At 35.7% G+C, this 144,179-nt stretch overlaps 1 protein-coding gene across 3 annotated transcripts; it reads left to right on the forward strand.

Annotated features, from left to right (window-relative positions):
* The first annotated feature begins 15,015 nt into the window (after window positions 1-15,015).
* Window positions 15,016-93,279, forward strand: TM9SF4 (transmembrane 9 superfamily protein member 4). 3 transcript variants are annotated; one of them, XM_089095190.1, is made up of 11 exons: window positions 15,016-15,061; window positions 23,461-23,674; window positions 30,686-30,854; window positions 35,422-35,577; window positions 40,333-40,616; window positions 50,557-50,680; window positions 59,749-59,828; window positions 66,436-66,593; window positions 73,779-74,038; window positions 83,451-83,634; window positions 92,927-93,279. In XM_089095190.1, exons 1-11 carry the CDS (start codon window positions 15,035-15,037, stop codon window positions 93,164-93,166), a joined length of 1,896 nt encoding a protein of 631 aa, XP_088951316.1. In that variant the 5' UTR covers window positions 15,016-15,034; the 3' UTR covers window positions 93,167-93,279. The 3 variants fall into 3 exon arrangements, with proteins under 3 accessions (XP_088951316.1, XP_088951318.1, XP_088951319.1); XM_089095192.1 differs by having other exon boundaries at window positions 15,038-15,119; XM_089095193.1 differs by lacking the exon at window positions 15,016-15,061 and adding an exon at window positions 21,646-21,798.
* The last annotated feature ends 50,900 nt before the right edge of the window (window positions 93,280-144,179 follow it).

Raw genomic sequence — 144,179 nt, forward strand, 5'->3', positions numbered from 1 at the left:
CTCTCGATTACTCTGACTATCTGTCTTGTTTTGTTTTTTTGCAATTAGCATGTCTTGATGCCTACTGCATCAAGTTTTATTCAAAAAATAAAGTTTTATGTTTTTTGTGGGATTGTTTTTTGTTGGATACATTTTGTGTTTTATTTTTGTATAAATTAAAATTTCTACCAAAACACTAAGAGCTCTCGGTTATATTGCATCTAATGGTTTAATTGTTTTTAAGATTTTTAAATAAATTCGCATTTACTGTAAATAATTTCGCATATTATCGGTAATTTCGCATTTATTGAATTTATGCAAATGCTCGTAAAGTTGAAACAGATTTCTGTTTTCCTTATAATTTTTAAAGAAAATACAGATTGTTTAAAAAAAAACAATAAAAAAAGTCAGTCAAATGAATTCATGGAATAATGAATTCAATGATTCTAATGACAATGCGGCTTTACGCCCCAGATGTATAAAAAATAATTTGGTGTCTTGAAAGTTAGCGCACTGAGAGAAAAGGAGGTGGGATTAATGAGAAAAAAAGACCTGAAAAAGAGAAAAATATTATAATTGGGCACTTTATTTGAAAAACTCTTTTTGTGCCTGTCATAATTTTCAGTTTTAATACTTCTGATTGGGTAAAAAGTATAACAATTGGTATTAAATTATTAAATTTAGTATTCTATTTTGATTAAAGTTTGTTAAGGAAGGAATTGAATATTGAGTGTTAAGTTTGTGGTAGCAGGGTACATAATGTTGGTGTTGGGTTTTTTAAACCCCTTCTGAGGTTGATGTCTTTTTATGGATTTGTTCATCCCTCCTCCATATCTTGCTGTGGCATTTGGAGGGAATGCATTTATGTTAAGTTTATTGTTAATAATTGATATTGAAATGAAAAATTTATTTTAAATAAATAATTACTTTAAAAAATCAGAGTATGTTATTTCTAAAGTAGGGATGTAGAATCATAGGTATAGATTTGACAGTTTTTTTTAGAATCAACTCGAAATGTAGATCAAGCAAAGATAAATTTATCAAAAGACAAAGAACTAGCAGAAAAACTTTGCTGTTAAGAATTTACTGGAAATAACAGTAGTTATACATATAATAATATCTCTCTTCATTGCTGATACAAATAGAACAGGGTGAACATATTCAAATTCCAACTTTTATGCACCATATAATATACGAAAATTAATTTTAAATCACGAAAAAGTATTAGTCATGCCTCATATTTCAGGAAATGTTTAGCATATGTGACTTTATTTTTTTTCAGGTAAATTAAATTTTGCTTTAGTGGTTTTTCCAAGTAATCAAACATTTCTAGCAATTTTAACTTTTGCGAAGATAAAATGAACTATACGTTCATAAAAATTTTTGCAGAAACAAACACATAGCATAGGAATCCGTATTTTTATTTTAGTATATTTTAATTTTTTATTATTATTTCTTTTTAGTATTTTTTTTATTTGTATTTTTTAGTCTTAATTTTTTACAACTCTGGATCATTCCTCACAAGATGTCTCGAGCAAAAATCTTTCGAAGGAATGTTTTTGGCCAAGGTGGCCTTTCCAAACTATAAATGGGAACTATAAGAAAACCCTGAACTAACTTATTACTGGGCTAGCTAGGCTTGGTAAAAACAAGGATGAGGCCCATGGAGTTAACTAGTTTTACTCCCTCTTGTCACACTCCACTGAACACAGAAAAGTTCTTAAATAATCGTTTTGGTCACATAAGAGCTAAAATAAAATAATCAGGGACATTTTCAATTTTAACCCCCCCCCCCCCCAAAAAAAAAAAACGAAGAAAATGTTCAATTTCCCCTAACCCTATTAAGAAAAAATATGGTTTCAATCCTTCTTTTTCCACGTAGCTAAAAAACATAATAATAATAAAAATACCAAATATTTGTCTGATTATAAAAAGATTCAACCAGTGTGAACAAATATTGGTCTGATTATAAAATGGTTCAAACAATTTGAAATCTAAAGCTATTACGTGAAGAGCAGCTGGTTGAAGAGCTTTCCTTTTGCGTCCAAGGCCCTAATTACTGGTTCAAATTACCTCATGACGTTCATTCTTTTGTAGTTGTGAATACTTTAAAAAGAAATTTTTAAAAAGAAGTGATATGCTATATATGGTTATAAGCTGCTCTTAGCAAGGTCTTTCTATTCTTATGCTTTTGGAAGGTTTCTTGCTGACTTCATCTTTTTATTCTTGTGTTTATCCATTCCTCTTTATAAGGATACTGTATTATCATACTAGTGTAGGGTACTTGTATAATATACGCCCTACCTAATGTTCTTCTATTATGTTTCTCTGACGCTCAATCCTAATGAAATATACAAAAGTAATATAAATATATAATACTTTAGAAACAAATTTGGGCTATATATTGGCAGTCCAAATTTAGTCTTAGGACAAAAAGTAAATGTTTTCATATGATATCCTAACATAACATCTTGTGATTTATACTGTTGTGGGATTACCTGAACATCTGATCTAAAACAAAATTAAATAGAATCTTAAAAAAAACAGTAACAAAGAAATATGCATGCAGCCGTAAATAGCATCTTCAAAATAGCTCCTTCTCCTTGAAAAAAGGGCTTTGTGGACAAATGCCGTCATTTATCAAACGTGAGTATAAGGGCGACAGAAGTCAAGCCTTGATATTGTAAGATGTGGCAATGACAAAATCACATTGAATTGTAAACGAAAATTTTGCATGTCAATTAAAATAACTGATGTGTCTGAAAAAACTAAAATGAGAGAAGTTTTGACTTGGCCAAATAACATGACAAAGTGACCAAGTGAACACCCATTGGTCAAACATATCTTGGGAAGGGAAACCCCTCTCACTCTCCTGTTTGGAGGTAAAATTTAAACCTATTTTCAAAAACAGCATGTTTTTCAATTTTATGGTTGTTTCCAAGGCCGTACCCAGAGGGGGGGGTTTATCTTAATAGGCCAAAAATGCTTGACAAAGTGAAAGATTGGATATCATTAATCCCAATGCATTCTACCAACTCAAATAAAAACTAAGGTGTTCCCAAAACTAATAGAGAAAAAAATAATGACAAAAAAATCATTTAGTCCAGAATCTGAAATCTGGCACCGGAATCAAACAGTTTGTGGTAACAGACAATAGTGAGGAGCAACTCAGCTGAATAGTGATGTGTTTCATCACAGTACGATGGAAACAACAAGAAAGGGCAAGGAAAATGAATTTTTCAAAGAAAATAGACTTCCAAACAAGAACTTATTTTATAAACATATGTAAAATCAAGAGATTGAATCTCTTTTATGAGCCCATCAGCAAAAACAGAAGATACCTGTAATGTACCAAAGATTTATTCTTAATATTCTAAATGCTAGTTATGAGAGTTAATTTCCATAATATAACTGGCGTACTTATAAAAATTAGGGAAGTGCTGGATCTTGACCCTTAAAAGTGATTCCACTAAATATTACAACTAAAAGAAAACAATTACATTTGGCATAGAATTAGTTAGGCCACTATATGAGTATATTAATTTGGAATTCTCAGGAAATGATAAGGAAGATGATCAAAAAGGCAATATTTACGTGCTATCACTACTACTACAACTGCTAACACTGCTACCACTACTACTACCAGTACTACCACACTATTCTATTTACAATATTGAGTAGAAATTTGAGCTATATCAAAAGACCCTATTTGCATGTATGTTGTCAAAAGAGCTTATCTCAGGAATTGGCTTGGGTATTAAGTTGGAACTTTCATAGAATGCTTAAAGGGAAAGATTATTAGTAGTAGTATATTAATTACAGTATATTAATTTTGCAATTCTCCAAAATTAATTTGGAACACTACCAAGGACAAAACTTCTTTTTGTCCTTGTCAGAGCAATTATCGAAGGACTAGGGGGTCTTAGCCAATCCAACCTTCGCCTAATCATAGATTTTTCCTCTGTTAGACATTTATCGAACTGTTATCTTCTCTGTCTCTTAAAAAATGTACAAGAATTAAACAGATTTGGGTAACTGGTATGATAAACCCCCTACCGCTCAAGTTGTTCATTCATTGACAAATTATAAACTGTTTTTTTTTTAGTTTCTTTCAGCTTAGCGTGAGATAAGACAGAGAAATCACAGAATAGATGGAAAATATTTAATTTGGGCCGTATATTTGCACATAAGGGGGGAGGGATAAAGTATTTGGACAGTGTGAAGTTGGAAAACAGTTCTTACTGCATAATATATAGAATAATTGTACCTAACACATTGGGCATGCAGGCCCGATATGCTTTACCCCCCCCCTACCTCCCCAAATGTTCAAATATGTTGCCCACAATTTTTTCTAAAGTACTATATTTGATTAGTACTAATTTGTACTAATTTGATATATTTCATTATTGAGTGTCAGAAAAATATATTAGAAAAATATTAGGTAGGGGATATATGATACAAGTATCCAGGTTTGTTTAAATTAGCTTTCTTTCTCCATTATGAAACATTGGTACTCTTATATTAGTACTTTTGTTATACAGTCGTGAAAAATTTCACCTCCTAAAAATATTGTCACGGCAGAGAGGAGAAAAGGCTTAAACGCTAAACAAGAATCTTAAGGCTATAATTTTCTAACTTCTTTGGAGGGTAGGGGTCATCGAGAAAACTATGCTCATAAGGAATGCCCTTAGCAAGTGCAAATTGCCATACCTATTGATCTCATCGATCTACGGAGGGCTGAAAATTTCGCTATAAAAATGTACCGTTGAGGCTTTCAGGGACGTCAATTAAATCTGACCCTTCTCTCTTGTAAATAGTTGGTGTGCAACTATGATACCTAACATTAATGAATAAAGTTTCCAATAAATCAATTCGGTAAAAGAAGCTTACGAATAATGGTCTATAATAACTGTTTATTCTGTGTGGGCTATTTGATCAAACCGTCCACACTCCAAATAAGCAACGTTAACTCTTCTAAAGTTGAATTTTAAATATTAATTGCATAAGAAACTTCCATAGCTTTTGAAAAGATGGAAACACTCATTACGATCTGACAATATTATGCCATGCAATTCAGCATGTCTAAGAACTCTAGCGTGGAGTTACTAAGCTTATATTCATTAGAATACGAGATTTTCCGAGAAGCAAATATATTTCTTTTTTTCACACTTAATTGTATGGAAGACAGCCGCAGGATATCAGCAGAGGCGTTAATTGAGCGGAAATTTAAACTTATGGCGTTTTTATAAGTATCAAAAGACCTTGCACAACAGTAAAGTTACTGTCATTACAGCTGCACCGTGGTGTATTTGTCCTTAAACCTATATGGTGTCCATCAAAATGCCTTTTATTGTCGACCAATTTTCCAGTACTGTAAACGTCTTTGCAGTTCTGTATAGGTGTGTTCCAGCTATTAAGATAATAGTTCTTGAATATTCTATCATTTGTAATGAAGGGGGACTAGCTGAAGTGTATGTTATGCTCCAGTTTTTAAATTCAACGTTTGAGGCCCTTCTGATAAACATAAAGAAAAGGGTTGATAAAGGGCATTCATTTGGGGTAAATTTGGAATAAGCAAGCAATATAGCGTGGGGGAGAGTGAGGCTGAATCGGAGAGAAATTTTGTTATCAGAAGGGGGAATCAGAAACGAGGCGAAAATTTGATTCTTATAGACCCTCTTTCAAAGGATGAGATTGCAGCTAAAAAGTAAAAAAAAGAAAGAGAACAGGCCATCAATGTGACCTGGAAAAGAGTGTGGAGACAGACAGCCTCGTATTGATGGGAATGAAAAGGATTGGTAGAGCTTCTTTCCAAATCTGCTGACTTAAATGAATCAATCAGAATTTTGAAAGTTACTCATTGTAAAGAATTTGAACAATACTTTGAACAAGATTCTTTTAATATTCAACATGCTCAAATCAGTAATTCTCTTCTGGTCTAATTTGAATTGGGTAAAAGTTCATATGTTTTCCATGTTGGCCAAAGAATAAAGTAGATGTGAAATAGAAATCTTTTTCCTGAGGTTTTCCTACTCGTATCTCTTGCGATTGTATTTCCTGTGATCGTATCCACTTACATCTTCGATGATATCTAACTTATGTCGTTACCTAGCTGTGTCTGGCATTCATAGACATGACGCTCAAAGAGTATAGATTCGACTTTGTAAACAAAACATATGATTTATTTCCTAACTGTCCATGCTTTACAAAAACTTTAAATAATGTTCACAGATAAGAGTTGTTACTCATCTCGGCTGCCTTCAATCAAAAGGCGATATCCGACATGACAAGCAAAATTGAGATTTCTGCGTATGCCAAGTGAAGATACTCTGCTGTACCGATTGGTCAAGTCAAAAACGCGATATCAGCAAAAATAGCCAAGATATATGGTAGTTTTACTTAGCGTTATCTGGAAAACTTCCATTCTCTTGTGACTCAAAATGCAATATCTACACATGCAGATATCGCCTTTTAGATCTTTGCTTTTACTTGCAGTGCAAGAGCAGATATCGCCAAATAAGGCCAACCTGTCATCACATTCATCGTTATGTAGAAGAAAAGATTCCGTGAAACTGAAGAGCAGAATCATGAGCCGTGGCAATTTCTTGTTGAAAGAGGCCCTTAAGATGACGAGAGAAAGGTAAGGGTAATTGGTTTGTTTGGACTGTGTACCTGTAAAAGAAATGCTTTTGAAATTTGCAGAGATTTAACCCAAGCAAGGGAATCAGTTAGTAGGATAAGTCAGTTTAAGTTTCTAGTTTGCAATTCTGATGCAGGTTTTTCGTCATAGCTGTTCTGGGGGTTCGTTTTGCAGATGGTTTGCTGTTGTCAGACCACATTATTGCTTGTTTGGCAAATGTTTTGTTTCTTTTTATTTCTTCAGCAGTGTAAGCTACCATACATTTTGAGGCTATTTAAGAAGAACCTGAACTCTGTTAAAATCTGACGAAAACAGGATCTTTCCCACTCAGGGTCACTAGCCGTATATGGGGTAGAGTACCCACTATTTTGGGGTACTCCAGGGATGCATGTCCTGTGCATGTCCACAGTCAGGGTTGGCATTTTAAATGGATTTTTTTTTCTTTTACGTGTTAAAATGTAACAAATAACAAAAGCGTTTTATCTAGTTTTGGCCTCGAAAACATTTATGACTGAGGTATCTATTTTGCATGTAAAAATTTAATGTAAAAAATGTTTTTTTCACTGATGTAAAAAATAATATTTTACATGTAAACTTTACATTACATTTTTTTTTACATTGCCAACCCCTGTCCACACTAGAAGCAATCAATGCATGTCTGCAGTACTCAGGCAGTATCTATATATTTGGGGATCTGTCTCCTGTCAGAACTCTGCGCTCTCAAACAAAATCTGACATTGTATCCGTCCGGGTCAAATAATTGAATCATTAGAAACCAGAGAAAACTAGCCTTCAGTTGGGAAAGCCATTCGAATCCACCGTTTTTGCAATTTGTACCTTCAAAAGCTCTCGTGGTTCCATGGCTGTGCAGAGATCTGGCTGATGGTTGCTCGACTAGGTGTTAATCCGGTATGCAATCCCTTCCCTTCCGAAATCCGACCCATGGTCCAAAAAGTTTTGAGACCCCTCTGCTTTACGCTGTTTATGCTTTGTATTTTCTGCTGATAACCTTGTCTTTTTTTTCAGGGAAACAGCTCAAAACAATGCTCAAATTAGCTCAAAACAGCTGAAAACAGACAAACAATGAGATGGCAACAAAGATGCACGCTTACAGCAGTGAAATGGCGACATCAGATATGCATGCGGATAACAGGGAAGCAGCTCCTTGTTGTTGTGTCCCAAAAACAAAGAATCATCAGAATTGTTCCCATAGAAACATTGACACCAAAAGAAATACCCATCAGTGGATTATTCTCAAGCCATCCATCACTACAAAAAGTTTCAGTGGACCAAACAGATGCTCCACCTGAATTAGAGAGCATACAGTTTATCAAATACTGGCTGGAAAAAATTGAGACTGTGAACATTGGAGTAAACTATGACATGGGAACAGAAATGCGTGCGGAAAACAATGAGACCGCTACAGAAGATATGGATGCGGATACGAGTGAGTTTAGTGACAGAGACGGTGAAATAGTTTTAGACTTGTCTCCTCAATCTAACCGTCATGCAGCTAGTAACGAAGATACCAGACAAAGCCTACATCAAAATTTACTTGATTCAGACGAAGACTTGGAGACCAACTCAGCAAGTGAGTATCAGCCAGATGGAGAATCAGAAGAATCTGATTCTACAGGTGCTAGTGTTCGAAGAGCAGCAAGACAAAGTACTGATGTACCAGGCGAGCTTATCTCATTATTACCTGTGAGTGAAGTCTCTATCGCCAGTGTTGAACGACAAGAAATACTAGATGTTGAAGAACCTGCTTTAGTGACAAAAAAAAGACAAAAGTCTTAGAAAAAAGGAGAAAGCAGATTGAAAAGAAAAAGCAAAAACATTAATTCATAGAGAATGGGTGCAACCCCGAAAAGTGTAAGAAAAAGTGCAAAGTTCCAAGAACTAAGCCAGGGAGAAAGAATTGCATACATCAAGTCGTTTTTGTTAGTGACACGCAAAAAAAGAATCACCGTGAAAGACTCGAAACGTACAAAATGTAGGGACTACAGTTTCGTTTATCGCCTACCTGTTGCTGTTGTAGAACTCACGTTGGTAGTGTTCCAAAAGACGTTTCTTTCAACTTTGGGTTACACCAGTCCGAAAGTCATCGAGGTAATATCGAGCAAGCTAAAGACCGAGGGCGTTGGATTTTTCCCTTCAGAAAAAAGAGGAGGTGCTAGAAAGGTGGATGTGGACCGCGAAGCTATACGCATGCATATAGAATCGTTCAAGCCGTGTCAGCCCCACTACAGAAGGTATAACAGTCCGTATGTGAGATATAGCCCAAGAGATATTACGTTCGAAGCTATGTTTGCTGACTTTCAAGAAAAGTTTCCCGAGCAGCGTTATAGTCAGAGTTCTTACCTTCAAGTTTTGCAAGAAATGAGCATATCTAACAAAATGCCAAGGTCAGATGTATGTGAAATCTGTGACTTGTTCAAAATAAAGGAATCCAGGCAAGGTGTGTCAGACGAAGAAAGGGAGAAGCAACAGGAGCATAGAAACCAGGCAGAAAAAGCTAGGCGAGAACTTCACAAATATGCGGAGCACCCACACGGCGAGGAGAAGGCAATGTTTACAGTTGATATGCAAAAAGTTAGGCGAGAACTTCACAAATATGCTGAGCACCCACACGGCGAGGAGAAGGCAATGTTTACAGTTGATATGCAAAAAGTCCTAATTCTTCCCATACAGTCAGCAGTTAAAGAATCGCATTTCACAAGCAGGCTAGTGTGTTTCAATGAAACTTTTGTTCCACCGGTATCTAGTGTTCGCACCAGCTAGTCAACAGTGGCATACTGGGTAGTATGGCACGAAGCAACATATGGTAGAACCTGGGATGCTGTCGCCTCTGCTTTTTTTGGTCTTGTGGATGAGTTAAGGGATACAAAAGAATTTACATTCTGGGCCGATAACTGCTCGTCACAGAATCCATGTTTGTGCGCATTGTAAACGAAGCATGGGGTCCAGAGCAGATCTCCATCAAGTTCCTGACAAAGGGACACACACACATGGCAGCTGACAGCTTGCATGGCGTGATAGAGAAGAAAATCCACGCAAAGCAGGTTGTTGAGGACTTTCCCGAGTTGAAAGAGGTTATGCAGGATTCCAGACAAAATATCCGAGTTAAAGAGCTCCAAATAATCGTTTTCTACGGATGGAAGAATGAGAAGTCTGGGAAAAAGTCATTTGATATTGAACTTGGAAAGATCGTACAGGCAAGTTTCATGAAGAAAGACTCGAAACTATATTATCGATATGATTTTGACGACGAACTGAAAGCTGTCGATTTTCTGACAGTGAAAGCCAAAAGTGCTCTAGGTGAAGGTTTGCCTAAGAAGCTGTCGGTCCCAAGGGGGATTTCAAGGGACAAAAAAACATCCTGATGAAACTTGTACCCCACATTGCAGACACACGGAAAAGGTCTTTCTGAAGGAACATTCATGCAGCCAACGTTCAAGACTTGGTTGACGAATTCGAGGGCTGTGAACCAGAAGACGAGTAAAAACACGTAGACTTTTTTTCTTTTTTTTATAACATAAATGAATATCATCTTTGTTACCTTTATAAAATAAACGAATTCAATGTTGTGGAAACGCTTGTGCCGTAGTTTGACTTAATCTTGACGTATTCCTCTGAGATGTTCTTTTTCCCGCGGTAGAAACTATCGAAGACCAAGACAAAACTACAGCCTGAAAACAAGCTTATTCTACATCTTGACTCAGCTGATGTTGCTGGCAAGCAAATGCGCTCATTAGAAACTGCGTTTCGCTTTGATTTAAAATCGTTTTGTAAAATGGTAATCTAGTTTTTCTTATGGAATTTTATTGTGGCGCTCTTGCAGATACCGCCTTTTGTTGACGCAAAAGTAGGTTAAAAGGTGATATCTGCACTCATCTCGAGAAAGAAAAAGAATTGTCTAGTTTTTCCTTAACAAACAAATTTGTCTTGTTCTGAAACCTAGATTTGATGTATGTTTTTGCAAAACAGGCACCTCCTATCATGTTTTCTAAGGCTTCAAACTTTTTTTGTTTTTTCATTCTCCTGTAAAATCGAGTTTATGTCAGATATCGCCTTTTGATTGACGGCAGCCGATCTGTCCGCAACTACTTTAACGTTGGAATCACAATATATTGATATATGTCAATATATTAATATGAGGATGGTCGATTTATTTTTCTTGATTAAATAAGAAAACAAGGTTTTTCAACTGAAAGTAATTAGCGACATTAAAACTCAAAACACACATAAATTATTTCGTATATGAATGGCTTGTCCCACTCCTCAATACTTTGCTCTTCACGCTAAGGTTTTTCGCACTTTTAAAAAAAGCTTCCGATTTTAATTAAACGGTTCTTGTGTTTGAGGAGTCGTTCTTAAAGAATACCCCGCCCCCTTCCGGAATAATTTCAATACCCTCAGCCTTGACAGTACTTGCTATAGAAGCAGTTGTTGTAGTGGTAGTAGTTTTGGTAGTTGATTTAATAGTAGTAGTCGTAGCAGTAGTAGTAGTAGCGTGCACATATAGTCTTTTTGGTCAATTGATCATCCCCCTTTTCATTTCCTGAGAGTTTCAGTCAACCCCGACTTACGACCTTTTGACAACACCCGTATGCACATAACATGTTTTGATTTAGTTCAACACTCCTCTCAATATTCTCTAGAAGATTTACTTGAATGCCCTTTGTCTTTTTGGACTCTATAGGTCAAATCTGCCTACCTTTCTCAATAACAAATACTATATGTAAACAATTGACTAATTGTTAGCTTAAAGCCATTGCCCTGAGGACTGTGAGGGGGGGGGGGTACATCCCAAAAGATATAGTTACAGGACTTTTCAACTATTCTGAACAAAATGGCTTCCTCGAAACTTTGATTGGATGCGTTTTGGGAATTTATTGGCGTTAAAAGGGGGCTGGTTGCCCTCTAATCACTTTTGACTCTTTTAAAAGTCACTAGAACTTTCAATTTCCAATTGAATCAGATTGCTTAGTAATTTCTGTGACAACTCCTTCTGTGCAAAGTGTCATGGTAAAGAAAATAATTAAATGAATAAAAATTATGCCCACTTCGCTGTTTGCGTAGGCAACGCTACCTATGATAAAGTAAGTGAAATATTTTCCGTTATTATGGACTGCACCACAGACCATAGTTACAAAGACCAAATTTCTCTCACCACCAAGTACGTTCATGAAGAGGATGAGCCTAACGGTGAAGTTATTGTTTGAGAAAGCTTCATGTGATGCTCAGTATCTGAAGAATTGACCAGAGAAGCTCGTTCAAGCCTTCTCAATGAAGAAATAAAGTCTTGGGGGCTAGACCTACCAAAACTTTCGTGGTCAAGGCTCTGACAAAGGATCAGCAATGGCTGAAGTCCGAAAAGGTGTACAAGCTTACATTTTAACAGAATATCAATCAGCTTCGTTTACACCTTACTTTTGTCACGGCTTGAACTTGGCTATGTGAGGTGGCAAAAAATGATCGGTTAAGTCGAATCTACTGTTTGGGATAATTTAACGAATATGCACAATTTTGGCCGCTTCCACTAAGTAATGGTGCATTATTAGTGACCAGGTTCAAACACCAATACTTGAGCAAGTGTTTTTAACCAGGTGGGAAGCACGGGTTAATTATGTGTCCATTATTTGTTACCAGCATAAGAGCATCATTGAAACACTGGAAAAACTGGGTGAATAATCTGGTGTTACAACATTCTCGTCAAAATTGAAGGACATCACCAGCAACATTGGCCTAAGCAGACTAATAGTATTTGCAAATTGACTGCGGTAGGACCTGTTGCAGCTAATTCTGCCAAAGAACATTTAGCAGGATCAAGTTTGTTAAGAACTTGCTTTGAGTTGCCATGGTTGATTCCCTACTAGATTCTCTTGTGTTGTTGGCAAGAGAGAAAGACATCACTGACGCCATTGACTTAGAGCTAGCTGTTCTTAGTTGTGCAATGGCACATTTGGTATTCCGTTTTAGTTTCTGGTTTGTATCCACAGATGAGTATAAATGAAAAAGAATTAATGTGTAATAAATTTTCATATGTCATATAACTTGATTCAAAGAGTCGCTTTAACCACAAAAGCTCTCCCCCCCTTGGACTGGGTGCTTCAAGCCACCCAAGGATAGACCCCGATGCCACGACGGTTTTCTTTCAGGCGGTAATAGCTAATTTTTAGGAGAAACGGCGGTACACCCTTGCACACCACCCACAAATTTTGGTGTGTCTGCGGCTGGCCCCAATTTTTCTTATTTGAAAGGAGTTTCAAGGTTGTTTAAAACACCCCGAGTGACATATCTTTCAATGCCGAATAAACAGACAAGTCTGTTAAAGCCCTATAGAGCTCAGAGGGTATGTACTCAATACTAAATCACGTGAATTTGAGAATAATGTGGCACAAGCAACAACACTCAAAAAGCTTTAGAATCCAGAGCCTTTTTTTTCAAAATTTTTAATCGCTTGCTTTTCAATAAACGGTAAGTTCACTGCCCTCTCTGTACGTGTTTCTTCAATACCTGTTGTTTTGCTCAATAAAACCCAGCAACCACAGTATCATACCTTTCAGCCCCGTGTGTGTCATAATCGTGAAGCGGGTTTTGTTCTTTGTGTGCAAAAGAACACAAAAGAGTTTCGGATTCAGTTCGTTAGGGGAAAAAGGAAGAAAATCAACTGACAGCTACTTCTTGTAAATACCTTCTGTCATTTAAATTAGATAAAATTCCGAAGCCTTAACTAGGACAAAGCTTGAGCTATAGATGCTGCTATGCATGTTATTGAAAGTTGATTTGCCTTTCTAACTCCATTCAAACGGGCATGGGTATCGCAACGGGGGAGGGGGGCAAAATAAACTTTTTGAGATTATTTGGAGCTTGGTCCAAAAGTATAAAATTTCACTGAATCCTAGAAAAAATGGAGTAACCGTAGTGGAATATCAGACAGTCAAATATACGTAGTCAAGATAGGTCAAGATACGCAGTAAAGGTATAAAATTCCGTAGTACAATTTATAAATTCCACGATAGAAGTCTCGAAGCGATATGTCTGTTTCTTAAGTATAGTTAGAACTCAATCAATATCTAAAATCGTATCTCAGATTTGAAAATAAAGTTGTTTGGTAGAATTTGGGACAAAATTTCCATCTTATTCCTCCTTTCTTTCTAGAATCCCAACAAATTCTTTAGAACGGATGTGGCAAAATGCAAAATTCGTTAACTTTGCATTTTAGCAGTTTTACCAAATCAGTCTAATATAAACTAAGAAAGCAAAATCTGTTTCTGACCTTAAATAAGTTATTCACTTATTGATCTTACTGAGATTGCATTTTGCTCACTTGAACAGTGAGCAATGATATAGGCAGAATATGGCGTTGCTTGCAAAAGTTCAAGAATATACTTTCAACTCACGGCTTCTCAGAAATATTCTAAAATTAGATATTAATTGAGGTAAAGTTTTGATCTGCGTTAAAAAAAAAACCAAAAAAACAACGATTGGAAATATTTTTTCCTAAACCTTAGTTTTAGCATGGAAAATTCAAAGCAAATTGAAAATGTCTTTGCATCTTCAATATTATCACAGAGTAAAATTAAGAAGCCATATCTTTTGATACACCTAGTTTTATCAAACCTCCGTCTCTTATCTCTTCTCCGAGTTTCGGTTACTATTTGGCTGAGTCACTCCTTACTTATAAATCGTTATGACGAAATGTTTGATAATCTTAATAGATGTACAAAAATAAAATAAAGTCTGTTAAGAAGATAATTTTTATTGCTGCAAGCCTCTTCAAATGAATTATAAAACTATGCTGCAAGAAATCAAGATATAACTGCCTATAAAAAATAACCTCTGTACAGAAAACATTCTTAAAAAATTGTAGAGGGTCAAGACTCCCTGTACTTTCCTTAATTACGCCATTGCCTACTTTGCCTGTAAGCTTTTACTTCCATTTTCCTTTGAGAGCTCAATTTCGATAGACTTTTGCAAACTTACTTACCTTAAATACCACAAATCGCACATGCCAGTGACTTACGTAGCACGCACTTACTAGGCATGTTAACTTAATTAGTGCACCAAAATCAACAAATCACAGCAAAAAATCAGCACACCGAAATCAACAAGTCACTGCGAAAATCGCTGCAAAGGCTAAATACCTGAATGGTAAATGCCGGTGCCGAGGGTCCTGACAGCGTGCCCGTAATCTTTTGAATTTTTTCTCCACGCCGGCATTTCTCCACGTCTTTCATTGACAGCCTGCCGCCGATAAATCGATGCTGTGTCGGGGTCTACCTTTAGATTCCCTCGACAAAGCATTCCCAAGCAGCGCCGAGAAATCCGCTGCTTCATTGTAGTTTGAAAATAGAAAAATGTTTTTCGAAGAAATAGAAGATCTGATTTACTTATATCAAACTTGTGCTCATGTGGAGGATATTAGAGATGGGAAAAGTATTTCTGCCCATTCAATAAAAAAATTATTTTCTAAATCGACTAGCTTGGACTTTTGGTAAAATTCTACTTTAGCTACTTTTGGCTATCTTGGAAAGGGGTTAGGTTAGGAAAATGAAACTTTCAGGGATGGGTCTACAGGCTAAAGTATCCTGGCAGATATTTTGAAGTACCTACCTCCACTCCTCCTCCCTCTAGAGGGTCCTGACCTTTGATGACCTTTACAAATCTATGTGTTATAAAAGTGAAATCTTGCAAAATAGATCTTCTGCTTAAATGAAGTACAACAAAATTATTATCAGCTTCACAACTTTACTCTGACCTAATTTATAAGGTTTTAAAGATATATAAATACATTTTCTAAATTTTGAAAAAAAAACATTGATATGACTTAAAACTCTGCTGAAATAGGCCTAGGCTAATAGAAATTGCATTTTCAGAACTGAAACCAGAAAAAGAAACTGATCACTGAAAATTAAGGTAAAATGTTGTTTTGTTATAATTTCAATAGGTATAAATCTGTCATGTAGGCAAATTTCAGGGCCCTCCAGAGGGACAAGGAATTTAGGTTGGTACTTCAAAATACCTTCCCAGGACATAGGCTACTTTAGTGTTTAGACCCATCCTTGAAAGTTTCATTTTCCTAACCCAACCCCTTTCCAAGATAGCCAAAAGTTACTAAAGTAGAATTTTACTGGACTTTTTATTGCACTGTTATACTCTAAGAATTCCAACTTTTTCTGTAGCCCAGACTGCAGTAAATTTGCAGTTTACAACATAGCCTAGGCTAATTTTGCTAGAATTAAAGTGAATGTATCACCTCATGTCCTTTTTTATGCTCTTTCATAATTCAATAATTACCTCTAGAAGAAATTAATATAGGCCTATTGAGCCCTTAAAGATGTAAAAACAGCCTGTAGAAACCAAAAGTTTAATGATGGGTTTAAAAAAGGTAAATATTTTCCAAATCATATTATTGAGTTACAAATAAAGTGAATATACCACTCAATGCCTTTTTTATGCTCTTTACAAATATAATAGCCTAATCATTTTTGTTGGAAATGAATTTTAGCCCCCACCCCTGTATATACCAATTCAGGGTATATTTGCACATTAGGAAGGTAGAATTAAAGTTTAAACTTACCTCTCATTTGCATCAGAAATAAACTTTACCCCCACCCCCCTAACTTGCAAATATATAGGCTACCCTGAATTGATATAGGGATAGGGGTAAAATTATTTCCAACAAAAATGATTTATTATATTTGTAATGAACATAAAAAAAAGGCATTGAGTGGTATGTTTACTTTTATTTGTAAGTCATTACTATTGAACTGCCAAAAATTTACCTAAATTTGAGACCAGTCCTGGTCATAAGGAGCCATGTTAAGAAAACAAGGTAAAATTCTACTTCAGCTACTTTTGGCAACCTTACAAATGAGTTAGGTTAGGAAAATGAAACTTTCAGGGATAGGCCTACAAGCTAAAGTATAGGTAAATTTTTTGCAGTTCATATTATTGACTTACAAATAAAGTAAACATACCACTGTGCCTTTTTTCATGCTCTTTCCATATATAGGCCTAATAATCTTTTTTGTTGGAAATGAATTTTACCCCTACCCCCATACATACCAATTCAGGTTATATGTTTGCACATTAGGGGGGGGGCTAATGTTTGAACTTAACTCTCATTTGCATCAGAAATGAATTTTATCTCCCCCCCTTATGTGCAAATATATACCCTGAATTGGTATGTATAGGGGTGAGACTAAAATTCATTTGCAACAAAAATGATTATTATATATGGAAATAGCATAAAAAAAGCATTGAGTGGTATATTTACTTTATTTATAAGTCAATAATATGAACTGTGAAAAATTTGCCAAAGTATGTCCTGGGAAGGTATTTTGAAGTACCTACCTTCACTCCTTCTCCCTTTAGAGGGTCCTGAAATTTGCCTACATGACAAGTCTATACCTATTGAAATTTTGACAAAACAACATTTTACCTTAATTTTTAGTTATCAGTTTCTTTTTCATCTGGCTTTAGTTCTCAGATGCATTTTCTTTTGCTTATGTATAACTTCAAGCTCAATCGATGTTTTTTTTTTTCAAAATTTAATGAATGCATTAGCATATCTAGAAAACCGCATAAATTGGGATTGAGCAAAGTAGTTCGGCTGGAAATAATTTTACTGCACTTCATTTAAGCAGAAGATCTATTTTTCAATGTTTCACTTTTATAACACACATATTGTAAATGTCATCAAAGGTCAAGGCCCTCTAGAGGGAGAAGAAGTGGAGGTAGATACTTAAAATACCTTTTGAGGACATACATTAGTCTGTAGACCTATCCCTGAAAGTTTTCATTTTTCCTAACCTAACCCCTTCCCAAGATAGCAAAAAGTAGCTAAATTAGAATTTTACCAAAAACAATTCTTACTTCCCAATATGCAAAACTATCTTAGTTAACATATTATCCAAGGAGATCACCTTTATCCTAACTATTTTCCTTGTTTTTCCAGTTTTGCAATCACGTTTTTCCATAGGGTAAAGGTACCAATGATTTAACAGTTTTTCTGCTCCAGAAGTCCTAATTTAAAGACTTTTGGTTTGAAAAGGGTTGCATTATGTAGGAAAAATATCTAGGAAACTAACTGTTTGATGAGAAGTTTCAAGTTTTATCTGAAAAGGGTACAAAACTTCAAATTTTCACAATTAGAGCATTTTCACCTACAAATTCAACACAACAAAAAAGTTACCTGTTTTCAATGCAAGTCAGAACCCAATTCAACATGTGTCAAACTTGGGGAATACCTTTGGGTGAAACCTGGTGTATTTGACACATATATTCTTGTTTCTTTGTTTTTCTTCCACCTCATTTAATGTATAAAACACTATTCAGAAACTAGAAGTAATAAAACTAACAACATTTGTTCAATGATGTAGTATTTAGTATAACACAATTGTTTCACTAGCATTTTGGAAGAGATAGGGTCTATGAAAACAGGAGTGGATTTCAAGAAATTTATGAAGTTTATAGCCATTATATTTGATTTAGTTGATTTTATTTTCATATGCAGATCCTTAGCTTCATCCAAAACATAGGTTAGGATTTTATTTTAATTTCTTTTTGGGGGGGGGGCAATTTTGATATTTCTATGACATGGTTCTAGGCATTTCGCCCCCCCCTCCAGAAAATAAGATTTTTCAAATTTGACAATTTTTTTAGTTTCTTTGATAAGTACTAAGGAAAGGGAAAAACAACTTCCATGTGAACCTCAACAATTTTTGGCAGTAGTGGGCATCCATAAAATTGACAGCTATATTTTAGTCAGTCAACCCTGGAATTTTGACACCAATTATTTCTCATTTGTTTTACATGTTCAGGGAAGTTTCAACAGAGTCACCTATATTTTGACAGGGTCTGTTGCTGTCTGTCAAAAATTTTTGATGAGGTTACAACAAGATATTTGCAAAAGAAATAAATCAATTTGTAGAAGCCATTATCTACGGTTGAATTTGACTGAAGGAACATTTTTAGTGCACCTGGTTTCCTACTAAATTAAACAAGAATTTTTGGCACTTGGAACCTAGTTTTGACAATGTAATATTTCTTGCCATTTTAATTTTATCAAGAAAAAGCTAATGTGACTAGAATTCAGATAAAATCAGATGTATCTTGATGCATTGGTGCCAATCCCAACTTTTTTTTGCAATAAATAACCAAGTAACTGCGGTTTGAACATTGCATACCTGAAAAATTGTCAGGAGCTCCTTTCTTGTCAAAAACAGGAAACTGACTGAATTAAATGTTCTTATCTTATCCAGGTGTACTGGATATTATGTCAACGTTTCCTATCCTTGAAATACAAAAACGGCTTCAAGAGATGGCACTCCAAGTCACTGCTAAGCAGAGTTATTCCGTTTTGAAGGAAAATTTTGACAGGGGTTCCAAAATTGCACTGTCAAATCATTGGTACCTTTACCCTATTTTGTCATTTCTCAAAGTCTTGAAAGTTGTTTTAAACCAAAAACTCAAGAGCCATCTAGCTAACATAACCTAAGCCTATTTATATCTTATAACCTAATATTAGCCTATTCATATCTTTTTTTAGATGGCAGTGATGGTGTTTAAATTCCCTATATAAAATAATTGAAAATGGAAAATGCAATCAAATATTTTTGTTTTTCACAATTTTGTTAAAAATTATTCTACAACTGTGAAAATATTTAGGATAAAGGTGCTCCCCCTGGAAAATATGTTAACTAGGATTATTAAACATATTTTGAAGTAAGAAATGTTTTCTTAACATCTCTCCTTATGACCAGTACTGGTCCTAAATTTATACCAGCTGTATTTAGAAAGAAATTAAAAGAGCTGGAGACCCTCTCAAAAATAATTTCAGTTTTGCTGTCATTTTTGTAGAATTTCAGGCTCTTTTAAAAAATCTCCCAAAATATAGTACTGGCAAACTAGAGTTTGACCCCTGACAAATTGCAACAGAAATGATTTTTACACCATGTTGTATGGAGAAAAGAAAAGGTGAACAACATATCCAAAGTTGCACATTCTAGGTCGACACAAGACTAGTTTCTTTTGCTTTGTGTCAATTTTTTCAGTTAACAAAAAAAAAATGAACTGTCCATAAATGTTTGTTTTTCTGTATATGAAGTGTTGTCCCGATGTAAAATGAAGAGCTGAGACCAAAAATGAAAGCAAAATTGATGTAAAATGTACTAGAAAAAAAGTTTCATAATCATCAAAATGTGATTTTACCCTTCTCATCATTGTGACCTCTTTTTCATCATACTATCAAAATGCAACTGTTCTGACATTAAATGATGAGCTGAGTCCAAAAATCAAATTACACTGATGTAATGCCTACTAGAAAACCCGTTTCATATTCATCAGTATGCATTTTTTTATTTTCATTTGACATATTTCTTATAGCACTTGTTGCCATCAATTTGTCAATTGTTGGTAAAAACAAATTGCAAAAGAAATTATTTTTACACCTTGTTGTAGAGGGAAAAAAGCTGAACATTAAATCCAAAGTTACACATTCTAGGCTGATGCGAAACTAGTTTTTTTTTTTTTTTTTAGTATTGTGTCAGTTTTCTCACTTTCCTAACCAAAAAATTAAGTTCCAGTAATTGTTCGTTTTTCTTTAACTGAATAATTATTCTGATGTAAAAAGATGAGATGAGTGCAAGAATGGAGTCAAATTTCGGTGTACATATATAAAGAAGTTTCATAATCATCAATATAATCTGGAGAAGGTAAGAAAGAAGGGTGTGCAAAAGCACATGATGGCTGGCCCCCAGCCCCTCATTGCACTTCCTGGCTGAAGGGACATGAAACAGAGATCAGTACCGCCGGTTTGGACTTTAAGGGCCTAGTGCCATCATACTTGCTTTTTTTTTTTTACTTACTACCATTAGTGGATAGATAAATTATGCAAAAGTAATATTCTCCAAAGACAAACAGGTTATATATAACAATAAAATTCAACATTCAATAAATAAGTCTAATATAAAATATTCAGTATCCTACAACTCTTTGGCGTTTTGAAAAAAGGGCCTGATTCCACTTTTTCAAAAAGTTAGTTAAGCATGTGGTTTGAAAGAGTTTCAAGAGATTTATCCATTGGTCTATTGAAAATGGACTTATGTTTTAATCTGACCAAGTTATATGTCTTTCTAAAAGGGTGTAGAAAAGATTATAAGTCCTTTATCTTTTAAATAGCAACCAATTCAGTAGTTTGAACATTTCTAGTCAGAAAGTGATCAGAAAATTCTGATCAGAATGTGGACTAGGAATCAGTCTTTAAGTTTCTTGAATTCTGATTTGTGAGAAAGATTTTTTCATTGTGCCTTTTTATTTTCATTTTGCTTTCCTGTAAAATTAAAAAAAGTGGACTTTTGCCCTTTTTGCAAAACACCATGTAATCATACCTCACAAATAATAGTGTTAGTATAATTGATTTTACAGGGTCATGGCCACAACTTACAGAGTTTGACCTCAGTTTTATTTTAACACAATTCATAGAGATGCCATTGACATACCCCTCATAAGAAATATTTTGCATATTTTCTAGAAGTCTAAAATTTTCCTGTAAACTTATTGGAAACAAAAACCCTTCATAACATTTTTGATTTGACAATTCAAAGTTTTGGATTCAATATGTTTCTATTTTCAAGCTATTATGTGGTTATTTAATTGCTGTGTATTAGATTGTGCAAGTTAAAAATAAAAGATTACAACCTTTGGGATCTAACTTACCTCCTCAATCTGTATATTTATTACTGGTAAGAATTTCTGTTTATCCAGGGACCATCCTTGTGAAATTTTATGGAAGATACATCCTTAACTGGTTGGGTGGGGTTTGAAATTACCCCATATACTTTTGTTTTTGAGATTTCAGATTAGCCCTTGGCGCTATGCAATCCTGGTGTGGTGCTTAAAGATTACATGGAGCCACAATTTTGTAGCCCCTAGGGTTATTAAGTATTTGGTTTGCAGTGAAAACATTATCTGCAATGAGAAACAAAGCTTTTTCTTTGTCATTGCTGGGATTAAAAAGTAAACTCCATGATGTCTCAAATTCAGATGGTTCCCACTACTGTTAGCCAGCAGCAAAGATTATTGTGGACACTTCAATGTGAACATAACAAAAACATTCTATATTTGACTTGTTTATTGAATCTTGATTTTTATTGTTATAAATAGCCTAGGTATCTTTGGAGTATATTACTTTTGAACAATTTTGTTTACTAACTACTGGTATGTTTTTAACCACCTTCCAAACCTTTTACTAGTGCTAATAACTTTTTTGTGTGGTTACAAAAATAATGTATCTGTGGGGCCCCTTCAAATGCTCAAGATGCAATTTGCTCCAGAAGTGTTTATTGGATTGTGAAAGAGCATAAAAAAGGCATCAAGTGATATATTCAGTTTCAGCCTTGCTAATTATGTTGTAAACTGCAAATCAACCTAACATTTGACTATTAAGACTAAGGAAAATAATAACTCTCATTCCTGAATCAGCTGTAAATGACAATTTTTTCATTAGACAGTTTTTTTAATGTGTTTAAACTTTTGACAACTATGGACTGTTTTATATTTTAAGGTTTTAAACAATTATTTTTTAAACAAGATTGTATGGACAATTTATAAAAGTGGCAATTTTAGTAGCACGCTGGTTAACACAACTTTCAGAAATAAGCTCAAAAATAAAGCTGCCTCAAGCTAGATTAACTATTTATCTTTTAAACGTCAATAATGTATGTCTGGAAAGTAATTGTGTACCCTAAAAAGTTAAAAAATATGTCTCTATATTTGAAATTCAGTGTATGGGTGTGTGTTTTTGTTAAATTGTTCCCCACCCTCCTCTATAAAATGATGAAGAAAAATTTAGGCTTTGAAATGTGCTCCTTTAAATGAATTAGTTTTTTTCACTCTTCCAGGAAAAAAAAACAGAATCCTTATAAGGGTAAGATCTGTATATATATGGGCACATACATGCAGAAGCCGCCCCCCCTGGCCTATAAAAGTGGAGGAACAACTTTTTTGCTTGGCGGATAACTTGTTTTGCCTGATGAATTTAACTTCCAGAGTAGTTGTACAGCCCAACATAATGCACAGTAAAGTTCTTACTTATAAGGCTTGGACTACTTCTTCCTTGCTTATAATGTTTGAAAGAATTTATTTAAATGGGTTTTAATGAAAAGAAATGCATTGGCTTGTGGTTTGGTCCAAGTCTTGCAAATTGCTTTGCCCAAACCAGTAGTCCAGTAAAAGTATGCTATAAATATTACTTGACTTAGAGAGAAATTTAAGACTGGTACCGATAGACCAAAAGTTACACAGATAGATTAGTGTTGCATTATGTTTTGCAATAAATTTTCATGTAGATATACTTGTACTGGTTTTACTCTTAGGCAAGAATTTGAAATATTTTACCTGTTAGAATTTATTATCAAGAGGCTGTATCAAGGCTAGACTTTATCAGCTCCTAGCTCATTGTAGGGCTTTTAATAATAACAATGATGACTATCATGTAAATATTTTTCTTAGAAGCAATCTCAGGAAACCACTAACTCAGTCTAGAAAAGGACTGGAATACAGTATCTGAAATTTATTTCTACAATTGATATTAATATGCCAACATAGTACAGCAGAAACAGGGGGGATTCCCCTTTCTCTATAAGGTTAGTTCAAAGGAACTCCCTGTTAGGTGCTAAGAAACCCCCTGCTAAGAGAGTCCTCTAATACCCTTGAAGGTATAGATTTTTGTGTATCTGTGATTACAAGGGAAAAACTAATATTGAAAAAAAATGTTATTCCTTAATTTGATTGTTTACTTATATTTACATGTTATTTTATATTTTTTGTAGCATCTCAAATCACTATTGCCATGTATTTTGATATTTCTATCGTCAGCTTTTGGATTTTATGTCCCTGGTGTAGCTCCTGTTGAATTTACAAAAGGAGATTCAGTTAGTGTAAGAGCTGTAAAAATGACCAGTGCAAGGACACAGTTGCCATATCGCTATGAATCTTTTCCATTTTGTGAGCCTAAACAAAAAGAATTTATTCCAGAAAATTTAGGTGAGTTCTGTTTTTGACTGTTATATCTGAAAAGTTTGTCTGTTTTATGTGTTTTCATATATTGCTTCTGGTTTGAATTTCCCCATCTTTAAATGATTAATAAAAAAAAATCTTCTTCAAAAAGGAAGTTTTTCAAAGAAAACTAAAGAGCCATATTAAAACTTAAAGTGAGTAGAAATGAACTCATATGAAAATTGAAACATAAAACGAACAGAAATTACTACCAATGAACACACAAGACAAGCAAAAATTGAAATGAATAATCATGATAAATACAGAAATAACTGACGTTGTTATAGTTGAATAAATGAACATGAAAACAAATAGAAATTAAAATGAATAGTCAAATCAAAGTTAGAATGAACATGAATTTTCACAAACATGAGTAGGATAATTATCCCCTAAACATTGTACAGGCCTGGGTGATATTTCTGCCTTGCTGGAAACAGTTTGTATTCCAAGCAGCATGATTTTTATTTGATGTAACATAAACAACTCCCAAGAAATATGACAAAACTAGCCAATATTTACAAATAAGAGTGGTGTCCCCCCCCCTTCTTTGTCAACCCCACAAGCTGTTTGAGTATCATTTATGTCTTGTTGAAAACAAGAAATATATTATGAACAGTCTGGTTTTACCTGTCAAAACATCCACAAAATAGACAAAAAATACTTTGATAATCAAGTTTACCAGACAGAACTAATGAATGTCAGGAAATCAATTCTTGGAAATCTGAAAAACTTTATGTCCTTCAATGTTAGAATAATAAAATGGCACAGTACATGTATTTAAACAGTATGATCATCTCCTAACTCAACCATTGGACACACCAGACCACAATGTAGCTCCTCCCAGAGAACAATTAAACCAAGAGGAAAATAAGAAACATTAGATTTTTTCATTGGTAGCATGTTTGTGGCATCACTATTCACAGCCTGGAGGATATGAACCGAAATAAGACAAATCAAATGTTTAGGGGATACAGGAGAATGCAATACGTTGAAGAGTTAAAAAAGAAAAAGGAAGATAATTGGTCTGACTGTAATAATGCAAAACGTAAAGATAACATTCGTTTGAGAATGGAAAGGAAAACAACGAATGAATATATAAGGATAATCAAGGTAAAAATAAGTTTTTATTTGAACAGTACCATAACGTGCAGACATTTGATTAGGAAATCAACCCCCTCCCTTCATCCGAAAAAGAAAATCCTAGAAATGTGCATGACTAAAATCATTTGTTATGGCATCTGCAAAAGTCTTTTGCTATGTCATATTAAAGCTTAATAATTAAGCTACAGCAAATTATGCAAGCAAGGCTATTGGTAGATCTAGTGAATAGCCATACCCCACCCACTCCCTCTAGCTCCAAACATGCCCTGGACAAAACGAAGTTTTATTAGCAACTGACAATAAACTTGATAAATAGAACAATTAAATAATTTTAAATACTCATAACGTAGTTCTGAAACATTCCGTGGTTTATACCAAACTTTTATGTAACCCAAAACTGGAAAGGTAATGAAAAAAATTGTGAGGGTTAACTTAATGAATCATACAAATAATGCTTTTTGATGAGAATTTTTGTGAAATCTGCAAGTTTGTGGCATAATATTTACAACAATGATAACAATAAGCATTATCTTATATTCTTTTTATAGTACAAGTACAATTCTTATGATTTCCTTCAATTTTCTGAAAACTCACTAAGAATTTCACAACAAACAGTTCTTAACAGACATTTGGAATTTTCTTTGATGGGGCTATTCCACCAGTCATTAGAAAAAAAACAAAAAAACAAAGGTCCTGCGTCAAATTTCGAAGGAATTTTATGGCCCCAAAAAAGATAATAAAAGAAGAAAAATTCAAGGGAATATTTTTCTTTACCAAGAAGAAAAAAGTTCTGACACTCCGTGGTGCAATATTACAATCTGAAGCAATAGATTAATGTGAAGCCTAATAGATAATCTGTGCTAAAACTGTTGGGTTGCCCCTTTGTGGTAAAACATTTTGTGGCAAATTTCAAATAGTACTGCCACTTTACAGACCTCTCTCCCACTATTTATGAAATTCTGGCAATTTCCCTGTTGCAGCGTTGATAAGAATTTAGCACTGGAAGTTTCCGTATCTGCTAAAACGTAACCCAAACCCCCCTTTTAGAAACCCTGGATCCACTACTAAGTCAAGTTGCAAGTCTGTTAGATGGGACATTAGCAAACTACTTTGCTGGTTCACCCCCTTTCTTTCTGCTTTTGCAATCATAAATAATACAGGTTCGCACCATTTTTTAAAGTTGCCCCAGCTACTGAGAAATATACAATGAAGCGCTTAAACAAAGGATATGAGAGGAGCTTTTATATGCGCCAAGACCCTTGGTGACATATGTTTTTTAGTTTGATCATACTGCATAGATATGTTTACTGTGTAAAAGGGCAAGGGCAAATGTTTAATATATATTTTGATTTCAGTAAAATACAAATAAAAGTCTGGCTTTAGAAGGCTTAGGGGTGGCAGGCCTGCTTCTGTTTGTGATAATTTATGTTTGTTTTAATTTTGACTTGATTATTCATTTTTTTTTTGCATTCATATATATAATTTCTGTTTTTTTTTATTCATTATTGATTGTAATGTTTGTTTCTTATAAATTTCAATTATATTATATGACTGTATTTCTGCTTGTCTTATTATTTGATAAACAAGTAATTTTATTTCTCTTATTCCAGACAGATACATTAAAGTGATTAGTGCTATGCACAAGAATAACACTGCTGCAGCTAAGGTAGGAAATGAGGTTAGCAGCTGGTTTTGTATTAAATCGGGAGTTAAGCAGGGTTGTGTTCTATCCCCCTTTATATGGATAATTTGGTGGACTTTGTCTTAAGGAGCAAAGGAAAGGCAATGGGAGACTATGGAATCAAATGGGGAGAAGAAATTCTCCTGGATTTAGACTATGCTGATGATTTAAGCATCCTAGATGAAAGAGTGAGCCAAATGAATGAACTTTTAGAGGTTTTTCGTGTTCAGGGTGCTAGAATATGTTTGAAAATTAATTAGTAAGGTGGACAGCTTCACTTACCTTGGTAGTATTAATAGTAAAGACGGAGGGAGCAGTGAAGATTTTAAAAGCAGAATAGCCAAGGCTCAGGGTATTTATTCACAGTTAAAAAAAAGTTTGGAAGAATAGGAAGATAAGTCTGCAAACCAAGATTAGAATATTGAGAGGTACAGTGATGACAGTGATCAAACATGGCTCTGAAGCATGGGCGCTCTGAAAAGCAGATGAAGATTTGCTAGATGTTTTCCAGAAAAATTGCATGTGGATTGTTCTGGATACCCTGCTGACTGACAGTTTTTCAAACCGTAGGCTATACGATAAGTGTGGTTCAATCCCGCTTTCTAAGGCTATAATGAGAGAAAGCTTGAGATTGCTAGGGCTTGTTCTGCAGATGAAGGATTGCAGATTGCCACATATTGTCTTTTTTGGGCAACCATCTTGGGCTAAACAGAAAGCAGTTTGTCCGCGGTTGGAGTGGGAGGATGTCATAAAAAAGGTTTAAAGGAAATGGGAACTTCCTGGGAGGGTGTAAATAGGGAGGCTTTAATTAGAATGGGATGGAGGAAGAGTCTGCGTAGCTGTTTTGGCCTCTGGCAGCTTGGTGTTGGGGTGTTTTGCTAGTAGTAGCAGTATGTCTGCTTATTATTTCTGCCTGTCGGAATTTCTGTGAGCCATTTTCGTTTTCCTACTTAAGATTTAACATGATTGATAGTATTAGTTCAGTTTAATTAAATTCAATTTAGTCCAAATTTTTGATCAGTAGTTAAATTAGGATACAAACTTTTAATAATAGTTTAGTCTAGAATTCTGAATAGATGGAGAAATGGATTAATATTCCTATGAATTGAAAATTGTGCATCAGTTTTGGTCTCTAATGGGTTGAAGCTGTTCTGAACCCAATTATGCAGGGATCCTTGGGTGTACATGTATCTTAGTCTACTATTTTATTAATATAAAATTCTTGTGTAATATTTTGCTTTAATACTTTATTTGGTTAAAGAAATACATGTTAAGATTACTTGATAGAAATGCCTTTTGTGTCTTTTCAAAAAGAAATACAAAATTAGCCATCACAAATCAGTACAACCAGATTTGTTTCTGCCATTTTTTGTTTCAGTTGAGACCCCCCCCCCCTCCCCTACCACAATCTTGAAATTTTAGTTGATCTGTCCACATGGCCAAAAGTTTTAAGCAGATCAGGCTAAAAAAAAGATCCTTTTGACTTAGCCTAAAAGATTCACACAATTAAAAAAAAAAAAAAAAAAAAAAAAAAAAAAAACAATCCTTTGCCAACTAGGGGGTTTTGTGAATCAAAAAAATCCATATTTTTAATAATTTTTTTTCCCTCTTTGGCCCTGAATGCATCCACAGTAAGTTAATAGCCAATCAAAGACAAAATATAATTGGGTGTGTTTTGGGTGTCTTGAATCAGTACAATGGTTTTTCCATAACATGTCTGTTTTGCCTTGTATAGTCCTTGTAAGTCTAAGAATATCTGAGAAGCCAAAAATTCTTGCCTAATTTCAAGTGTCATACATCAATAGAACAAAAGTGCCTTGAAATTGTTTGATTTTGGTGGACCACGCTTCGAACCACTTTCCTATGTTTGTCTTCTTTCTCTCACACCACCTGAAAGGTTCAAGCTCAATCCCCCAACCATTTCCGAGATATTACATATATGGGTTGTGATGACCTAGATGGATATAGTATCTTTGATTTTAGCTCTGTACTCTGTTCCCAAACCGTTGTAAACCGATCAGAAACTAAGTAAAAAACAAGTTTTTTTTCAAGCGAAAGTATGCTCACGAGAATTTTTCAAGCCAAATTGTATGAAAGAAATTATTGGTGGGAATTTTCAGCAAGGAGGAACTTCCTGGGGGATTTTATGCAAAGAGAACTTTCCATTGAGGAATATTCTGCTGGGGGGATATTCCATCGAGGGGAGACAGATTTCTTGGTGTTATTTGAAAAAAAGATCAGAAATTAAATAGAAAAACAAGTTTTTTCATCTTAAACTGAGGAGTAACATCAAGATTGAAAATTAACAGAAATACCACGCTTTTTATGCTAAAGTTTGATTTTTTGTCGAAGTTGCTTAAGATCAACTCAAGAAACACAAGGGCTGTTTAATTTGAATCAAAAGATATTTTGTAAAGTACTGAAAAATATCACCGTGAAGAGTGAGAGATTGAGGAGGGGGCAGTCCCCCTCATATACAGAATAATTTCTGTTCGTGTTTAGTTATAATGTTGCTCCTTACTTTCAGTTGAAAAATGCTGTTTTTTTTACCTAATTCAAGCAAAACTTGCCTAACTTGCTGTTTTTATATTCTATCTTGAAGATGAGATTTTAAATGATAAGAGCAGGTTGGGATGCTGTAAACTATGCAACGGAATTGTAAATCCTTCTTCATAGCAAAATGAACCTCCTTTTGCACCACACAGGTTTCTTAGAATTGGTTTTTTAGCGATGTAACACGGGGAGATGGGAACTAAAAACTAGCCTTCTGTTGCTGCTTATAGTGCACCGCCCGGTGACTAAATTCAAAAAATGAAGGGATTTCTAAAAAAAAAAGTAAAATTGATATAATTTACCTATAATTTTATAGAATTAGCGCTGATATTTCTCTGTAACTGAAAGTTTTTCTTCAATAACTATTTTAAATCAGAATCTAGTCTGCATAGAGTAACCTTAGGTTAGATTGAGAAAAGCATAGCAGGTGAGTATGCTATTTGAATTTTAAGCTGTTAGGTGAACTGGTGACAAAATTTTGCTATAATATCCTTCACTGCATTTAAAGTATAACCAAAAGACAATTATTCAACATCTTAAGGTAACTAAAAAAAGAAGCTGATTCGTCATGTGCTAGATGTCTTTTTTTTTTTTTTTTTTTTTTTTTTTTTTTATTTACATTCATGCCAGTTTCTGCTATTACAAATTTCTCATATATTTTGGTGAGAGCTTTACATCATTTTTGGAGAATAAGATACACTTTTCGTCAGTATGTCTTAGCCATACGGGTAGGAAATACATGGATGGGGAATCATTCTATGGTTCGTTTTGACATTCGTGCCAGTTTCCGCTCTTACAAGTTTTTCTTATACTTTGGTGTGAACTCTTAGTCATTTTTAGAGGCTAAGATACAGTTTTCATCAGTATGTATGAACCATAGGGGTAGAACATAAATGGATGTCGAATCATTCTATGGTCCGAACCTACCATAAGCTAAATTACGAGTTACTTTTGATGACCTATTAACATAAGGTAAAATAAGGCCCTGTGTACCAATGAGTCGAGTACACGCCTAACATCGTATGCTGCTAGAACGAGACTTTCCTGGACCAGTTCAGCCTCCGCTAGGGCATTAACTACAACACTAAGGGCATCAACGCCTCCTATTTATTCTGAAAACCAAACTGGTATGGCGGAACTCGGAACCTAAGGTGACGAAATATGATCGTGTGGCGCTCTTGCAGAAAAAGTTATTTTTGACAGCAAATACTGGCTGGCTCGGAGCTACTTCTGAAACTATGATTAATTGGTAATTCTATGCTTGGTCCATCTTTGAATCACTGAATTTTCCTTCGCTAGAGAAAATTAAATTATATAATTGGGGTTTAAAGAGTTTATTTTTTGTTTTATCATTATTTTGAACCACAAGTATATGGGGAGACCTCACCAAACAAAATTTAGTATGGGACCAAATTAATTTCTCTTTTCTGTTTTATTAAACAAGTTTTTTTTGTGTTTGAGTTAGAATTATTAAAACCTTAAGCCTCATTAAAGCGTTTAAAACTTTAATTTTCCTTATTATTAAACCTCTGGCCTCTGAATTCTTAAGCTGCTTAAGTATGGTATATTTTGGTGGTTCTAAATTTTACTAAATGCTAAGTTTCAATGAATGATGATAACATGTTATTACTTGTATATTAATTTTTTGTCTTTTATCTCCTAAGGTGAAATTTTGCGTGGGGACCGAATCATCAACACACCATACGATGTGAAGATGTTGGAAAACCAGGAGTGTAACATCTTATGTAATAGTAAAGACACACCAATGGTATGGAGTAAAGAAGACAGTGCGGAAGCAGCTAATCGAATCAAAAAGGAGTATTATGTTCAACTGTAAGTCTCAGGTGTTCAAACGAAGACAGTGGAAATAAAATCTAATTGTTTTAATCGGTTAAGTAGAAACTTACATAAACATTGATATCTTATAAATCGGAAACAAATGAAAATTTTACACTTCATGAAAAAGATCTTTTTCATGTTTTGGTTGTAGCAGGCACAAAATTTAAAAAACAGGAACGTGGAGAAATATCAACAATAAATAATTGGCGAAAATTCACTTCATACCAATGGTATATAGTGAAGAAAGTAGCCCGAAACCAGCCAATTGAATAAAAAAGGAGTTATATGTTCAATTTTAAGTTTTAGGTCTGGAGATAAGGACAGTGGAAATAAAATCTTTTTGCATGATTTCCGTTCAAATAAGGAGGAACATGCCTACATTAGTGCTAAGAAGTTTGTATCTGACCCAATTTTGAAGAGATATCTGACCCAATTTAGTTCTCCAATCATATCATTGAAATTTCTTTGTGATTCTGCTTCAAACAGGGTAATTGCTAGAAATTCGGTGATGGGAGGGGCAGGTATATGTTGAAGGGTGTTCTGCTACGGAGATTTCTGATTTCTGCAGATTTCTGCAAAATCTGCTACGGAGTGTTTATTAGAGTGGCCGAAAATCTGTTAGGGACAAAATTTGCTAGGGAGGGTTTATTAGAGTGGCCGAAAATCTTCTTGGGTCAAAATGTGCCGGGAAGTATGTATTACAGTGGCCGAAAATCTGCCAGGGAGTGTTTATTAGGGTGGCTAAAGATCTGCTTTAGTCAAAATTTTCTACGGAGGGTTTATTTGAGGGGCCGAAAATCTGCTTGTGTCAAAATCTACTACGAAGTGTTTATTAAAATGGCTGAAAATCTGCTAGGGACAAAATCTACTAGGGAGGGTTTATTAGAGTGGCCGAAAATCTGCTTGGGTCAAATTTGCCAGGGATTGTTTATTAGAGTGGCCGAAGATCTGCTATGGACAAATTTACGAGGGAGGATTCATTAGAGTGGCCGAAAATCTGCTATGGTCAAAATCTTCTAGAAAATCTGCTGGGGTCAAAATCTACTAAGGAGTGTTTATTAGAGTGGCCGAAAATCTGCTTGGGTCATCCAATCATACAGATCCTTGCATGAATCTCGTTCAAAAAATGAGCAACATGCCTTCCTTTCTGCTAAAAGCTTGGCAGTGAAGGGGTGAGAGAGGGGTAGGGTGGATGCTGGAGGTCCACAAACCGACTTTGTGCCTCCAATGCTACAAATTGAAAATGATTGTGCAATACTGCTTTAAATAAGTTGTAATTTGCCTAACAGTCAGCTAAAAGTTTCATGATGACACTGGGGGAGGGGTCAAGAACCCTCAAGGTAGGCCATTAGTTTTTGTACCTTTCAAAATATACAATTCCTCTGCCCAAGTCCCAAATGTAGAATATAACATAGTATCCTAACCAATATCATAAACAGAAATTCATTATAACGGTTGATGGGACCATTTTTGGACTCTTTGTAAGTCTTTCTATATCGGAATCTTTGATTTTTCATTTTTATTATTCAAAGAAAATATTTTGGTGAAATATAGCTCAGCATTTTTAAGATATAGATTTCTTAAGTATCTTAAGACCTAAATATATTTGTTTTTCCGACTGACGGAGATACTAGTGACTCAGATGAATTTTACTTACAGTTACAGGAGCAAATAGACAGGGTCCCAGGTAGAAATATGATGTTTTTATTAGGAGATTTTAAAGCCCAAGTCGGTAGAAATGGTGATAGATGGTATCCCAGCCTAGGTAAATTTGGTTTAGGAAAAGAAAACTGTAATGGATACAGACTTTTCCAATTTTGTTGGTATAACAATCTAGTTATAACCAATACGGTGTTTGGTCATAAAATGGCTCATAAGTTAACATTGTATTCACGTGATGGTAAGACAGAAAACCTTATTGATTATTTTATAGTAAACCGGAGACTGACATGATCAATACAAGATACTAGGGTATATAGGAGTGCCGCTATTGAGGTTAAAAGTAAATATCACCATCTAGTAGTGTCAAGGGTTAATTTAAAACTGAAATATCGGAAGGGTAACTGCCTCCCGGGAGGTTATGATGTTTGTAGGCTCCAGGATGAGAATTTGAAAGAAACTTTCCAGGAACAGTTGAATACTAAACTTCAGAGTTTAAAATTTGATAATGTGGAAGATGGTTGGAATAATTTTAGAAAAATAATTTGTGAAGTTGCAGAAGCTGTATTAGGGAAGAAAGCTAGAACTGCAGCTAAGAATATTAGTGAAAATTCTTTATGTTTAATCGAAAGGAGAAAGGACTTGAACAAGAATTATCTGAGTGATAGATCATATGAAAACAAAAGGAATGTAAAGAAAGTGGAGAAAGTATTCAAATATGAGCCAAGGAGGTGTGAAGAGGAGGCCATGGATAAAATAGCCGAGGATCTGGAAGATGTAGCTAGATGGTATAATAGTTAAATATTGTACTTGCATGTTAACAAATTGAGAGGGAGTAGTCAATCTGACTTGGCCCAGTTAAAGACAGGAATGGGGCCGCAATTACAGATAAAGAAAAAACTAAAGAGAGATGGGCCGAATATTTTGAGAATTTGCTTAACCAAGATAGAGTTGCAGGAAAAGATATAGAGGAAAATGAAAAAGTTTTTGATTCCTTGAATGTGAAGGAAGATTTGTTTTATGAGGAGGAATTAGCAACAGTACTAAAAGGATTAAAAAATAATAAGGCTCAAAGTGGTGATAGAGTGGTAAATGAGTTTCTTAAATATGGTGGCTCTGAGGTTAGAAATAAGTTACTGGAGATCATGAATATGATTTTTGAAAACCATAATTAAGCCACTTTATAAGAAAGGTGATAAAAGTGAGTGTGGTAATTATCGAGGCATTAGTCTGGTCTCTGTAGGTAGTAAATTACTTTGTAATATGATACTTTTTAGACTGAGAGATGCCGTAGACAAAGTTTTAAGAGAAGAACAATGTGGTTTTAGAAAAGGTAGAGGATGTGTCGACAAAAATTTTCACTCAGGCTAATAATTGAGAAGTGCCTGAGTTTTCAAACACCTTTGGTCCTCAGTTTTATAGATTATGAGCAAGCGTTCGATTCTGTTGAATGAAGAGCTTTAGTAAAGGTTTTATCCTTGTATGGTATACCAGACAAATACATTAAAGTTATTAGTGCTATGTACGAGAATAACACTCCTACGGTTAAGGAAGGAAATTAGGTTAGCAGCTGGTTTTGTATTGAAGCAAGAGTTAAGCAGGGCTGTGTTCTATCCCCCTTTATATGGATTATTTTGATGGACTTTGTCTTAAGGAGCACAGGAAAGGCAATGGAAGACCACGGAGTCAAATGGGAGGAAAGTCTCCTGGACTTAGATTATGCTGATGATTTAAGCATCCTAAATGAAAGTTTGAGCAAACTGAATGAAGTTTCAGAGGTTTGAGAATTCAGGGTGCAAGAATAGGTTTGAAAATCACTGTTAAGTAGACAAAGTCACTAAGGCTAGGAATAAGTGAAGATGAAAAGGTAACGTTGTGTAATGAAAAGATTGATCAGGTGGGCAGCTCCACTTATCTTGGTAGTATTATTAGTAAAGATGGTGGGAGCAGTGAAGATGTTAAAAGTAGAATAGGTAAGGCTCAGGGTGTTTCTTCACAGTTAAAAAAAGTTTGGAAGAATAGGAAGATAAGTCTGCAAACCAAGGTTAGAATATTAGAAGCTACAGTGATGACAATGGTCAAATATTGCTCTGAAGCATGGACGCTCCGAAAAGCGGATGAAGATTTGCTAGATGTTTTCCAGAGAAATTGCTTAAGGATTGTTCTGGGTACCCGGCTGACTGACCGTATTTCAAACAATAGGCTATACGAAAAATGTGGTTCAATACCACTCTCTAGGGCTATAATGAAAGAAAGGTTGAGGTGGCTAGGGCACGTTGTGCGGATGAAGGATGATAGATTGCCGAAGATTGTTCTTTTCAGCCAACCGTCTAAGGCTAAAAGGAAAGCAGTTCGTCCTTGTTTAGGGTGGGAGGACGTCATAAAGAAAGATTTAAAGGAAATGGGAACTTCGTGGGTGGGTGTAAAAAGGGAGGCTGTGAATAGATTGGGGTGGAGGAGGAGCGTGCGTAGCTGTGTTGGCCTCAGGCGGCTTTGTGCTGTGGTGAGTTTTTAGTAGTAGTTGTAGTAGTATATTTATTGTTTTTACTTTAAACAAAATTCTCCCTTTTCCCAAAGAATTCGATAATCTGTTATTTCTAACCTAAGATTGTGGTTGTGATGTTCTGAAAGTCCAGACCCAGAACTGTCAGCAAAGGCTTATTATTATGATTTTTTTTTCTTTGGTGACCTTTTCTCACATGCTTATGGTTTACAAGGTTAGAAGGAGTGGTGACAAAAATTCTTTGCATAGTTAATAATTTTGAAATCTCAATTAGCTTAGAATAGCAATTTTCAGAGATTGTGAAAGTTCCACTGTAGCTTATTTGTGTACTGAAAATTTGAAAGAATGTGTTGTAAAAGTTACCAAGAAAACTACTCATGTACTCCTATCTGTTTTCCGAACTGTAGATAACCTACCAGCAGTTACAATAATTGAGAGCCCAACAACTGGTGAGAGTCGATACGAACGAGGTTATAGACTTGGATTGGTTGCTGACAACAAACCCGCTATAAACAGTCACTTAAAGCTGATATTCCAGTACCATACCGAAGATGAGTAAGTTCTCCCTCTCTCTCCATCTCTCCTTCTGTGTAATTTCTTACCTCTCTTCCTATCTTCCCCCTTTTTCTTTCCCTCTCCATGTCTCTCTCTGCCTCTCTGAGTGATGAGTAAGTTCTCCACATCCCTCTCTCTTGTCTCTCTCGTCCTTATTCATCTCCTTCTCTCTCTCTCTCCTTCTCCCTTTTCCTTAGAAACCAGAAGAAATCAGGTCATTCTATGGGAATTTAAAGGAAAAAAAATAGATACCAATAGAGGGTAATACTAGTACTTAAAACATGTACAAATTATATTGTATTTGAGGGGGACCCCTCCCATCTGCCCTAAACTCTCTGCTCTTTATGTTATACAACTAGTGATTTATTAAAAGCATTTTACAGTGCAGCCCGCCATTCTTTGTGCGAAAGTTTTAACTCAATACTCTGGAAAGGAATGCTTTTTCAGGTCGGATTCTCATTCTCAAGGTCCTGTATAAGACCCAAATGTACTAAAATGAAGCTTAAGCTTTGATGGCAGAAGTTAAGAGGGGTGTCGCCTCCCCCTGTCATACGCCCTTTTTAGTAGCCGTCTCTCCAAAAACATTCAATCAAAACTTTGAAATAGCCTTCTTGTTCAGGATAGTTCAAATGTCAACTCACTATCCCTATGGAGTGACATAACCCCCAATAGCTTTAGAGAGGGATACCAAACGAAAGAGGGATACAATCAGAACACACTATGTGCTTGCTGGTTGTCAAAAAGGCATATCAGTAATATATAAGGAACAGCTGAGGGCATTAAGTTAAAATCTCAGAGCATGCTAAGTGGGATGTTGAAAATTGATTGGAGGGCAACCAACCCCCCCCCCCCTCTTTCCATTTTTAGATGTCCTCTCTCCTCAAAACTGATCAAAATTTGAAAAAGTGATTAAATTATACTTAGATGGCGAAAGTTAAGAGGTGCCCCCCCCCCCCCTTCCTAATTTAAGAGAAACAAGAATAAAGCAGTTTGTATTAACAAGCTCAGTGTAAATATTAACCGTTGTCCATAAAAACCAAAAGTTAACAAACTGAGTTTGATAAAGATAAGCTCATCAAAAAACAGGTTTTATACGGGCTCTATTATGCAAAATTCATCAATTTTTTAATGTACTCACCAAGGCGTGTTTGAGAACCACAAAACAGTAATTTCACTCCATGTACACAAACATGAAGTTTCGGAATTCTCCGCTCTAAGCTAAGGTTTCAGTTTTAAAATTAAATTAAAATTTAAATTCAGTATTAAGGTCTAACCTAAGGTTTCAGTATTAATTAAAGTATTTTAAGGTACAAGCTATGCTGAGAGTTGATAATTGCAAAATATTTGTACCAGAAATCTGATTGTTTCAAGCAAATACAATTAAATAACTTTCTCCCTTCTCGAGTGCTTCTAATAAACATAATTTAACTTTTTTGCTCGTTGATTGAAATTTTAATTTCTGCTTATTGTCACTTATCAGGATTAATTGTGAAGGGTGTTATCCCCCCCCCCCCCTCACACACACACACACCGAAATCGTCTGCTTTTTACCAAGAACAAGAGCAATGTGCTAAGGAAACTTAATTGTTTGTTTTTTGAAGATTAACCTTTTTAAAATTGAAAAGATTTATTATATTTTTGTTGGGTGCTGTTTGGAGGTTCTTTTTTGGGTCCGGTAAATTGAGCTCTAATTACGATTTTTTTTTTATCTTTTTTATCTCTTTTTCTGGGTTTATTGATTTGTTAGGAGGGTTTTCTTCCGCACAAGCTTGCTTCAGGGAATCGATGATGCATACTTTATTTTTTAAATAAACCCAGTGTTACTTTAATGTTACTTTTAAACATATAGAAGAGTTGGCATTATGTGCTCTTTTCTTTCTTTTTTCTTTCTTTTTACTTTCCAGTCATGAGGCAAACTCTTTGTCTAGTCAAACATACACCAAAAATCTTATTGCTTCAAGTAAATACAATTAAATAGTCTTATCCCTTCTCGAGTGCTTCTAATAGTCATAATTTAGTTTCATATTATAGAAGTTATTTTAGTGATTAAACGATTATTCGAAATAGTTTAGCTATTATATTTTGAAGCCCAGGGTATGTCAGCATTTCATGTCTCCAAGTCTCACTTATAGCTAAAATAATAATCATAATTTAGCTTTTAGCTCATTGTGTTTGCGTTAAAACTTACATTTTTGGACCACCGGGAAAAAAAAATTAAACTTTGACCTGAAAAGTAGGGAGTTAAGATGGCGATAGCTCTTCATATAAAGGATAATGTTCGTCGTTATTTTATTTAGAAATACTTGTTTTTTAATTCTAATTTCTGCTTTCTTTTAATGTCGCTATGAGGATTAAACGTGAAGAGTGTTATCAGCCCCCCACCCCTCCCCTCCCAACGTCGAAATCATCTGCTTTTTGTCAAGAACGAAGGAAACTTAATTGTTTTTTTTCAAAGATTTTCATTGTGCTTTTGCTACTGCTTCCGCAGCTGTTTTTATTTTCTCGTGATCAGGGGTAGGTGGCTCTTAAATGGTAAGAGATGAAGACTCGGTATTTTCCCTGGGAATGGGAATCTTGAAATGAAGTAGAAAATTTTCTTTGATGTTTGAAATTCTTTTAGTAGTTTTTCAGAAAAAGAAATTTTTTCCCGTTATGTTGTACATAGCGGCAAAACAAAGCTATCCTACTTGGGAAAATGAATTGATTGGAACAGTTTTTATGACGTACTCCTGAAGAACACTGAATTTCCGCTCTAAGAACTGTAGAACAAAGTTACATATCTCTTCTTGGAAATGATTCTTGAAAAGGAAATATTTCGTGAAAATAAATCTAAAAAGGTCAATCTACAATGCCAAAGTCTGAACTGTTGGACTATTTTCTGAAATTTTGATTTGGTGCTCTTTTATATCTTCATCAAGTAATGCTATTAAAAGTACTCAAAATGACATTATCTTTCTTAGTTACAAAATTGATTCGTTTACATAGAGATTATTCCCAGAATTGTCATGACGCATCAACTTTTTTTATGTCCAAGCGGTAATTTTTTTTTCTAGACTGTGTCGCATTTTTGTTCTAACACGGATAGACAGATTCTGATCCTCGAAGAAATGAAGTTGACATTGATTTTCGTGATATAAAATTCCTAGTGTGGCTTTCTATTTTGAAGTTTTGAATTGTGAATTCCTTTCATTTTGTCTTAGTAAAGGGCGTTACCACAGCCTCCCTCCACCCCCTCTACAATCATCCAATTTTTACCAAAAACAAGAGCAATGTGTTGAAAAGCGTTTCTTTTACAATGCGTCAAGAATGGACGGACTATTTCATTGTGTTGCTGAGCAACACTACCGCTTTCACAGCTGTTTTATATTCTTCGTTATCAATGGTTTGTATCATTGGTTTATTGGTTCGTGATTATAGAAATCAAGATATGGAGCAGCAGATTTCCAGTAAAGAGTGTACTTTTTCCAGTAGTTTTCCCGCCCAAAATCAAAACCTTTTTTCTTCGTGCTGTAAATAGTGCCAAAAGGAAACAATCCTATCTGGGTAGTAACGATTTTATATCTTACTTCTTAAGGTGATTAAATTATCTCTCTGAGATATAGAGAATGAAATTCCATATCTCTTCTTGATTTTTCGGAAATGATTCTTGAAAAGTCGACCTCGAATGCCAAATTCCAATCTTTTAGGTTATTTGCTTATCTTTTAGGTAATGCTTTTTGTTGTCATCAAATGGAATCTTTATTCATAAGTGAATAATCTTAAGAAAAGTGCACAAGATGACATTAACTGTCGTATATACAAAATTTCGAATAATTACGAATAATAAACGAATAATAATATACATATTATTAATAATATATATATTATAATAATAACGAATAATTCGAATAATAAACCCTTACGAATAATTTTCAAAATTGTCATGACGCATCAATTTTTTTCATATTCTAGAGGTCAATTTTTTTTTCTAGACAAGGGGTTTGTTTTCTTCAACATGGATTGATAGACACTGATCCTCCAAGAACTGAGGTTGACATTGGTTTTTCAAATATAAAATTCATTTATGACTTTCTTACTTTGAATACTGATAGAACTAATACTTCATTTTCTAACGTCAAATACTGATACAACTTCATATTGTCTCTTCAAAAATTATAGAAAAATATTTGAACAATTTTGGCATAACTCGTCGATTTCAGGGGATTCTGACGAAGAGACCGATCTAATCTCTAGTAATTAATTTGTTCACAAAAAGTGGATGTTTAATATTAGCATCCTAGTCATAAATTTAGAATTAGTATGATCTAATCATACATTTTTAGGGTTTGGTTTTGACATGACTTTAGCAGTAGAAAAGGAAATCGGATACAGGAGCAGCTTCAATTCATGAAAATTGTGGCAGGGGGGGGGAGAGTGATTTGCATATATTTTTTAAATGGAAAGACATTTTAATACCTAGGGAGAGGATGCCTTTTTTCCTATGAAAATACTAAAATAAGTGTTTTTTTATTATGGGGGGTGCAGTTGCTTCCCCTTTTTCTAATTTTTGCCCTGATAGGGACCCACATTCTTTCCAAAATCGTTTCTACCAGAAAGACACATTGGATCCTAACCAAACTGGGCAGGAAGTAAGAACTAGGCTGAGAGTTTTGCCTTTGTGGAAAAAAAATTGTTAAAATTATTGATGCCAAAACAAATGGTTTAAAAAAAGATTTAATCAATCTATTTTCTGAACTAATTGACTTTTCCCCTTAGTATCCACTACCGTATCGTTGGTTTTGAAGTACAACCGAAAAGTATATCGATTGAATCTATAGACACTACAACTGCTGGTACCTGTCATGCAGTTGACACTTCTAAACCTGCATTCATCAATCAAGATGGTCCTACAAATCTTCTCTTCTCATATTCTGTGGAATTCAGGCGATCGGAAGTGAAATGGGCCTCTCGTTGGGATATATATTTAAATAACAAGACAAATCAACAGATTCATTGGTTCTCAATTGTCAATTCAGTGATTGTGCTCTTCTTCTTATCTGGTATGTATTCTTTTACACTATATACTTCTTCTATACTTCTGTTCTTCTATGCTTTTTTTCACTGTCCCAATTGTTACTAATGCCTATAGTAAAGGCCATACGGTTCCAATGTTTTATTATTTATTTATTAAAAACAAATTTCCGAAAAATAAGTTTTTCAAAGGAAAGTAAAGGCCGTTTTAAAATTAAGCTCAGCAGATACAAATACCTCTTAAAATTCAAACTCAAAACGACCAGAAATTACTATTAAAGAATAAATGGAACCCAAAACGAACAGAAATTAAATAATAGCAAAAAACATACAACAAGTAATAATATAAATGAAAAAATAAGATCTTAAAGCGAGTAATGCTTAGATTGAATATGAAAATCAAGCTTAAAACGAAAAAAAATATATTTTCCTATTGAAGAATAAATGAAACTTAAAACAAATAGAAATTAAATAAACAATCAATGGAAGCAAATATACAATAGATATTAATGTAAATGAATAAATAAATCTTAAAACGTGTGAAACTTAAACTGAATATGCAAATCAAGCTTGAGACGAACGAAAATCACTACAAACAAGAGTTTGGATATCGCCTGCTTCCCTCACTGTAAAATTCTAAAACCTACTGTGTAATTGGCGCTTTACTGAAAAGAATTTTATTACAAATATTCTCTTTTGTACTTAATATTGAAAATAAACATTAAAATTATAATAAAATTTTGAACTGATGAGCTTGATTGATTTTATTACATGACTGCACCAAACAGGTATTTCACGCTGCAATACTGTACAACTATACTGTATAACTGTATAACTACTGTACAACTATACTGTATAACTGTATAACTACTGTATAACTATACTGTATAACTGTATAACTACTGTATAACTATACTGTATAACTACAATACTGTATAACTGTATAACTACATTTATGCACAAACACTAAAATACTTACACGAACTGTAAACAAAAAAAAAAAAAAAAAAATTAAAAATAAAAAAAATATATAAAGAATGAAATAAAAGCTACACATTCACTAAACCATCCTCAGAAAACTTTCACAATAACCTCAAACATCAAATCTATTTGTGCTATACAGGAATTTCTTCACTATGTTCCTAACATTTTTGTCACCAATTATCAAACTTAAATCCAAAGGGAAGCTAACATTATGTTCTCTCAATTCAAAATCATATTAAACCTCTGACGAACATAAAAAGGACAATCATACAGGACATGCTCACAGTTTTCTATACATCCACAGTCACACGCTGGGCTATCAGTTATGCCTATTCTATGTAAAAAATAATTTAGTTTCGAAGGGCCTGTTATAAGCTGAGTTAAAATATAACTTGGTTCAAGTTTTTGCACACAAATTAAATCTTCTTTACATTTGAAAAAACTAATAGGCCAACTACTCGCATATTTTTCAAATATTACATACCATTTATTATTTAGAGCATTTTTTAAAACACTACGGTTCAGTTGGAAAGGTGAAAAATAATGTTCCATGAGAAACTCAACTCCTAGCAACTCAGCAACTATTTCATCGGTAAAAACGCTATGATCAACAGAATATCTATTTAAAGGAAAACTAGGCTGCACAATATCTGGCCAAAAAGGGTGACGTCCCTTTTTAACAAACCTCATCACTGCCAGTTCTATTGCTCTTAGACCGATTGGAAGGACACCAGAAAGGGCCGTAATAACATGATTTTGAGCAGTTCTAAACGACTTTGAAATACTAAGGGTTGAACATCTTTGTGCTGACTGTAACATTCTCTGTATATTTTTTTTTCTTAAGGCCCCAATCCATACTGGAGCCGCATACAAAATAGTACTTTCAATTACTGACATATACAATTTTCTAAGAGCGAAAGGCTTTAAGCCCCAGGTCATCCGTGCCGCGCTTAAAAGACGACTCGATTATTTCTCAGCTTCATTAATTCTACATGTTACATGTTCTATCCAAAGAAGTTTCCTATCTAAAATTACTCCCAAATATCGAACTTTATCCTTAACTTCAATAACGTCGCCTCCAAATATTAAATTAACGTGAGGGGTTTTATGTCTATTTGTAAATAAAACAACCTCTGTTTTTAATGTGTCAAATGTTATTTATTATTTAGTGCCCATTTATCAAAACTCTCGAAAATTTTATTTGCTACTTTTTCCAGTGTACTTACATTATTTGCTGTAATAATAGCACATGTCATCAGCATATGCTTGAATCAAACAATTTTCATTTATATTAATTTCAAGAATATCATTAATATTAACAAGCCAAAGGAAAGGAGATAGAATTCCACCTTGTGGACATGACTTTTCTAGTTTATGTAAGTTTTCATTTTCATATGCAACTGTTCGATCTGATAGATAACTATGTATTAATTATATTAAGCCAGAAGGGCATTCTTAACTGATGAGCTTTCAGCAATTAATATCATTATGCATCAAATATTCATTTTAATTTATTAGTTCTTTCTAAAGTTGTTCAAAGCGAATATAGTTTTACTACAAACAAGAGTTTGGGTACTACCCCTTCCTTAACTGTAAATAAAAACCAAAAGCCTACTGCGTCATTGGCGCTTAACTGAAAACGCATTATATTACAAATATTTTCCTTTCCAGTTCTTACAGTCTTACAGCATTGAAAATAAAAATAAAATTACAGTGAAATAAATTCTATAAATGATGGATCTTTCAATAAATAATATCACTATACATCAAAGATTCAATTTGATGTTGCTTATGCTTTCCAAGACTGTTCAAGACGTATATAGTTTTCAGTAAAGCGCCAATGGCGCAGTAGGTTTTACACTTTTGCAGTAAGAGAAGGAGGCCATACCCAAACTCTTGTTTGTAATGATTTTTGTTCGTTTCAAGCTTGATTTGCATATTCACTTTAAGTTTCACTCATTTTAAGATTTATTTATTAGATTAATATTTATTGTATGTTAGTTTGCATTGATGTTTTTTTTTAATTTCTGTTCGTTTTCCATTTATACTTTAATAGCAAAATATTTTTTTTCGTTTTAAGCTTGATTTTCATATTCAATCTAAGCATTACTCGCTTTAAGATCTATTTGTTTATTTATATTATTACTTGTTGTATGTTTTTTGCTATTATTTAATTTCTGTTCGTTTTGGGTTTCATTTATTCTTTTATAGTAATTTCCGGTTGTTTTGAATTTGAATTTTAACAGGTAGGTGTATCTGCTGAGCTTAAGTTTAAAATGGCCTTTACTTTTCTTTGCAAAACTTATTTTTCGGAAAGTTTTTTTTTTAATTAATTTTTTTTCGTTTTTTATTTCAAAAAGTTTCAAGTTTTTAAAAATTCCTTATTTCAAAATCAAAAAAAAAAAAAAAAAAATCAAATGTTCATCAAAGTATTAAAACTGGTATCAAAATGGCTATCTCAAAATTTTTATCGGATGCATTGGCGGAACGGGGCGTGGGGGGGGGGGATAGTTGCCCTCTGGTCTCTTTTGACTCTTAAAAACTGAGCTAGAACTTTCAATTTCCCATCAAATTAGCCCTTTCTGAAATTTATACTAGCATCCTTTCCACAACAGCTGTATATGCCCTCGCGTCACATCTTACAATACCTATCCCGGGATTTGACGTAGTGTGTTGACCCTAAAGTTTTCGTTATATGATGTTTGAAGCATTTTGAAAAAAATGGCTCTCTCAAAACTCTTATCGGATGGGTTTGAGAAAAATAGAGCGTGGAGAGGGGGGGAGGGCTATTTTTTCTGATCTCTTTTGACTCTTAAAAAGCGAACGAGAACTTTTAATTTCCAATTATATGAGCCCTCTCCAAAGTTTATATGAGAATCCCTTCCATAAGAACTATATATGCCCCCAGAGCATTACTTACAACGCCTGCCTCCGGACCCTGGGGGTTGCGTCAATCCCAGAGTTTTCATTATATGATCTTTGAACTATATTTAAAACAATGGCTATCTCAAGGTACATATCGGATGGGTTTGAGGAAAAAAGAGCATGGAGGAGGAGGGGGGCCTAGTTGCCTTCCGATGTCTTTTGACTCTTTAAAAGTGAACTAGAACCTTCAATTTCCAATCAAATGAGCCCTCTCCGAAATTTATACGAGCATACCTTCCATATGAGCCATATATGCCCCCAGAACAATACTTACAACGCCTGCCCTGGGCCCTGGGGGCTGCGTCGACTAAGGAGTTTTTTTTTATCTGACCTTTGAACTATTTTTAACGAAATGGTCATACATAAAGAAGTTTTTGTTATATGATCTTTGAACTATTTTTAACAAAATGGCTACCTCAAATTTTTTAGCAGATGAATTTGGGGAAAAACGACTTGGGAGGGGGGCTAGTTGCCCTCTGATTACTTTTGACTCTTAAATAGAGCACTAGAACTCTCGCTTTCCAGTCAAATGAGCCCTCTTTGAAGTTTATACGAGCATCCCTAGTTGCCCTCCGATCTCTTTTGACTCTTAAAAAGTGAAAAAAAAACTTTCAATTTCCAATCAAATGTCCAATTCTCCGTAGTTTATACGAGTATCCCTTCCGTAAGAACTATATGTGCCCCCATAGCATTGCTTACAACGCCTGCCTCCGGACCCTGGGGGGTTGCGTCGAAACATGAGCTTTTCTTATCTGACCTTTGAACTACTTTTAATGAAATAGCTATTTTAAAAATTTTATCGGGTGGGCTTGGGGAAAAAATTGTGTATATGTGGGGGGGGGGGGGGCTAGTTGCCGTCGGAAATCTTTTGACTCTTAAAAAGTGAAATAGAATTTTCAATTTCCAATCAAATCAGCCCTCTCTGAAGCTTATACGAGCATCCCTTTCATAAGAACCATATGCGCTCCCAGGATAAAACTTACAACGCCTACCCCCCGGGCCCTGGGGGGTTGTGTTGACATCGGAGATTTTGTTATCTAATTTTTGAATAATTTTCAAAAAATCGGCTATCTCAAAATTCTTAGCGGATGGGTTTGGGGAAAAAAAGGACGTGGGGGGCTTAGTTGCCCTTAAATCTCTTCACTCTTAGAACTTGAACTAGAACTTTTAATTTCCAATCAAATGAGCCCTCTTTGAAGTTTATACGAGCATCCCTTTCATAAGAACAACACATGCCTTTAGGGCATATCTTAGAACGCCTTCCCTCGGGCCCTGGGGGGTTGTATTGACACCGGATTTTTTTTTATTCGGCCTTTGCGCTATTTCTAACAAAATGTTTACTTCAAAATTTTCATCAGATGGGTTTGGAAAAAGAAGGCGGGGGGGGTGCTCCTTTTCATAAGAGCTATATATGCCCGAGGGCATAACTTACAACGCCTGCCCCCGGGCTCTGGGGGTTTTGTCGACATCTAAGTTTTGTTATCTGACTTTTAAACAGTTTTTAACTTAATGGTTATCCAAAATGTTTATCGGATGCATTTGGGGAAAAAGGGTCGTGGGGGGGGGGGGTTAGTTGCCGTCCAATCTTTTCAATCTCAAAGACAGAACTAGAACTTTCAACTTCCGATCAAATCATTCCTCTCTGAAGTTTGTACGAGCATCCCTTCCATAAGAACCATATATTCCTCAAGGGCATAACTTGCAATGCCTGCCCTTGGGCCCCGGGGGGCTGTGTCGACCCCGGAGTTTTCTTTGTATGGTCTTTGAACTATTTAAAAAAATGGCTATCTCAAAGTTTTTAATGGATGGGTTTGAGGAAAAAAGGGCATGGAGAGGGGGGGGGGGCTCCTAAGTGCCCTCCAATCTCTTTTGGCTCTTAAAAAGTGAACTAGAACTTTCAATTTCCAGTCAAATGAGCCCTCTTTGAAGTTTATACGAGCATCCCTTCCATAAGAACCATATATGCCCCCAGGGCATAACTTACAACACCTACTCCTGGACCTTGGGGGCTGTGTCGACACCGGAGTTTTTGTTTTTTGATCTTAGAACTATTTTTAGCAAAATAGCTATCTCAAAGTTTTTATCGGATACATTTGGGAAAAAAGGGCGGGGGGGGGGGGGGCTTTTTACCCTCCGATATCCTTTGACAGTCAAATTAGCCCTTTCTGAAATTTATACGAGCATTCCTTCCATAAGAACCTGATGTATTACCAGGGTGCAACCTTTAAACGGTACTCGGAAGACTGTGGGGGGAGTGTTCTACTCTAAGACGTTTTGGCCATTAGGCTCAACTACATATAACAAACCAATTGAATCTAAAATGTGAGGAGTTAAGTTTAGGTAAATGGTGGGCGCAGTCGGCATGTTTGATGCCTTCGAATCACTTTTGACTATTGAAAAGGGCAGTAGCCATTTAAATTTCCAATCGAATGAGCCCTTTTTGAAGTTTCTGCGACAGCGCTTTCTATAAGAACCTTATATACCCCCAGGGCATAACTTACAACCCTTGTCCTGAGGGCTGTGGGGGGGGAGGAAGTTGTCATCCTTAAAGACCTCATTTCCAGAATTGTCAACTACGTTGAACAAAATGGCTTTCTCAAAATTTTGATTGGATGTGTTTGGACAAAAGGGGGGCGTGAGAGGGGGGTTAGTTGCCCTCCAATCACTTTCGATTATTAAAAAGGGCACTAGCCCTTTCAATTTCCCATCGAATGAGTCCTTTTTGGAGTTTCTACGACAAAGATTTCTATAAAAACCTTATATGCCCCCAGGGCATAACTTACAAACCGTGTCCTGATGGCTGTGGGTGGGACTGTCCTCCTCAAAAACATTATTTCTATATGGAAATTAACTACAGGACAAATTGGCTATCTCAAAATTTTCATTGGATGTGTTTGGGGAAATGATGGGTGTGGAAGGGGTGTGAGTTGCCTTCCAATCACTTTTGACCTTTAAAAAGGGCACTAGAACTCTCGATTTGCAATCGAATGAGCCTCCTTTGAAGTTTATACGACGACCCCTTGCATATGAAGTGCCTCTTGGAAAAAATAATAATAATAATAAAACATCGGAGTCGTATGGCCTTTATACTATAGGCAACGCTATAGCGTTGCCTCTGATTTATTTATTTATTTTTTCCAGAGACACTTCATATAGAATGGGTCGTCGTAAAAACTTCAAAGGGGGCTCATTCGATTGGAAATCGAGAGTTCTAGTGCCCTTTTTAAGGGTCAAAAGGGATTGGAAGGCCTTGAACACATCCATTATCAAATACATGATTGTACTCTTTTTCTAATCTTGATTTTTGAATTTGATTTGCTTTATGGAAGTGATAATAAACTTGAGAGCCATAGCTAATTAGAGTAAAGCCAAGACAGATAGTCTCTGTGAGAGGTTCACTCAGAGGTAGTCTGTATGACTGTTCTACGAAGCATACTTATTTGCGCTGTAATAGCCCTATTTGAACCACATTGACAAAGTTGGGTCTTAATGGTAACCTGTGGATAAAGGCCTGTACCTAACAAGGAGGGGGGCTGTAAGGGGGATTGCATTGAGACGAATACTCCACTTTATCAACCTAAATTTGGAAAAAAAAATCATGAAGTAGTTCAAAGGAGACACGCACGAAGAAGGACCCAGACCCTTCGACCAATTTTTTGTGCGATTTTGTACTCCATTCTATGCTCCATTGTCGATCCGGTGATTTTACTTCAGAGGTGTCTGCTAAGATAGCAAAAGGCCATAATTTGTCTTCCCGCTAAAGGCAACTTTTTAACAGGAGATCTCTATTGTTAGGTCTATCTTTAATTATTTTTATCTATTTTTTATCTGTATTGTTGAAGTTATATTTTAAACGTTTTGCATTTTAGGTTTTCATCCAAATCTGGATTATCCTGGTCTTCCAATCTGTTTCCAAACTTGTTCTATCAATATTAATCAAATCAACTTTTTGCACAAAATAAGTTTTTTTTTAAAAAGTAAAGAACTCCATTAAACCAAAAATGAACAAAAATAGAATCAAATAATCTACTAAGCATAAAACTACCACAAATCAGTATCAATAAGTAAATGATAACCAAAACAAACATAAAGAGGCTTATTAAGCATCAGGTTGCTATTACTCAGTATTTCATAAAAACAAATTTTGACGACCCAACTGCAATCAATGACCTTATCTGGTCAACATTACAAATCAAGTTGACAAAGCCATACTTTGAATTAATAGACTAATCTCGTGGCCTCTCCAACAAATTCAACGAAGTTTTTCAATCTGAGTTTTCATTTCTTCACTCCCTAAAGGCAAGTGTCAGCAAACTTGGGAATGATGATGCATGTAACTTCATCAAACTGTACTGTCTTTGCAGCGTTGCTGTGTTTACCAAACTGGATCCTTACCGTACAAGTGAGTACCTGCCTTTCAACCAGACATATGTGAGAATAGCTGCAACCAGTGCAATGCAAGGACTCGTAGATGCTCAAGGGCCAAGTGATAATATTGATCTCTTTTACCAGTCTTTCTTAGAATACTATATAGTCCTAATCAAGCACATTCAAGACCCTTTCAAGATGCTTTGGTTGAACCAAGGAATGCAAAAAATTTGAAACCAAAATCTCAAAGACTACTGTTTTTAAGATTTCCTGTTCTAAGAGAAAAGTGTTGCCTCCAGAAAATGGACGTAGAATGGAGGTCACAGGTAATGACTGACATCACTGAACTTCATTTAGGTGATGCTCATGTTGAAGACATGTCAGTTGAGCAGTACTGGATAAAGATATTTAGTCTGGAGACTCGCAGTGGCGAAATCAAGTATCCGGAATCGCGGAAGCGCATATATATCATTATCTGAAGTAAGAAAATAACAATTTGATCCTGCGCTGTGCAACATCAAATCATGCAATCATATAGATTGTGTGGAAATGTAAAGTAAAAAATCCCTCCTGTCTAGGGAGAAAAATAGGGAGAAATCAGACCTAAACATAGGGAAAATAATGGAAAATTGATATAAAAATAGGGAAAATTGGAACCTAAAACTGGAAGCACTGGGCATAACATACGACCCTTGCCTTGTGGGTTGTGGGAAGGGGGGGTATCATCCTCAAAGACATAATATCCAGAACTTTCAACTATGTTGAAAAAATGGCTATCTCAAAATTTTCATTGGATGTGTTTGGGGAAATGGTGGGCGTGAGAGGGGGGTCAGTTGCCCTCCAATTACTTTCAACTATTAAAAAGGGCACTAGCCCATTCAATCTCTAATCGAGTGAACCCTTTTTGAAGTTTTTACGACAAAGCTTTCTATAAAAAACCTTATATGCCACCAGGGCATCACTTACAACCCTTGCCCAGAGGGCTATGGGGGGAATGTCCTCTTAATAAACATAATTTCTATCTGGAAATCAACTACGTTAAACAAAATGGTTATTCCAAAATTTTGATTGGATGTGTTTGGGGAAATGGTGGGCGTGGAAGGGGTATTAGTTGCCTTCCAATCACTTTCGACTATTAAAAAGGGCACTATCCATTCCAATTTCCAATCGAATGAGCCCTTTTCGAAGTTTCTTCGACAACTCCTTCGGTACGAAGTGCCCTGGTCTAAGGAAAAAAAATAATATATTGTGCCAACATCGTTCTTTACTTAGACAGCATGATTGCGATCTTTCATTTTTTTTTTTTTTTTTTTTTTTTTTTTTTTTTTTTTTTTGTATTGCAATATTTTAATTCGTTGGGCTCAAGTGGAATATTGATGGTACATGACATTAGATAGGATGATTTACATTATATAGGGTGTAAGCATTATGCGTCATAACGCATTATATATAATGTGGTTAATACTTAGAAATCTATCAACACTAAAAAAAGAAAACTATATATTGCATGCTCCCAGTTCTTACCATTAGTAATTCTGGCGGGGTATTACTAACAATGCCCTGATCCATCACTTATCTACAATCTAGAAATCGACGCATATGTGTTCAATTTTAAGAGGTGAGAGGACCTAATTTTGTAGACTCCGTATCATCTGCAATTTCCAGTAATCTGTATTTGATATCCAATTTTAGGTATCATAACCATGATAATATTGAGGACATTAAGACGTGATATAGCCAAATACAATCAAATTGACTCAGATGACGATGCTCTAGAGGAGGACGGATGGAAGTTAGTGCATGGTGATGTATTCAGGTTATTATTATTTATTCGAAAACTTGTCATACAAAGAAAGGAAAAGACGGAGCAATAAGAGAGAAAAAAAGAAGAAATATATACTAAGCGCAAAAACAAACACTTAAAAAAAGATACAACAAATGCATCTTAACTACTGGGCCAGTACTAACGACCAAGGATAGTGCAACGTTGTGAAACGAGAATTATAAGCACGAATTCGATTTTCCATAGTTACAATGGGGTCGGAAATGCTGAATTTTCTAATTAGATAAGAATTGCGGGTCCAAGAGGGAAAACGTAAAAGATATTTTGCGAACCGGAAGAAAACTGAATGAATTTTTGATTTGTCACATTATTAGGTTAATATGGTTATTATCGTATCATTATATGATAATTCTATGATTATCATATCAGGTTATTAATTTACCGTAATTAATATCCTTGATTATTTTACTACCCTATTAATACTATAATTAATGGAAACTGCGTACGGCAACATTACTGTTTCCTCTATCTACGGGTATTTCTCTTCTTTTACATAAATCGCAATCAGTGTCAACGAAATTTAAAATAAATGTCAATATGTCAAAATGCCTAATAAAAATATCACCTTAAATATTAAGTTAGCATCTATTCAGTTTTAACAGGGATGGGGAATACTAATCTTCCAACTTCAGGGCCGTATTTTTTGGGGGGAGGAGAGAGTACAGCCATGGGCGAACTTAAATCTAAACTTTGGGAAAGATATTACATAATTTTCCTACGAAGGAGATAGCCTTCAACACATCCTAACATTGTTCTTAGATTCCATGCTTCAAATCTTCTAATCGGAACAGCGTGTACGGGTCAGTTTAAGGGGGCCCTATTCCCTTTATCTAGAAGCAAGGTTATCACCTTTTCTAAGAATTAGCACAGAGATTTTTACAGGTATTGAGACAGGTTTTCAAGATCATAGACAACAGAATAAGTACTTCAAAGGTATTGAATATGGTTCTAAAAGGAATCGACAACAGAAAGAAAAATGCTGCTTCTTATTTGGAATTAAATAAAAAAAACAAGTTTTTTTAACTGAAAGTAAGGAGCGACATTAAAACGAACAGAAATTATTCCGTATATGAAAGGGGCTGTCCCCTCCTCAACGCCTCGCTCTTTAGGCTAAAGTTTGACTTTTTCAAAAAACTTTAATTTTTAAAACATTAAAAACTCTAGAGTAAAGAACGAGGCGTTGAAGGAGGGGAAAGCCCCTTTCGTATACGGAATAATTTTTGTTCACTTTATGTTTTAATGTTGCTCATTATTTTCAGTTAAAAAAACTTGTTTTTTTTTTATTTAATTTTTGAACGTTTTTGAATAAATGCAGGTTCTGATCTTGGCTCACAGTACATGAATAATTAAAGCAAAAATTTCATTTTAATTTACTTTTATTTGGTTAAATGGCTTTCTCGAAACTTGTTTCATTTTATTTACGAACGTTTTTATTAGTAATAAATATACGTAACTTATGAATTAACTTACGTAACGAACTTCTATATTCATATATTTTTAATACGTATATTAGGAGGTTCGCCCCCTAGTCAATTCCTTGCTCTTTAAAAGAAAGTTCGAATTTTCTTCCAATTCTTTAAAAATTACCGCTTAATCACAAAGGCCGTTAATTAGAATAAATAGCTCTTATGAAAGTACTAAAAAATCTTTGGCTTAAAGAGCGAAGTATTGACTAAGGGGTGAACCCAATCATATATGTAATATTTTCTGTTCGTTTAAAGTTTTGATGTTGCTGCTGTTGCAGTTGAAAAACTTGTTTTTTTATATTTAATTTCTGATCTTTTTTTAAATAATGCTGGGAAGTCCGGCGTCCCCTTCATGGCAATGTCCCTCCCCCCATGAAAACTTCCTTCATAGAAATATCCTCCTACATGACCTCTGACCCCCGGCACGTACGCAGGAATTTGTTGTTTTTTTTTGGGGGGGGGGCAAATCGTTCAAACCCATTATTCTGTGAAAAAAATTAGAAAATTATGGGAAAATGAAAAAATTGTGAGATTTCGGGGGGGGGGCGGGCCCGGAGGCCCCCCTCCCTGCGTACGTCCCTGCCCGACCCCCCCCTCTCACTACCAGGAAAATCTCCCCTGAAAACGTCTGTACTGTATACTTCCCAAAAACCAATACTATATGTTAACATTGGGTAAAGTTCATAACTTTCAGCCCTCCTCCCGGGAACTTCGGGGGATTAAGTCATCCTAAAAGACAAACTTATAATATTGTTGTACATGCTGAACAAAATGGCTATCTAAAAATTTTGATCAAGTGACTTTGGGAAAACAATGAGCGTGGGAGGGGGCCGAGTTGCCCTCCATTTTTTTTGGTCACTTAAAAAGGGCACTAGAACTTTTAATTTCCGTTCCAATGAGTCCTCCCACGATATTCTAGGACCACTGGGTTGATACGATCGCCCCTGGGGAAAAAAATAAATAACAATAAACACGCACCCATGATCTTTCTTCTGGCAAAAAATGCAAAATTCCACCTTTTTGCTAGATATGAGCTTGAAACCTCTACAGTAGGGTTCTCTGATACGCTGAATATGATGGTGTGATTTTCATTAAGGTTCTATAACTTTTAGGGGGTCTTTCCCCCTTTTTTCGAAAATCAGCTAAATTTCCTCAGGCGCGTAACTTTTGATGAGTAGGATTAAACTTGATGAAACTTATATATTTGAAATCAGCATTAACATACAATTCTTTTGATGTATCTATTTGCATCAAAATACCATTTTCTAGAGTTTCGGTTACCATTGAGCCGGGTCCCAATAACCAATACTAGATGTTAACATTGGGTACAGTTCATAACTTTCAGCCCTCCTCCTGGGGGCTTCGAGGGATTAAGTCATCCTAAAAGACATATTTATAACATTTTCGACCATGCTGAACAAAATGGCTATCTCAAAATTTTGATCGGGTGACTTTGGGAAAAAAATAAGCGTGGGAGGTGGCCTAGGTGCCCTCCATTTTTTTTATCACTTAAAAAGGGCACTAAAACTTTTAATTCCCATTTAAATGAGCCCTCCCACAATTTTATAAGACCACTTCTTCAATACGATCACTCTTGGAAAAAAAAAAAAAATAAAATAAAAATAAACACGCATTCCTGATCTTTCTTCTGGACAAAAAGCAAAATTCCACATTTTTGTAGATAGGAGCTTGAACCCTCTGCAGTAGGGTTCTCTGATACGCTGAATATGATGGTGTGATTTTCATTAAGGTTCTATAACTTTTAGGGGGTCTTTTCCCCTTTTTTTGAAAATCAGCCAAATTTTCTCAGGCGCGTAACTTTTGATAGGTAAAATTAAACTTGATGAAACTTATATATTTGAAATCAGAACTAAAATTTGATTCTTTTGATGTATCTATTGGTATCAAAATTCCGTTTTTTAGAGTTTTGGTTACCATTGAGCCGGGTCGCTCCTTTCTTACAGTTCCTTACCACGAACTGTTTGATTAGCTTTTAGCTGAAAGATTGTTTTTCAGGGGGGATGGAGATTACCAAGAAAGTAAAGGAGAGGGATATGACTCCCTTCTTCATAATTAAGTTGTTTTTGTTTTACCTGCAGTTTGAGACCAATTTAAGAGTCGGCGAGAAATTTTTTATTGTTTCAAGAGAAATAGATTTTTTACATGCACTTTAGCGACCAATTTAAAAATCAGGTCCATCTTTCGGGAGGATGGGGGGGGGGTTCATACCGGGTATCCCCCTCCCCCTGGATACAGCCAACGATAAAGAAAATGTTGCCATCTTCACTGTTTCTGTCAGCTTGAAAATTTCATTCGTTTTAATCCCTCAAGCCAAAATGCTCCTAAAGAAACTGAAGAATGTAAAACTAAAGCTGGGAAGCTATTACTTGGCTCAAAAATTAAAAATCATGGGTCTAACAAACAATGTTTGTTGGAGGGTGTGAGTTCTTAAAAGATAAAGAAGGAGGGTTTATCTCCTGTGAACCAAAGTAGACGGCTTCTGAAGATTTTTTGTTTTTTCATTGACGAAAGCTTGGCGGAGGTCTTCGCCGAAATATCCGCTTTTATTTTTTTGTTCCATTCACTGGCTGAGAACCACCCTTGTTTGATTTATTTTTGTTTTTTGACTATTTTGCTTTTAAAGCACAATAGTATGTGATTTAAACCAGTGGGATCTTAATATATTCAGGGAAATTTTCTAGGTAGAGTGTGTTTAACGAACTGGATATGTTGGGAGTAAAAATAAGAGGTGCAAATAAAAATATTACTCTCCCTATAGTTTTATGGGAAAAGTGCTTTGATTTCATTGATTTACGTCTGAGACGTATTTTTGAAGCTAATCACATTATTTCGTGAGTGAATAACCCTGCCTTTTTAAAACCTGATTGGCTCTCTTGTGTAGGATTTTAATCTAATCACAGTATTCCTTGAGTGAATAACCCCGCCTTTTTAAAACTTGATTGGTTCTCTTGTGTAGGATTTTAAGCTAATCACATTGTTCCTTGAGTGAGTAACCCCGCCTTTTTAAAACCTGACGGGTTCTTTTGTGTAGGATTTTAAGCTAATCACATTATTCATTGAGTGAATAACCCCGCCTTTTTAAAACCTGATTGGTTCTCTTGTGTAGGATTATGTGAAATATTAATTCAAGATTTTTCACATTTTCTGTTACGAGCAGTCCCTCTGTGTTAAAATGGCCCATCTCTTATTATGTATCCATTAGAATAACAATACTAATTAAATCATATACTCTTTCTTCATCAGATTTCGAAAAATTATTTTTTAGTATTTTCATGGAAAAAGGTAAAACTAGCCAACAAAATGCCCCCCTCCCTCCCAGAATTTGATAAGTCCTTTTTGTATCTTCATTTAAAACAATTGAAGAAAAATCGTCCCTCCTCCTCACAGATTTTTGTGAATTGGCATAAAACTAAAGCTGAAAACAATTATTTGTGGATTAATAAGAATGGAGTTGAAATGATTCATAAATCATGGGTTTACCTAAGAATGTTTGTTAGAGGGTGTGAGTACCTAAAAGATGAAGAAGGAGGGGTTATCGATTAATAAGGAGGGGTTAAAGATGAAGAAGGAGGGGTTAAAGCTTAAGAAGGAGGGGTTTTTATTCTTCTTTGATTTTTGATTTTCTTTCTATTTTTTATACTGTCATTTTAAATTCTTTCTTGTTCACGTGGATGACGTCTTGTTTTATACAGGCAAAATATTTGTGTTATTGTTGCTTTTCTTCTTTTTCTTCCCACTATTGACCTTCCTATTGACCCGTTGTTCTCTCAAAATTTCTTTCTTCATATTGTCATGATAGACCAGTACGGCTTTAGATCTCTTTTTTTTGTCTTTCTGTATGCCAAAATTATGAATAGGGATACCAGAAAATTATACATATATGAAAGGAGGGAAACTTAATGACCTGTCTTATTTGGTGTAATAATTGTGGTAAAGATTCAGATACTTGGGAAGTTTATAAACGCATTTCAAAGAGCTGGTTTCATTTGCATTAATTCATGTATACGACGGTTAGAAGACACCCCGCCCTCCTCCTCTCTATTAGTGAATATAAAACTATTAGATAATGCCGAGCCTTTCCCTCCTTCCGAAGCAATAACCAATCCGAACCTACCTCATTGCTAAGATGAACAAGAAAAATGGAACATCGTTTCACTTCATCACTTTTTGTGCTATTCGGCTTATTCTCATTTTTTCCCTAAAATAAAGGATCCTTGTTACCATTATTTGCCAAATAAGACAAGCCATTGCACCAATTAAGAAGGGGCTTAAGATTGGGTAAGTTCTACTGATGAAGGATGACAGATTACGAAAGATTGTCCTTGTCGGCCAACCGTCTACGGTCAAATGAAAAGCAGGCTGTCCAGGGTTGGGGTGGAAGGATGTTATAAGGAAAGATTTAAGGGAAATGAGAACTTCCAGGGAGGGTGTAAAGAGGGAGGCTTTGAATAGATTGAGATAGAGGAGGAGTGCCTGTGTAGGTGGCTTGTAACTGTAGTGAGTTGTTATTAGTGGTAGTAGTAGTTACACTCGGATTGAAAAAGTCACGATTAGGAGCCTTGATCCTTAAAAACCATAAGAGCATTTAAAAATTGGGGTATAAACTATACTTGTTATGTTTTGCCCTTTTGGAAATATATCATGGTTGTAAAAGTAGTTATAACCTAGTAACGAGCGAACTAAGGTCAAAAGTGTCCAAAAATTTAAAGAACGGGTTTTGAAAAAAATTGTCTGGTTAAACAAAAAAAAATTAATTTAAAAATTATTCAGGAATGATGACAATCCTATAGGCTTTCTTAATAGTAAAAGCTAATTGTGAAAACACATTTCGGAGAATCTTGGTAAGGAGCTTGAAAGTTCTCAACAATGGGCGTGGATCGAAATGAAAGTGCGCCATTGGGTTTATCATGGTAAAAAACCTTATACCGAAGGCTTTGATACCCCCCCCCTCCTATTTTAAAAACAAGAAAGATCACTTTTTGCATGGATTACAGTGATGTATCTCGACTGTCTTTCTTATTCTTAATAATGAGCCCCCCCCCAGAAATTGGAATATGTTCCTCTGTGTCTAACACAGCTGCTCAATTATTCCAGTTTTTGCTCCTCTGTTACGATTCGCTTCTTAAAAACAACAAAGATTTTCCAAAGCCATTGACGAGGCTTAGGGTGTTTAATCGATGTTTCAGCTGTTGTTTTCAAACAGTTCGTGGTAACGAACTGTAAGTAAGGAGCGACCCGGCTCAATAGTAACCGAAACTCTAAAACACGGGATTTTGAAACCAATAGGTACATCAAAAGAATTGAAGAATCAGATTTTTATGCTGATTTCAAATATATAGTTTTCATCAAGTTTAGTCCCACCCATCACGCCTACGCGCCTGAAAAAATTTGGCTGGTTTTCGAAAAAAGGAGGAAACACTCCCTAAAAGATATAGAACCTTAATGAAAATCACACCATCAGATTCAGCGTATCCGAGAACCCCTACTGAAGAGGTTTCAAGCTCATATCTGCAAAAATGTGGAATTTTGTATTTTTTGCCAGAAGAAAGAACACGGATGCGTGTTCATTTATTTATTTTTCCCAGGGGTGATCGTATCGACCCAGTTGGTCCTAGAATATCGTAGTAGTGCTCATTCGAACGGAAATTAAAAGTTTTAGTGCCCTTTTTAATTGACCAAAAAAATGGAGGGCAACTACGCCCCCTCCCACGCTCATTTTTTCCCAAAGTCACCCGATCAAAATTTTGGGATAGCCATTTTGTTCAACATGGTCGAAAATATAACAACTATGTCTTTTAGGATGACTCAATCCCCCACAGTCCCCGGGGGAAGGGCTGAAAGGTATGAACTTAACCCAATATTTACATATAGTATTGGTTATTGGGAAGTGTACAGGAGGGATTTTTTCTGGTAGTAGGGGGGGTTACGTGGGAGGGTCTTTCCATGGGGGAAGGGACATTGCTATGAAGGGGGTGCCAGCTTTCCCAGCATTATTTAAAAAACGATCAGAAACTAAATAAAAAAAACAAGTTTTTCAACTGAAAGTAAGGAGCAACATCAAAACTTAAAACGAACAGAAATTATTACGTATGTGATCTGGGTTCGCCTTCTAGTCAATACCTCGTTCTTTACGCCAAAGATTTTTTAGTACTTAAATAAGAGCTATTTATTTGAATTAACCGCCTTTGTGATTAAGGGGTCATTTTTAAGGAATCGGAGCAAAATTTGAACTTTTGCGTAAAGAGGGAGGTATTGACTAGGGGGCGAACCCCCCAATATGTGTATTGAAAATATATGAATATAGAAGTTCGTTACGTAAGTTAATTCGTAAGTTACGTATATTTATTGCTAATAAAAACGTTCGTAAATAAAATTAAACATCATTCGAGGAAGCCATTTAACCAAATAAAAGTAAAACTAATGTGCAAATTTTGTTTTAATTATTCCTGTACGGTGAGCCAAAATCAAAACCTGCATTAGTTTAAAAACGTTCAAAAATTTAATTAAAAAAACAAGTTTTTTCAACTGAAAGTCAGGAGCGACATTAAAACTAAAACGAACAGAAATTATTTCGTATATGAAAGGGACTGTCCCCTCCTCAACACCTCGCTCTTTACGCGAAAGTTTTTTATTGTTTTAAAAAATAAAGTTGTGAGACAGAGTCAAACTTTAGCGTAAAGCGCGAGGCGTTGAGGAGGGGACAGTCCCTTTCATATACAGAATGATTTCTCTTCGTTTTAAGTTTTAAATGTCGCTCCTTGCGTTCAGTTGAAAAAACTTGCTTTTTTTTAAATTTAATCTTTTAAAGGGACAGGTATGAATACTCTCGCTTAACCTTTCTTAAGCAGGGATTGATCCCTGTAATACCAAGTAGATTATTAGTCCACTGTACTACCACAGGATAAAAATTTGTCCCAACCAAGATTTGAACCTTGGTTACCACGGTCACCTCGAAGGATCCTAACCACTAGACCAGGGGTTCACAAACTGTGGTACGCGTACCCCTTGGGGGTACGCAAAAATCTTTAGGGGGTACGTGGCCGGTGAATAAAAAACCACAACCCTTTAATTATAGGCCTGACAATTTTATTTATATTTTAGCCATGACCGTATCCAGGATTTTTTTTGGGGGGTTGTTTTACAGAAGGACTTTTTCGTGGGGGGATTACACTAAAAGCCCTAAAAAAACACATAATAAATTTGTTTATATCTACTTTTGTTACGTTTTTTACGAGTCAGACAAGCATTTCGTGGGGGGGGGTCAACCCCCCCCCCGGGATACGGCCTTGATTTTAGCTATAGTTTACTCAGTACCAGTAACTGAGAAGGGATACCTAAAATGTTATGTGGGTAAAAAGGGGTACAGTGTCTGAATAAGTTTGAGAACCACTGCACTAGACTATCAACTCCTACTTGCTTCCTACTAAAGTTTTTTTTTCTCTGCTTTATGTGTTCACATTTTGGGGTTGCCTTATATCGATTTCTTCTCTTTTTAGTGTGGATTTGTATCTTGTATTACTGTTTTTAAGTGTATATTGTCTGTTTCTTCTGCAGGCCTCCAAGAAAGTCAATGCTGTTTGCTGCGGTTATTGGGTCAGGTTTACAGATCTTTTGGATGGTTATCATTACCCTGTGTAAGTCATTTTTAAACGATAGTACATCCCTTCGTGGGACGTGAAGTTAAATTTAACTCTATGGGCAGATGAATTTAGTTCATTAAGTTAACAGCTTGATTAAGTTTATTAGTTTTTTCGGGCAAAGTGTCGTGTCAAAAATTCTTACACAAACATTATCAAATATTATATATATATATATATATATATATATATATATATATATATATATATATATTTTTTTTTTTTATATATATATATATATATATATATATATATATATATATATATATATATATATATATATATATATATATATATATATATATATATATATATATATATATATCTTCTTTTTTTTTTGCAAACTTTTATCCTGGTGTTTGTGCAATTTTTGCTGCAAAAATCTTATCTTAAAATAACCGACATATAAGAAAAACGAAAAATGTGGGATGATTTTTAGGGTTCAGTCCGGGTGAGCCACCTCGCCGTTCTCATCCTACCTCTGTGGATGTGTCCATTTTTGCTATTCTTTATTTTAATTTTAAAAGGTCTCATTTTTGTTGCTGGAAAGCAGATTTTATGGTTCTTGGAAAGGAATCTCAAAGAATATAATGCTTATACAACCTTGGGGGGCTAGCCCTGGGAGGCGCCCCAAAACATTGCTGCTCAGACCTTGATAAAAGCTTATGCAATATAAGGACCGTGGGCCATGTGTCTATAGCAGTCTTAGTCAGGTCCGTGAAGTCTTTAACGAATTAAAATAAAGTTACTGTAAATCGAGTTTTCTTAGTTCTTTTATTTTAAGTCTCGAATTAAATGCTTGAAATTCTAATCGCCTGAAAATGACGCCAAACTGAAAAGTAAAGTGCCCCATTGGAATCATCATGGTCAACAACCTCCTAACCAGGGGTTTTCAGCCCAAATTTAAAAATTCGAGAGAGTCATATTTTTGATTTTACATGCATCACTAGCTTTTTTTCACCCTTGCTTTTCATAGAAGGGATGGTCGTATAAATTTGAAATAAGCCGATTTCATCCGCAGATCTGGATTCTAGGACTCTTTATTTTATCAAGCTCAAACTCGATACCCAGCCGCTATAACGCACTTGTGTCCCTTTCATGGGCTTAACCTGGCGTTGTTGTGAAAACAGAGACGTAATTTTCTTGTCTACACTCCAGGATTTTTATCCAGATTTTTTTAGGAAATAGCCGTCGCGAAATCTTTTTTCCTTGTACTTTTTCTCATAACTTGGTTTCGCCAATTTGTAAACATTAAATTGAGTTTTCAGTGAGGGAGAAATGCAAAAGGGGACGGGTAGATTCAGCTACTTAAATAACTTAGTGCTGACTCGTGTGTAGAAATATATTTTGGAGGATCTTTTTCTATGCAAATTCAATGATGAAAGAGTTCCATGTCTCAAAGGTTCGTGTCCAAAGTTACGTGCCCGTTCCAGTTCATTGTTAGTCAGAGCTGTGCAGACTTTTACTTGTTTCATTTTCAAGCGTTTGAAGTTTCAGGTAACTAGCCAAATCGTCCCACATCGTCATAGATATGCAGTATTTGTTGATTCCAACTTACAGACAGTGGCGTAATCATGGCTCCAATTTTAGGGAATATAATTGGTTTTAATGTTATTAGAACTACTGGAAACTCGAAAATACTTTTTCCAGTTTGAGGGTAGGGTCAGAAGCCTAACAACGCCAATGTCATAGAAGAAATGTGAAAATTTCTCCCTGCTTATAACGGCCCCTAAATATTATTGCCTTTTGCTTCCTAAATGGACTGTGACTCAGAATACAATTCTAGCTTTTTCAATACCTGTAACTACTATTTAATTTCACCATGAATCGGAGGCGGGGGGGGGAGGCTAGTTCTCTCCATGCGTAACATTTTTCCTGTTTTATAGAATTTATTTATATGAAAAACCGTCATACAAAAGCAACAAGACGGAGCAGTAAGAGAAAACAAAATGATAAAATAATAAAGACAGCAATTAGACACTTCACAAAATACAAAAGACTTCTAAGCGAACGAATTTAAACACAAACATTTACTATCTAATGTGCCTTACCACTGCCTTACCTTACCTTATATTACCTTACCACTGCAAGATATGGTTCCAATCGCGGGACAAATTAATCGTTAAAATTCACAATACTTGTTAATATGGTAATACATGAATCAATTATACTATAACAAATAATTGCAAACTATTTTCGGGTCAAAGGTGGGAACCGAAGGCTATAAATTAAGAAACGATAACAGCACCATCTAATTTATATAATATATGTGCGAAAAAGAAAAAAGAATCTTCAACATGGCTCGACCTACTATATATTTTGCAGAACAGTAACGTTAAACAATCATAAAGAATTAAATTATTATCATTATCAAAAATTATTGAAAAATCCGTCACAATTAACAAAAAACACAACATGACGGAGCATAGAAAAAAAGACAATACATCACTGCTTAAGAATGTTTGACCAATCATTTCAATTCCCATCAATTTTTCTATTATGCTTCGCTATCTGTCTAACGACGGCAATTTCTCGGTCAGCAACTTTGAATTTTGCAATAGTGAGTGAATTTCTATACCACGGAGGCAGATGAAGCAGATACTTGGCAAAACGAAAGAACATGGATCGAACTTTACTCTTGTCAGTTTTAGTTAGGAGTTTCCAGAAGGGTGCAGTATAGAGGATATGGGAAAGGGTAACAGTATTATATAGACTTGCTAAAAGATGTCGGTTGAATCGAAGTTTACAAGATACAATGGAAGCGTAAGCTGCTGAGATTCTACGTCTGATTCTACGTTTGTTCAAGAAGAAGTTTTCGGGTGAATCGGATAGAAGAAGCATTGGGCAGACCTTAATGCATAAGGTGATTTATAGGTTGAGCAGAGCTAGATCCAAGCGTGATGGAAGGGACAGAGGAATGTGTTGTCCAGTTAAACAGGACAGTATCAGATTTGGAGGATTTGAATTCAAGCCCAATTTTCTGATATTCCACCTCAAGGATTCCAAAAATTTCGGTGATACGGCGAAGAGTTCGACTAATGTTTAGGATGTCGACAGCATAGCATAGCAAGGAAAGGTTTACAGAAGACAAAATCAGTGAAGGAGGGCACAAATCTTGTGCTTCCAGAACATAGTTATTAAAGAGGTCGGGAGAGGTGACAGCTTCTTGACGGGCCCCTTTCTTGACTGGGATAAGTTGTCTACGTGGAATCGGGGGCATCCCTTTATCTGGGGGTAGTTTCAAGTGGATATGAAGTCTTGAATATAAACCCCGAAGAGAACGAATAATGGTCAGATTCAATCCACGTTTACCAGTTTTCAGAAGCATCACTGCGTGGATAGGAGAGTCGAATGCACGTCTGACATCATGTCCCCCCAAAACAAGGCTTTCTCCAGACGATTCCGCATCAATCAGGGCATTTGCAACAGCGGTTAAAGCGTCGGCACACCCGGTACCTCGCTTGAATCCGAAATGGTGTGGAGGGGTATAGCAGACTTTTTCAAGTTCCTTAATAAATAGTAACTCAAACAGGTTGCAAAGGGATGTAGCTACAGTAATAGGGCGGAATGATGTACAGTGGACTTCAGATTTCCCTTTTTTAGAGATAGGAGTCAAATCTTATGTTTTAGATTTGACTCCTAGAATATGTTTTAGATTTAAACAAAAGTTATGTTTTATATGTTAATTTGTTTATATATTTTATTCAATTAAGTTTTTAAGCTTACTGTAAATTGTTGCTTTGTTTTATTTCTTGAAGTATTTTGCAAATTCGTTTGTCTATATTGTATTCTCGATTCTCAGGGACATGGTAAATAAAGAGTTTTTCGCTACTTAAATATGCATGTTAGCCAGTTCAAAAAAAAAAGAAAAGTTAGTACAGTTCTACTTAGAATCAAAAAAAATTATCAAATGCCAAACCCAAAATAAAAAAGAGTTACTATTTAGTAAAATTATGAAACATTTTTTCATTGAAAAAAGAAATTTTTTTTTTTCATACAATTGTCTCAGTATGTAGACTATCTCAAAGAACTAAGCATCGAATTACTCGTAAAATATATTTTAACTATAGTTAAAAAACAGTTATATTTAACTGTATTTGACTTTTATAATTCCAATATAATGAAATAACTTATAGCGAAGAATAATCTTCAGCCTTGGTCCTCATTTGTATTCATGTGATTTTACGAAAAGAAAAACTTTTTTGGGTTGTAAAAAAAATTTACGAAACATATTTTTCAGATGACAGAGCTACCCTATTTTTAGAGGATATTTCCTCTAAAAATTCTTTTTTCAATGAAAAAATGTTTCATAATTTTACTAAATAGTAACTCTTTTTTATTTTGGGTTTGGTATTTGATAATTTTTCTTGATTCTAAGTAGAACTGTACTAACTTTTCTTTTTTTTTTGAACTGGCTAACATGCATATTTAAGTAGCGAAAAACACTTTATTTACCATGTCCCTGAGAATCGAGAATACAAAATAGACAAACGAATTTGCAAAATACTTCAAAGAAATAAAACAAAGCAACAATTTACAGTAAGCTTAAAAACTTAATTGAATAAAATATATAAACAAGCTACCCTATTTCCTATTGGATATTTATTATCCAATAGGAAAGTAAAGATGTATAGGAACAAAAGTCTCGCTTGTTTTTCTTTATTTTTATCATCCAGCATAAAAAAAATATATTGTAACTTTACCATTGGCTGATCAATGACGAAAAGTTACTATTATTCTCGTTGATATTTATCTCTAATAAATCTTGTTCCTATATTCAATTCAATTCAATTTATTTATAACCTGTCAAAACTAAAAAGTGCGCAGATCCCCTAAATGACAGAGTACATAAGGGGAAAAAAGAGAAAAGAGAAGAAAACTTATACACTGAACAAAAATAAGTGGTTTTTACAATCATAATAATCATAGACATAAATCACAAATCCTATATCATAATCACAATATAATCAAGCCATAAATCAAAAGACATAAAAAAAATCATAATCCAATCATAAAAATCATAAAAATAAAGAGGACCAATCATGATTTAGTTTACTGGCGGAAGATTTAAAATCTTTTACTCTTTTCACAATAATTGTGGAAGGAAAAATGAGCTTAAATATGTAACTGATGTTTTATTATTTATCTTTAGCTGAATCCATTTACACTATTCATCTTAAAAATTATTTTTAAATGCCTTCATTTATCTTGCTGCTATTTTTCTTAAGTTTACCCTGTTACACAACTGATATTAATTATATTTTTTGTCTTGTTATTTATATTTTTTTATCATTCATCCATAGTGTAAGCTGTTTCGGGTAGATTGGAGAAAAGATAGTATGCCTCCTTTCCCCAATGGTGAATGCCCCCTTTCCCCCTCTCCAAAGAAGAAAATTACTTTAAGCTCCATCCCAATTCCCGAGCTGTGACACAAAATATAGTATCCTTGCGTATATACCAAATTGCGTATAAAATTGGTTTCCCTTTGATGGAACTCTCGACTTCATGCTGTCTCTGTATCGAAGTCGACTGCATCGGCTATAACAAATCGATTGCACGTTATCTCTATAATGAAGTTGGCCACAAAGACTATAAGAAATTGACTAATTGTTGTCTCTGAAATGAATGTGACTGCGTCGACTATAACAAATCGACTGCATGTTGTATGTATAATGAAGTTGACTGCATCGACTACAATAAACCGACTCTTATGTTTTCTCTGTACTGAATTTGACTGCATTAACTATAACAAATTCACTGTATGTTCTCTCTGTAATGAAGTTTACTGCATTGGCTATAACAAATTGACTGCTTGTTGTCTCTGTAATGAAGTTGCCCGCATCGACTATAACAAATCGACTGCATGTTGTCTCTATAATGCATTTGACTGCATCGACTATAGGAAATCGACTGCATATTGTCTCTATAATGAAGTTGACTGTATCAACTATTACAAATCTACTGCGTGTTGTCTCCATAATGAAGTCCTCTGCGTCGACTATAGGAAACCCACAGCGTTTTGTCTCTATAATGAAATTGGCTGCATTGACTATTACAAATCTACTGAATGTTATCTCCATAATGAAGTTCTCTGCGTCGACTATAGGAAACCCACAGCGTTTTGTCTCTATAATGAAATTGGCTGCATTGACTATTACAAATCTACTGCATGTTATCTCCATAATGGAGTTCTCTGCATCGACTATAGGAAATCCACTGCGTTTTGTCTCTATAATGAAGTTGATTGCATCGACTATAAGAAATCGACTGCATATTTTCTGTAAAATGAAGTTGACTGCAACGACAGTTGCAAATTGACTACGTGTTGTCTATAATGAAGTTGGCTGCATAAATTATACAACCCGGTCGTATGTTTATAGTTGTGTCTTTAGTCAAAAAAAAAAAACAACGAGTAAACACTCCTTTTAACATGCAAAACTTACTGACTGATTCAATCTACGCTCTCCAAGGAAACTACTTGCTCAATTGTATTAGGTCATATTTTGAAATCTCACCGACACTCTGATTTATTAGATAGAATATCCTTATTTTTGTTGTTGTTGTTTTTATCTTCAATTTTTAAGTGCCTACGTTCATCTTTCAGTTTTTGCTGTTCTTGGGATGTTATCACCAGCCTCAAGAGGAGCATTGATGAGCGCTGCCATATTTTTGTATGTCTTCATGGGTCTTCTTGCTGGCTATCATTCTGGAAGACTTTTTAAGACTATTCGCGGAGTAAAATGGAAAAAAGCGGCCCTTTTGGTAAATTTACGTCACTTAATCAAGTAGCAAAAGCATACTGTTTTATATAATCAACCCAGAGCTGAAAAGTCATCTGGGTTCCGTAGATAAGTTCTCTGAGACCCGGATATGAGCCACACTCTCTACTCTTTTTGACAATAAAATTCGTGAATTAGATGTTGTCAAAATGGAAAATGTTTTACATTTTGTTTCTTTAGGGTTTGGCCCAGAGATATTTAACCCTATTCCTCGCTCTCGGTCGGTCTGGCTGTGACATTCATAAAAGTGAATATGAATGCACCCTATATGAATATGAATGCACAAAATTATGTAGTTGACTTGTCATATTTTGTAAGATGAAACTGTTTATAACTGTTTGAAACTATTTGGAATTTTCCCTCTTAACTCGCAGCGTCATTCATATCCGATATCACTCAGGTTCAATTTCTCACACAAGCTTAGGCGAACGACTAAAGCAGGATTTAGTTTGAGGCATATTGGCCCAAAGGTGTGGAATTCTATTCGCCGGAATATAAGAGAGTGCGCTGATTACCAGCAGTTTTTCAGAATGGTGAGGAAGATGATCTCTGAATGGTGAGGAAGTTTATCTCTGAAAGTTGAGTTTGGTTTTATTTACCATTTTTGTCTTTGGGTAGTTGTCCAAGAGGCTTTTTTTTTTTTTTTTTCATTTAAATTGCTAACGGTGTTTAATAATTTGTTTTAATTTTTAATGCGCTCAATTATGCCACTAGGCATGTGCGCAGGTGCATTTTATAGCGTTATGTATATTTCATATATAAAATATCTATCTATCTCTATCTATAAGTTGAATTAAATAACCGAGTTTAAGACAAAACGAGTCAAAATTAACAATTATTTGGCTGAAAACCCCCATGCCTGTTCAAGACCAGAAAATAATTAGCACTTTACTGAACAAACAATGGATTGGCCAAGGATTGTCAGTTTAATTGACATATACTGATATTTATTCGTCAAAGTTCTAATACTTCTTTATATATTATAGTAAAAAAAAGTGAAAACATTTAAAATGTGTTTTGTTATCAGTAAAGCGCAATTGTGTTCTGGTCTTGAGAAGGCATAGTGGTTATCAGCCCTACTCATTGCTCGTTTTAAGCTTGACTCGACAATTTATTCTAATTTCTGTTCGTTTTGAGTTCCATTTATTTATAGATAATGATTTGTGGTAGTTTTACCTTTGCAAAGTTACTTGACTTTATTTCTGTTCATTTTTGGCTTAATGGAGCTCTTTATTTTCTTTAAAAAACTAGTTTTGTGGGAAAAATCTTTTTAATGAATTTCTCTTCGTTTTTTATTGACTTAGTCTTTTTCATGAAAAAAATTATATCTTTTGTTTATTTTTTTCTATGAGAATCTATAATTTGGTTTTCTATTTGTATGTTCGAGAAACTTTTTCAACAATTTTTAATCCTGACACAAATTTTATTTTTTAATTTAATTTTTTACCTCCTCAAGTTGACCTTAAAAAATAAAACTTAATATCATTTCCAAATGTTTGTATCTATGCGCGTTGACACCATTGATACACTTACACTCTTTTGATTTATTTGAAATATAAGAGAAGTTCCAACTTATATCCCAAATCAGTTCTTGAGATACGCTCTTTTGACAATGCATCTTTCGATTTAGTTCAAATTTCCCATCCTTTATACAATCCATATACACATAACGCTTTTTTTATTTAGTTCAACACTCCCCTCAACGTTCTCTGAAAGGCCCAACTGAATGCTCTTCGTCTTCTTGGATAGTAAAGTTCAAACGTGCATACCTTTCTCAATAGCATATATCATAGGCAGTGCAGTAGCGCTGCCTAAGTAAAGAACGATGCTGGCACAATGTGTTATTTATTTATTTTTTTATTTTTTTTTGGTTTCTTGGTTTTAGACCAGGGTAGGCTACTTCGTATCGAAGGAGTTGTCGTAGAAACTTGGAAAAGGCCTCATTCGATTGGAAATTGGAAGAGCTTGTGCCCTTTTTAATATCGAAAGTGATTGGAATGCAACTAACACCCCTTTCTCGCCCACCATTTCGCCAAACACATCCAATCAAAATCTTGTGATAGCCATTTTGTTCAACGTAGTTGAGAGATCTAGAAATTATGTCTTTGAGGCGGACACTTCCACCAAAGTCCTCAGGGCAACGGTTGTACTTTATGCCCGGGGGGTATATAAGGTTTTTATTGAAAGTATTGTGGTAGAAACTTCAAAAAGGGCTCATTCAATTGGAGATTCAAAGGGCTAGTGCCCTTTTTAATAGTCGAAAGTGATTGGAGGGCAACTAACCCTCCCTCTCACGCCCACCATTTCCCAAAACACATCCAATCAAAATTTTGAGATAGCTATTTTGTACAACGTAGTTGAAAGTTCTGGAAATAAGGTCATTGAGGATGACAAATCCCCGGCAACCCTCAGGGAGAGGGTTGTAAGTTATGCCCTGGGGGCATATAAAGTTTTTTATAGAAAGTGTTGTCGTAAAAACTTCAAAAAGGGTTCATCAAATTGGAAATTGAAATGGCTAGTGCCCTTTTTAATAGTTGAAAGTGATTGGAGGGCAACTGACCCCCCTCTCACGTCCACCGTTTCCCCACACATGCAATCAAAATTTTAAGATATTCTTTTTGCTCAATGCAGTTGAAAGCTTTGGAAATTAGATCTTTAAGAATGACACCTCCTTCAGATCCCGCAGAGCACGGGTTGTAAGTTATGCCCTGGGGTATAAGGTTTTTATAGAAAGTGTTGTAGTAAAAACTTCAAAAAGGGCTCATTTGATTGGAAATTGAAAGGGCTAGTGCTTTTTATGATAGTTGAAAGTGATTGGAGGGCAACTAACCCCTCTCTCACGCCCACCATTTCCCCAAACACATGCAATCAAAATTCTGAGACATCTATTTTGTTCGACGCAGTTGAAAGTTTTGGAAATTAGATCTTTGAGGATGATACCCCCCCCCCCCTCCACAACCCTCAGGGCAAGGGTTGTAAGTTATGCCCTTGGGGCATATAAAGTTCCTATAGAAAGCGTTGTGGTAGAAACTTCAAAAAGGTCTCACTCGATTGGAAATTGAAACAGCTAGTGCCCTTCTTAATAGTAGAAAGTGATTGAAGGGCAACTGACCCCTCCCCCCTCACACGCCCACCATTTCCCCAAACACATCGAATCAAAATTTTGAGATAGCCATTTTTTTCAACGTAGTTGAGAGTTGAAGAAATTATGTCTTGAAGGATGACAACCCACCCCCCTCCAATAGCCCTCAGGGTAAGGGTTGTAAATTATGCCCTGGGGGCATATAAGGTGTTTACAGAAAGCGGTGTTGTAGAAACTTTAAAAAGGGCTCATCCGATTGGAAATTGAGAGAGCTACTGCTCTTTTTAATAGTCGAAAGTGATTTGAGGGCAATTAACCCCACCCTCCCCCTCTCACGCCCACCTTTTGTTGCCCTTCGATCTGGAAATTAGGTCTTTGAGGATGACACTCCCCCCAGAACCCTCAGGGCTCAGGTTGTAAGTTATGCCCTGGTGACATATAAGGTTTTTGTAGAATGTGTTGTCGTAGAAACTTCAAAAAAAGCTCATTAAACTGGGAATTGAGATGCCTAGTGCCCTTATTAATAGTCAAAAGCGATCGGAGGGTGAATGCACCCCCCTCTATTCATGCCCATCATTTCCCCAAGCACTTCTGATAAACATTTTGATATAGTCATTTTGTTGAACGTAGTTGAAGGGTCCGTAAATTTGTTTTTGAGTATGACAACCCCCCCCCCCCCACAGCCCTCAGGGCTAAAATTGTAAGTTATGCCCTAGGGGCATATAATGTTTTTATAGAAAGTGCTGTCGTAGAAACTTCAAAAAGGGTTGATTCAATTGGAAATTGAAAGGGCTATTGTCCTTTTTAATATTTGAAAGTAATCGGAAGGAGAATCACCCCCGCCCCATGCCCATCATTTCCTCAAACATTTCGGATCAATATTTTGATATGGTCATTTTGTTCAACTTAGTTGAAAGGTCTGGAAATTATGTCTTTGAGGATGACAACCCTCCCCCTAATAGCCCTGAGAAGGGTCCTAAGTTATGCCGTTGGGACATATAAGGTTGTTAAAGAAAGTTTTGTCGTAGAAGCTTCAAAAAGGGCTCATTCGATTGGAAATTGAAAGGACTAGTGCCTTTTTTATTAGTCGAAAGTGATCAGAGGGCAAATGCCCCCCCCCTCCCATGCCCATCATTTCCCCAAACACTTACAATCAAAATTTTGAGATAGCCATTTTGTTAAGCGTATTAGAAAGGCGTGGAAATTATTTTTTAGAATAAAAAATCCTCCCAGCCCTCAGGGCAAGGGTTGCAAGTTATGCCCTGGAGACATATAAGGTTTTTATAGAAAGCGCGGTCATATAAACTTCGGAGGGGGCTCATTGGATTGGTAATCAGACGCTCTAGTGCTCATTTTAAGAGTCAAAGTGATCGGAGGGCAGTTACCCCCTCCCTCCGACACACATCGTATTGTCCCGAAATGCATCTAATAAAAATATTGAGATAGCCATTCTATTTAAAATAGTCTACATATCATATAACAAGGCTTTTGGGGTTGAAACAAACCCCAGAGATTAGAGGCAAGGGTTGTAAGTTATGTCCAGGGGGTATTTAAGGATTTATGGAAGGCATGGTTGTATAACTTTAGAAGAGGCACAATCTTTCTCCCTGAAAAAGAAAATATAAAACGAACAGAAATTAATTTTAAAAAACTTTCCACAATTTAAGTTTTCCAACAAAAAAAAGTAAAGAACTCCATTAAACCAAAAAATGAACAAAAATAGAATTAAGTTATCTACCAAGCATACAAGTACCTCAAATCAGAATAAATAAATAAATGAAACCCAAAACAAACAGAAATTAAAGTAAATAACAGAGTCAAACTCAAAACGACCAGAAACTAATATAGGTAGGGTTCTAAACCCCATGCTTTCTAACAGCCAGAATGTAATTTGTACTTTACTGAAAAACATTCTTTTAAATGTTTTCACTTTTATAACTTTAAAAATCAAGAATTCATTAAGATTTTAAGAAATAAATATCAGCATATGTATATTAAACTGACAATGCACATTTTTTTCAGTAAATACATTTGAATTTTTTTCTGAAAAGTGCATATCATATTCCGGGTTTTAAAAAGATAGGGTTAGGACCCTAGTCATATTAATTTCTGCTCGTTTTGAGTTTGACTCTGTTATTTATTTTAATTTCTGTTTCTTTTGGGTTTCATTTATTTATTGATACTGATTTGTGTTACTTGTATGCTTGGTAGATAATTTGATTCTATTTTGTTCATTTTTGGTTTAATAGAGTTCTTTACTTAAAAAAAAACTTATTTTGTTGAAAACATTATATTAATTATAATGTAAACAATGAACAAATTGCCTAACTTATAGCCCTTACCCTGAGGACTATGGGGGGATTGAAATAACCGAAGACATGATTAAAGGATTTTTCAACAATACAGAACAAAACATATCTCTTAATATTTTGATCGGATGTGTTTTGGGAAATGATAGGCTTGGAGGGGGGGGGGCTGATTGTCCTCCATTCACTTTTGACTCTTAATAAGGGCACTTAAGGTACCAACGTCTAATCGAGAAAGCCTTGTCCGATACAAAGTTTATAAGGTCGTGTCGACTCTGAAAACATTTTTATATGTTTTTTGGACTATTGGTAACAAAATGGCTATCCCAGAGTTACGATCGAATGGGTTTGGGGAAAAGAGGATCTCAGGGAGGAGGGGGGCTAATTTTTCTCCATCACATTTGACTTTTAAAAGGTAACTAGAATTGCACATTCCCATCAAATGAGTCTCCGTTAAACATCACGCGACCACCCCTTCCATAAGAACCTTGTGTGCCCACGGGGCATAACTTACAACCTTTACCTCCAGACTCTGGGGGTCAACCCCAAAGACCTTCTGATGTGATCTTTGGACTATTTTTGAATAAATGGCTATCTCAGAAGTTCTATCGAATGTGTTTGGGGAAAGTACGACGTGGGGGGGGGGATAGCTGCCCTCCGATCACTTTGACTCTTAAAAATGGCACTAAAACCTCTAATTTTCAGTCCGATGAGCCCCATCCAAAGTTTATAAGAAGACCACTCTTTCCATAAAAACCTTATATGTCCTCGGAGTATAACTTGCAATCCTTGTTCCGGGGGCTATGGGAGGGGGGGTTGTCATCCTCAAAGACATAATTTCCGGACCTTTCAAAAACGCTGATAAAATGGCTCAGAATTTTGATTGTATGTGTTCAGGGAAATGATGGACATGGGGGAGGGGGCGGTGCTGTCCAATCACTTTAGACACTCAAAGAGGGCGCTAGCCCTTTCAATTTCTAATCGAATGAGGCCTTTTTGAAGTTAATACTACAACAAATGGCCATCTCAAAATTTATTTTAGATGCCTATCAGGAAAATACGACGTGTGTGGGGGGGGGGTATCTGTTCTCCGATCACTTCAACTCTTAAAATGGGGACTAGAACTTTTGATTACCAATCCAATGAGTTCCCTCCAATGTTTATACGACCACCCTTTCTAGAAAAACCTCATATGCCCCCAGGGCATAACTTACATCCCTTGCCCTGAAGGCTCTGAGAAGGTTGTCATCCTCAAAGACATAATTATCAAGCCTTTCAACTAGGTTGAATAGAATGGTTATCTCAAAATTTTGATTTGATGTGTTTGGTGAAATGATTGGCGTGGGGAGGAGGGGGGCTGTTTGCCCTCCAGTCATTTTTGACTATTGAAAAGGGCACTAGAGCTTGCAATTTCTAATCTAATGAGCCCCTTTTGAAGTTTCTATGACAACCCTTTTTATATGAACTGCCCTGGTCTAAGAAAAAAACAAAATAATACATTATGCCCACATCGCTCTTTTTGGGTCCACATCGTTCTTAATTGATTTTTGGATCTAAAACATGCATCTATTTGTATAAAATTAAAAAGAAATATGTTATTTTGAGTGAAATATGAAAAACTAAAAAAAAGTTTTAATTTTTTAATGTCTTAAGTTTCTTAATGTTTTAAACATTTTAATGATTTCTTAATTTTTAGTAGATAATGATTTCTTATTTGTCGAATACCACTGGATCATTTTTCTTATTTGATCAATGTGTTAACTATGCTTTTTTCTTTCAGACTGGCACCTTGTACCCTGGTATTGTCTTTGTTACGAATTTTATTCTGAACTTCTTTGTTCTTGGAAAACATTCTAGTAGTGCCGTTCCATTCAGCACCATGATATCTCTTCTGTTACTCTGGTTAGGAGTATCACTACCCTTAGTAATGATTGGCTATTATTTTGGATCTAGGAAACGTCCATATGAACACCCTGTTCGAACGAATCAAATCCCTCGTCAAATACCCGAGCAACCATGGTATATGCGACCCTTTGTTTGGTAAGTTTTTTTGTGCCAAAAATTCATTGAATCATCAATGACTCTATTTATTATTGGCATTAGGCCAAAATCCAAACTCAGTGTTTTGCTGAAGGCGTATTTCAGCAGACTCCTTTGATTATGGAGCTTTGACGTTCCAACCGACAAATTGCCCTCTCATGTACATATCTCACTTTGACAAGGACACAACCTACTTTCTGGCTTATATTTTTAGACGAGTTTGTGAGCCGACGAAATGTTTTTTTTCTGCAGAGGCGAGGGGGGGATAGTATATTACAAAAATCTTCTTTTTTTTTCGTCATGAAACAAATTGGGCCTCGAACCAAAGTCTGCCTGCCTCTGAAGTTACGAATTAGGATTATGGGGTTTGCTACAAAAGTTGTCAGTAGTGGGAATTGAACCGAACCATTGGTTTTCTTACTATACAGACAGCTCTGGCTACGGTGCTACAGTGCCCAACTGACAAATTATCTTTTGATACACAGTGCATTGGGGTGCACAGCGTAGCTCTGATATACGCAGCCGGATTTTTTACATATCTATTTAGGCGAATTTACGAGTCGAAGGAATATTTTATAACTCTTGGGGAGAGGCACTCGGCGGAGTTTTACACACCAATAGGGGTATGACACACGATTAAAGCTTTAGTAGTGATAAAAGAAAGTTAAATCCAAGTAGTTATTCTTAGGAGTTGACATTTAGGCTAAAAAAAAAGAAAATAAACTAACCGCTGAATACCCGGTCATGTTACAGACCAGTAGACATGATACAGATAATTACGCCTGTTACTTTTGCAAAAAAAAAAAAAAACGAAATCAATTGAGTAAATTCCACGCCTAGTAATTGCTTTTGAAAAACTCCATCGTCACACGGATTTTTATGAGTCTTCTGTCTTTTTAGTTTTTACGTTGCTCACGTAATTGATGCATCTTTCAACCGTATGCGTTTTTTTATATAGCGTGTTTTATTGCGGTGTGTTAAAACGTGTTTTAATTCGGTGTTTTAAAGTGAGTTTTAATGCGGTGTTCTAAAGCATGTTTTAATGCGGTATTTTGAAGCGTGTTTTAATGCGGTGTTTTAAAGCGTGTTTTAATGCGGTATTTTGAAGCGTGTTTTAATGCGGTATTTTAAAGCGTGTTTTAATGCGTGTTTTAAAGCGGGTTTTAATGCGGTGTTTTAAAGCGTGTTTTAATGCGGTGTTTTGTTAAAGTTGGCTAAATAAAACTAGTAATGGAAACAGCCCCTTACCAGGGCTGACTAATCGAAGCCGTTTCTAATTTTCTGTTGAAGAATTATTTGCCACGGTTGTTTGAAATTAAGACATTGGAGTTTGAAAAATTAAAGCTAAGGCAAATTAATCCTTTATTTGATTATGCCTGTTAGTGCGAGTCAACAATAATAAATAAATTACAATGCAAGTAACCTTAAAAAATTGCAAGTGTATGGAGTTGTCAAAAAGAGATTTTTCCTGTTGCACAAGCTAAATCGTTCGAGTATTAGAAAGACCCACAAATAGGCTGTGGATAGTTTCAGAACGGACAAAATCTATTGAAGTAATTGTGGCTACAGTGGTTAACGCGCCAGAATTTAAATCCTGAGGTTAGGGGCTCCAGTTCCGGTCTTTCTGGCTATTTGGTTTTGAATGGGGGTCAATGGTGTGACTCTGTAAGCTCAGCCAGAGTCGATCCAGCTCTAAGTGGGTACCTGGAGATATTTGGGAGAAAAACACGGGAAGCATCTAACTATTTGCCCCCAACCACGCATAGCACTCCCGGCCAAAGACATTGAATCAGGAGATTGGTACCTGCGCAACGGAGACCATTGGTCAACATGCCAATTTTTTTTCTATCTAAGAAAGGCAGGATCAATGATTGTGCTGAACGAAAATTTACATCATAGGAAAAAGCTTGGAAGATCGTTTTATCAGATTTAAATCGCTGACTGAGCAGTCAAAGGCCCGCTTTGGGCCTCTAAGGATTGAGATTTTAAATCTTAGTATGATTCCGGCTCAAAAAGGTGTGGAGGAGGGGAGTTTCTTTCGGCATTGCTAGTACGGCGTAAAAACGTGGGCCTTCCGACAATATTGGAATAAAATTTTCTAGGTTTTTCAAATCACTTCCTGATTAAAACACCGTTACGTTGATATTAGCTGTATCGACTCATTAATTTTTTTTGTATCGACTCACAATTTTTAAGCAAATAGAACTGATAAAATTTTTCTTTGCCTAGGTCTATATCTCTACCCATTTTTTGTAAATTTTGTTGCAAGGGAAACAAAATTATTGGTAGCACCCTTCCTGTTTTTGCTAGTATTGGGGTATAGAAATTGTCATACCATCGCTTAGATTTTTTTAAATCTATGGTGAGGATATAGACTATATAGAAAAATGAAAAGCAAAAAAAAGGATGGATCTTTGTTTCTGCTACCTTTTTTTAATACTGAAAGCAAATCTTCATAGATATGTTGCCTGTGCATATTTCCTTGTTTGCTTTGCTTGTCCTAGAAACTAATCATGCCACCTACCTATACAGAGTAGTTACGTGTTTTTACCTTTGAACAAGATTATCGATGGACCTTTACAATGTTGACAGGCGTACTGTTGCATCTCTCGTGTAGAAATGCATGGATAATATGATTTTAACCGCATAGTAGAAATCTAATAATTTAATGCTAAAGTAGTAAATATATTTAGTTGTTTTTAATATGACAAAATGTATGTTTAAAATAGATTTTTAGTAGCACCTCTAAAAAATGGTTTTCTAATAGTATTTGAGAATGATATTTAACCTGAAATGAGTGGAAAATTTTATTTACTTAATTTGACAAATTATTATATCATATAATTATTATATTATATAATAACATACACCTGACCCGAAGCTTGTGACGGCTGTTCGCCGGATAGATTGAAAAGAACGGTAGCTTCATTGGATTCATATGCACTTTCTTCTGACGATGAAGTTTCATCAGCAACATGTTTTTCCTGCTCGTCGTTGGACAGTCCGTAGTAATGCAAAAAAAAATAGTGGGACAGACACAAACGCCTCACCCAGCATTCTTCGATGTTTTGTGTGAACGTATTTAACTGACGGATCCCCTCCCCGTCGGCTATGTGGCATCTGGGATAAACCCTGAGCTCTGTATTGGTAAAGTGAGATTAATCTACCGTACAACTATGCACTAAGTGACGTCATTTATGTATGACTAATTTTTACTCTATGTCATATTGTACCCAGAAGAGAAATAGAGAGGGTGCTAGTTAAAAAATCTTGTGACCCAAGAATTTTTTATTTTTACAGGCTTCAAGTTTCTCACCTGAGAACAAATCAGGCTTTAAAAACACCAGGGCATTTGTCTCTCGAGAAAATTATTTCCAACTAATGCGTTACCAAAAATTACGAAAATATGTAATAGACTTAAATCAATGAACTTAAAGGATACTTTTAGCCATGGAATTATTGTAAAGTAATTTCTCTTGTTCTCTTTCTTATTGCGTTGGTTGTGCATCTTTTTTATCTTTGGATTCGCATACTTCACGATTTAAATAACGCTTGCTTGTGAACTTTCGGGTTGAATAGAGCAAAACATTTATATTAAAGACAAATATGTGTAGATATAAGCTTGACAGACACTATACATTCCTAGTCTACTCCAACGCCGCAAATAATGTTAAAACGGAGACAATAGTCGTCTTAAACTTACTCATCTGACACAAAAAACAGAAAAGATAACACAGGATTTTAGAAAAATCAGAGGCAACGTACCCCACCAATAATCATGGCAAATAATTTAAAAGAAATTATTATTAACAGACTTAATAGAATTACCATTATCATTAATAGAAGTATTGCAAACATATACCCTGTTTGACCGTTTATTCATAGAATAAACATCTGAATCTTTGAAAGTATCTTCTATTCAAGTAAAATAATGAGAATGGTAATATGGAAATAAACAGTGATAGATTAGGATCAGAAGTAGTATTTCTTTCTTGTAGTACTGTGAAGAAATTGTGAAATACCTACCTGGTTTGGATAAATTTTGCCTTAAGAGTGTGGAAAACTTGTTGTTAGGAATCTGCAGAGTTTTAATCTGGGTTTAATGGGGATTAATGCTGATAACACCACTGTCAGCGTATCTTTACCCAGCAGAGCTAGAAAAGCTACTACTTCTTTGTTATTCAGTGGTTCAACTAAAGGTCTAAGTCCATATGAGTCCGACCTGACATTTTCTTAATTATTCTTAATAATTATTAATTAATTAATTTAATATTTAATGATATTAAATAAAAATTAATCTTCATGTTATAAACGTTCTTTTGTTTTTAGACGGTCTTAATTGATTGTAAGAAAATCAGACTAGGCTATTGCGCAGAATGTAGGCTGTTTTTTTTATTATTATTCTTTTTTTTATGCGTAAAATTGTACTTATTCTACTCTCTTGTCAAAAGGAGTGGTTTTATTTTCGATCCAATTTAAATTAAAACTTAAAAATGAGATAAACTTGAAAATGACTTTATTCTGATTTTGACAACGAAATTTTGTGTAATTGCTTGGTAATGCTAGATGCCGTGGGGTATTTTTTTATGATAAAGTTATTTTCCGTACTCTCTGAATTTTGTTGCCCACTTGTTAGATTTAAACCTCAAAAACTTGTGAGAGAGTGGGTTGTAGAACCTCTGTCTTATATCATTTGGCAGCCATGTTAAATGAGATCTGGAATGAAAATTTAATATTTATGACATTTTCTAGGCGTTTCTTGGCTGTTTAATGACGAAACTGTGGGTAACATTGGATAGTATTTTTTGTTTATTTCGTTTCCTTACAGAAGAATTTTAGGTTGCTCGTCGAGTTTTACTGCCAAATAGTAATTTAAACGTTAATTTAATGTAACATATTGAACTTTAGAACCCTTTTTACTATGTTATGTGGTAGATGTATTAAAGGAAATGTGTCGGCAACATTGAATGCTGCTGCAGTCATGTTATGAGAGACGCTAGTTGGTATTATGACGGAACATAGTAATATTAGATGGTGCTGTTGTTTCTTTTGTTCAGTTCGGCCGTCCTCTTCTACGGGATCCCTGTGGCTGCCATTTGAGTACAGTTTTAGGAAGTGTATCCTCTGTCATACGGATAACATGCCCCAAGTAACGCCATCTTCGTTGGCGGATGACATCTGTTACCAGGGGCTGGCAAGACATAGATCGAACTGATTGGTTTGTTACATGTGCTCTCCAGTCGATGTTTAATATTCTTCGAAGATAGTTGTTCTCGAATGCAAGAATTCTCTTTTTCTGTTGTTGTTTAAGTTTTCAGAACTCGCTACTATACAGGAGGGCCGAGAGGATGTTACTGTTGAAAAGCCTTAGTTTCAGTGTGGTGGAGTACTTTTTCGATCGCCAAACTGGCTTTAGTTGATTAAAAGCTCCACTGGCTTGTCCAATCCTCGACTGCACCTCTTTTTCGCTAGATCCCGTTTGTTCAACTGTATTTCCAAGGTATTTAAACTCCACCACCTGCTCTATTGCGGTATCCCCGCACCTTATGTCCAGTGGCGAGTCGCTTGTTGCCATGCTTTTTGTCTTGCCCGAGTTGATCTTCAATCCTAAAAGTCTCGCCTTCTCTCGGATGACATTGAGAAGGTCCTGGGACCTTTTCTTGTTTGCCGCCATCAGGGTGATTTCGTCGACGAAATCGAGGTCTGCAAGTTGTTTATTGTCGTAAAGCTGAATACCAAACCCCGTGCAGTCTCGGAACACAAAATCGATTACAAGGAAAAAAAGGAGGGGAGAGAAGACATACCTCTTTTTAACAGCGGACATAATATGGAATTAACTTGTACTTCCTTCATTGCTCCGAACGCAGCTTTCGATATTTTCATACCGAGAATGATCAAGCATACAAGTTTCTCAGAGATACCGTAATAACGGAGGATTTTCCAAAGCGACTCTCGATGTTTTGAGTCGAAGGCTTTTTCAAAATCCACAAAGAAAAGGTATATTTTTTGCTTCCATTCGTTGCATTCCTCGATCATCATGCACATAACGAATATAATGACGGAGCAGGAGCGAGATGGACAGAAGCCATGTTGTTCATCTTGTAAGTGTTTATCTAGGGCTGCTTGGATACAGCGGAGGATTATCTGCGAGAAAAGTTTCCAGGAATTGAAAGGAGACCAATGCCCCTCCAGTTATCGCACTTTGATGCGTCTCGTTTCTTAAAAAATTTAATCAGTGTGCTTTTCCTCCATTCTTCGGGGACTTTCTCTGATTTCAAAATGCAAGAAAAGAGTGCAGTCTACACAGTTATGCAGGCACCTAACGAGGTTTTGATCATTTCTGCTGATTTCTAATCGCTTCCTGGCGCTCTGCCATTTTTTAGTTTGCGAGCGGCTTGTGTCAATTCCTCGGTCGATTGTTCTGCGGTATTGATTTGAAGCTCTAGGAAAGGTGCTGTGGGAGTATCAGCTGTGTTGGGGGGAGGGGCTGGGTCTGCTGAGAACTTTCTGCAAGGCCCAAACTTCAGAGATTTCATCAGGGGTTGTGACTGTCTTCCCATTTACGTCTTTCACTGGTCCATTAAGGTTACGACGTTTCCCGATGATTTCATTAGTTATTCTGTAAACGGCTCGAGAATCACCACGATTGGCTGCTTCTTCCGCCATAGCTGCCTTTTTTTCTACAGAATTCCGTTTATCCCCTCTTGCACTCTTTTTCACTAGCTTGTCTTGGTCTCGGTATAGTTTATTTTTCTGTACTGTGTCACTGTTGTCCACACCATCTAACAAACGATGTTTTAGTTTTCGACGTTCTTCAATAAGGGTCCACGTCTGATCAGAAAGCCACTCGTCTTTTGGTCGCTTTTTGTGCACAATTGTTTCTTCGGCTACATGGTTATAGGCTTCCTTTAGGGCGGTCCAGGTTTTCTTCACGCTAACAACGTTGTCCAGGTCTAGGGCCATGCTATCAAACCTGTTTGTTAGCTAAATAGTAAACTCGTGTTGCACTTTGGTGTTGGAGACTTTATCTGAGTCGTAGGCAGGACTTTCTTTGGTTTGGGTTTTCTGCGTGGCTTTCATCTTGAGAGCTAGCTTTGAAATCTTCAAGGCATGGTCTGTAGCAACGTCGGCTCTTCTATAGGCTCTTACATTTTGGAGGCTCAATTTCCATTTTTTTATCAAGATATTGTCAATCTGGTTATTTGCTCTTCCATCTGGGGAGTTCCATGAATACTTATGGATGATTTTCTGTTGAAAACAGGTTCCTCCTATGATAAGGTCGTTCGTTATCGTAAAATCAACTAACGGTGTCCCGTTCTCGTTTACTTCGCCGATACCTTGGCTCCCAAGAACCTCAGGACAATATAACCGGTCGCTCCCCGCTTTGGCATTGAAGTCACCAAAAAACAGACGAGATCGTGACTGGGGATATCTTTGGCAACGGCTTGCAGGGTGTTGTAGAACTCATCTTTTAAGGTTTCATCGGTATTATTGGCCAGTGCGTTGCATGCAACTACTGTTAGTTTTGCCTGACTACTTGTGAGACGTGCTACGGTGATTCTCTCATTTATAGGAGTCCATTTCATGAGGGCTAGAGACTCCAATTTTGAAAGCATCATGGTAACACTTGCCTCTTTCTTTTTGTCGGTGCCACTGTGCAGGATTGTGAATCCTTTTTTGAGGTTCTGATTTCCTGCACCAGTCCAACGGACCTCCGACAGAACCAGAATGTCTAAACCATAACTTTCCATTTCTTCTAGGGCCTGTTCTGTCTTCGAGGGCTGAGCCATGGTCCTTACGTTCCAGAAACCAAGTTTTAATTGGCAATTTGCTTTTCAGAATCGTGTCCGGGGGCGGTCTGAAGTCGTCATCAAGGGGTCCGAGGGCGGTCCATGGTCGTCATCAGGTTGCATATTTGGTATCATGTGGTTCTCGCTGAACGTTTCTATAGCAAGGCTTTTTTTTCCGGGGGCAGGCTGCTGGTCTACCGCCCAACCCTCCTCCTTTATCCAGGCTTTGGACTGGCTGTATACCAGTTCCAAGCCTGGTATACAGTTGAAGTATGCATTGCAGAAGGTTTTTTTTCTACTGACTTTTGACAGTTGTGTTTCAATCGTTCAACCAAAATATTTCGGCTGTCCTCAAATTTGTTTTATGGATACTGCTTAAGAACTCTTAGTTGCTTCTGTTTTAGTGGTAAGCCACGACTGCCACCAGATATTGGCGCAAAAATGGTACTACACCACTTACTGGACGGGAAGCCTCGCTGGCACCAAATATTGTAATGGAATACCTGCGGTATTGTTCCGTACATATTGAGTATGTTGATACCCAATTACGGTATCCCTTGATCCAGGGTATGATAACGTGATCAAACGGTCAAACGGCCAAACTCTAGGTTAAGGGTGCCCAACCTGGGTTACTACTAATATTTCTAGCTATCTCCTTGGAGGGTAAACGGACCCCCTTGTCGATATAATAAATGACGGTATTTTTCGTAACTCTTTTCCTACTGCAAATAATATAATCTCAGCCCTTCTGTAGGCTTCCGAACTCCACCTAGCCTAAAATGTCAAAGATTATAAAGACAAGCTTTCTTACTGTATTCACTTTCACGTATTTACAAGAACTTAAAAACTGAACTGAAATCAAAAACTCTTGCAATTAATAAAGACACTTATCGACACGCCTTCGTGCATGCACCTCTGACCGAAGGCAATGAATGCCCGAATCAAATTAGACTCCCAGTATCCTTTGAAGCTTTTAGGACTGTAAATATATGCTGTATGAGTTATCACTCTTCTGTATTTTTCAGGTTTAGCTAATTAGTGAATTCCTTCCAGACGTCTCGTAATAAAGCTTGGCCTGGGGTTTAAATATTGAAATTAAAGATAAATGAAGTTAAATTTATAAAAAGGGCATTTTTCTGAAACAAAAGGGGCCAAAAGTCCCAACAGCTTCGTAGCTAATTTGAGATATACCTTTGGCTTTTGGCAAAATGAAATGAAGAAGCGACTATTGCAGGATTGCATTTTTTGGGGGGAGGGGGAGGGTTCCCCGTCTAGAGATATGTCGAAATAACTTTTTCTCTTACGGTTTTCAACAGCTTTGTTCCAATCGTTCGCCGAATCGCTCAACCTAAGCATTTCTGCCGGCTGCAAATTTGTCAAGTACATAAACACCCGCTGGAGAACTTTTACTAGCATCATGGCTAGTTATCAGAAAAATTCTAAAGCAGTTTTTTTGGCCTTAGCTAAAATAAAATGGAGAAGGAACTTCCGTAACTTTGTATTTTGTTATATTTTACTGTCAGAGATGCTGTGCTCTTATATTGAAACTTACGAAAATAATTCTTTTGTTTCTTTTTGGATTTCATAACTATACCTTAGATGAATGTAGTTTGTTTTTCTAGTTCACTGCTGGCTGGAGTTCTGCCGTTTGGTTTCATGTTTATTGAATTATTTTTCATCTTCTCAGCACTATATGAAAATCAGTTCTATTATCTGTTTGGTTTCCTTTTCCTCATTTTCATCATATTGATTATATCAGTGTCGCAGATCTCAATTGTAATGGTCTACTTTCAACTATGTTCTGAGGTAAGTTTGTGTAGTTTTAATTACGACTACTTTAAACGGCCTACATAACGGCCTATATTAAACAAGGCCTCGAACAGCTCTAGGCCTGCCGTCTAAAGCCAAAACGTGAGGGTGAAAGGGAAAGTGATACGAGGTGAAATTCGAGCTGGTCTTTGAAAATAAAACAACTGATGGAAATATTGATGAAAAATTGTAGAAGTTCGTTTTATCTACTTTTTTGCTTTTGTTTTCTATTTGACAATAAATAAAAATAAAATGGTGTCAAACAAAAATAAATAATTATATGAATTTCAGCGTGAGTTTTATATTTGGACCAGGCCTTAAACTGCTGGGGAAAAGAAATGTTGGTCCGTGAAAAAAAGAAGAAAATTTGGTGATTCATTTTATCCGTGTTCTGATTTTCGGGACTCCAGAAAACTGTTCCACGACTACTAAGCAATGTCAAAGTCCTCTACAGTTAGTAGAGCATTTCTTAACCAATTTTTTTGTGTTAATCTACCTAAAATATACTAATAAAAGTAAGAGTTTCTGAAAACTTCTTAAAATATTCAACTTAGACAATAGGACACATTAGATACATTTATACATTCTAAGAATAAGCTTTTTTTGCATACTAAACTAATTCCAACTATTTTGTAATCTGTACAAAAAAAAGTTTAGAAACAAATTAATATGCTTAATCTGTTAAAATTAAAGGTCGGATTTAAAGATATTTGAACTATTAATTAAAATCCAGATTTCAGTGAAATGAAAATAGGCTAAATTCAAGTATTTTTTTGATTTTCTGTTTGTGCTTGGTAATCTTTCCTTATCAATGGCGATGACAGTTAATAATTCCTACTGAGTCCGTACTAAAGGAGAATAGTTTTCCTCTCTTATCAGTTTCCTCTCTCTTACTTCCTCAAAGTTTCATCTCTTGTCAGTTTCCCAAAAGTTTTAACTTAATACTCCCAGTTGTTCTCTATATTTTGCTGAGGTGTCTTTTTGGCAACCATAAACACAGTGCATTTTTATTTAGTTTAAAGCAACATTTAGTTTTAAAGCATAATGGGCCAATTGCATGATTATGGGGAGTTGGCATACCTAATATTCCTAAAGACATAGTTGCTGGACTTTTTTACCATGCTGAACAAAATGGCTGTCTCAAAATTTTGATTGGATGCGTTTGGAAAATGAATGGGCTTGAGAGAAGGGCTGTTTGCCATCCAATCTCTTTTTACTCTTAAAAAGGGAACCAGAACTTTTAATTTGGAATCGAATTAGGTTCTTTAAAATTTTCAATGGTATTTTTAGCTATTATAGAGTGGTGCTGCGTATTATATTGCTTATATACCCTTTTGAAAACCTGCATGCATACAGTTTTTTCGTCTAATTGAAACTCCTCCTACACTTTCCCTAAAAGTTTCAACTTAATGCACTTAGCGTCATTAGTTAAAGTAACTGCAGTGGTAGTATTAAAGTAATTTCATAGTGCCTTCTGCCTAGTTCAAAATCCCCCATAACTTACCCTTAAGGGTCTAACTTAATAATATAATTTGCTCTTCAGATGTTGCTTTGTCACCTATTTGAAAGTCCACATGCTCATAGTTTGTTTTGATTTAGTTCCACGTCCGCCTAAATATTCCTTAAACGCTTCACCGTCATACCCTTAGCTTGCGCAGTAGCGATAGTTCTTGCAGCATTAGTAGCAGTATGGGCATATCACCTTTGGTTTCTTCAACATCTCCTTCAACATACGCTGAAAGTTTCAGCTCAATACCATCAACCGTTCCTGAAGCATTTCTGATGCGTCCGCTTCACAACCTGTGTGGGTATAGTGTGTTTCGAATTAGTTCCATTTAGGTTGTATATATCGTAAATTTTTCACCTCGATATCCTTAGCTTTAATAGCAGTAGAATTAATTTTAGTAACCTAAGCTTTAGTGGCAGCAGTAGTAATAGAAGTAATAATAATAGTAACAGTAGTAGTAGTATGAGTAGAAGCAGTAGCTTTAGGATACAAATATTTTCTTTTGGTTAGTTCAACATCCCTCACAACAAGCCCTGTTAGTTTCAACTACACAAACCAAAGTGTTCCTGATATATTGTTCTTACGCCCTTTTGACAGCTTACACAAAGGCTGCGTGTTATGATTCATTAACCTTCCGCCCTCAAGATACCTTGACGATTTCACCTTCATACCCTTAGGCATAGTTGTTATAGTAGTCACAGTAGTAGCATTGATATTACTAGTAATAGTATTAACATATGCCTTTTGATCAGTAGGACATCCCTCTCATCAAGTCCTAGAAGTTTCAACTTAATATAATTAGCCTTTGCTATAACATTGCTAATATGTCCTTTTGATAACCTGTATGTTATCAAATTTTCCTATCAGTGCTCTTAGCCTTACAAGTAGTATCAATAGAAGTAGCAGTAGTAGTAAATATAGCAGCAACAGTAGTATTAGCAGTAGTATGCAGATATTCCCTTTTGGTGAGATGGTCTTCCCCTTCAAGCATTCTCTGAAAGCTCCAACTTAATTTGACAATTTGCATGCACATAGCGTCTTTTGATTTAGCTCGAATTTTCCCCTCAGAACTGTAAATGGAGTAGTCTGGTAGTAGTAGGGGTGGTAAGTGTATTAGTACTGGTAGCATGCAAATATTGCCTTTTTGATCATTTCCCTTATCATTACCTGAATTTTCCAAATTAATATACTCGGTTATTTATGTATTACACCGTTTGACAATCCTTATAAACATAACGTGTTTTGATTTAGTTCAATACTCCCCTCTGAAAGGCTCACCTGAATGCCCTTCATCTTCTTGGAAAGTAAAGTTCAAACATTCATACCTTTCTCAATAACATATACTATGTGTAAGCAATGAACAAATTGCCTAGCTTACAGAGGTTTACATCCCCAAAGACATAATTACCGGACCTTTCAACAAGGCTGAATAAAATAGATGTCTTAAAATATCGATTGGATATGTTCTGTGGAATGATAGACTTGGGGGGGGGGCTGAATGCCCGCCATTCATTTTTTACTCTTAAAAAGGGCACTAAAACCTCGGATTCCCAGTCAAATGAGCTCCATCCGATCCAAAACCTATGCGACCACCCGTTGCATAAGAACCTTATATGCCCTGGGGCATAACTTACAACCCTTGCCCACGGGCTCTGTGGAATTGTGACCACCCTAAAGACTTTGTAATGCGATGTTTGGACTATTGGTAACAAAATGGCTATCTCACAATTTCAATTGAATGCGCTTTGGGAAAAGAGGACGTCAGGGAGGGGGGTTAGCTGCTCTCTGTCATGTTTGACTCTTAAAAGGGAACTAGAACTATATGTTTCAAATTAAATAAGCCTCTTCTAAAGTTCACACAACCAGCCCTTCCATAAGAACCTTATATGCCCCTGGGGCATAACTTACAACCCTTACCCCCAGACTCTGGGGAATTCTGTCCACACCAAAGGCCTTATTATATCACCTTTGTACGATTTTTGAACAAATAGCTGTCTCAAAATTTTATCGGATGTATTTGTGGAAAATACGACGTTGGGGGAAGGGGAGCTATCCCCGACCACTTTGACGCTTAAAAAAGGAACTAGAACATTTTGTTTCCAATCCAATGAGACCCCTTCAGAGTTTATACGACCACCCTTTCCGTAAAAATATTTTATGCCATCGGGGCATAATTTACAACCCTTGCGCTGAGGGCTGTGGGGGGGGTCATTCTCAAAGACACAATTTTTGGACCTTTCAACTACGCTGAACAAAATGTCTATCTCAAAATTTTGATTAGATGTGTTTTGGGAATTAATGGATGTGTAGGGGGGGGGCTTGTTGCCCTCCAATCACTTTTGACTATTAAAAAACGTCCTTTCAACTTCTAATCGAATGAGCATCTTTTTAAGTTTCTACGACAACAAATAGCCATCTCAAAACTTCTATCAGATGAATTTTGGGAAAATACAAGGTGTGTGTGTCTGGGGGGGGGGGGGTGATCCGCCCTCTGATCACTTTGAATCTTAAATTAGAAAATCCGATTACCTGTCTAATGAGCCCCTCCGAAGTTTATACTATCGCCCTAACTATAGAAACTTTATATGCCACGAGGGCATAACTTACAATCCATGCCTTGAGGCCTGTGAGGGGGTTGTCATCCTCAACCTTAACTACACTGATAAAAAGGGCTATCTCAAAATTTTGATTGGATGTGTTTGGGGAAATGGTGGGCGCGGCAGAGGGGTTAGTTGCCCTCCAATCACTTTCGGCTATTAAAAGGGGCACTTGCCCCTTAGATTTCTAATCGAATGAGCCTTTTTTGAAGTTTCTGCAACTACAAATGGCCATCTCATAAAGTCTGTCAGATGCATTTCGGGAAAATACGAAGTGTGTGGAGGGGGGTAACCACCTTCCTATCACTGTAAGTCTTAAAAGAGGCACTAGAAATTCTGATTACCAATCAAATGAGCCCCCTCCGAAGTTTATACGACCACCCTTTCTATATGAACCTTATATGCCCGCAGGACATAACATCCAGCCCTTTCCCTGAGGACTGTGGGGGTTGTTAGCCTCAAAGACATAATTTCCGAATCTTTCAATTACGTTGAACAAAATTGTTATCTCAAAATTTTGATTGAATGTTTTTGGGAAAATAGTGGTCGTGGGAGGGGGTTAGTTGCCGTCAAATTACTTTTGGTTATTGAAAAGGGCGCTAGCCGTTTCAATTTCTAATTGAATGAGCCCTTTTTGAAGTTTCGACGACAATTCTTTCGATATGAAGTGCCCTGGTCTAAGACCAAAAAAAAAAAATACATTGTGCCCACATAGCTCTTTTCTTAGGCAGCGCTATTGCGCTGTCTATGATATTTGATCAGATTCCAGGGTATCTTTGAACATCTTAACCATTTTGCAAACCTTATCAGCGTTATTGTGTCTGAGTCTTACCAATTTTTTTGTCATATATATGATCTGATTCCAAGGTGTCTTTACTCATCTTAACCATTTTACTAATCTTGCCAGAGTTATTGGGTCTGATTCTTACCAGTTTGTTTTTATCCATGGTTAGATAAAGATAATATAAGGTTCTGTCAAACAGTTCATCCATGAAATTCTTCTTTTCCCAATAATTGTTGGTCACGGGTGCCATTTTTTGTTTGTTTTATTGTTTTCGGAATGGTATCGTGCTGGATGTTATCATTTTCGGTGCACGCCTAGAGAAGAACCTATAGAGCAGGAAACCTAATAGGAAAACAATACTTACTTTAACACATTTTTCATGCAGCTAAGCTTTATCTTCACTTATTTCACTGTTTTTCCACTTTTTCTAATATAATTATCATTTTTTTTGTAGCTTTGCTTCATTTTTAATCATCCCTGGAACAGATCACCTTTTACAAAACGACGGTGCTGCACTTAGCAGACTTTTCAAAATTAATTGAACATTATTGCGAAAAAATTATAAATTTCTTAGAAAAAGTGGAAGAACACTGAAATAAGTGGAGAAAATGCTTAGCTGCGTACAAAATCTTGTAACTACAATTATTCTGCATATTATAAAGTAAAAATTGCTTTCCTAACCGGTTTCCTACCCTATAAGTACTTTTCTAGGCATACACCACATTTTCCACTAAAACCAGTAGTTTTGCGCACTTAGGACCAAAATGATATCGTGAAAAGGTTATAAAATACCTGAGAACACAATACTGCTTTAAATTACTTCTGCTAACAACTCACCGCAGCACCAAGCCGCCTTAGGCGAACACAGCTATGCACGCACCTCCTCCATCCTGATCTATTCAAAGTCTCCCTCTACGCCCTCCTAGGAAGTTCTCATTTCCTTTAAATCTTTCTTTATGACATCTTCCCATCCCAGACGAGGACAACCTGTTTTCCATTTAGCCCTAGATGGTTGGCCGAAAAGGACAAATTTTGACAGTCTGTCATCCTTCATCCGCAGAACGTGCCCTACCCATCTCAACCTTTGTTTCTTTATAGCCCTAGAAAGCGGGATTGAAGCACGTTTTTCGTGCAGTTTACTGTTTGAAATAGGGTCTGCAAGCCAGGTAACCAGAACAATCCGTAGGTAATTTCTCTGGAAAACATCATCCGTATGGACGATGGGAATCATCCGAAACGGAGAAAATTTTCATCCGTTTTTTGGAGCGCCCATGCTTCAGAGCCATATTTGACCACTGTCATCACTGTAGCTTCCAATATTCTAATCTTGGTTTGCAGACTTATCTTCATATTCTTCCAAACTTTTTTAACTGTGAAAAAACGTCCTGAGCCTTGGCTATTCTACTTTTAACATCTTCACTGCTCCCACCGTCTTTACTAATAATACTACCAAGGTAAGTGAAGCTACCCACCCTACCAATCTTTTTGTTATCTAACGTCACCTTTTTCATCTTCGCTTATTCCTAGCCTTAGTGACATAGTCTTCTTAACCTCAATTTTCAAACCTAATCTAGCACCCTGAACTCGCAAAACCTCTTAAAAGATCATTTATTTTGCTCGCACTTTCATCTACTGCTTAAAAGTTATTTAGATACCTTCATATTTTAAAAGACTATACTCAAAACTGATGGCATATTTGTCCCTTAACATATATATAAACATATTTATGTAGAGCCATAAACATATATATATATATATATATATATATATATATATATATATATATATTGCCAGTACAAAACGAACATAAATAGACGGTTGAATTACTAACGGTCGTACAGAATGGAAGGTTCGTGGACCTTTAGGTAATTTTGTGTGACGCGGGATAACTTGAAGCCTCAAATAATAAATTTGGGGGCCCAAATCATCCAGCATTTGTAAAGATGTCCTTCTTTCTAAACTTTCTTCATTTTGACGAATATATTTGAACAAAGTGTGGAATGTACATGCTGATTGGTTGATAGCTCAATCGGCAAAACAGAAATGTTTCCTCTGCTAGAAATAAAATTAGATTCATACAAAAAATGCAAGTTGGCCTGGTTCCAAGACCAGTATTTGTTCCAAACAATTGGCATCACTTCATGAAAAACAATTTTTGGGATTTTTGACTCCTCTTAACCTTCAAAAAATATTTGAAAGATGTACCTTTTTCAGGGTTGACTTCGATTTTCATAACTTAATTAGTCCTCTAAAGTACTGCCACAAGGAGACTTTATCGATCTTCCATTTCTAGTTAAAAAAAAATCTAAAAAAGCGAAAATATCGACGAGAAAAAAAACCAATGAAGTTCGATCGGGAAAAGCAAAATTAATGCAAAAAAATAGTAAGAAGCATGTAAAAAAAAAAAAATACTTGGAACCGATAAATGAAAACTAGTCTATTAATGACAAATATACCAAAAGCATATTACCAAAAGTATATTACCAAAAGCAAATATACCAAAAGCATATTATAAATCGGTAGGGATCGAAAACATGTTCGACTATGTACAATAAGAAGAAAAGCTGAATTACTCTAAAATCGTGTAAAGCAATTTAAAATAAGGTAAAAACTTTAAAATAAAGGAAACCCCTTGTATGCCCATCCGTCTGATAACTTCATATATCGGACAGTCTTTCTACTACACAAAAGGCAGTATTATTTCATCAGTTGCTAGCAAAAGATCTTTTGAATCAAAGATCTTGTTTTCTACTAAACAAAAGGCAGTATTATTTTATCACTTGCTAGCATAAGATTTTTTGAAAAGGTTCGTTTGAATTAGGGGCGCTGTTTTTTTATACACAAGAGTCGGAAATGAAAATGAAGGCTGTTATGATACGAGTTGATCTATCAAAGACGTACTGGACGTTTTCTGAGAGCGGCAGCCAAGTTAGTTTATCCCTGCGCCGTAAAGCAAATTAAAGCAAGTTATGGCAAGATGGCCCAATTAATTATGAAAAGTTTGCCAATACAAACTAAAAAACTTTAAAATGGAGGAGATAGGGTGGTCCTTTAAAGTCTTGGATCCTCTTAATGAAGATGAAGAAAGCTTGGTTTCTTTAAAGTATCTTACGTATTGATTAAGACATTGCAATCTGGTCTCCACAGTTGGTGAACGAATATTTTAGGGTGTAAAACCCGTGTGACCCTTGTTAGAACAGCTACAACCGGGCCTTATAAACGACGAAAAGCTAAAAACACTTCGTTTTTTGCTGTAGTTGTTTCCTCTTATTAGTAAGTGTATCCGGGAAAGAAATATAAATATTAGTATGTCAGTTTTTTTATTTAATCTTACACAGCTGGTTTAGCTACTTGTACCTGCTCTTTTTTGGTATTTTTTTATTTTACTTTTTATTGACAGCCGAAAACACGCAAATTTTATGGGGATTAAAAGGAGACTTGAAATTAATTTTGCGTCTCTTTATCGTATGTGCCTGGATTAAATTCTGTCAAGTTTGTGTTCCATCGTTTAATGTTTTTCATTCTGATTTATATTTTCTTTTTTTCCCTTTTTTTACAGAATATTTGCGGCTCTGATAAATTATGAGAGCAAATAAGGCCATCGAGAGCCAATATTAAGTTCTGAGGACATAATTCTCTTTCTTCCCTTTCCTGTATCTTTTTTACAGCGAACTTTGACAAGTCTTAGCTATGACTCACGGAATTAAATGCGAAGAACTACACGCAGTATTCCCCCAGGCCTCTAGTACAATGATGATATTTTGGTGTTTAATTCTTTCAAAAATTTGAATGTAACCCCTCTTTAATTTTTGTTGTTGGTATAAAAATTTTTTATCTCTCTCTCTCTCTCTCTCTTTCTCTCTCTCTCTCTCCTCTCTCTTTCTCTCTCTCTCTCTCTTTCTCTCTCTCTCTCTTTCTATGTCTCTCTCTTTTTCTCTCTTTCTCTCTCTTTCTCTCTCTTTCTCTCTCTCTCTCTCTCTCTCTCTATCTCTCTCTCTCTCTCTCTCTCTCTCTCTCTCTCTCTCTCTCTCTCTCTCTCTCTCTCTCTCTCTCTCTCTCTCTCTCTCTCTCTCTCTCTCTCTCTCTCTCTCTCTCTCTCTCTCTCTCTCTCTCTCTCTCTCTCTCTCTCTCTCTCTCTCTCTCTCTCTCTCTCTCCCCCTCTCTCTCTCCCTCTCTCTTCTATCTCTCTCTCTCTCTCCCTCTCTCCTCTCTCCCTCTCTCTCTCTCTCTCTCTCTCTCTCTCTCTCTCTCTCTCTCTCTCTCTCTCTCTCTCTCCTCTCTCTCTCTCTCTCTCTCTCGTCTCGTCTCTCTTTCCTCTCTCTCTCTCTCTCTTTGTCTTTCTCGGTTTTTTCTTTGAGGTTTTTCTATTCACAAATTAACTTATTTTAATTTATTTTTTAGGATTATAACTGGTGGTGGCGTTCATTCATCGTCTCCGGTGGTTCTTCAATATATTTATTTGCCTATGCTGTATTTTATTTTAATTCAAAGTTAGAAATAACTGGTTTTATACCAACGCTCTTATACTTTGGTAATACCCTGCTGATGGTTGTTACTTTTTGGCTGGTCACTGGTACGATTGGTTTTTACGCTGCCTACGTGTTCATACGCAAGATCTATAGTGCTGTTAAATTAGATTAGATTTAACTTAGTCATTTATTTATTTCTTATATTCTTTTTCGTTTTTTTTTTGGAAATTAAATTTTTCGTTTGACCTTTTTATATTAAATTTTGCGTGTTCAATTTATTGAATTTAGCAGGCGAAGGGGTCAAATAAATCCTTCGTTTTGTTTGAATCTTTGTCTTCTATTTGTCTGGATCCCAGTAAAGAAATCATTCGGCAATTATTTGAGGAAGCCGACAGACTTCTTTGACTTACTAGAGATTCCTCCCCTTCCACGTCATATTTACCAAAAATGCATCCGATAGAAATTTTGTGATAGCCATTTGTTCAAAAACAGTCCAAAGATCATATAATAAGGCCCGGATTTTAATCAGTTCCTGACATAACGTCTTTTTAGATGTTATATTTCACCTATTTTAGATTTACCTTATTGTATAATTAAGAGGATTTTTGAGAATGAAGGGGGTTTGGTCTCTCACAGATTGGATAGGCTAAAATAAATTTTTTTTTTTTCAAATACTTTCAGTACCTGTCTCCGAATCGCTATACATTGTATTACATGGAAAAGGCGAGGAAGAGTCATACTCAAGTAATATATTTAAATATATCATCGTTGCAGAAGTAAAAGCAATCTAAGCAGTTGCTGTTACTGTAAGCTAGTTACTAAGTTACTGTTCCTAAGCTGTTACTAAGTAATAAAGAATGAACCGTAGCCCGTCTTAACCACAAGTTTAAACCCGTATACTGAAAATAAACTTTCAGAAGAGTACAATTTTTCTTGGAAAAGCTTTCTTGAAATGATGACTACTTTCTAGATTTAGCTAGTAAAACTATATAGATATAGATAACTTTAACTATATAGATATAGATAGTAACTATATAGAAATAGATAACTTTAACTATATAGATATAGATAGTAACTAAATAGAAATAGATAACTTTAACTATATAGATATAGATAGTAACTATATAGATATAGATAACTTTAACTATATAGATATAGATAGTAACTATATAGATATAGATAACTTTAACTATATAGATAGTAACTTTATACATATGGATAACTTTAACTATATAGATATAGATAGTAACTATATAGATATAGATGGTAACTATATAGATATAGATATATAACTTTAACTACATAGGCATAGATAGTAACTACATACATAATGATAACTTTATAGATATACATAGTAACTATGTAGATATAGATAACTTTAAATATATAGATATAGATAGTACCTATATAGAAATAGATAACTTTAACTATATAGATATAGATAGTAACTATATAGATATAGATAATAACTATATAGATATAGATAACTTTAACTATATAGATTTAGATAGTAACTATATAGATATAGATAGTAACTATATAGATATAGATAATTTTAACTATATAGATATAGATAGTAACGTTATAGATATAGATAACTTTAACTATATATATATATATATAGATAGTAACTACATAGATGTATATAACTTTAACTATATAGACATAGATAGTAACTACATAGATATAGATAACTTTAACTTTATAGATATACATAGTAACTATGTAGATATAGATAACTTTAACTATATAGATAGTAAAAGCTCAATGCGAAAACAAACTTTTGGGGATTTAGAAAAAGAGCTTGAAACTTCTTTAAAATTACGGGGAATCAAAATGAAAAGTGCATTATTAGAATCGCCATTGTCGAGAACCCTAAATTGGAGACTTAAAGGCCCCCAAGAAAGCATCACTTTTTGTATGTGTGGCGCCTTTCCACATGTGTGGCATTTTTACCTCTTTTTTCCTAGGGACAACCGCTCCAAACCTGTGGTCGTAGATTATTGGGATATGGCTTATTTGAATTAAAATTGCAGTAGTTGGGGTTCTCTTTAAGTATTAAAATATAGTTTTCATCATATTACTGTGTTATTTCAAATGATTTTCGTCACCAGAATAGTTCCGTCATCTTTTTGTATCGGGGTTTTAACTCCGATCCCTAAGACAGGTAAACCTCATCGGGAATGTTCGTCTTTTCGGTCGATCACGGTTTCGACAGCTTTTTGTAAAATATTTGAGTTTTTGATCATTAATAAAGTCCGAAATAAGTATTATAGCCCGGACTCACAGTTTGGATTTCAGATGCGTCTGGGTTGTTGCCATGCGTTGTCTGCCGCAGCATCTATTCTCTTTGATGCCGAGTAAACTTGAGAAAGTTTGGCTCTCGCGGCGTACGATGTTCAACGTGCCTTTGACTCTTTAATTCATGATGAGTTGATATTGGATATGGGAAAGCGCGGTGTAAAAAAAGGAACCCTTCTTCCTTTAAAAGATATGTATGGAAATCTGAAAGCCGAACTTAAGCTCTCGCATCAGCATCCGGATCATAAAATAAAAAATAATCCTGTTGTTCCTGTTAAAAAAGGGGCTCGACAAGGGGCAATAACTTCACCTGCTGCTTTTAATAATACATTAATCCCAGGACAAAAGAGATGTAAAAAAAAACTCGTGTCCTGCGATGTATCAATGTTTCGTTAATATTCTACGTGGATGATATATTTCATTCGAGTCGCACTGTTTCGGGTATAGAGGAAAACTTTTATACCCTCCAGAATGATTATAAGCTGCTCGGATTAGAGTTTAACGCAGAAAAGTCGGAAATCCTGCTTTTTAATTGGAAATCAATCCCCGATGGTATTACGATTTCTTTTGGAAATACAAATGTTAAGCCAGTCCAGTTCATTACTTACATTGGCCTTCCTATCGGTTCAACTCTAAATAACGTCCCGCCGATTGCTTATCGGCTACAGAAGCGAACTGGTTTTGCATATAGTAAAATTGTTTCAAATAAGTTGAGGTTCAACAGAAAAGTTTTAACTTTCCTTTATAATGCAATTGCACACCCCCGTTTTTTGTATTTGAGTCCTTTTTGGAGAATTTTTCCCGAGTGCGATAAACGTAAACTTCGATCTGTTTTCTTTAAGTATGCTAAGTTTCTACTTCGTCTCCCGCTTTGGTCCCGAAATTCTTTTCTTATTAGGAATTATAATATAGCAGACCCAACTTCAGTCATCCTTAATCAGACCACAAAGTTCAATAATAATGTTAAAAGCCATCCGTGGTTTGAAATCCTCCGCCAGTAGAACTCAGTGTGTTTTTGTTTTCTCTATGGTTTAACTAGTCTTTTCTTGCTAGTGACTATTACATTAGTGTCTAAAACTTGTACGTTTATGTATTTTGTTTTTGTCGTGTATATTTGTCTTGTTTATCTTTTTCTTGTATTTTTATGTATTCCGTCTCTTTTGTTTGATTTTGACGGGTAATAAAATATTATTATTGTTATAGCATACCGCAGCATGCTATGTTTGTGGAGTTTTCTGATATTTTATTCCAGAAAACTTAAACTATTGCCCAAAGAGTACCAAAACGGCCTGTTTAATATAAGAATAATAATAATATTTATTTATTTATGCCCAGAATATACAATGGAAAAACTGTGGAGTTAAAAAAACAAACATGAAAGTTCCATTCTATAATACAACATAAATTAACTCGATTCAAAAAATGGCCAAAGAGGGTCAAAAATACCATTCACTTGCTGAGTTTTAAAACACAGATCTGCAGATAATTGTTTCAGTCACGAGGGCGCATCAGTTATGTCAAATTTAGAAACGATTCTATGGTTCCGGTTCCACCGAGGCAAACACACCAGATATTTACAGTACTTGAAATATCCTGAGCGTATTTTCTTCGTATCCTGCTTGCGAAGGAGAAAAATAAAACTAGAAAGATAAAAAACAGCAGGGGAGCAAAAACTAGAATAGAGACGGCCTCTTCGGTTATACTGACCACGATAGGGTGAAATTTTTTCGTATCCAACCCGCATAATTTTCAGTACGCTGGACGTAAAAGCGAAGCAAGTAGACGAAAGTGACTTGGAAAAAGATAGACCGAAGAAATTAATACTTGCTGAGCATGGTAAAGTTGAAAAAGTCAAGCAAAGAGGCGATGCTGGTGGAGGACTCCCAAGACACAGGAACTCAAATTTGGCAGCATTAACTGAAAGGCCTACTGCGAACAGTGCGGCTTAAAGCAGGTCAAAGTTGGCAGTAAGACTTTGTTTTGTCCAGCTAAGAAGCAGAGCATGATAGAGCATAAGCAACGTGACTAATGCTTAAACTATGATTGTAAAAAACTGACGGTTGAAGACGTCGGAGACACGAAGCTAAAACACGCTTAAATATACTCGGAGATAACACGGCACCTTGCCTAACGCCTTTTTTAACAGGAATATGCTCCCCTACAGTACCCTTCCATTTCACCCTGAAGAATTAGCATACCAATACTTAGTCATGGAAACATTAGAAAGGTTAACGCCAGATGCTGCTACAGAAAACAAAGCACTTGAATGAATTACGCTGTCGAAAACACTAGATATATATGAACGGTCAAACAATAAAGGGAACTTTTTTTTTAGCAACAGCTTGTTTCATTTGCCGACCCACAATATGGTGAGTTGACCGCAGCCTATAACTTTTCTAAAACCAAGCTGGAAGGCCGTAAAATCGCACTTGAAGCTAATGGCCGGTTGTAGCACATATTCAAATAGCTTACTAACAAAACATGACATAGTGATAGGACGGTAATTAGAGCAAGCACTGGGATCCTCACCCCTCGTAACAACGGAAGATATACAATCGGACGAAAAACTATCTGGCACAATGGACTGTGCCAAGCACATCTGATACAGTAACTACAAATGCGTCAGTAGTTCAGGACAATCATAAGCAAAAAATTTGAAGCAAAGCTACATTTTGGTACCTTTTCTAGAGGAGAAGGACTGGAAAGCATAATAAAGGTAAAATTTAATCTTCATGACAGAGAAACCTTAAGCAAAAGTGTGCAATCCTTAACTTTTAATTCCCCCCTTTCACCCCGAGTAGTAATTGAACACTAAAACAACATTTTTAGGAAAAAACTGCAGAGGGGGAAAAATATTATTTATTAGTTTTCATGGAAATACGATGTTAAGAAGATAAGATTAAGATCTATGATAAATAACCTAGAAAAAATTGTTAAATACACTTATGAAATATTGCTTTTATATAGCTTTTGTCCATGGACTCTTAGGGAATAGCTAAAGCATTTTCTCCATATCCTACTTTCAAGCAAAGTTAACAATGTGGCGTTAAAGTAGATAAGTAATTAAAGTGCATCCAAAAAGGGTATCTTAATTTTACCCCTTTAAGATATTAACACCTTTAATGTGTTATTTGTCAATGGATTTTCCATCCCTTTGCCAATGCTGCTTGGAAAAAGCAAGCACATATTTAGTTCACCAACAAAATGTATGTAATACAGACGTCCAATCGAAAAAATTATGGTACCAATCAATTTGGTGCTTGAGCTCCTCTATTCCAGACTATTCCAGATTCTCAGGCTTCTAGCATGCAGTAACGTCACCCTAAATTGCTTAAAGGCACCCAGATATCCAACCCTGTTTTTAACATTGTAAGATAGAACACATACACATCTGTAACACGAACTTTTTGTCTTTGTAACCCTACATTCACACAGAGCAGGGATCTGCGGAAGGCTGCTGCGAATCGTGTTTTGTGGAGGCACGCATGCGTCTCTTGCCGCTCATCTTTGCGGTTTTCTACAAGACGTGTGCCTTGAAAAAATCCGACGCATGTGGTTAAAATACATGCAGATTGTCAAAGAAAAGAACATGGAGGTAGTTGAAAGGCTGATTTTTGCTCTTTAATTTCATCAAATAATAAATGACAAAAGTCATCCTAAGCATAAACATAGAGGAATAGGGGAGAAATCTATTTTACCATAGTGCGTTCCCAGTCTTCTTTTGACAAATGCAACTGTTGATTCGGTAATTTTGCTCTAATTGCCCAGCCTAAGTGGTGATAGGGGCAATACCCCACCGGAAACATTACTTAATCTGCAATACAGAGGTATGACCCTTCAGGAATTTAATCATCGCTATAGCCTAAATATAGCCAGAAGACCCTTCAGGGCACTGGAATCATATGCAATATAGAGCTAAGACCCCTGAGGTACTAAAATCACCTCAATACTCCGGCCAGGATACAATTTATTCTGCAATACAGACAGGACACCTAATGGTTCTAAAGAACATGCCATAAAGTAGAGCAATGACCTACTTACATGATATCACAGCCATGAGGCCCTAGTAACCATATCCAATATAAGGATGGGTTTTTAACGTAACTCATATTAGTAAGAAAATAGAACTCAGAGAGAAAACAGTTGAAATATACGCTTTTATCATTAAGTTTTTATTTGACAAGATACATATTACCAATAATGACTGGTTTATTTACACAATTAGAAGTTGATAGTGGAGGTAGTAACAGCAGCAATGATACAAATACAAGAGTACCAAACGTAGCAGCAGAAATTACAAGAGGATCTTGACTAATCCTTGAATGGTGTGATATGTATGCAAGAACTGTGATATCATTTAGCAAATTCAAATTGGAAAACCAGTTATGTGTTGTAGCAAAACTTGATATAGTGCATATACATAGACTTTCAGCTGCTTTAAATGCAATATTGAAATATATTGAGGAGAATAAGTTGTATACAGTAATTGAGTGATATATACTGTTGATGTAATTATATGTAATAAAAATGTTTCTAAATCGGAAATGTTTTTCTTGTTAGATATTTTTTTTAGCAGGCTACTGAATATTCTTGAAGTATAAAGAATCATAGTTAGTCTGAAGTCAGCTGTGAGTGTGATAAAACTGACAAAGGGATGAAATTGAGAAACAAAAAATTATGCAGAGTGTAGAGAATGTGGAAAAAGGTTTGATTCTAGAAAATAAATTCCTGAAGTTATCCTCTCAAAGGTAAACGTATTCTAAAGGATTGTTTAGCGATATGAGGAGAAATAATTCTTCGTCTTTGGATTATTGTATACAACTTTTACGTCGGGGATCAAACGCATTTACTGAATTTATTGACATATTAATTGAAACAAAACAAAACGACATTATGGATTTGCTTTGGAATACTACCCTAGAAATTTAAAACTTTCCAAATGATTTTATCTTGAGAACAATAAATAAATCGAGAATTTAGATGATTCTGTTCAAACAAGTTTTGTGATGTCACTCGATTACTCCTCTCTCTCTCTCTTTCTCTCTAGAACTAGAACACTCTCTTTTTTCGTCTGTAAGTCAGTTTCATTTTGAAAGTGAGAGAGTCGACACTTGAAAAAATGTTCTATACATGTTCACTAGGCATGTATACACTGGGCAGCTGGTCATCATGTGAGAATTGTACAATGGTTGATGAGTATGATGAAAAGTGTAGATTATGTAATCCGTGTGAAAAAGGATATACAGTACAAATTAAAGGTTGTAATTCTTATCTTGAGGAAATTTGTGACTCTCACACTAGAGGATTCCTATGATCCATTTATAACTAAGATAAATGTGATCAGTGGAAGAATACTGATCCTAGTATGATTGTAAAGAACCCTAAACGAGATTTTAGTTTATTTGCTAGGAGACTGGTATCGTCGTAGTTTTAAATTGTTTTGGGAGGAAGAATCAGGTCTGCAATTCAACTGTTGGAATAACAAGAGAATTTAGTTTCTATCTCATCGTTGTAAAGACAATTGCTACAATGATTATAAACCTATTAATTTTTATTTAACTGTTACAAAATGTAATTCACCTTTGTAAACATTGTGCTTTAAATAAGCAAATTGAAACACGTGATGTTTACAATGTGAATGAAAATAGTATCATCGATTTCACAGAGACATACATTAAGAGTGAAGTTACATTTTACTGTAGAAAGTATGACCCTGACTTTGCATCACATCAAGATCAATATACAGTGAATTCAGATGATCTACCACCACTAGTTGTTCTCGACAGTTATCTATGCATAAAAGAAAAAATCTAAATTGGAGAAAAAAGTCGTTTTTATGTATATGTACATTTCTTATTAATAAACAAATTTACATACATTTTTAGAACAGTATATTTGTAGGGCACTGAAATCAATAGTATGCTGGTATGAAAGAATATTTTCCACTAGAATGTCAAACAAGTGAAGATTGTCCACGTAAATGTTGAGAATTTCGTTGGCTCATTCGATTGAAAATTGAAAGTTGAAGTTCAATTTTGAAGAATCAAAGGTAAGCAGAGGACAATCTGCCTTTCCCTTTCAACCGACATCCCTCCCCCCCCCCAAATACATCTGATCAAATTAAAAATAAACATTTTGTTCAAAATAATCTGAAGATCAAATAGCCATGCCTTTGGGGTTAACAACCCCACCAGCAGTATCTGGGCTGTAAGTTAAGCTAGTTGCTCATTGCTAACACATAAGGTTTTTGTAGAAAAAAAATTGTATGAACTTTGGGGCGGGGGGGCTTATTCGATTGAAAATAAAAATTTCCCGTGTTTTTTTAGAGTTAAAAGTGATCAGAGGGCCTTCCATCCCACCATTTTTTTCCCCAAATACATCCGATCTAAATTTTGAGATGGCCATTTTATTTAAAACAGTTCAAAGATTAGATAACTATGCCATAGTTAAATAACTATGGTTCATATCCCTCAGCTTCTGGTGCACGGGCTATAAGTGATACAAATTGTCTATTGTTAACATATAAGTTTTTTTATCAAGAAAAGATGGCATGTTTGATCCTACAAATTAAAAAAAAGCATGTAGCATTAAGGCCAAACTTTAGGGAAATGTCAAGAAGAATGCCACACACAATCAAAAAGCATTTGTTCGTTTATTGATTGTGAAAAGGAAATACCAGGAACATTTACAATGGCTGATGGTATCAACCGTCACATTGTTTGGAAAATATTAAGGAACATCTTCAACTAAATCAAGAGGTACAATCAGTTTTAAGAGATGCTGTATCTGCAATGTGTCGAGAACAGCCAATTGTATAAACCTGAGGATATGAAGTTAAAACTTTCAGGGCATGTTGCAGGAATTTTGAAAAAAGGCTGGAGTGCATCCATTCCCCCTCCCATGTCCTTTTTAGTTGCAATCTCTTCAAGGACATCTGATCAAATTTCGTTATCTAGATTCACAAAGGTCAAATATTTTGAACACATATGTTTATTACTTAACGTCCAATAGGTCTGATTCATCTGAAAAACAGAGTAATAAATCAGCTTCAATGGTTTTGTGACATCGGATGTTCTTTTTCTTTTGCAAAAATAAAACAGTTTTTTAAATAAAAAGTTTTTTCTTGAATACTTTTGACAGGCGTTTATATCACGAATTTGAGAAACAAACAATTTCAGCAAGGTTGAACATGTAAAAATTCTAACTTATGTTTTAACCAATGATATTGCCTAATATTTTTAGAGAACTGAAAATCTGAGTTCCGTGGTTCAGTTGTATGATGGTTCAGTTACACGAGGGTTCAGTTGCACGGTGGTTCAGTTGCAGGATGGTTCAGCTACATGGTGGTTCAGTTGCACGGTGGTTCAATTGCACGGTGGTTCAGTTGTATGGTGATTCAGTTACACGGTGGTTCAGTTGTACGGCGGTTCAGTTGCACGGGGTTTCAGTTACACGGGGGATTAGTTACATGGGGGTTCAGTTAAATGGGGTTGAGTTGCACGGGGGTTTAGTTACACGAGGGTTTAGTTAAATGGGGCTCAGTTGTCCGGTGGTTCAGTTACATGAGGGTTCATTTACACGGGTTTCGGTTATACGGGGGTTCAATTGCACGGTGGTTCAGTTACACGGTGGTTCAGTTACACGGTGGTTCAGTTGCTTGGGGTTCAGTTACAAGGTGGTTCAGTTACACACACACCGTGATAGTTTCCAAAGAAGAATCCAATGAGTCAAGGAATCAAAAGCTTTTGGAACATCTAAAAATAAACCTGCCGGTATATGACCAGAATCTATTGCCGAATGAATGAAATTCAACAGAGCTTTGCAAGCATGCTGTGTAAAGTGATTCACTCGGAATCCAAACCAGAAATCATACAAAAATTCTTTTGCCTTCAGAAAACTAAGAAGCCTGGATAGTATAACCTTCTCAAAAATTTTGCTGAAAACCGATAGGAGAGAAACTGGCCTATAATTAGTAGGATCGCTCCGAGAACCACCTTTATACAGCAATATAACCTTAGCTCGCTTGAGAGATTCAGAGAAAACTCCTATTTCGAAAGACAGATTGACAAGCTTAGCCAATGGTGACAGAATAACTGCAGAATGGCAAGGATAACCCTTGTAGGAATTCTGCCTGGCCCTGAAGACGATGATCCTTTAAGAGTATTCACGATACGATTTGCTTCAAACTCAGAAACAGAGTTCAAGAACTTTGAACATGAGGGTCCAATATAGGTTCTGAAATCACAACGACAAGCTGCAGAGCTTGCCGAGGAAGCATTTGTCTTTTTTATATTAGCAAAATAAGAGGTAAGCTCTAGCTAAACATCTTCTTCTCCTTGGGCGGTTTTACCATCGACTATCAGCGTTGTTGGAACTGAAGGCAGAGGGGGAGTAGACCAAAGAACCAAATCAATTAAATACCATGTCTTCCTAACATCCTTTCCACATTCAGAAACTTTCCTATAATAATATTGAGACATAGCCTTCCGACACAGAGAATTAAATATACTCCTATAGGTCTTGAACCGTTGATGATGAGCTACAGATGATGAAGCCTTGTAAAGCTTCGACAAATGATTTTTCCTTTTCCAGCTTTTATTGAGACCTGGAGTCATCCATAGATTCAGCGGTGCTGTCCTTCTTGAAGTATGGGGCACTGAATCCTGATGGCAAACATCTAGGATATTTACTGCCTAAGCTTCCAAACTTATTCATTTAGTAGATACGTAAATTTTATTTAGCGATTATTTAAGTACTTTCTGTACCTGAGAGATTCATCATTTGTTTTCAAATCAATTAGTTAAAATCCATTATTCTTTGTTGCTTGATTGCAGTATTTGCAAACTTTTTCTTTCTTCAAGTCAGATGCATGGTTTTGTCTGATTCTATCATTTTATTTTGGATTACAACACATGAAAAATGCAAAATAGTTACAGTTTAATCCTATAATTTTAGATGTATCAAAAAAGATCTCGGAAATACAGATTACTGAGGTATATCGTTTTCCACCTCTCACGAATAAATCTTCAATTTTCTTCTTATTTTTTTTGTTATAAAATCGTCAAAGATAACTAAATTTTGACACTTAGGATCTAGGTCATCTACATCAATGATATAGCTTTTATCATTGCTCGCAACCAAAAGATCTATGTCCGATTTTTTTTCCAAGACATGCATATGAAACATTGAATCTTTATATTTATCTTCTTCAAGATCTTTAATATACAGATAAATTTTTTGAAAGTACAAGTAGTCATAAATCAAGTTCAAGAGTAAATTGGTCTTCCACATCCAGAGTTTCCAGAAATCAATAGCCAAAACGGCCTTTGAGGTGTTAGCTGATGTTTATTTTTAAAACGATCTTTATTTTTTTCCACTTTCATATGATTTAGTATGTTGTTTTCTATCCATTTACTTGGTTAAAATTTGTTTCAGTAAAATTCAACTATGAAGCTTATAACTTTTAAGCTAATAGCTTTGAAGCTTATAGTTTTGAAGCTTATAACTTTGAAGTCTATAGCTTCAAATCTTACAGTTTTGAAGCATATGGCTTTGAAGCTAATAGCCTTGAAGCTTATACCTTTGAAGCTTATAGCTTTGAAACTTATAGCTTATAGCTTTGAAGCTCATAGCTTAGAAGCTTATAGCTTTGAAGCTTATAGCTTAACTTTAATTATGAAGCTTAATTTTGATACCTAACTAGCTAAAATGTAATGCCTTAATTAGCTTAATAATACTTTAACTTCCTTATAACTCCAAGCGATTAAAGTCCCAGGGCACGTGTTTACATTCTATGCTTGTTTGCTCTTAAAATATACTGAGTTTACGATCAGCTTTCCACTTTTCTGAATAGTGTATTCTTGTAGTTTTGCAATCCTATTTTGTCTTTAAATTTGTTTTGATACCTTTCAACTTATTCTTTGCTTAGGTTTCATCGTCCCCTTCTTTAAAATAAGCGCATACTTTAGATCTTAAACCTACAAACCCTGACATTTTTTTCCAGATAATTCATCCTTCGTCATACCTATCTCTTTTTTAATTGACTGCAGGGAAGTTGTAGGGTTTATCTTCCTTATAATCCGAAGTATCGAGTTTTTCTTGGTGGTCAGCGTTAATATCTTTATAAAAATCCGCAGTTTGAATATCCAAAATAAAACTAACCGTATCCATGCAGCATAAATCACTATTCTCATTATATTTTGGTAGTAATTTAGATAATTCTAAGACAGTAAATCCAATATAAATAGGTTTACCTAATCTCATTCTTGCTACTGAAAATCCATTTATCCATTCTTGCTACTGAAAATGTATCGCTCAATATGACTTCCGATCTAAAGTTATGATTTTTAATTATTTTTTGTCTTTTATCATCACTAGTGACTATTTCAATACTAGCTCTTTTTCTAATATTTTCCATGGTTTTCCAAAAACCAGCATTATTCATTAGTTTAAAAAAAATTTATCGAAATCATTCATTCCCTTTTGTCATAATTTTGTATTATGATTCACATATTTTTTTTAATAGGGTGACTCAGTAAATACTAGTATTCTAAGTACTTTTTTCAATACTAAGCCAGGTTATAAATAAAATTCAAAGTTCTGATAATGCACACCATAATTCATTTTATTATTTAAAGTTGTACTTTATTTATATTGAAAATGTTCAGGAGCTAGTGGTAAATCCTTACGTAAATTGTATATCTCTCTTGCATATTCTAAATAAACTTCATAAATTGCTCCAACGTTATCCTTATTCTTTTCTGATTGAATTTGATCGTTTAATTTTTGGCAGTAGTCTGAGGTGCTGTTTTCTTTCAAATGGTTGGGTATATTAATAAATGTAAAGTCATTTTCAAGTAGTTTTTTTATATTGCCCAACAACATAAATTATTAGCATTTAAATACATTAAACAACTTGAAGGTTGTATTTTATTATTGTTTTTCATATATTTATTATTTCCTTATCTTTCTTTTCCTTTCTTTTTCTTTTCCTTATCTTTCATATCCTTAGCATATTTCCTTAGCATATCTTTTCATATATTGAGATACACCTCCTCTTATTCCTTTTTCAATAAAACTATTCATATCTTCATCAGAAAGTAATGGGATTTTGGCTTTAGAGTGTTTGAGATAAGCTTTCCATGTTGGTCCTGGTGCTGAGAAGAAGTTGCAGTGGATCTAGTTTATAATTATTTAAACCTACATTTCTAAGATTTTCAGCGACATCTGATAAAACTAAAACATCGCTTTTTAGATACAATTTAGTATAATCTCAGAATGTTTTCATTTAAGATAATTTCCAAATATATTTTGCTCTTTTATAATCTTCTGGAGAAATATTTTTCCCTGTTAATCTAGAATAAAACTTGTCTGTCAAAGGTAATTTTGTATCATTCATTTTTTCATAGCTATCAATATATTCATAGGGTAAAATCCCTTTCTTTATTTTTTCTTGAAATTCATCAATATTTTGAAGTACATCAGAAGTATAATTATTTGGTGACCATCTAATTAAGCAAAATAATTTAATATGAAACAAAATATTTATAATGCAAAAAAAATACAAACTGCTGAGTTTGGAAATACCACTGTTTACTAAAATAAGTGAAAACATCCTTTTCTAAGGCTTGAAAGGAAATTGCTAAATAACTAATTTCCTAGCTAAGTACGTAAACTGGCCGGATTGATGTGGTTGATGTTTGATATATAAACTAACATTTTTGGGAACAAGGACATACGAAACTATCAGCCGGGGTAACCTCTGTTCGTTTTATGTTAGACATACCTTGGAACATTGTCGCTATATTGTAAGTGTTTAAGTATTTTATCGTGTCGTAGATTTTTATATTTGTTGATTACCTGAGACCTGGAGTCCCCATGGCATATATATATATATATATATATATATATATATATATATATATATATATATATATATATATATATATATATATATACTATCAGGTCCCAAATTTATCAAGGTAAAGACCCTGTTATGAATTTTCGACAAGATAAATTTGTAAAACAAAAACGATTTGCAACTTAAAACTATGTACCCAGTATCCATTGGAATGTTACACTAGCTTATGTTTTCAAGAGTATGAATCAGACCTTGGTTTTTAAATATTAATTATATTATTCACTGCTGGGTCTAAAATGTTTTGGTCAAAGGGATCCTTAAATAATTTTTCATACAGTCTTTTAATGCTTTAAAATCGTATTTTTTAATGTGTATAGTTTAATGCTTTCCCCCCTCATCAATACCTCTTTACGCTAAAGTTTGATTTTTTTTTCAGTTATTTAAGAATGAAGTTTACAATTGAGTTTTTTTTAGAACTTTTAAAAAAGCTTGTTAATTCTAATTAAATTGCCCTTGTGTTTCCTCCTTACTTTCAGTTGAAAAAGCTTGTTTTTCTATTTAATATTACCAAAACCAACTGAAGATTTCAGCATTACTTTATTTATGGAATAAGCAATGGAAAAGGAAACTTACTTTTCAAAAATCTTGTAAAAATTCCAAATTAAAAATTTGTTCAAAGCAATTTTAATAGGTCTGCATCCTATAACTTGCGAACATAAATAAAATAAGAATAAAAAATAGATGGCATGGTTTACAGAGCTGGCAATATACAAACTTAATAACAGTGTTAAAGACTAATCTACATTAACTAAGCTAAAAGATTGACTCAAATTAGAGAAAAAAAAATTTGCTTGAATTAAACTCGAAATTTTTAGTTTAATTTTCAGCAGGTAATTTGCCTATTATGACTTTATACTTTGGTTGCAGGGTAGCCACTGAGGTTACGTTTATACCATTTTTGGTACGTTTTAAATAAAACAGTACGGTTTACGTTACGATCCTAAAAACGTTAATTTTTTTATGTTTTCGAATTTATGTTAAAAATATGTTACGCTTTTGAAAATTGTATAAGTTTTAAATTTTCTGAGTAATCTATTTTTTCCCGCGTGAAAAAAGCTGCTGTTCCCATTTTAATTACACTGACATGAGTATCGATATTCTTTCACACTGCCGTCATTTAATCTTATCACACAATCACTCTGTTATTAAGATGAGAATATACCCACTTCGCTTACTCGCATAGTAAGTTAATATAGCATTCTCTCTAATGAGCATAAGATTATCATTTGTTTAGTGACAAGTGACAATAGTAAGTTAGTCACCTCACCAACTTTTAAATTCATCAGTGTTGAGTTTGAATCTTGTTCCGTCAACAGTCATACTAAAATTAAATAGAGAGGGAGCTAGCTGAAGTCAGGAAGGAAAGAGTAAAGTAAAAACAGGTATATAGTAATAAAAGTTATTTTTTATAATTTCTTTTTAAATAAATGATTAAAAGATGATATGGGGCTTGTCAATTAGCTGGTACACACGCAAGAAGTCAAGTTTGGTCAACGCTAATGAAATAAAAAAAAAATATGATGAAAACATTATAGTTTAGAAACAAATTTGGGCTATATATTTTCTTATTAGGGGGGGGGTAAATCATAGTATATATTAAATACATAACCTAACCTAGGCACTTTTTCCCCCTAAACCCCAAAAAACAATTTTTTACATATTGTAAACGTAATGACAAACCACGCTTTGCAATCCACTTCTCCATTGACTGATACCTGTTTGACTAGTTTCCTTAGCATCTATCTTGCGTGTGTACCAGCTAATTGACAAGTATCGATGATTTATATATATATATATATTATTCTTTGCGTAAGCTGTAACAACCTCATCCCCCCTTCTGTAAGGTTGGACATATTATCAGGTTATATACAAAACTTGCTTTTTTTATATGGGATTATGAATAGTTGATATGGACAAAATATCTGAAACTGTAAAAATGAGCCATTTTTTGGTTACATATAAGCATTCAGGAGGGGGTGGGTTAGTTGAGCCACAATTTTCAATTTTATGCTAGACTTTTTCCAAATATCATGGTCACTTTTTTGGACATTATACCACCCTCCCATCTGAGGTCCCATATATAACTGTATAAATACATTTCATTGTTGTGTCGAATCTTCTGATTACATTTTTTCTTGTTATATTCTTTCGTGTTCTTTCATATTGTAAAGTAGGCTAACAATTTTATTGTTTTTTTTTAATATATTCCTAGGGCTATATGCCCGACCATCAGGGGGGGGGGGGGGGTGTATTTTCAGAAAAGGGGCCTGGATATTTGGAAATAGTATAATCGATTGGTTTTTGCATTATTTGATCTTTTTTATTTGATTTCCTCACCTCATCGACTTTTTCCATTTATGCACTTAAAACCTAAATAAATTTGGTGTTTATGTTGTGTAAAACCCAATGCTTTTTGTGACCCTTATGTTCGATTATATTCATATATTCTTGAGAAAAAATAATTATCTTCTTTTTAGTTCATTTGAAAATGAGTTTAATTTTTTTTATTGTTAGACCTCTTTTTATTGTTAACCTGAAAAATTCTTTGTACGTGCCTGGAATTGTGAGACCCATCAAAACAGCTTTAGGATAACATTCTTGGGGTTGAATTGTGTGAACTCTTCTTTTATTTCTTGCTTTCTTTGGTTGAGACTTACGATTCAAATTACAAACGGAAAAAGGAATTTTATGTAAAATAACTGCTGTTTCGAATAAGAACTGAAGACAACGATTGAAATATTTTTGGTTCGATAAAATAAAACCAAAACAAGCACTTTGTCACTCGGAATTGCTCAAATCTTCATGTTGGAGCGATGCAAATTTGAATCTTGAGGAGGTGAGACTGAGATCGAGCCAATCTAAAATATTAGACGGAAAAGGAGCGATTAAAATGATTTTTTTGGGTCTTAAGAAGCTGCATTTATTAAGATTTTTTTTTATTGGAATTTAACAAAAAAAAATCTAGTTGGTTATTTTCTTTTCTGAAAAACTCTAAGTTGTCCTGTGTTTATTGATTTGCCGATTATCTTTTACGTATTACTCATCAAGTTTTGGTTTAAAACACCAATAATGGCAATTAAAAACAACAACAACAACAAAATAAGCGAAATAGTAGCATGGGGTTATATAAACGTATCGGAGGGGGGAGGGGGCATTTCTGTTGTGCAGGTAAACTGGAAGCAGCACGTACGGTTGAATATATAGGAATTTTCTGAAGGTAAAGAAGCATGAATTGTTACTATTGTATACTTTTTAGGCACCATTTAAAAGTTGGAGGGATGATTTCTAATGAAACTATGTATATATTTTTCAACTTATACAGGCAACAAATCTCCCCTCCACGCTTTAAGTACCGCTCTTGATAGCAAAATTAAGACACCCTGCCTTGAAAAGAGACCTTTCTATCAAAAGTTACCAAAAAGTTACGTTTTAAGAGTTTGGACGTTACGAAATTTTTGGGCCTGACGGCAACCCTGTTCGTTGAGGCTAGGGGCATAATAGATTGAAATAATCTTGCAAAAGGATTGAAGGAAACACTAATTGCAAAAGAGTGATTGATCTTTATTGAACATCTTATTTAAAACTCCGAATATAATCTTCCCTTAACTTTACATTTTCTTATTCCGTGCCGAATTTTTCAAAAAAGGTAAAGGTCTAGAATAGCCTAGCTTCTCTTCAAAAGGTGACTTGCTAGAACACAAGAAAGACAAGTTTTACTTTTATATATTTTTTTTTCCATGTTTTGGAATATTTATCCCTGGTTCCCCCTTCAATGGTCTTCATAGCCCTAGGCTATTCAATTAAAGTTTTAGGATAGCCTAATTGACTAAATTATATTCTAGAGCAAATGGAAGAATCAAAGGAGGTAATTTTTTGTTATTCACATTATTTTTTATACTCTTTTCAAATACCATATAATAATTATTTGGTATAAATTTAGAATTGGTCCTCCCAATAAAGAGACATGTGAAGAAAACAATTCTTACTTTAAAATATGTATAATGATCCTAGTGACCATATTATCCAAGGGGATAACCTTTATCATCAAGTCTTTCCTCTTTTTTCCTTCTTTTTCCAACTTAAAAGAAAAAAATTTCAATTTTCCCCACCCTAAAAATGCATTGCATAAATCTTGAAATTGCCACTATAAATTGTTCTATAGATAGCATTCTTCCAGGTCATTGTTCTCTCCATTTTTTTTTTTAATGAGCAGTGGCAAAAATACAAAATATTAATACAACCTAACTTCCCTTCAAAATCAATAGACTTGCTTGATCAGTGGCCAGGATGAATGCTAGGTAGACACTATCTATATGAACAATTTTATAGCAGCAATTTCAAAAGATTTACACATTCTGTTTCTAAGGTGGAGAAAATTGAAACTTTTTTTCTATTAAGTTGGAAAAAGAAGGAAAAAGGAGAAAACAGTTGATGACACTGTTTCTCCCCTTGGATGATATGGGGGAAACAGTTCTCCCCTTGGATGATATGTTAACTAGGATCAGTATACATGTTTTAAAGTAAGAATTGTTTTCTTAACATGTCTCCTTATCAGGAGAACCAATTCTAAATTTTTACCAATTATTTTTGTCAGAAATGAATTTTACCCCCCATACCCTATATATACCAATTCAGGGTATATATTAGCAAATAAGGGGTGGTGGGGGAAAGTTCAAACTTACCTCTCATTTACATCAGAAATAAAATTCACCCCCACCCCCTAATGTGCAAATATTTACCCTGTATTGGTATATTACTATGTATAGGGGTGGGGGTAAAATTCATTTCTGACAAAAATGATTATTATATTTGGAAAGAGCATAAAAAAAGGCATTGAGTGGTATGTTTACTTTATTCATAAGTCAATAATATGAATAAAAAAAATTACCCCAAAGGAAATATACTTAACCAATAGTTGCTGTAAGTCAGAAGAAAAAATTTCATCCAGTTAATTTTTCAGAATTTCAGAGCAGGGCTTTTGAGAAGGAATGACCATAAAAATCCAAAAAGAACATTAAAAACCTGGGTAAAATTCTAGTTTAGCTACTTTTGGTTATCTTGGAAAGGGGGTATGTTATGAAAATGAAATTTTCAGGGATGGATCAACAGACTAAAGTATAGCCTAGGAAGGTTTTTTGAAGAACCTACCTCCACTCCTTCCCCCTCTTCATAATGCAGAATATTTCATAGTACTGCTTATTTTTGCTCAGATTTCATCCTATATTAATAAATCAGTGTTTACATACAAAATTTCAGCTATTAACCTTGTTTATTTAAGTGTATTCACCAATTTTATTTTTATAGCAATTCCTTTTAACTAATTACAGACCTTGGTCATTATCGGTAATTACAGGATCCTTTAATTCAAGCATTGGTCTGTTTAGATGGAAACACTTAATTACAAAAGAGAGATTGAAATTTATTGAAAATCCTATTTACAACTCCAAATATGATCTTCTCCTAATTTTACATTTTTGCTCTTTTTCTGCCTAATCTTTCAAAATAGATAAAGGTCTAGAATAGTTTTTCTTCTGAAGGTGACATGCTGAAACAAAAGAGGGACCATTTTAATTTTTGTATTTTGTACAATTAATCATATCACCATAAAAATCTGAAAAGAACATTAAAAACTAGAAAATATTCAAATTAGTTTTAAATTTTGACAGAATCTTAAAATAATAACATAGAGCACAAACTATATATTTCCTGTGCATTTTCTGTTTGTTGAATCTGTCACTATTGATTCAGTTTATGGGTATTGGGTTGAAATAAATGAGTTCTGTAGTTCAAGATACATAAGAAATATATAATTGGGTTTGGCTATGTATTTGCACATTAGCAAGAGTTATGGGTTAAGTAAGATGAAGTAGTTAGTAGTGATAGGCTATATGTAAGTATTTATGGTCTTTTTTAAGGCAAAGTAGTATCAATGGAATAAAGAAACAGAAATGTGGAATAGAAATATATTGATTGGTTTTTAAATTAGCAAACAAATGAGGATTGGGGAGTAAAGAAAAGCAAAGCTTATATATATATATATATATATATATATATATATATATATATATATATATATATATATATATATATATATATATATATATATATATATATATATATATATATATATATATATATATATATATATATATATATATATATATATATATATATATATATATATATATATATATATATATATATATATATATATATATATATATATATATATATATATATATATATATATATATATATATATATATATATATATATATATATATATATATATATATATATATATATATATATATATATATACCCTATATTGAGTAGGCCTACTGGATGCTTGGCATTTACACTGCTGGTCCCCAGCACAGCTATGAAACAGTCTGGTATATATTTATTCTCATTAACTTGTCTCCTAACCACTTACTTACTTAAGTCCTATCTGTCCTTGAAGGTTCTCTTGGGGCCTCTTTCTTCATAATGGCATGGATGTGCCTTTTGTATGCTTCACAGTCTTCTGCTTGGCAAAGAAGGTCCAAGAGGTGGTGAGGTGTAAGGTTTTCCTTCCACCTTTTTGGGGGACAACCACAAGGATGAGAACTTTGAATTTGGCCTTCAAAGGTGATTTTCAGGAGACATGATCAACTCATCCGTTGTACATGACCAAGCCATTGAAGTTGCTGGAGCTGGATCTTTGTAAGAATTGTTTGTTGTACTTTAAGGTGCCTGAGAAGTTCAACATTTGAGATTCTGTCAAGGTAAGTGATCCCAGCAACGCAATGGAGGCATTTAGTTTCAAATGCTGCAAATTGACAATTGTCATTTACCATCAGCATCCATGTTTCACATGAGCAGATTGCAAAGGGGATGATCAGGGTATTGAAAAGTTGTGTCTTAAGCCGCAGAGACAAATCCTTGCTTTGCCATATGGGCATAAGTGCCTTGAAACTGGAACTTGCAAGGGTAAGACATCTTCTAATGTCTTTTGATAGACTGTTGTCACTGGTAATCAGACTACCAAGGTAAGGGAACTCGTTGACCCACTGGATACTCTCTCCATTAAGTTTCAGGTCTGGCTTAACTGTATCCTTTGGCTTTTGTGAGTAGCACATAGCCTTTGTTTTTGATACATTTATGATCATTCCAAAAGAACTAGTGCCTTCAAGGACATTGTTAGCAATGGCTTGTAGATCCTTGGTTGTTTCAGCCAATTCATTGATATTGTCAGCATAGGCTAGCTTATCTATCTGAACACCCCCTATATGTGCGCTGCAAGTTGTTTCCACCAGGGATAAGACTGCTGTAAGGAAAAGCTTGAACAGCTCTGGAGGCAAGAGGCATCCTTGAAGGACACCTGCAGAAGTCTGGAAACTGTCAGTGAGACCTTCACTAGTCATGATGCAACTCCCAAATTTGGAGTACATATCTTTGATAAGATCTACTAGGTTTTGTGGGATTCCATAATGGAGGAGGATATACCATAGAGCATTTTTCCAAATAAGGTCAAATGCTTGCCTAAAGTTGATGAAGAGCTGATACAGGTCGCAACCGAATTCCAGATATTTCTCTGAAATTTGGCAAACAGTGAATTTTTGGTCAACAGTCAATCTCCCAGGGTGAAAACCGCCTTAGTATTCTTGGATGACACGGCTCTGATCCGTTGGAGTATAATTCAGGTGAAAATCTTGGCAGTTTGACTTGTTAGGCTAATAGGACAGTAATTATCACATATTGCCTTTGACCCCTTCTTGTGTAGTGGAACAATTGTGGCTTTGCACCAAGAAGATGGGAAATAACCCTCTTGCCCGGCAGCAGATACAATTTGGTGGAGAAGATCTATAAGTGTTTCACACCAGACTTTCAGTAGTTCTGCCTGTAATCTGTCCAGGCCAGGGGCTTTGTTATTCTTCAGCATTTGGATGACATCTTTGACCTCAGAACACAGAGGAGGTGGGCTGGGGTCTGAGACAGTATTGGGGAACAGGTCCAGGACAGCAGGGTTTGGAAGGATATCAGGATTAAGCTTTTCTTTGAAATGCTCCATCCATCTTGATTGGATACCTTCTCTGCTTTGTATCTGGGAGCTGTTTTTATCTAGCAGTGCACAAGAACTGAGACTTTTCTTGCTTGTTAGCTGACAAACTCTCTTATACACGAAGTGTGAGTCACCTTTTTAAAATCAGACTGACACTGTTCACATTTGTCTTTAATGTAGGTGCAATGGGCTCTACAGGTGGCTTTTTCTACATCACGCTTCAACTGCTTATATCTGTCCCTGCTCTCTCTGTCTGACCTGTTATTGTGTTTTTGTTTCTCAGCACATAATAAAATAATTTTGTTGGCTATCCTAGGCTTTTTATCTCCCTTTTTGGTTCCTGGGGTGGACATTGCTACTTCGCTGATGATCTTAGAGGAGTCTGTGACCAGTTTATCGATATCATCTTTAGATAGAGTTATAGGAATATTAGAAAGAAGGTCCGATATTTGAGTAGACAGTTCATCAATGTAGTTCTGGTGGGTTTGAGGGTCTTTGAGAAGATGTGTGTGAAACGAGCGGGTCTCTTATTCAGCTTTGCGGAAGATTTCAGGCATATCTTTATTGCAGACATGACCAGGGAATGGTCGCTGTCGAAATCGCCACCTGCGGGGGGATAGTATCTAGCACAGACGATTTTCATTGCCTTGAGACGAGCACGTAATCAAAAAGATTACAGGTTTTTCCATCTGGTGAGATCCATGTCGCCTTACGACGTTCTCTGTGTTTGAAGAGAGTATTGGTAATGGCTAGATCACTGTCTCTGCAAAATTCAATGAGGCATTCTCCCCTCTTGTTAAGTTGTCCAAGGCCAAATTTACCCATAACATCTTCGTTTCCAGCAGAAGCGTTACCAACAATAGCATTGAAGTCGCCAATGACAACAACAAGGTCTTTTTTGGGAACTGCGTCAATTAGGCTTTGCAGTTGAAGGTAGAAATTGTCAGACTCTTCATCTGGTTTGCCGCAGTCAGGAGTGTAGACTTGTATGATCGTGATGTTGATCGGTGATCCTTTCATTTGTATCATAATCAACCGTTCTGACACAGGCGTTACGGAAATCAGGGACCTTCGTGCTTTACTCAACATAAAAAGCCAACACCTTAGCCATGGAAGCCATCGGTTCTCCCAGACACTATCAGACTAGTGTTGCAGATCCTTTCTTCGTCAGTGCTAGGGAGATATGTTTCTGAAAGTCCCACAATATCCCATTTATATCTGATTAGTTAATTTAGGACAAGATCTATTTTGCCTTGTTTAGCAAGCGTCCTAACATTCAGGGTTCCAATAGATAAAATCAATTTAGGGGAAAGCAAAGCCTCCGGGGTCGGAAATGTCAACGTTGTTAAAGGGTCTCCATTCACGAGATTCTCGGTTGTCAGATCGTCAGTTGCTCTACACGCGGTAACTTTGTCCGTTGCCTAGGACGCGGTAACTTCGTCGGTTGCCCCGGACGCGGTAACTTCGTCGGTTGCCCCGGACGCAGTAACTTCGTTGGTTGCCCCGGAAGTGGTAGTATTGGTTCTCGTTCTTGATCGTTTGCACTTCATAGTTTTTAATAAGAAAGAAGGTTTCTTTGCTAATTTCTGGACAGCGGTAAGCCAATCCTCTCCATCCCTAGCAAGGGCCGGCTATATCTACTACCAATAATGCACCCTTCTGGCGTCCTGCATCACCTGCAATTTTCCATTGCTGGGAGAAGGTTTGTGACTGGCGGGACGTAGTCATACGCCGATGGGCCCTGCCCAGTGCACATCAGAGGGGCCTTCCACCTCCTGCGCCTGAATTTATGGCCCCCAGACGTTGGTGCTCCATTTTTGTTACGTTTTTGAATTTCTGTTACAATTATGTTACGCTTTTGAATATTGTGTAAGTTTTACATTTTCTGAGTAATCAATTTTTTTCCCCGTGAAAAAAGCCGCTGTTCCCATTTTAATTACACTGACATGATTATCGATATTCTTTCACACTGCCGTCATTTAATCTTATCACACAATCACTCTGTTATTAAGATGAGAATATACCCACTTCGCTTACTCGCATAGTAAGTTAATATAGCATTCTCTCTAATGAGCATAAGATTATCATTTGTTTAGTGACAAGTGACAATAGTAAGTTAGTCACCTCACCAACTTTTAAATTCATCAGTGTTGAGTTTGAATCTTGTTCCGTCAACAGTCATACTAAAAATTAAATAGAGAGGAGCTAGCTGAAGTCAGGAAGGAAAGAGTAAAGTAAAAACAGGTATATAGTAATAAAAGTTATTTTTTATAATTTCTTTTTAAATAAATGATTAAAAGATGATATGGGGCTTGTCAATTAGCTGGTACACACGCAAGAAGTCAAGTTTGGTCAATGCTAATGAAATAAAAAAAAAATTTGATGAAAACATTATAGTTTAGAAACAAATTTGGGCTATATATTTTCTTATTAGGGGGGGGGGCTAAATCATAGTATATATTAAATACGTAACCTAACCTAGTTACTTTTTCCCCCTAAACCCCAAAAAACAATTTTTTACATATTGTAAACGTAATGACAAACCACGCTTTGCAATCCACTTCTCCATTGACTGATACCTGTTTGACTAGTTTCCTTAGCATCTATCTTGCGTGTGTACCAGCTAATTGACAAGTATCGATGATTTATATATATATATATATTATTCTTTGCGTAAGCTGTAACAACCTCATCCCCCCTTCTGAATGGTTGGACATATTATCAGGTTATATACAAAACTTGCTTTTTTTATATGGGATTATGAATAGTTGATATGGACAAAATAGGATGTGCTATATATATATATATATATATATATATATATATATATATATATATATATATATATATATATATATATATATATATATATATATATATATATATACCCTATATTGAGTAGGCCTACTGGATGCTTGGCATTTACACTGCTGGTCCCCAGCACAGCTATGAAACAGTCTGGTATATATTTATTCTCATTAACTTGTCTCCTAACCACTTACTTACTTAAGTCCTATCCGTCCTTGAAGGTTCTCTTGGGGCCTCTTTCTTCATAATGGCATGGATGTGCCTTTTGTATGCTTCACAGTCTTCTGCTTGGCAAAGAAGGTCCAAGAGGTGGTGAGGTGTAAGGTTTTCCTTCCACCTTTTTGGGGGACAACCACAAGGATGAGAACTTTGAATTTGGCCTTCAAAGGTGATTTTCAGGAGACATGATCAACTCATCCGTTGTACATGACCAAGCCATTGAAGTTGCTGGAGCTGGATCTTTGTAAGAATTGTTTGTTGTACTTTAAGGTGCCTGAGAAGTTCAACATTTGAGATTCTGTCAAGGTAAGTGATCCCAGCAACGCAATGGAGGCACTTAGTTTCAAATGCTGCAAGTTGACAATTGTCATTTACCATCAGCATCCATGTTTCACATGAGCAGATTGCAAAGGGGATGATCAGGGTATTGAAAAGTTGTGTCTTAAGCCGCAGAGACAAATCCTTGCTTTGCCATATGGGCATAAGTGCCTTGAAACTGGACCTTGCAAGGGTAAGACATCTTCTAATGTCTTTTGATAGACTGTTGTCACTGGTAATCAGACTACCAAGGTAAGGGAACTCGTTGACCCACTGGATACTCTCTCCATTAAGTTTCAGGTCTGGCTTAACTGTATCCTTTGGCTTTTGTGAGCAGCACATAGCCTTTGTTTTTGATACATTTATGATCATTCCAAAAGAACTAGTGCCTTCAAGGACATTGTTAGCAATGGCTTGTAGATCCTTGGTTGTTTCAGCCAATTCATTGATATTGTCAGCATAGGCTAGCTTATCTATCTGAACACCCCCTATATGTGCGCTGCAAGTTGTTTCCACCAGGGATAAGACTGCTGTAAGGAAAAGCTTGAACAACTCTGGAGACAAGAGGCATCCTTGAAGGACACCTGCAGATGTCTGGAAACTGTCAGTGAGACCTTCACTAGTCATGATGCAACTCCCAAATTTGGAGTACATATCTTTGATAAGATCTACTAGGTTTTGTGGGATTCCGTAATGGAGGAGGATATGCCATAGGCCATTTCTCCAAATAAGGTCAAATGCTTGCCTAAAGTTGATGAAGAGCTGATACAGGTCGCAACCGAATTCCAGATATTTCTCTGAAATTTGGCAAACAGTGAATTTTTGGTCAACAGTCAATCTCCCAGGGTGAAAACCGCCTTAGTATTCTTGGATGACACGGCTCTGATCCGTTGGAGTATAATTCAGGTGAAAATCTTGGCAGTTTGACTTGTTAGGCTAATAGGACGGTAATTATCACATATTGCCTTTGACCCCTTCTTGTGTAGTGGAACAATTGTGGCTTTGCACCAAGAAGATGGGAAATAACCCTCTTGCCCGGCAGCAGATACAATTTGGTGGAGAAGATCTATAAGTGTTTCACACCAGACTTTCAGTAGTTCTGCCTGTAATCTGTCCAGGCCAGGGGCTTTGTTATTCTTCAGCATTTGGATGACATCTTTGACCTCAGAACACAGAGGAGGTGGGCTGGGGTCTGAGACAGTATTGGGGAACAGGTCCAGGACAGCAGGGTTTGGAAGGATATCAGGATTAAGCTTTTCTTTGAAATGCTCCATCCATCTTGATTGGATACCTTCTCTGCTTTGTATCTGGGAGCTGTTTTTATCTAGCAGTGCACAAGAACTGAGACTTTTCTTGCTTGTTAGCTGACAAACTCTCTTATACACGAAGTGTGAGTCACCTTTTTTAAAATCAGACTGACACTGTTCACATTTGTCTTTAATGTAGGTGCAATGGGCTCTACAGGTGGCTTTTTCTACATCACGCTTCAACTGCTTATATCTGTCCCTGCTCTCTCTGTCTGACCTGTTATTGTGTTTTTGTTTCTCAGCACATAATAAAATAATTTTGTTGGCTATCCTAGGCTTTTTATCTCCCTTTTTGGTTCCTGGGGTGGACATTGCTACTTCGCTGATGATCTTAGAGGAGTCTGTGACCAGTTTATCGATATCATCTTTAGATAGAGTTATAGGAATATTAGAAAGAAGGTCCGATATTTGAGTAGACAGTTCATCAATGTAGTTCTGGTGGGTTTGAGGGTCTTTGAGAAGATGTGTGTTGAAACGAGCGGGTCTCTTATTCAGCTTTGCGGAAGATTTCAGGCATATCTTTATTGCAGACATGACCAGGGAATGGTCGCTGTCGAAATCGCCACCTGCGGGGGGATAGTATCTAGCACAGACGATTTTCATTGCCTTGAGACGAGCACGTAATCAAAAAGATTACAGGTTTTTCCATCTGGTGAGATCCATGTCGCCTTACGACGTTCTCTGTGTTTGAATAGATTATTGGTAATGGCTAGATCACTGTCTCTGCAAAATTCAATGAGGCATTCTCCCTCTTGTTAAGTTGTCCAAGGCCGAATTTACCCATAACATCTTCGTTTCCAGCAGAAGCGTCACCAACAATAGCATTGAAGTCGCCAATGACAACAACAAGGTCTTTTTTTGGAACTGCGTCAATTAGGCTTTGCAATTGAAGGTAGAAATTGTCAGATTCTTCATCTGGTTTGCTGCAGTCAGGAGCGTAGACTGGTATGATGGTGATGTTGATCGGTGATCCTTTCATTTGTATCATAATCAACCGTTCTGACACAGGCGTTACGGAAATCAGGGACCTTCGTGCCTTACTCAACATCAAAAAGCCAACACCTTGGCGATGGACGCCATCGGTTCTCCCAGACACTATCAGACTAGTGTTGCAGATCCTTTCTTCGTCAGTGCTAGGGAGATATGTTTCTGAAAGTCCCACAATATCCCATTTATATCTGATTAGTTAATTTAGGACAAGATCTATTTTGCCTTGTTTAGCAAGCGTCCTAACATTCAGGGTTCCAATAGATAAAATCAATTTAGGGGAAAGCAAAGCTCGTGGGGTCGGAAATGTCAACGTTGTTAAAGGGTCTCCATTCACGAGATTCTCGGTTGTCAGATCGTCAGTTGCTCTACACGCGGTAACTTTGTCCGTTGCCTAGGACGCGGTAACTTCGTCGGTTGCCCCGGACGCGGTAACTTCGTCGGTTGCCCCGGACGCAGTAACTTCGTTGGTTGCCCCGGAAGTGGTAGTATTGGTTCTCGTTCTTGATCGTTTGTACTTCATAGTTTTTAATAAGAAAGAAGGTTTCTTTGCTAATTTCTGGACAGCGGTAAGCCAATCCTCTCCATCCCTAGCAAGGGCCGGCTATATCTACTACCAATAATGCACCCTTCTGGCGTCCTGCATCACCTGCAATTTTCCATTGCTGGGAGAAGGTTTGTGACTGGCGGGACGTAGTCATACGCCGATGGGCCCTGCCCAGTGCACATCCAGAGGGGCCTTCCACCTCCCGCTGCGCTGAGTTTATGGCCCCCAGACGTTGGTGCTCCAGCTATGTTTCAAGACCCCCTAGAGACCAGGTCCTCCCTTGGTCTGCGCCTCCCTACCGGGAGGTGCCCTGCATATCTACAGGACGTTCCCCTATCCACCACCCGGGGACGCGCTGAGTGGCCTGGAGAGAACCCCTACTGAGAAGGTACTCAGTACACAGTACTTCTAACCACAGTCCCTTTTTAATGTCATGGTGTTGCTATAGGTTTCATACAACCACCCTGTGAATAATACAATTTATTCCTTAAAGTTGTAACCTATTTAGATTGTTTGGTGCCAGAAATGTCAATAGACTAATTTTACAAAGAAACAAAAAGTTAAGTAGCCAACTTTTAGGCCAAGCCTTGGTACAGCTACACAGCAGATTTGTATAAAAGGATTTTCTTTGTTGCCCGTCTGCAAACTACAGACCATTTGAGCCTCTTCTTAATGTCTTAGCATCACCATAGGTTGAATACAACTGCCCTGGGGTGAATACTAATGCATTGTTGAATTTGTAACCTTTTTAGATTGTTTTTTTTTACCAGAAATGGCAATATGTCAGTTTTAAGAAAAAGCAACTATATAGCCAATGTTGAGACCAGTTCTTCACACTCAGCATGTGGCATGCTTGTATATATAAGATTTTTGCTGTAAATAGCAACCTAGAAATGATTCACAAATGTTTGCTACTCTTTCCTCAGGCAAATGGAGGGCTCCAAAGGGAACACATAGAAATTGAAGGGCCCTAATGACTTTTAAATAGCATTTGCATATTTTAGGGCATCTGTGTAGGTTTGTACTTTTTGTTTTGTGCCACATTTTGTTAGGGTTGAAGGTTGTGTTCTAATGTAATATTTTTTTCTTCTTCAGTTTTATTTTTGAATTGTTCTGATTTTTGCTGTTGATTGTCTTCTAATAGCCACATTGTTTCTTTACTTGATTTTTATATGTTCTGATACTTGTTTTCTTGATATTACTTGTAATTTTCACTTCCACTTATATTCTAACCATATATTTATTTGTTCTTGCTGTGACATACATTTTAACCACATATTTCTAATTTTTAATTTGTTCTTCTTCTCATCCTCACATGTCTTTTAAACAAATTAATAAAACAAAAAAATTTCTGCAAAATAAGTTTTTCAAAGAAAAGTAAAGAACTCCATTAAACAAAAAATGAGCAAAAATAAAATCAAATAATCTACCAAGCATGAAACTACCACAAATCAGCATCGATACATAAATGAAACACAAAATGAACAGAAATTACAATAAATAACCAAGTCAAACTCAAAACGAGCAGAAATTAACATAAATTGGGCTCAAAACCCCCATGCCTTCCCAAGGCCTGAACATGATTTGCACTTTACTGAAAAAAAAATAAATGTTTTTACTTTTATAACTTTAATAAATCAAATAATATTTACATTTTGATTACTAAATATCAGTATATATATGTTAAAGTTGTAGCGATAAAAAAAGGACTGCGTTAATTGTGGTAATAAAGATTGACCGCGTCAAATGTAATATTATGCTTTAAAGCTGTAAACTTACACCTTATAAGTTCTCCGATAGCGCCACTTATAACGCAAAAGACTGTGCCATATGTAATATTATGATTTAAAGCTGTGTACCGATCGTGCCACTCGCTGAAAGCGAGAAAACGACATGCGTAGCTATGGTAGGTTAGAAATCCTCCGACTATCAATTTGGGAGCGTAACCTCGCTTCCTCGGGTTATCACCGTGTCGATTATCTCTAATGTTATGGAGAAATCAGATTCCTGGGACCGCTAAGGATGGAGACCTACGAACTAATTACCTGCCGGGCGATTAAATACAGACATATAAAATAAAGCAAACACAAATAGAAAAGCAATAGTTTTATTGAGACTTACATTTAGGTGTACAACAGTGCTTCACTTCAACTGACAATGACAGAGGCAAGGATTAAATTGGCTCTCAAAAATAATGATGATGGCAATAGAGACAATCCATAATTGACTATGAAAGAATTCAAAACATAATTGACTATGAAAGAATTCAAGACATAATTGACTATGAAAGAATTCAAAACATAGTTGACACGAAAAAACACTTTTCTTCACTATATCACACAAACATAGCTTCTGCCCTCTACTAGCTTTTTCACGATTGGCCCAAGGTTGCAAGTAGGGCCAAGACATCTGAAAACGAAATATAGTAGTGATTGAAAGCCACAGCCTTTAGTCATTAAATTGTGCATTCTCTTCTGGTTTTGAGTAATAGTTTTTCCCACTGCTTTCAATAAACTTGTTGATGTGTGGAGTTTAGAATGTATATGATAGGCCAAGAGGGTCAAAAAATTATAAATTTTTGCTGTTTGAAAGATGCATAGCCTACGACCTGTCTTTACGCTTGATGGGCTAATATTAACAATGATAATGGTTTTGTTAACACTTTGAATTGTTTTAAGGAAGTCCGATGGTATACAATAGGATTTGTATTAGGATATGCATGGATCCATATTAAATGCGCTAATTATATGATTTGTGTTCATGGTAAAAGGGCTAGTAGAAACTGCTTTCGGAAGTGATTTCCCAGTAAGTTTCAAATTGATTTAATGAGATTGAGACCATACTCTCAACTAATGGCTCGACAAAGGTGCACTCCAAACATACACTCCCGTTCGTAGAATACTCATATCTTGAGTGCCAAACAAGTCCAGTACAATGATACCATGAATCTTAGTAAACATTGTATCAGTTATACCATTTTCAAATAGTTGTGAATCTTGATCTAGGGATTGCGTTGTCAACTCATATAGTGTCCTATAGGATTTATCAAAGGATAAATTATAGTGTGGGATTCCATTTACTTTACACACAAGAGATTAAAGTCCAAACATTTCAAATTTATGTGGGCAACTTGTCCATGATCCTATAGCACTACTACTTTTGACAAATGTCAATGCCGATTTTGATGGAATTTCATGATTAATAAATGAAGAGTCGGTGAAGGTGCGTGAACCTATGGTAATATCACGCTGATTGGTGATTGTATGAGGAACAAGTAGTTTATATTATTTCCCCAAGCTCTCAGTTTTTCCTCTGTCAAAGAAACAGAATTCATAACCTGTTGCTTTCGTACATAAAGTAGTACCGAGGTGAGAGAGAGAGAGTGTTACTTCGGGATTGGTAGGAAGTTCCTCTCGTAAAATAAAATTGAATGTAGCAATCGTTAATTTTATATCCACTTTAATATTCGGTGGTAGCCATTGGGGTATATTAAATATCTTGTGATTTATTTTCCCAACTAAATTTAATTCACAAGTTCTCACTTTTTTAAGCGCATCTATAGCGTCAGTGTCTGTCTATTATTCAAATCCATTCGGTGAACCCCTAATTTCCTTATATGACTTTGATTTCATAAACATGAATTGTATGTAGCTCGTATAATTTGAAAGACTGCTGCTAGTGCTCACCAGTGTTCCATTTATGCAGACACTGATTTATCGAAATAAATTATGCAATACATAAATTTCATAGGATGTTCCATCAGTAAGAGTTGGCTTTGTATTGTCAGATTTCTTGACTATCACATTTAAATCTATAAATGTTGAAGACGTATCCATGAAGCAGTCTTCATTGGAATAAATTCATAGTTCAGAGTTCAAAGTTTTATTCACCAATAAATATAAAATGGAAATACAATACCCTCATTCCCCTCGAAAGGCCCCATGGCCAGGGATACAAGGGGTTAAAAAAAAACACAATATACACAAAAATAAAAAAATAAAATAATAGCCAAATACCATACAAGATTAAAAAGAGAACATACCTGAGGCCTGGGAGTCAAAGCGCAGAGAAGACTACCATAAACCATGAAATAAACACTCAGGGGACATCAGCTCCTCAGAAGAAAAGGGAAAAACATTTTTTTTTCAAATAAAGTAAATAAATAAAAACGAGATGCTATTCTCTTTGATTCTTGACTAAATGGTCCTTAAGAATCCTTTTAAAAGTCCCAAACGAGTGGTATCTCTGTACTGAAGAAGGTAGGGAATTCCAGACCTGTTGACATGCATTTAGACGATTGAAATTTGCTCGCATAGTAGGGGTAGGAGGACTGCGGATATTAAATGAAGAACGAAGGCTATATGGAGCTGAATTAGAAACAAGCACAGGAGTTTTTTGAAGAGATTTTGGAAGATTTCCATGAAGCTGATGAAAGACAAAAGAAGCACAAGAAATAATGTAAAGATTGTAGATGTAGACTGTAGATTTAAGAGCTTTGTTGGTCAGGAACGGTTGGTGTCCATAACAAGACGCCGTGCTTTATTATACATGACAGAAAGTGACCACAGTGTAGAAGAAAAAGTGTACATCCATACATTGGGGCAATAGGAAACATATGACTGTACGAAGCAAAAAAAAAAGAAGCTTCAGAACTGATCCAGGAAATGTGTGTCGAAGTTTTCGAATGATACCCAAACTCCGTGAGACCTTAACCCTAATCATGGCTATATGGTTTCTAAAAGAAAGCTTCTCATCAAACAGAATACCAAGAATCCGAACCACCCAATTCTAGGGTCTGCACAAGGAGCCTTGTGACACCTTTAGTTGTGTAAGCTGAGGGAAAGCTATACCAATTCGAGAAAAATAAGAAAATGTGACTTACCAACATTCAAGGCCAAGTAATTAACATCAGACCATGAAATAACTAAGAACCATACATATCCCCAGAGTATAACTTACAACGCCTGTCCCTGGGCCCTGGGGGGTTTTGTCGAACCCATAGTCTTAATATCTGATGGTTGAACTATTTTTCACAAAATGGTCACCTCAAATTTTTATTGGATGGGTTTATCCATCCGATAAACCAAAGGACGCGGATGGCGGGGGGGGGGGGGGGCTGGTTGCCTTCCGATATTTTTTCACTCGGAGAAAATTAACTTAAAACTTTTAATTTCCATTCAAATGAACCCTCTCGGTAGTTTATACGAGCATCCCTTTCATAAGAACCACATACGGCCCTAGGACATATGTTACAATAACTGCCCCCTCCCCCGAGCCCTGGGGGGATGTGTCAACACCGGAGTTTTGTTATCTGACCTTTGAACTATTTTGAGAAAATAGATCTCTCAAAGTTCTTATCAGATTGCTTTGAGGAAAATAGGGCGTGGGGGGGGGCGCTAGGTGCCCTCCAATCAATTTTGACTCTTAAAAAGTGAACTAGAACTTTCAATTTCCCATCAAATGAGCCCTCTTTAAAGCTAATAAGAGAATCCCTTCCATAAGACCCATATATGCCCCCAGGGCATATCTTACAACGTATGCACCGGGCCCTGGGGGGTTATGTTGACACCGAAATTTTGTTGTATGATCTTTGAACTATTTTTAACAAAACAGCTATCTTAAAAGTTTTATCGGATGCATTTGGGAAAAAAGGGTTTTTTTGGGGGGGGGGGGGGAATCTGGTAACCGTCCAATATCTTTTGACGCTTAAAAAGTGAACCAGAACTTTCAATTTCAAATCAAATGAACCCTCTCTGAAGTTTATACGAGTATTCCTTCTATAAGAACCATATATACCCCCTAGGCATAACTTATAACCCTTGCCCTTAAGACTGTAGAGGAAGTGTCCTGTTCAATTATATAATTTCCAGGACTTTCAAATGCGTTAAACAAAATGGCTATATCAAAATTTTGATTGGATGTGTCTAGGGGAATGGTGGGCATGGAAGGGGTGTTAGTTGCCTTCTAACCACTTTTGACTATTAAAAAGGGAACTAGCCATAGCCCTTTCTGAAGTTTCTAGGAAAACACTTTCTATAAAAACCTTATACGCCCCCGGGGCATAATTTACAACCCTTGCCCTGAGGGCTGTGGAAGGGAGGTCGTTATCCTCAAAGACTTAATTTCCTGAAGTTTCAACTACACTGAACAAAATGGCTATCACAAAGTTTTGACTGGATGTGTTTGGGGTAAAGGTGGGCGTGAAAGGGGGGTTTGTTGCCCTTCAATCACTTTCGAATATTAAAAATGGCACTAGCCCTTTGAATTTCCAATCGAATGAGTCCTTTTTGAAGTTTCCACGACAAAGCTTTCTATAAAATTTATATTCCCCCAGGAAAAAACTTACAACCCTTGCCCTGAGGGCTGTGCGGGAGTGTCCTCCTCAAAAACGTAATTTCTATCTGGAAATCAGCTACGCTGAACAAAATGGCTATCTAAAAATTTTGATTGGATGTTTTTGAGGAACTGGTGGGCTTGGAGGGGGTGTTAGTTGCCTTCCAATCACTTGTGACCCTTAAAAAGGACACTAGAACTCTCGTTTTCCAATCGAATGAGCCCCTTTTGAAGTTTCTACGACGACCCCTTGTATATGAAGTGCCTCTGGGAAAAAACATTAATAAATAGTAAATAAAAAACATTGGAGCCGTATGACCTTATCCATAGGCACCGCTATAGCGGTGCCTCTGATATATAGGATATCGCAGTACATGCCAATGAGCTGGAGTCACATTAGGGGTGGGGGGTAAAGCTTAGCATACATGCCAATTAGCTGGAACTCACGCAAGAAGTGAAATTTGGTTATGCTAATGAAATAAAACAAAATAGGATGAAAATATAATAGTTTAGAAGCAGATTTCGGTTTTATATTTGCACATTAGGGTTGGGGAGTAAAGCTTAGCATATATTAAATACGCAACCTAACCTAGGTACCTTTTTTCCCCCTAAACCCCAAAAAACAAAAGTTTAAATATTGTAAACGCAGGGACACACCCTGATCTGCAATCCTATCCTCTATTGAAAGAAACCTGTTCGACTAGTTTCTTAAGCATCTTCCCTATATAATATATCGTGTGGGTTCCAGCTAATTGACAAGTACCGACATTGTTTATATGCCCTTTCGAAAACCTACGTGCAAATAATATTTTTGTTTAATTAAAACATCCTCTAAACGTTCCTTAAAAGTTTCACTTTAATACTCTTAGCGTTATTAGTTACAGTAATCGTAGTAGTAATATTATTAGCATGTTCCATGGAGCCTTATGGATAGTTCGAAGTCCTCCACCCACAACTTATCCTGAAAGGTCTAACTTATTAATGGAAGCCGTTCTTGAGATATTGCTGTGTAACCCTTTTGAGAATGTGTATAATCATAGTCAGTTTGATTCAATTCAATATCCGCCAAAATATTCCTTGACAGCTTCACCTTAATACCCTTAGCTTGCGTATTAGCAACAGTAGAATTAGCAGCAGTATGCACATAGCACCTTTTATTTTCTTCAACACACCAAACTGTCCCTTGGATATTGCTGATGCGCCCTTTAGCAACCTGTATACAGATGGCATGATGTGATTCAGTTCACGTTCCATCCTCAATATTCCCTGAAAATTTCACCTTCACACCGTTCATTACCATTTGGTACAGCTGTAATGATAGTCCCTGTAATGGTATTAGTAGTAGTATTAATAGTAATAGCACTAGTGCTAGTAGCAGCAGTAGTATTAACATACTGACTTTTGGTCAGCCGAAGATTCCTCTCATGAAGTTCTAGAAGTTTCAACTTAATACAATTAGCTGTTGCTATCCCATTTCCGATTTATCCTTTTGATAACCTATATGTTCATGTAGTTGCTTAATTTTCATATTAATACTTTTAGCTTAAAAGTATTTGCAATAGAAGTAGTAGTCGAACTAGTAGTAGTAGTAGTTGTTGTAGTAGCAGTAGTAGTAACTGTAATTAAAATAGCAATAGCATTAGCAGTAGCGTGCACAGTGCCGAATTTAAAGCTCTTACGCTTAAGAACCAAGCATTTTTGCCGCTCCATTTTTACAAGATTTTCGGGGTTATTCCCAAAAATTTGGGGCTCATGGAAGCAATTAACAGAACACAACTGATGAGCGAAAAGTGATGAAAGAGAGGGGTAATAACGAACTCTCAGCTACCATTCTTGGGAGACATCTGACAGTTTATAAGTAACCATGGAGTTCCTGTGATGTTTTAAAGTCACTTTTCTGTGAATAGGCACCGTGGCGGCAGAGTGCACCTGGCGACGATAAATCACATCAGTCCAGTTTTTGTCAGGAAAATATTACTCAGTGATAATTTATTGCTCCTCCTGACATTATGCGCCCCTAGGTCCGGGCCTAGGGACCTAGTGGTAAATACATATTCAGTCTACGCATTACTCGCTTTAAGATCTATTTATTCATTTATATTATTAATTGTTGTATGTTTTTGCTATGTTTTTGTTATTCCCAAAAATTTGGGGCTCATGGAAGCGAGTAACAGAACACAACTGATAAGTGAAAAGTGATGAAAGAGAGGGGTAATACCGAATTCTCAGCTACCATTCTTGGGAGATATCTGACAGTTTATAAGTAACCATGGAATTCCTATGTTGTTTTAAAGTCACTTTTCTGTGAATAGGCAGCGTGGCGGCAGAGTGCACCTGGCGACGATAAGTCACATCAGTCCAGTTTTCGTCAGAAAAGAATTACTCAGTGATAATTTATTGCTCCTCCTGACATAATGCGCCCCTAGGTCTAGGCTTAGGGACCTAGAATAACCTAGGCCTGAGGGTGCACATATTTCCTTTTGGAGAATTGACTTTCCCTTTAAGCGCTCTCTGAAAGTTCCAACTTAATACACAAATCCCTTTTTGAGATACGCCATTTTGAAAATCTGCATGCACATAGTGTCTTTTGATTTAGTTCAAGTTCCACCTCAAATACCCCATTCTGTCAAATTTTCAACTTGATATGCGTAGCCTTAATAGTGCTAGTTTAATAGTAGCAGAGGTCGTAGTAGGAGCAGTAGGAGTAATAATAGTGTTGAATTAGTAGTAGTAGAAACAGTAGTAGCAGCCGTATTAATAGCAGTAGTAACAGGTAGATACCCCAGAAGTTTCATTTTGATACGCAAAGCTGTTCCAAAAAAATTGCTGATACACCTGTTTCAGCAATCTGTATGTTATTGCAAATTACCAATTGTTAAAATTTAAGGTTTTAATAGAAGGGATGGTCGTAAAACTTTGAAGGAGGCTAATTCGATTGAAAATTGAAAGTTGAAGTTCAATTTTGAAGAATCAAAGGTAAGCAGAGGACAATCTGCCTTTCCCTTTCAACCGACATCCCTCCCCCCCCCCCCCAAATACATCTGATAAAATTAAAAATAAACATTTTGTTCAAAATAATCTGAAGATCAAATAGCCATGCCTTTGGGGTTAACAACCCCACCAGCAGTATCTGGGCTGTAAGTTAAGCTAGTTGCTCATTGCTAACACATAAGGTTTTTGTAGAAAAAATTGTATGAACTTTGGGGAGGGGGGCTTATTCGATTGAAAATCAAAATTTCCCGTGCTTTTTTTTAGAGTTAAAAGTGATTGGAGGGCTTCCACCCCACCATATTTTTTCCCCAAATACATCCGATCTAAATTTTGAGATGGCCATTTTATTTAAAACAGTTCAAAGATTAGATAACTATGCCATAGTTAAATAACTATGGTTCATATCCCTCAGCTTCTGGTGCAAGGGCTATAAGTTATTCAAGTTGGCTATTGCTAACATATAAGTTTTTTTTATCAAGAAAAGATGGCATGTTTGATCCTACAAATTAAAAAAAAGCATGTAGCATTAAGGCCAAACTTTAGGGAAATGTCAAGAAGAATGCCACACACAATCAAAAAGCATTTGTTCGTTTATTGATTGTGAAAAGGAAATACCAGGAACATTTACAATGGCTGATGGTATCAACCGTCACATTGTTTGGAAAATATTTAGGAACATCTTCAACTAAATCAAGAGGTACAATTAGTTTTAAAAGATGCTGTATCTGCAATGTGTCGAGAACAGCCAATTGTATAAACCTGAGGATATGAAGTTAAAACTTTCAGAGCATGTTGCAGGAATTTTGAAAAAAGGCTGGAGTGCATCCATTCCCCCTCCCATGTCCTTTTTAGTTGCAATCTCTTCAAGGACATCTGATCAAATTTCGTTATCTAGATTCACAAAGGTCAAATATTTTGAACACATATGTTTATTACTTAACGTCCAAAAGGTCTGATTCATCTGAAAAACAGAGTAATAAATCAGCTTAAATGGTTTTGTGACATCGGATGTTCTTTTTCTTTTGCAAAAATAAAACAAAGCTTTTTCTTGAATACTTTTGACAGGCGTTTATATCACGAATTTAAGAAACAAACAATTTCAGCAAGGTTGAACATGTAAAAATTCTAACTTATATTATACCAACTCACTTCATTATGCTAACTGTCTATCCAATAATCTGTTTTAAACATTTCTGATGATTAAACATTATAACTTAAGCTTCCTGTGAACTCTCTGTATCTAGTGATTTTTTTTATTACCAAATATCTTAGCGAAATTCAAAACAGTCTCCCGTAATTAGCGCCGTTTGGCTGAGACTAAAATGCAGTTTTTTTTGCTGATTAAGAATTTAGACTCTTGGAAACGGGATTTAAACTTAATTAGGGGAAGTCGGAATTATCTTTAGAAAGAAAGAATTTTATTTTTTGTATTTTAAATATATCACATACTACTCACGGTGCATATTACCCTTCCCATTATTTAATGACGTCCCGTCATTAGGACTTGCTTGCCCTTGGGTTTTTGAAATATTTGCTATTTTATTTACTATTGGTCCTACGTAATTTTAATTGACATTGTATTATTTTATACTTTTTTACAAGCTTAATTAGGAGTGCTAAAAATTTTCTCTATTACTTTTCTTATTTTATTATATATCCCTTTCTAAAGTTCATCTTCTGGGCTAAGATTATTTATGGTTCTAGCCTAGCTACTATACTAAAGATTTTTTTCTACACCTAACACTGATGACTTTTACATTTCCAACAAGGTTGAGTCTATTCTACTTTTACTATGAGGTTTTTTTGAAAATTCACCTTTTACAAGTTTTTTTTTATTTTGCTGACTTTAGGGCACACTGCTTCCTATCTACGTTAAATTAAATGAATAGTACGACAACGCTACACATAACTCTATCTGAACATCTAACGCTACATATAAGAACGATTTAAAACACACAATATTATGTTTACCACGTTCACTGGTAAACATTAGAACACTTTCACTGGGGATGTTTGCTATGTAATAATGATAAGATATTGGAATTTTTAAGTTATCGAAGTTATTAAAATGTACATTCATCATATTACATCATATTAAAATGATGAAATTCACACCTATTTCATCACCATTCATGTCTTTTAGCGTACTAAATCCTTCTGTTGTAAATTATGGCCCTTCACTCCTTTCGTCTCGGCAAAATTTTTAAAACACTTACAATATAGTTTCTTCACAGAACAGTTCGAGCATGATTATGTTCATCTTGCACGAAAAGCTTTCTCTAATTGTCAAATGGGAAATGATACTTCCAACTACAGGTGTGTGGGAATATGCTATCAGAGTTCATTCTCACCTGCTTTTTTTATAGTCCATAAGTTACTTTGTCTTTAAGGGGTTGAACACTGGGACCGTTGGGACTTGGGACTTGATCCTGTTATCAAAAAAGTCCGGATTGGGTTGATTTTCTTCTCAGCATATCGTTCTTGGGATATTTTAAAGTACATAGAGAATATAATTCTCGTATAAAATTGTTCGTTTGTGCACTTAGAGGTTACAGTTCTTTTATAGAATTGTTTGTGCCTGGCTTGCGTCTATTAATTTTTGCGGTGATTCCTTGGTTAATCACAGGGGAATTGATGTTTGGATTTGGAATGGGTCGACATAAAACTTTAGTGACTCCTTCAACATATTGTCTTTAACTTGTGGGAGGGTTATATTGTCATTGAGGGGTTAGTCACTGGGATTAATTTTGGTTTCTGTAATTCAATGGTTGGTTTCCAGGTCCATTTCTCAGAAATTATCTCGTAACATTTATGGGATAACAGAGATATTAAATTTTCGCATTTGATAGAGGTGATAGGATGGATTCCGAGAAATGCTCGAAAGGGATTTGACGCGTGAATCTGCTACACATAAATAATTTTTGGGATCATCAAATATCATAACTATACAGTCGTATGGTACATGGGTCCATAATGATTATCAAGGGTGATATTTATGTACTTATATCTTGTACTGGTCGATGGGGTTCTCAGGATTTATGTGATTATATAGTTCGATAATGCACTGGATACTGAGATTCAAATATAGTGTTACCTGATGCGTAATATGGTTCGTGGTCGAGGAAACAACGATCAAAAGGTTACTATAATTTTCTTAAACGAAGCTGGGATGAAAATTGCCTGGAGTCTATGGTGAGTACTCTTCGTTGGTTGAGGTATGATGAAAATAGATGCTACTAGGTTGTATCTGCACTGGATTTTGCATTGTAATGATTGATTTCCAATATATCATTCCACTTCCTGTAATAAAAATAACGAGGCAGAATCATACGTTCTTTAAAATCAAGTAGTCTTGATACATAATAAACAATAGGGTTAGGTACATTTTAGGGTGAATGTTACCCTACAAGACAATATCGAATACATACACTAATATTACTGCACAAATATTGATTTTAATAAAACGACATTATTATCATGTTGGTTTTGGATATAAGAATTCCCGTTGTTAAATATAAAACATATTTTTATTATAAATTTTTTTTATAAAGTACACGAAGATACCTGGCTTGTTTAATTCTTCTGCGCTTATTCTATTTTTCCTGAGATTTAGAACAATCTTTTAAACATAAGCTACTGTGTATCGGTAAATTTGAGGTCTCAGTTTACAACATATTTCATGCCTTCATTGTTTTCGCACGTCCCTGCTGTTTAAGAAACGCTTGTTGCAGCGTCATAGCCGCACGGTTTTACGTAAACAACACTTACAATGAGGGAACAAGACATAGCAAGGACGAGTGGAGACCTCTATACCCACTCGTTTTCTAATGCCTTCTCTTTTTCTTGGCTTAGACGTTCTCATGGGGTTCCGGGTTTAACTTTTTCATTTCAGCCGTGTCCCCGTGTTCTTCCTTTGGGTTTTGCCTTCTTAGTCTCAGGATTTTTCCATAATTAAAAGTCAGTAAGATTCTCATGGTCAGGGAAATCGCGAATACGAAACATACGGTCAGTAGTATGTTCCACCAGAAATTGGTTGAGAATAATCCGTATCTATTATCCCCATAAGTTAATCTCTGGTCCTCATTTGTAAATAGGGGTATCTGGGAGTCTAATGCTTCTTTTATTTTTGTAAGCCTTAATGTCCCTTTATTCTTTTCTATTTTGGACCATATCTAGGTTTTCATTTTCTCACTCTGTATTGGGAATAGTGTACGACAGATTAATTGCCTTAAAATTGATTATTTTAGGACTTATTACATTTGCGCTCGTGGTAATTAACGGCGTTCGAACAGTTGACTCTTTAGTTACAAGTCGACATCCTTGTTTTATGGTTATCGTACCCATATCTTGTAACAGTAATTCTGTCCTGTAACTTGGATTTATTCTTTCTGTAATATTATAGCAGGACAAAGTTCCAACAGTTTCTCTTGGAACAGAAAAGAACCAAAGGTCATTTCTAAGGTGTATAAATATTTCTCGTTTAGTGCTCCCTATCCCGGCTTCTTTCAGTTGGACTGGATACATCGTACTGGAATGGTACGGGTAGACTTTATATTAAAGGAAATTATTCGAATTAATTATATGCAGTGTGACTTTTTAATTCGAATTCGTTTTCGGGAACTGATATATGTTGAACAGACGGTATCAGACGGTTTTGATTCATGCGAAGCCTTAATATATGTTGAACAAAATTTTTCTACATCATTTTTATAGTTGTATGTTTTTTTTACTTGTGAGCTAAAAGTTTTAAAATTATTATTCCTTTATGATGCCTATCTATAAAAAATCTTTTTTTTTGTATTTTTAGGGTATTTTAATCTGTCCGGTTTCTTGACCGTTCCACCTGACTGTGTCGTTATTTTTTCTTCGACTTCTTACGTTTTTTTCTTTTTCGGTTTTGCTAGCGAAATAAGATCAAATTTTTTGAATTGTTTTTTCAAAAATTCTTGCTCTTTTAATTTTTTTTGCATTCGCGTGCGCGGCTGCTGAAGTCGGTTTTGATTTCCCTATTTCTTTGACTACTATATGTTCTGATTCGTTGTCAGACACTTCGGAACTGGTTTCCGATGATTCCGCATTAGAACTTTTAGAAGTTGCACCTCGCATTTTTGAGGTATCACCTCCCCTTCCTTCGTAAATTTCTACTCCTCTGGAAGTAGAAGGTTTATTCTCTAAGTCCTCGCTTTGAGTTTTCAACTCGGGAGATTAGAAAGATTCTCGAGATCTTTGAGAGGAATCAAAAGTTTTTGCGGGGTTCCTCCACTGTTTAAATGCCATGTCTTTGAGGGGATGGGGCATTCTTTGCACTAGTGTTTCCCTCCATGAAGTCAACTGTTTAGGCTTGACCTTAGACACAGTTATATCATTATATTGTCCTTGCTGGTCATCCTTAGGAGTTCGATTCCTAGACAATTTACTTTGACTCTTTTTTATTGGGTAATTTATTAAATCCATAGCTTCTCGTAGATTTGTTTTAATTGAATTTCTGGGAGGAGTTTTCTTTACAATAATACCCGGAGTTTCCATGGCTCTGTTCAATTCCTCCTGTAATGACAGGGGCCTCTTTATTGGTGTTGCAGGGGAAACCATATAGTCTGGAAATCTTTTTGGGGGACAAGGGGTCGAAATTCTTTCAGGGAAAAATTGGGTTTTTTGGAGATATCGTATAATCTAATTCTCCTGCGCTCTCCGATGATGAACTTTTTGGATCTTTTGGCGTTTTTATTCTCTCTGGTATTAGGGATGTTCCCTTAGGAATAACTAGATTTTTCATAGCTGAGAATTCTTCAAAGTCTTCCTCATCACTCTCATTCTCGAAATAGTCTTGCTTGAAATTAAAGGGTTTTAGCTCTGCCAATCTTGATTTAGGGGGCTAGTTTTCTGCATCTGACGAATCGGTAGACGGGGGACGCGGTACCCATCTTTCTGGAAATTTGGCTCTTTTTATTCGGCTAACATGCGCCTTGTAAGTTCTTCCACTATCGGGGTTCACCATTTTAAAAGTATTATCATTATCGTACTTTTTGACTATTCTGTACGGTCCAGAATATTTGTTGGAAAGTTTTTGCCTTCCGTCTGCTTAGGTAGATGCAATCTCCTATCTTGAAATCTATGCTCCCCTTGACTTTGGGTTGGTTTCATAGCTCTTGGTTTATTTTACATTTTTCCAACTCTTGCCTAACTATCTTATAAGTTTTCCTCATCCTATTTATGAATTCTTGTTTGTAATCCTCCGAGTTATTGTAATATTGCCGGGATTCTAAAATCGCGACCAAAAAGTAAATAAAAAGGGTTGTCTTTGGTTGTTTCTGAATAAACAGTATTGATTATGTTAGTTAAATAAGGTAAGAATTGATCCCAGTCGTTCCTGTTGTCTTTTGTGTAAATGCTTAATACATTCGAAAATATTTTATGCCTATTTTCTATTTTACCATTAGCTTGTGGATGGTAAAGGGACGTCACCAATTTCTCTATGTTAAGAAAACTCATTAAGTCTTTTGTTTCTTTTAAAACAAAATTGCTTCCGTTGTCACTTAAAACCTTATTTGGAATGCCAAATTTTAAAAATAATTTCGCTAACGCCTTACTCGTAGCGTACGTGCTTTGATTTTTTAATGCGTTTGCAAAGCTGAATTTAGAAAAAGGGTCTATTACTAAATCATGAAATTGTGGCCCCTTTTGGAAGCTAACGGTTCACAACGGGCTCCATATAACTTAAATTAGACAATATCAAAGGGGGCCCTCGCTATTAGGACATTTCCCATTGGGGGGTTAGGATATGCTTGGGGTTTCTTTCTTAAGTAACACGCTTCGCATGTACTTAGAAATTCCTTAAGTTATGTTACTTCCGACGGCACGTAAAAATATTGTTTTAAGTTATGGAAAGTTTTCGTTACTCCTAAATGTCCACCAATATCTGAATAAAAATATTCGAATGCAGGTGTTATTAAGTTTTGGGGTAATACAGATATTATTGAGGTTTGGTTTCTATTTGCCTGAGCAGTCACGATTCTGCATAGTATTTCTTCATCAAGATCATAGTAAAAATATCTACCTCTTTTCTAAGAGTTTTGAATTTATCAGGTACCGCATAATCATTCACAAAATAATTAATATGTGCTACTCACATTTCGTAATTTTTTTTATTTCTTTTTATATTTTCTAAAGACAAGGAACAATAGTTATCCTTATTTTCTTTTACTGTGTCTTTGACTTTTTTTTTCTTACATTTATCTTTACTTTTAGCATTGATAGCGTTAACTTCATTTCCTCGGCGTCCGACGGCATATTTTCTGGTTATCTACTTAAAAAGTCACAAGCTGCATTTTGTTTACCTTTTAAATATTCAAATTCATAATCTAGGTCTTTGATTTTCATAATCCATCTAGATAGAATTTCCGTGGGGTTTTTGAATGTGCGCAGGTACTGCAAGCTTTTATGGTCTGATCGTAGTATAAATTTTCTACCGATTAAATAGTGTCTAAATTTGTCCAAGTGGTGGATTATAGATAATAATTTTAAGTTTGTGGCGGAATAACTATTTTCACCTTTTGATAAGGTTCTACTCGAATAGCATATAACTTTTTCTTTTTTTTGTTTTGGCGTTCCCTCTAGAGGATTAGGGTTTTCTACCGGGATTATTTGCAAAAGAGTAGCACCAATGCCTTTTGAACTAGCATCGGTTGTGACCACAAATTGTCCGTTTTCAAAATCAGGCAGCGATAGTATTGGTTCGGAAGTGAGTGCCTTTTTAGATGGTTTAGGGAAGTTTGAGCTTCCTGGGACCAGGTAACGTTTTGGGAGTTCCCTTTAGTTAACTCTGTGAGGGGTTTCGCAATTTGGGTGCGATTGCGCACGACTTTTCTAAAGTAGCCTGTAAGACCTAGAATTCCTCTAAATTCTCTTTTAGTTCTAGGGGGTTTGAGGTTTTCAACACATTTTATTTTATCAGGGTCTGGAGATATCTCTCCTTGCGTCACCACTACTCTTAAAAATTTAAATTTAGGTTGAAATAAATTTACTTTTTCAGGCCGGCATTTTAAATTGCCCTGTCTGAATTTCTCGAACACATTAGCTAATGTTGCTAAGTGCTGTTCAGCGTTTTCTCCCACGCATATGACATCATAAACAAAATGAATAATATTCTTTAATCATCTTAATAGATGCAATAATGGTCTACATAGCGCGCTTGAACTGGTCTTAAGTCCAAAAGGTACTCTTAAGTATTCTTATGAACCATATTCAGTCGTAGAAAACGCAGTCTTATAGACATCTTTTCGGCTATTTTCACTTGGTGGTAGCCTTGTGTAAGATCTAAAGAAGTAAAAATTTTGTTTTTGCTTGAAATAGAGTCAAGAATTTCATCTTTTCTTGGTAAAGGATATTTATCACTAACTACTTGTTTATTAAGGGCTCTATAATCTACTACAAGTCTTAGATCACCATTCTTTTTTGGTACCAAGATCACTGGTGCGCTATATGGACTTATACTGGGGCGTATAATTTCATTTTTTTCTAATTCATGTATTCTATTTTTTAACCACTCTTTGTGCTTATACGGCACACGGTACGGCTGTTTCGCTACAGTCGTTAAAATTGAATGTTCATAAAATGGTATCAGTCCGATGTCATCTTCAGATGCGGAAAATACATCTTTAAAATTCCATAATAATTCGCATAATTTTTTCTTAAGTTCTAAGTCCGTAATATGATCCATATTAAATTTGTTTAAGAATTGCGATTTGGTTAGAGGGTATTTGTTATTAGAGGTTTTAATGCCATTTACTAGGTTTCTTTTGGAATTTTCCCATCTATCTAAATCATTCTCCGAGATAACCTGGATTTGAACTAAACACGTCCCTTTTTTATTGTAATTGCATCATTTTCGTGGTTATTAGTTACCCAAATGAAACTTTGTCCCTTGTCGTAAGCTATAATCTGTTCTTCGCATAGCAGATTTTCAGGAATTTCATTTGACGGGATTGCAAACCATATTTCAGATTTGCTATCTACTGGTTCAATCATCTGTGATATTTGAATTCTTTGCATTGTTTTGGGAGGGATCTTTGTTTTCCGAACCGCGAACCCGTACAATTTCTATTCACTATTATTGTCTATTAGATTCATACTGGCGCTATGCTGCGTCATTGCGGCATCTTGCCTTATGCTAACTGTCTATCCAATAATCTGTTTTAAACAGATTATATCTGATTGTAAACAGATAATCTGTTTTTGTTTAATGGAGTTCTTTACTTTTCTTTGAAAAACTTATTTTGTGGAAAAAGTTTCTTTAGTTAATTTCTGTTCGTTTTATATTGACAAATTCTTTTCAGAGAAAAAGAAAATAATACTTTAAATCTTTTCTTTTTTTTAAGAATTTATAGTTTGGCCTGCTATTTGTATGCTGGAGAAAAATTTTCAGCAATTTTTAACAACATACACCCTTTTAAAGATCTGGATACAAATAGTATTGTTTAATTTAGTTTCATACCTTCTCTAGTTGACCTGAAATGGAAAACTTGATACCATTCGCAAAAAAATCTGTTTGCTTTCTTTGATAAATTGGATACACTTACGCTATTTTGATTTGGTTAAATTTTAAGAGCAGAAGCAGCCCCGAAAGTTTGAACATAATACCCTCAGTCATTCTTGGGACACTGCTGAGATGCCTTATTGGGAATTAGCCTTAACACAGTGCATTTTGATTTAATCTTATGGCAACGTTTAATTTTTAAAAGTCAAATGGGATGGTTGGCGTGGGAGGGGGGTTAGTTTCCCTCCAATCACTCGGGAATTAAAGAGGGCATCATCCCTTTCTATTTTCAATCGAACGAGCCCTTTTCGAAGTTCCTAGGACAACCCCTTCGATACAAAGTGCCCTGCTCTAAACAAAAAACAAAAAAATACATTATACCCACATCGATCTTTACTATAAAAAGGTCAAGCCTTCCAATCACTTTCGACAATTAAAAAGGGTACTAGGCCTTTCGATTTCCAATCGAATGAGCCCTTTTTGAGTTTCAACGACACTTCCTATAAGCACTTTATATGCCCCCAGGGCATAAATTACAACTCTTACCCTAAGGGCTGTGAGGGTGGTTGTTATCCTCTAAGACCTAATTTTCAGAACTTTTAACTACGTTAAACAAAATGGCTATCTCAAAATTTTGTTGGATATGTCTGGGAAAATGGTGGGTGTTAGAGGGGCGTTAGTCTTTCTCAAATCACTTTCAACTATTATAAAAGGCACTAGTCCTTTCAATTTCCAATCAAATGAGCCCCTTTTGAAGTTTCTACGACAACACTTTCACTAAAAACCTTATATGCTCCCAGGGCATAACTTACAACCCTCGCCCTGAGGCCTGGAGGGGGGGGGGGGGTCATCCTCAAAGACCTAATTTCCAGAGCTTTCTACTACGTTGAACAAAATGGCTATCTGAAAATTGTGATTGGATGTGTTTGGGAGAATGGTGGGCGTGAGAGGGGGTTGGTTACCGTCCGATCAATTTTAACTATTAAAAAGGGCACTAGCCCTCTCAATTTCCAATTGAATGAGCCTCTTTTGAAGTTTTTACGACAACTTTATCATTAAAAACCTTATATGCCCCCAGGACATAACTTACAACCTTTGCCCTGGGGACTCTGGGGGGTTTGTCATCCTTAAATACATAATTTCCAGATTTTTGTGATGTTTTTACAACCTTACATGCTCCCAGGGCATAACTTACAACCCTTGCTCTGAGGGTTGTGGGGGGATGGGTTGTTATCCTTAAAGATCTAATTTCCAAAACTTTCAACTGCGTGAATAAAATGGCAATCTAAAAGTTTTGATTGGATGGGTTCAGGGAAAAGGGTGGCGTGAGAGGGGGGTTAGGTGCCCTCAAATCACTTTTGACTATTAAAAAGGGCACTAGCCTTTTGAATTTCCAATCGAATGGGCCCTTTTTCAAGTTTCTACGACAAAGATTTAAATATAAACCTTATATGGCCCTCAGGGCATAACTTATAACCCTTGCCCTGAAGACTGGGGGGAGTGTCCTGGTCAAATGTATAGTTTCCTGAACTTTAAACTGCGTGGCTATCTAAAAATTTTGATTGGATATGTTTGGGGAAATGGTGGGCATGGAAGGGGTGTTAGTTGTCTTCCAATCACTTTCGACTATTAAAAAGGGCATTAGCCCTTCAAATTTCCAATCGAATGAGCCCTTTTTGAAGTTTCTACGACAACGCGTTCTATAAAAACCTTATATGCCCCCAGGGCATAACTTATAACCCTTGCACTGAGGGCTCTGAGGGAGTTATCATCCTAAAAGACCTAATTTCCAGAACTTTCGACAACGTTGAACAAAGTGCATATCTCAAAATTTTGATTGGTTGTGTTTGGGGAAATGGTGGGTATGAGAGGGGGGTTAGTTGCTCTTAAATCACTTTCGACTATTAAAAGGGCACTAGCCCTTTCAATTTGCAATTGAATTAGCCCTTTGTGATGTTTTTATAACATCGATTTCTATAAAAACCTTAAATGCTCCCAGGGCATAAATTACAACCCTTGCCCTGATGGTTGTGGGGGGATGGGTTTTTATCCTTAAAGACCTAATCTCCAAAATTTTCAACTGCGTTGAATAAAATGAAAATCTAAAAATTTTGACTGGATGGGTTCGGGGAAAAGGGTGGCGTGAGAGGGGGGTTAGGTGCCCTGAAATCACTTTCGACTATTAAAAACGGCACTAGCCCTTTGAATTTCCATCGAATGAACCCGTTTTCAAGTTTCTACGACAAAGATTTCAATTTAAACCTTATTTGCCCCCAGGGCATAACTTATAACCCTTGCCCTGAAGACTGTTGGGGAGTGTCCTGCTCAAAGGTATAATTTCCTGAACTTTAAACTGCGTGGAATAAAATAGCTATCTAAAAAATTTGATTGGATATGTTTGGGGAAACGGTGGACATGGAAGGGGTGTTAGTTGCCTTCCAGTGACTTTCGACTATTAAAAAGGGCACTAGCCGTTTCAATTTCCAATCGAATGAGCCTTTTTTGAAGTTTCTACGACAACACGTTCTATAAAAACCTTATATGCCCCCAGGGCATAACTTACAACCCTTGCCCTGAGGGCTGTGGGGGAGTGTCCTCCCCAAAAACATAATTTCTATTTGGAAATCTACAACACTGAACTAAATAGCTATATCAAAATTTTGACTGGATGTGTTTGGGGAAAAGGTTGTTGACAGAGGGGGGCTAGTTGCCCTCAAATCACTTTGGAAAGTTAAAATGGGCACTAGACCTTCGAATTTCCAATAGAATGAGCCCTTTTTCTAGTTTCTAAGACAAAGATTGCAATAAAAACTTATATTCCCCAAGACCATGACTAATAACCCTTGCCATGAAGACTTTGGGGGGAGTGTCCTGCTCAAAGGTATAATTTGCTGAATTTTAACTGTGTGGAACAAAATGGCTATCTCAAAATTTGGATTGGTTGTGTTCGGGGAAATGGTATTCGTGGAAGGGGTGTTAGTTGCCTTCCAATTACTTTCGACTATTAAAAAGGGCACTAGCCATTTCAATTTCTAATCAAATCAGCCCTTTTTGAAGTTTCTACGACAAAGCGTTCTATAAAAACTTTATATGCCCCTAGGGAATAACTTACAACCCTTTCCGATTGAATGACCCCTTTTCGAAGTTTCTACGACAACTTCTTTGATACGAAGTGCCCTGCTCTAAAGGAACAAAAAAATAATAAATGATACTTTATGCCAACACCGTTCTTATATGCCCTCAGAGCATAACTTAAAACCCTTGCCCCGAGGGTTGTGGGGGAGTTTCCTCCTCAAAAACATATTTTCTCTTGAAATCAACTATGCTGAACAAAATGGCTATCTCAGAATTTTGATTGGATGTGTTTTAGGGAATGATGGGCGTGGGGGGGGGAGGCGGCTAGTTGCCCTCCAATCACTTTCGACTATTGAAAAGGGAACTAGCCCTTTGAATTTCCAATCGAATGAGCCTTTTTTGAAGTTTCTACGACAACGCCTTCTATAAAAACCTTATATGCCCCCAGGGCATAACTTAAAACCCTTGTCTGAGGGTTGTGGGGGAGTGTCCTCCTCAAAAAAGTATTTTTTATCTGGAAATCAACTACGCTGAACAAAATGGCTATGTTAAAATTTTGATTGTATGAGTTTGGGGTGAATGATAGGTGTGGGGGGGCTAGTTGCCCTCCAATCACTTTTGACTATTAAAAAGGGTACTAGCCACCCCAATTTCCAATCGAATGAGCCCTTTTCAAAGTTTCTACGACAACTCCTTCGATATGAAGTACCTGTCGAAGAAAGAAGAGAAGAAGAAGAAAAAAACACATTGTGGCCACATCGTTCTTAACTTAGGCAGCGCTAGCGCGCTGCCTATGATAGCTC

Source organism: Artemia sp. Qi Xiang Cuo, chromosome 10, assembly GCF_049724085.1.
Source record: "Artemia sp. Qi Xiang Cuo chromosome 10, ASM4972408v1, whole genome shotgun sequence".
NCBI classification, from domain to species: domain Eukaryota; kingdom Metazoa; phylum Arthropoda; class Branchiopoda; order Anostraca; family Artemiidae; genus Artemia; species Artemia sp. Qi Xiang Cuo.

Bases quoted from the DNA above. Each gene is read 5' to 3' on its own strand.
- TM9SF4 (XM_089095190.1), top strand. From the start codon at position 15,035: ATGTGGAGGATATTAGAGATGGGAAAA. The intron at 15,062-23,460 runs GTATTTCTGCCC...TATTTTTTGTAG, and splicing joins GGATATTAGAGATGGGAAAA to CATCTCAAATCACTATTGCC. The intron at 40,617-50,556 runs GTATGTATTCTT...ATCCAATTTTAG, and splicing joins TGTGCTCTTCTTCTTATCTG to GTATCATAACCATGATAATA.